We start from the raw sequence: 144179 nt of genomic DNA, 5'->3' as shown, positions 1-144179 counted from the left end.
GTGTGTGTGTGTGTGTATTCTAATTTCACATACGTTAGTCCCTTTCAAATCAGTATATAACTGGCCTTTATAATAGTGTTGTCATAATTTTTGAAGTATGTATTTTCTATATGTTTAAATTACTGTGTGATGTTGACTTGTATAATCCATGAGGCCGTGTATGCTCATAATTTTTAATTAATAATCATTTCTGGTACCATAGACTCACCTTTCAAACACTTGAGCAACAGATGATGCTAGGCTTTGCAGCATTCACTAATTGATTTTCTAGGTCAAAAGAGGTTAGAGCCAAATCTTTAGTACATATACTAATTCATTTTCAACAATAAGCTTGAAGCAGTATGCATAGTAAAAGAGCTACACATGCAGCACAGAAGTGATTGAAGACTTTGAAGAAAAATACAAAGAAAACATGGTTGAAACAAAGAAAAATAAGAGGAAACTACGGTCTTTTAATGTACTGGGCTCTCTTTTTATTCTTGACACTGGTACATGTTGTTTATTTTGTCTGAAATATTCTTCTCACATAGCATTATCTACTTTGCTTCTAGTGATTCTTAAATTCTCATCTCAGATGCCATTTATGCTGAAAAGCTTTCTTTATTCCCAATATTAAGTTTTTCTTATTCTATGTTCTTTAATTTTTTTGTCTCCCATAAAAGATTATTGCATATTTATATTTTCTCCTATATGGCCACTCTCTAGACAAAAAGTATATGAAGAAATCAGACACTACCTCCTTATTTTTTTCTGTCATGTACCCACTTTATGCTCCAGAAATTGTGTAATAGATGAATGGATGGATGATGGATGGATAGATGGGTGGAGGAATGGATGGGATGCATGGATAGATGATTAGATGGATGCATAGATGTATGTATGCTTAGGTAGATAAATGAATTGGTGCCTGTATACCTTCTTTATCCTATTTTATCCTCTCAGAAGTCATTATCTTATGAAAACATCAGGCTTTCTCCAGAAAATGTCTCACATATATATTTGATCAATATTTCTTTCTGTTATATAAAGGTTTGTCCTCTATTCCCATTGTAAATAGACATACTTAGGAAAATAAGACTTTGGAAATGTCGACATATCCCATAAAAATAATCCAAGTAGGCAAATCCCAGTTGTTCTTATTGAAACTTGTTTATATGCAATAGATGCCAAAAACCTATATTTCTTTCAGAAAACAAAAGATAACATGTGAAAAGTACTTGACACCTAGCATTTGTTGGCTTTCTTTTGTTAATTAAAAAAGTGGGTTTCAATTTACATACGGCAATGGAGTCACAATATTAACAATGAGAAAAGGAATAACAATGTGAGATAAACTTTGTGAAATGTTTTACATACTTTTTAACCCTAACTAGCTTCTGTTTGAGAGATATTGATTTATTCTAATTGCAGGTCTAATATATTTAATTTTATTCACTCTTTTAGAAAACAGAAGTGATAAATCTTCATAGATATATCCCATTGTATAATCATGTATAATTCTGTGAGATATAATTCCAAGGCTTCTAAGCGCATGTTTTAAAAACCTAAATTCAAGTATAAGACTAATGAAGTATAAGACTTGAATTTTAAGACTCCTTTTAACTTTTTTCTCAATTTTTTCTTATAAGGTCTATTTTTGTCTTAAAATTTCTTTTTTTTTTTTTTTTTTTTTTTTTCAGTGTACAGATATGTTTATTGACAAATAAAGTACATGTACCCCTATACAAGTATCACTGCGACATTTCAGGAACCTTGGAGCTGGGAACGCCCCTTCCTCCCTGCCCGCCTCTTCTCTAGGCTCCTCCTGATTCAGCTTGGGCTCTCTAGAAAAGCGCTTCTGGCATTTTCTTGCTGGAAACTCTGTAGGTGTGCTGGTTGGGCTCTCAGCGTTTATCATGTCCACACCCTTCTGTCCCTGGGGACTGTGGACAAGGGGCGATGAGCCTGCTCAGTCATTCATGTCCAGCCCAAACTCTGGATACAACTCTTTGGTGGTGACACCTCGGATCACAACTAGTTTGCCCATCAGCATCTGCCCCACATCCTTGATGTCATTGTACTCGTGAAGCTGGGTAATGTGGTCCTCCAGTTCATCCACACTGTAGCCTTCAGATATGAACTGGGAGATCTCCTCATCCAGCATGTCCCTCTTCTCCTTCAGTTTCTGAATGTCAAGGTGCAGAGACTCCTCGCTGGTCCCATCAGCCTGGCCAGACTTGGGCGATGGCCTAGGGGATCGGAAGGCCCCGCGGCAACTTCGGGTAAGTCCTGGTTCAGTCCTCCTGAGCCCTGGGATCCGAGGCCCCCGGATCAGGGGGTTCAGTGGCGCAAGAGGGTCCAGCGCGGGAGTCGGAGAGCGGCCTCTCAGGTGCGCGGGGCAAGGAACACTGACTGTCTTAAAATTTCTAATGATGTGCACTACAAGTTTCTAACAGTGAGTCCAAAGTTATTCTAAATTTGTGAAAAAAACATGTCTATGAAAGAATATATTTATTTAAAATATATCTCAAGAGAGGGAGAAGCAAGAATTCTGCGGAAAAGGAATTTAATGAAGTCTCTGAAGAGATTATGATAATTCTTGCAAAGTCTAAGAAATATGTTAGTACATGTGAATTAAGATAAATGCTAATACAAATAAGCATATTTTCAATTCGAGGACCATGCAGCTTCAGAAATTTTAAAAGATGACATCAAATTTTTTTAGTCTACTTGTGAAGAACTTTGTGTGTGCATGTGTGTGATTTCTGTAAAAAGTAAGAACAAGAGTGAATGTGGATCCTAGTGATAGAAGAGAGAAACTGTAACTTCTCTAATGATCACTTCGTTGCTTTTGTCTAGTTTTAAAATATTTGTGTCATTTATCTCAACTTTTTTTTTTTTTTTTTTTTTTTGAGACGGAGTCTCGCTCTGCCGCCCAGGCTGGAGTGCAGTGGCCGGATCTCAGCTCACTGCAAGCTCCGCCTCCAGGGTTCACGCCATTCTCCTGCCTCAGCCTCCCGAGTAGTTGGGACTACAGGCGCCCGCCACCGCGCCCAGCTAGTTTTTTGTATTTTTTAGTAGAGATGGGGTTTCACCGTGTTAGCCAGGATGGTCTCGATCTCCTGACCTTGTGATCCGCCCGTCTCGGCCTCCCAAAGTGCTGGGATTACAGGCTTGAGCCACCGCGCCCGGCCTATCTCAACTTTTTATGTGTCACAATATTTCTTCTTGAGAAGACTAAGAAATAATTGATGTAAGATGATATGTTTCTCAATTAATATGTCATCATAAAAAATGAAATCTTAATAGAAAAAAAGTGTGTAGCTTAGATCTCTAGAAAAATAAGATGTACTGCTAAATTCTTCAGAAAATGAATATCCTTAGTTTTGCTGGTTATTTTTTAGATAATAGAAATGAAGCCAATACTCTCCACTTTGGTCTGTTTTTCCTTTTCTACTCTCCCATCAATGTGTATCTACTGGAGTTGTAATTTTACCTGAACAGACTGGCCAGTTAGTAAAAGAGCCTACATGTTAGTCTGACACTAGAATTGGCCATCCTGGATCTTTTGAATGTAAAATGTGAAAATGCATGGTAGCACAGTATAAATAAACAAGAAAAAACTGTCTTAAATTATTATAGATAGCCATCACATGAGTAATATGCATGCACGCACATACTCACGCCCCATGAACATTGGCATTCATAAGCATTCACGCATCTTTCTTTAAATTACTTGAGAGAAAGAGAGATGATATGGAGATAAAAGGAGAGAGGAATGAATGAATATCTAATAGATGACTCTTTAAAAGGAGCTTGCTACTTGGTACTTGGACATTTCTTTCACTTATTACTTACCTATTATTTACATTTATAACCAGATTTTTCCATCTATCTATGTCTTTATCTATAGTGAATGAAGATTTTCAGGAATTAAAGAAATGACTGGAAATCCCAAATTGTCTGAGGAAAATAAAGAAATATAGTTAACTCATTAATATAAAGTGTGTGGTTTTAGGGTGCTGCTCTATATGCCACTGGATTTGCAACATAATATACATTATATTAATCTTATTGCCTTTCCAAGTTTAGAAATACATGTGGCCCTAAAGATTTTGGATAAAATTGTTGACCTCTATTTCAAAATCAGTCGCCATATTGACTGTACCAAAGTACACTTCAAACCAGCAGGGGAGTTTTTACATAGATACTGTGAGACCTTTTAATATTGCCAAGAAGATCCATGCGAAATGGCTTTCCACTGTTGTGTTACAGTAATCTTCCTTAATACTGAGGAGCTGACACTTACTTACATATCTGTAGGCATTTAGTATTTCTTCTACTTAAAAAGCAAATGCCTTTCCGTAAAGTTTGCTCATTTTCCTTTGTTTTCCTTTTCTACTTAATATACAGTGTAGGAATTTTGTTTGTATTCGGAATATCACTCTTGTTATTCCATGTGCTTATTTTTTTACCTTTGTCTATATTTTTATTTGATGTCAAGATTTATCAAACATTTTTGATCTCTGTGCCTTTCACACTTAGATCTTTAATCTACCTGAAATGGATTTATTATTCATTTACTATTTACTAAATATATATTTACTAAGCACTTCTCCATTAATTTATTTTATATTAGTAGTAGTATGAATCTAATTCATTATTCAAAAACTCAGATTTATTTTGTAATTAACCAAGTATCTCTTCAACCATGTCTTGTCTGTATTTTATCATATTCTAGAATTCTAAAATTGTGACTACCTCTCTGTTTTTTCTGTATTTTATTTTTTTATTTTTGTTTTATTTTGTTTTTGAGATAGAGTCTCTGTTGCCTAGGCTGGAATGCAGAGGCACGATCTCTGCCCCCTGCAACCTCTGCCTTCTGGGTTCAAGCAATTCTCCTGCCTCAGCCTCTCAAGTAGCTGGGACTACAGGTGCCCACCACCATGCCTGGCTAATTTTTGTATTTTTAGTAGAGATAAAACAGGGTTTCACCATGTTGGCCAGGCTGGTCTCCAACTCCTGACCTCAAGTGATCCACCTGCCTCGGCCTCCCAAAGTGCTGAGATTGTAGGCATGAGCCACCATGCCTGGTCAGTTTTCTCTATATTTTAATTTCTGGATATCAAATGTACTAATGTCTCATGTGCAACAGTTCTCATTTCATGTGTCTCTTTGTTATAATATTTAACATTTAATATTCTATTTTTATGGACATATTTCTTCATAAATATTTGAAGTAAATTAATATTATAATTGATGTTTTTGCCTTTCCTAATATTCTATTTTTCTGCAAGTTTTAGAATTTTGACTAGGGATTGTTCATATTCTTTGATGATGTGTTGTTTTGTTTTCCCCTTTCCTTTTGTGGTCTTCATTTCGTGTTGGTTGTTTTGCATTTGCTTCCATCCAGCCCCTGGCACTCCCATCAACCTAAAGGTCTTAGATTGTATTCTAGGCTTCTATGGTGATAACAAGGATCTTATGGATCCATCCAACAGATGAACTGGTAAAGCTCCTGATGATGAGGTAAGGTATTTTGTTAGGCCTGCAGCCTCATATACACAGTAGATTTGGTAGTGGTCGACAGAGGGATTTTTTGGGGGGTTTTCAACGTATTTTCAAAATCAAATAATCTCAATTTAGACATACATGCATGCAATGAACCTTGTTGCTGACTTATTTTGAAACCACATTTAGTACTGCGGTATCATATTTGTTGCTACCAACATGTGCAGCACCAGAAAGCATAATGCTTCAACCCCACCCTTCAACTTTTCTCTTTTATCTTGTTTTTGGACCTAAAATTGTTTTTACTTTTTTCTTTTATACGTATTATAGAATAACATTTTAATCAGTCGGTATTTTGCAATACTAAACTGGCCTATGGAATTTTCCACAGTGATTTTCAGCTCCTGGCCCATATACATTTTTAAATACAGGGCCTGACAAGGGTAATGTAAAGTTGATTATTTGTTAAAAGTATACAGACGGGGGCGGTGGGTCACACCTGTAATCCCAGCACTTTGGGAGGCCGAGGTGGGCAGATTGTTTGAGGTCAGGAGTTTGAGACCAGCCTGGCCAACACGGCAATACCTACCTCTACAAAAAATACAAAAATTAGCCGGGCATAGTGGTGCACATCTGTAATCCCAGCTACTCAGGAGGCTGAGGCATAAGAATCACTTAAGACCAGGAGTTGGAGATTGCACTGAGGTTGTCCCACTGCACTCCAGCCTGGGCAACAGAGCTAGGCTCTGTCTAAAAAAAAAAAAGAAGTGTATAGATGATGTTTACAATTGTCCATTCAAAGATGAGTTTCTAAAGACCAAAAAAAAAAAAAAAAAAAAAAAAAAAAATGCTGTTGTTCCAGAAATGAACTAACACCTCTTTCCATATGAACTATGCCACGGCAGTTGTTTTACTTCAAATCAAATCAAATTATATAGGCTTAATAGAGCATAACACATAAGGTTACCTGTGGAATTGTTTATTTATAAGTCACATCACTAGCATCTTACTGCATGCATTTTAATATTAAACTTATGTTTGAGTTTATATTATGTGATTTCTTTAGTAGCAGAGACATATAAGAATAGAAAATGTGCTTTAACTTCCAGGTAGGTTAAATAGCTATAAATATACTGATAGGAACAGAGGTGTTAATACAGATATGGAAAAGCAGAATTGGAAATATGTAACAATCTGAAATTATTTATTACATATAATCAAGTGAAATAGAAACTATATTAAGCTTAATGTCACTCTGCATATATGAAGTTGTATTTACCATCATAGATAATAATTAACATTGTTTTAAACCATGCAAATTTCTCAGCCATAAATTATTAACAAAATATGTGCAAGAATCCAAGTGTTAAGATACTAAAAGGCAGAAATAAGGATGACTCAATTTGATTGTTTCTGTTTATTTTGTATTTAATATATACGATGGAGTGCATGATTGATAAAATGATTGGCAAAGAGTTATCTAAGGGATGAATGACATCTCATTTTTCTGTTCCTACCACACCTGGTCATTTTGCCTTAGACCTGGTAATATTTGTCTTTGTTCCATTTATTTTAATATATTTTTTATATTAAATAATGAACCTGGCCTTTTCATCGCTAAAATTTGTTTTAGCCGGAAAGACATGGGACCCCTCACTTTACCAGAACTTTACCATCTCTATTTTCATAGAGATAATGACCTATTTGCTCAGCACAATGTAATTTCTGACCTAATCAAACACTGTGACTAGGCATAAAATAAACCAATCAGCAAACAAGATGGAGTTAAATTTTCTATTGAAAAGAATTAGGATATATACTTTTAAATCTTAATTTTAATAATTTGTCATTATCAAAATTTGACTTTTGCAAATTTTTAAAAATAAACACTATTACTTTTAACATTTTGATAAAACTGACTGATTATTTAACTGAATTGGTAATCCACTTTTAGCCAAATTGTTGAAAGGTTGTTAAATTTTGATACAGTCATCCTGTGTTCTATCATAATTGTAGCTTTGTCAGTGTGAGAACATTGGATTTACAAAATACGTTAGTAATTTTATCCTATTACCCATAATGCAAACTCAGTGTGAGTCAATGACAATGGCAGACAGCAGGTCAAGGTGAACTGCAAAGTACAAAAGATTTACAGTTGTCCCTTGAATAATGTGGGTGTGAACTGCATGTGTCCACTTATACATGATTTTTCTTCTGCCTCTGCCATGCTTGAGACACTAAGACCAACTCCTCCACCTCTTCCTCCTCTTCGGCCTATTCAATATGACAATAATGAGGGTAAAGACCTTTATGATAATCTACTTTTGTTTAATGAATAGTAAATATATTTTCTCTTCTTCATGATTTTTTTAGTGACTTCTTTTTTCTCTAGCTTACTTTATTGTCAGAATGCAGTATATAATACATATAGCATACAAAATATGTGTTAACTGACTGTTTATGTTGTAAGGCTTGCAGTCAACAGTAGGCTATTAATAGTTAGATTTTTGGAGAATTACAAGTTGTATGTGGATTTTTGACTGTATGAGGATTGGCACCCCAGCACCCATTTTTTCCAAGGTATTTTGAGTTTGCTGAGAGTTATTGGTTATCAGAATCAGAATGGTAAAGTAAGAAAAACTTTTTGTCCAGTTTTTAAAATTTTATTTAATCTCTCAATCTCCCTGTTGTTAACATACTCTGACTAAAAGGAAACATAAAAACAAAAAGAAAACTCTACTACATTGATTCATTCTATATGAAAAGTATCACAATCCTGCCATACCAAGTAATGGAAATATATTCTGAGATATATGTTATTAGAGGATTTTGTCATGTGCAAACACAAACCTAAATGGTATAGGCTACTGCACACCTAGGCTATTTCATATAACCTATTGCTTCTAGGCTACAAACCTATACTGCATGTTACTGTACTGAATACTGTAGACAATTGTATCACAATGGTAATATTTGTGTATCTACACATAGAAAAGGTACAATAAAAGTACACCATGAAATATTATAAATGGCACACCTCGTATAGGGCAGCCCCATTATAATCTCATAGTCTCAATGTTGTATGTGTAGTTCCTTTTTGACAAAAACATCCTTATGAGGGGTGTGACTGTATTTTATTTCTTTGTTTATATCCATCTTTTGATAATAATGAAGAAGGAAAGTATACCTATCAGTGTTCAGCTTGCTTCCATTTGTCACCTCTCTTGATATTTTAATAATTATGTAATTTTAAATTTATTGAATAGACTTTTCTAGAATGTATTAACTAAGACAGAATGATCCATACTCACTTATTAAAAAATCTCAAAGGTTACTAATGGTAATCCAGTAACTATGTCCTGAAAGTGTTTTCTGAAATTCTCTCCTATATCTGTGGTATTCTGCTTCGATGACTCTTATGTTCTATTTACACCTCACAGTTCAGATAATATCCTTCCATCCTGCTTTGTACTAGAAGAGGATAAATGATATGGATTCTTTTCTTGCCTTCTACCTTCCTATTGGGTTTTGTTGGTAGGGTGTGTGGGCAGAAGACTTGTGGGAGGGAGGAGACTAAGTCAGAGTCACAGAGACTCTGTCAGGTGGCCCCTCTCCAGTTTGCCCCTTAAGTCACAGGGTGTGTGCCTTAATGGTGCCCCCACACACCCTATTAGGGGGTACTACTGCACTATGCCTTCTGTTTTTCTGCATATTGCCCACACCTTTGTGAATTACTATTTTATTAAATTATCTCCAAATTATCAAATATTGTATGCCTCTTGTTGCCTTCAGAATTGTGACTGACCATCCCTTCTTGAGACTCCATTTTCTATTTTCTGCTTTACTAGAATCCATTCCTACTTTGCTTTTGAGAAGTATTTATGGCAGCAGCTCTTTTTCCATATCCTATGCCTAGTGTTTTCTAGGTGTACCTTTTTAGATTTCTTTCCGTTACTCTCCATTTGTTTACTGCTTTATTGTATAGATCCCTATCTATATGCAAATATACTACTTGCATCTACCTTTAGCTTGTATGCCATGCTTGAACTTCCGGCCCAAGGTGCTTATTAAATGATAACCCGTAAGTGTTACCAAACTGATCATATCATCTTCTTTCTCATATTTATTTCCAAAATGATACTTCATCTGGCCAGTTGCTCGATCTTAAAACTGAGCTATCATTGGCTACTACCTTTGACTAATCCCCTACCTCCAGTCACTAAATTATGTCATTCTTAAGTCTTAAGGTCTCTTTAATCCAATCCCTTCATTGCACTTCCATTATCATTAACTTAGTTCCTGCACAGAATTACTTCAGTAGCTTTCTTACTTTTACGATTTCCCAGGTCTCAGGGCTTCACTCAGGCTGTTACCTCAACTCTTGAGTGGAAACAGTGATCTTCACTTGACAAACTCCTATATATGTGTTTAGTCTCAATGAAGCCACCACCATCCTCCTAAGACAGCTGCTCTTTGCCTTTCCGTTCTTGGTAACATGTTTAAACGTGCTTCTCCAGCATACTATTCATGTGTCTACTAAAAGATTTTTCACAGATGTTGACAAATGGCTGTTCATTTGCCTTTGAGACCATAGATATTGTCATATGTATATTTAATTACTAATATAGCACCTGCAACAATGTAAGCATACATCCTATTTCATATAAAATAAATAAGGAAAAGAGTGTGAGCCCTGCCCTTAAAAAACTTATTTTAGTAAATGTGCAGATACACTGTAATTGCTGCAGTTTTAAAAGCTACACTGAAGTTAACAGATTCCTACTGCAGGTGCAATGATGCCCCAGGATGCAGTGTTCCATACCATTTGGACTTGTTTTTAAACATGAAATTCAAAATAGAATGAGAGAACTTAAAATCATTTTGAGGTTATATAAGTGAAAAATTTGATGATTAATAAAATTTTTACTGTAAAAATTTTTCTTTTTTTAATGAATACCCTACTTTAAAGAGTTTTATAATGAGAGAAGTTTCAGGAACGAGAGTTTTAGATTGAAATAAAATTGTTCTTAATTTGATTTCTCTTAAGTTCTCATTCATGGGGAATGTCTGTATCCTTTGGAAAGACAGTCGAAGTAAACTAGGGCTAGGATCAATTCTGCTTTCAGCCTGCAATAAAACTGTCATAGACATTTACCAAATAAAATAAAATAATGATCAGCAGTGAGTAGCAGGATCAGCAGCTCAGTCAGACTACTAATATTGAAGAGTCTTGCCCGCCTGAAGAAATAGGCAACTTATTGATAATAATAAAAAGTTGCACTTGTTATTGTGTGTTGACTTTCTGTTTTCTTCTGAAGCTATAAATTGCAGAATTCAGACTTTTAAGAATTTGTGCATGAAACAAGGAACATAAGCTTAAATACTTCTCCTTGGAGATAAATCAATAATTGCAGTTCTCTCTTTTAAGCTGATATTTTATACTCTCACAAAAAGGAGAGGCTATATCAATACTTTAACTTTGGTGTGGTACTCATCCTTATTTAGGTACTTGTTTGTAAGTGTCCTCTGATGATAGTACAAATATCTGTGATGTTTTCCAAATAGAGCTCCTTAGTAAAAAATAACAGGCCATTAACAGTAACTTAATGAGGGTATTTCTGCTTCCTAAGCTTAGAATTTAATGATCATTTAATTATACATGCATCATCTATCTAAAATAAGAAATACCACTAAATTTATGATGGGAAATACATCTTTCCCAATAGCCGTTAATCTAATTGCAGTTACAATTAAGAATTTGGATTTAAGTCTCCACATTTTTAATCTAATGTAATCATTAAATACAAATAATATAATGCCATACAATTTTAGAAATTTGATTTTAATTACTACATGGATATCATAAAGTAAGCACATGTTTAATGTAACCCAGGGAAATATTTAGATGGTTTATCTCACTAATGATGTGTGTGTGTGTGTAATACCCAGTTTTAGATAAATGATGAAATTATATCTTACATAATTTACTGGTCATTAGTTATTTTTTCATAATTTACTAAGCTGAATAATTTAGATCTTTTTAAGGTGAAATAACCCAGGTAGGCACAGCCTGAAGGCATAGTGACTCGTATGACAAAGTCAAGGCGGAATCTTGAGAGTCACACCATCTTTGCGTTTCTAATGAGAATACTCAGTTCTTCTCTTTCAACCAAACTATCTTTTCAGTTTCTGTAAATTAGTTCTGGAATTTATAGGTACTCAGGTAGACCAAGCCTCATTTTATGTGTCTCAACAGCAAATCCTTCCACATTTTAATTTTATTCAAAGGAAGAATTTTATTTCAAATAATTCAATCTGTTTACCATTTAAAATTCCTTGACAGAAATAAGCTTGCAAACTAGTGTTAGGTCTTACTCTTTATTCCCAAATATCTATTTTAGTTATCTAATATCCTAGACCTCTTCTGTAATTTTGGATAGCTCTACTTTCATTATCTTTCATCCTGAAGAATGAGACTGACTCCACATCCCAGTGCCTCAGAGTATGATGTATTATACTGACACGTCTACTGGATGCTTATCTGGATTTTAAGATGTTCTTTGTCCTACCACATTTTCGGATGCCCTTAATTTGGATTTTAAATCATATCTGGAGTTAAGATTTAACATGTTCAAAACTAATCCATTGCACTTTTGCCACCTTCAGAGCAAGACTATTTCAGAAATGATACCTGCATCCTAAAGCACAGACACAACCAAATGCATAAGTCAGTGAATCCTGGTCTAATGCAGAGGTGGCAAGTAAAGGCTGGGTGCCACTGGCTCACGATATAGAGAAAGCTGCAAGACTTGGACTTCAGTTCCCTAATAGTGACAGGTGAGCGACTGCCACTTCCTCAACCATGAATTCTGAAGTTGTAGAACAGGACTGGGTCCCATGTTTTTTCCATAATATCACGAGTTTAAATTCTAATCCCTGGGCCAGGCATAATGGCTCACGCCTATAGTCCCAGCACTTTGGGAGGCTGAGGGAGGGTGGATCACCTGAAGTCAGGAGTTCGAGACCAGCCTGGTCAACATGGTGAAACCCTATCTCCACTAAAAATACAAAAATTAGCCAGGTGTGGCTACTCGGGTGGCTGAGGCAGGAGAATCGCTTGAACCCGGGAGACGGTGGTTGCAGTGAGCCGAGATCGCGCCATTGCACTCCAGCCTGGGAGATGAGCAAAAGTCCATTAAAAAAAAAAAAAAAAAAAAAATTTGAATCCCCATTTATACCAGGCACAGAGATGATTCTCAATCAGTGTTTGCCAAATTAGTTGAGCAGAGCAGAAGGTGAGAGTCTACAATGTCATATAATTTTAGCCTTCGGTAACCAAGTCTTGGATCCTATAAGCCGGGTGCGTCCTAATCATGCATACTGTAAGCTTTACAGCCTAAGAATGAGTTTCACTCTTTGGAAATCTGATGTCCAACCTGCAATTATCCTTGATTATTTCATCAGTGTGTATTGAGGACAGATTAAACCAAGCACCTACTACTGCTTTTCTCACTAAAACGTTTTCCCAACAAATGTTATTCCTGGCTTTCAGTGTGTGCCTTGTGGTCATTTGTCCTTGTTTGCTCCACAACCTCCTCCCACTATGGACATCTTGCCTGTGAGGGTCTGTACTTACCAGGGGGATTATACATTGTCTTCTTTTGAATGAACTTGCAGTTGCATATTTATGAGTACATTTTACTTCATATTGAGTAATTTCACTAAATTAACTTACTAATTATAATTGTTGTCTGTAATCTTTTTGGATTTTCAAAATACACAAAATGTCATATGTAAATATTGACAGGTTAATTTTTTCTCTTTCAATCATTATATCCATTCTTTGTTTTGGTTTTAACTTATTTAAGTATCCAGGACTTCCAGTAGGATGGGAATAGAAATGGTGATAGTTTATTTCTCTGTTTCATTTCCAGTCTTAATATGTAAACATTCCACCATTAAATATCTGTTGTAAGTTTTTCTGTGGATACTGATTATCATGTAAGAGAAGCCCCATTATATTCCTAGTTTGTTAAGGTTTGCAAATGTGTAAGGTTTGTTTTGCTTAATCAGGAATGTGTGTTGAATTTTATGATATAATTAATTGGCTTTTGAAAATGATTGTGTGATTTTTCTCTTCATTTTCTTTTAATAAGCTAAATTATATTGGTACTATAATGCTAAATAAGTACTGTAACTCTTGAGTAAACTCAAACTGGATTTGATGTATTATTTTTATACAAAGTAGTATTCAATTTGGTACTTATTTATTGGACTTTTTATATATAAATTAGTGTAAGAGAATAGGCTTTTGTTTATTCAAATACTTTTTGAAGTATCAAGATATTTTATGCCTATTAAAATCTGTTGGGAAGTATTCCAAATTTTTCTATTTCTTGGTAGAGTTTATATAGATTAATATAACACTAGTGGGGTCGGGGCTGGGCGCAGTGGCTCACGCCTGTAATCCCGGCATTTTGGGAGGCTGAGGCAGGAGGATCACGAGGTCAGGAGATTGAGATCATGGTGAAACCTCATCTCCACTAAAAATACAAAAAATCAGCCGGGCATGGTGGTGGGCGCCTGTAGTCCCAGCTACTTGGGAGGCTGAGGCAGAATTGCTTAAACCCAGGAGGCGGAGCTTGCAGTGAGCCGAGATCTCGCCACTGCACTCCAGCCTGGGTGACAGAGTGAGACTCCGTCTCAAAAAAAAAAAAAAAAAAAAAAATCACTAGTGGGGTCTGAACTATTTTGGGAGAAATTGTTTTAGAAAATGATTTTTTAGCAAATACAAGAATATCTCACTTTTATTTATTTCTTCTTAGGCCATTTTTGTAAGTTCTGTTATGAAAACAATTTGTTCATATCACTTAACAGGTGAAATTCCTATTAAATGCTGTTTCTAATATCCTTATACCATCTTTTAATAACATTAATTTCTATAATAATATCACTTTTTCTATTTCTGATATCGAAAGTTTTTATTTCTTTCCCTTCCTCTATTGAAAGTGTTTATTTCCTAATCTTCCTCTCACTTTAATTAGGCCTTAATAACTTTATTAATATTTCAAAGTAAACTTTGGCTTTGCTATTTTCTGTTATTGCATATTTATCTGTGTTGTTAATTTTTGTTCTTACGTTTTAAAATTATTTTCTCTCTTCTATATTTATTTGAGTTTGATTGCTATGATATAGTCTAGCTTATAAAGATAGAAAATTCTATTAGTAATTTTTATTTTTCATCTAATCTAACAAATCTATTCAAATCTATACAGTTTACTTGAAGTAAATTCCAATATGTTAAATGTTTTAGTTTTATGCATCTCAAAATCCTTTCTAATTTCTGTTGTTATTTGACCCACAGATTATATTTATGGAGTAATATAATTAATTTTTTTCAATTGCTAGTTTAATTGTAACTTAATTGAAAACATGTACTGATTTTATAAATTATTGGAAATTAGATGAAATTTGCTTTATTAGGCAGCATATGATCAGTTTTGGGAAAGTACTATAGATACTTTAAAAATAATATGTATGCTTTCTTTGTTGGTACAATTTTCCATTAGAAAACTGATTTTCTACTGATTTGTTTTTCTGGTCATTGCAAGTAGTATATTGAAGTCTTCTATTATTGCTGTGGATTTGCCAAATTCTCTTTTAATTTTTGCCAACTGTTGCCTTATACATTGTAAATTTGGTTCTCTGTGATTCGGACTCTGAGACAAGGTTTAAGTGAAGGAGGTTGATTGAATTATGTCCTTGGGACCAAAACCTGTGAAAAGGAGATAAACAAAGTAAGGTTAGGCAGAAGAAGAATTTAAGCTGCAGTGTACATTGAACAACAGCTTTAGCCAACCTCAGGGAAACTCAGGAGTAATAATAATCACTTAGAGTAGTCCTGAGTAAAGCCAAAATTGTTCATGTTCATTGATCAGTCATTGGATGTGGATAATCTGAGAAGGGTCATCTGCAAAAGAAGTAGATGTATGGGCTTGTCGTTGAAGATTCATTTGCAGAAATTGGGGTCAAAAGTCCACGCTTGCAGGATGATCATAGTGGCATACCCCAGTGTCATCTTATATGTTTTGATTCCGTATTGATTGGGTGCATACAAATTTAGACATGTTATATCTTTATAGCAGATTGACGTCTCAAAAATATAAAACGTCACTTTTTGCCAAAAGTAATGCATCATCTCTTACAGCCTACTATACCTAATATTAGTATAGCTATACCAACATTCTTTATCAAATATGGTTTATCTTTTTTTTTTTTTTTTTTTTTTTTTTGAGACAGGGTCTTGTTCTATTGCCCAGGCTGGAGTGCAGAGGCCTGATCTCGGCTCACTGCAACCTCTGTCTCCCAGGTTCAAGCGATTCTCCTGCCTCAGCCTCCCAAGTAGCTGGGATTATAGGTGCGCACCACCAGGCCTGGATAATTCTTGTATTTTTAGTAGAGAGGGGGTTTCATCATGTTGGTCAGGCTGGTCTTGAACTCCTGACCTCATGATCCGCCCACCTCGGCCTCCCAAAGTGCTGGAATTACAGGCATGAGCCACTGTGCCCGGCCGGTGGTTTATCTTTTTCCATCATTTTACTTCTAAATGTTTTGTTTCCTTGTATTTAATGTCATCTTTTGGAATAAACATTTTAAATTTCCAGTGTGAAATATTACTTTTTTATTGTAATTTCTAATTCACTTTGTTGTAATGTGATGGGTGATACATTTGGTTTCATATCTACTTCTCACTATTTGCTGTCCATATGACATATCTATTTTATGTTCCTTTTGTTTCTCCTTCTTGGCTTCCTTTTAGATTGATCAAACACTTCATTTTAATTTGTCATTTTACTTTAATATTAGATGTAAAAGTCTTTAAAATAATTTTATATATTTTTATTTGATAAATCATATAAAGATACATTCTTTACTTAGTACACTATAATACAAATATTAATTTTATTTTTTCTAACGGTAAATCTTAAGGCACTATATATAGCTATTACCTCCCCCAGGTTTTAGCACCACTTTGCATATATTTTACATGTTTTAAATCTACATACAATTTGACTTCCAAAATGCATTGCAATTATTTTTTGTAAGTAAATATTTACATACATTTAGTGCCATATTCAATTTTCATTGTTCCTCTTTCTTTCTGCATTACCATGATTCTACCTGGAATCCTGTTTTTTGGAGAGGGCAGGGGTAAAGCACTCAATTTAATCTGTCTTAATTTGAGGTTATAAGCAATTTATTCCATGATGGTTTATCTGGAAATAGATTTATTTTGTCTTCTGATGTGAAGAACACTTAGTGTATTTAATTCTAGGTGAGCAGAACTTCAAGTACAGCATTCCATTGTTTGTGTTTTCAATTTTTTCTTTGAAAATTCAGATGTCCTTATAGGGTTTTTATAGTTTTGGGTTATACATTTGTCTTTAATCTCCCTAGGCAATACCATGGAGGACATAGGCACAGGCAAAGATTTCATGCAACAAAAGCAAAAATTGACAAATGAGATCTTATTAAACTAAAGACCTTCTGTGCAGCAAAAGAAACTATCATCAGAGCAAACAGGCAACCTACAGAGTGGAAGAAACTTTTTGTAGTCTATCCATGTGACAAAGGTCTAATATCCAGAATCTATGAGGAACTTAAATTTACAAGAAAAAACAAACAACCCCATTAAAGAGTGGGCAAAGGACATGAATAGACACTTCTCAAATGAAGACATTCATATGGCCAACAAATAGGAAAATAAGCTCAATATCACGGATCATTAGAGAAATGCAAATCAAAACCACAATAAGATACCATCTCACGTCAGTCAGAGTAGCAATTATTAAAAAGTCAAGAAACTACAGATGCTGGAGAAGTTTTGGAGAAATAAGAATGCGTTTGCACTGTTAGTGGGAATGTAAATTAATTCAACCATTGTGGAAGAAGGTATGGTGATTCCTCAAAGATCTAGAACCAGAAATACCATTTGACCCAGCAATCCCATTACTGGGTATATACCCAAAGGAATATAAATCATTCTATTACAAAGATACATGCAAGCATATGTTCATTGCACCACTATTTACAATAGTAATAACATGGAATGAAGCCAAATGCCCATCAATAATAGACTGGATAAAAAAATGTGGTATATATTCACCATGGAATACTATGCAGCCATAAAAAGGAATGAGATCTTGCTCTTTGCAGTAACATGAATGGAACTGGAAGCCCTTATCCTCAGCAAATTAATGCAGGAACAGGAAACCAGAAACAACATGTTCTCACTTATAAGTGTGAGCTGAACAATGAGAATGCTTGAACAGAGGGAGGGGAATAACACACACTAGGGTCTGTCAGGGATTGGGGTGGAGTGAAGGATAGCATGAGGAAAAATGGCTAATGTATGCTGAGCTTAATACCTAATTGATGTTTGATAGGTGCAGCAAATCACCATGGCACATGTTTAACTATATAACAAACCTGCACGTCCTGCACATGTACTCCAGAACTTGAAATAAAAATAAAGCAAAAAAATTTCAGATGGACGTCATTCTTACTTTTAATCTTTTGAAATTAATGTCATTTTTTTGGCTTATTATTTTTATTTATTTATTTTATATTTTAGGGAAAACTATGGGAGTTCAGTCAGGGTGGTGGGAAAAATTATAGAAGAAAAATTATAAAGATAGTTATAGGAAATAGACACAAACCTACTTTGAAGGTCAGGGGGTTTGCATAGCTTCAGTAAAAGATTTGGCTGAAGGCAGCCTAATCCTCTTACTTTGAGTTAATAGCTTAAGGTAGATACAAAGGAATGTAAGGGAGTTTATCTAAATAGCTTGTTTACTCATGTGCTCCTAAGACCAAACTTTGATCCTTCACTGGCAGGATGGCTGTCTCTGGGGGAGGACAACCAGTTTAATTACCCACAGGTGTGTTGACTCAAAGCCTTTGTCATTTAATCTGTACTAAACAAATGTGAACTTCGCCGGCTTACTGAGGCCTATGCTGCAAAGTCAGGCAGTGGAGCCCCTTAGCCGTGCTGACAGGCAAAATAGCCGTCAGTGTGCGTCTCTCATCCATTGCTGGGTCAGGGTCTGCGGGACAGATCCTGCAGAAAACAAAATATTTATTGCTTTATTCATAATTAACTGACTGAGACTTTTCATTTTAAGTAAGTTAAGCCTGGAAAAATAACCAGTTAGTATGCTCAAGCAAGATATTGTCAACACTGAATATTCACTGGGTTCTTCTGAAGGTCAAAAAACTTTTATTACATTATTGGCCCAAACTTTTTTTTTTATTTTACTTAAGTTTCAGTGCTACATGTGGAGGTTTGTAATACAGATAAATTGTGAGTTATGGGAGTTTGGTATAAAGATAATTTCATTACTCAGCGAATAAGCATGGTACCCAATAGGTAGTTTTTGAATCTCCACCTTCCTCTCACCCTCCACTCTCAAGTACACTCTGGAATCTATTGTTCCCTTCCATGTGTGCTTAATATTTAGCTTCCTTTTATAAGTGAGAATATGCAATATTTGCTTTTCTATTCTTGCATTCATTTGCTTAGGTTTATGGCCTCCAGCTCCATCCATGTTGCTGCAAAAGACATGATCTCATTCTTTTTTTATGGCTGCATTTTATTCCATTAAATACATGTACCACGATTTCTTTATCCAGTCTATCATTGAATGACATTTAGGTTGATTCCATGTCTCTGCTATTGTGAACAGTGGTGTGATGAACATAGTTGCATATGATTCTTCATGGTAAAGCAATTTATATTCCTTTGGGTATATACCCAATAATGGAATTGTTAGGTCTAATGGAAGTTCTATTTTAAGTTCTTTGAGAGGTTGCGAAACTGCTTTTCCAAGTGTTCCTAACAAATTTACATTCTCACCATCAATATGTAAGCATTCACTTTTTCCTGCAATATTGCCAGCATCTATTATTTTTTCACTTTTTAATAATAGCCATTCTGACTGGTGTGAGATGGTATCCCATTGTTATTTTGATTTGCATTTCTCTAATGAATACTTATGTTGAACTTTTTTTTCATATATTTGTTGACTGCATGTATGTCTTCTGTTGGAAAGTGTCTGTTCATATCCTTTATAATGTTTTTGCTTGTAAATTTGTTTAAGTTACATACAGATTTTGGATATTAGACCTTTGTCAGATGCACAGTTTGCAAATATTTTCTTCCATTCTGTGGGCTGTCTGTTTATTCTGTTGATAGTTTCTTTTGCTATGTAGAAACCCTTTAATTTAATTAGGTCCATTTGTCAATTTTTGTTTTTGTTGCAATTGCTTTTGGCATCTTCATCAAGAAATCTTTGCCAAGACCTGTGTCCAGTATGGCATTTCCTAGGTTTTCTTCGGGTATTTTTATAATTTTTGGTTTTATACTTAAGAATTTAATCTATCTTGCATTGCTTTTTGTATGTGATATTAAGAAGTTTCAATATTATTTACATCAGTTTCAACCATCTGTATATGGCTAGCCTGTTTTTCTAGCACCATTTATTGAATTGAGTCCTTTCTCATTGCTTGTTTTTGTAGAGTTTGTCAAAGATCAGACGATTGTTAGTGTGCAGCTTTATTTCTGGGCTCTGTATTCTGTTCCATTGATCATGTGTCTGTTTTTGTCCTGGTATCATGCTTTTTTGTTAAGTGTAGCCTCGTAGTTTGTTTGGTGTTGAGTTATGTAATGACTGCACTATTCTTTTTGCTTAGGATTGCCTTGAATATTTAGCCCCTCTTTTAATTCCATAAAAATTTTAGCATAAGTTTTTTTCCAATTCTGTTAAGAATGTCATTGGTAGTTTGATATAAATGTCATTGAATCTGTACATTTCTTTGGGTAGTATCATCATTTTAACAATATTAATTCTTCCTATCCATGAGCATGGAATGTTTTTCCATTCATTTGTCATCTCAGATTTCTTTCAGCAGTGCTTTGTCATTCTTTTTGTAGACACCTTTCACCTCCCTGTTTAGCGGTGTTCCTAGGAATTTATTTTTTGTGTGTCTATTGTGAATGTGATGGCATTCTTGATATGGAACTGAGCTTGGGCATTGTTGGTATATAAATACACTACTGATTTTTGTGAATTGAGTTTCTAATCCTGAAACCCTGCTGAAGTTTTTCATCAGATCAAGGAGCTTTGGTGCAGAGACTGTGGAGTTTTTTAAGTATAAAATCTTATCATCTGCAAACAGAGATAGTTTGACTTTGTCTCTTCCTATTTGGATGCCTTTCATTTCTTTCTCTTGTCTGATTTCTCTGGCTAGGACTTTCAGCACTATATTGAATAAGAGTGTTGCGAGTGGGCATCCTTGTCTTGTTCCAGTCTCAAGGAGAATGGTTCAAGCCTTTGCCCATTCAGGATGATGTTGGATGTAGGTTTCTCATAGAGGGCTTTTATTATTTTGAGGTATGTTCCTTCAATGCCTGCTTTGTTGTGAGTTTTTTAGCATGAAGGGATGTTGAATTTTACTGAAAGCCTTTTTTGCATCTATTGAGATGATCATGTGATTTTTGTTTTTCCTTCTGTTTAGGTGCTAAATCACATTTATTGATTTGCATGTGTTTAACCAAATTTTCAAAGCCTACTTGATTGTGGTGAATTAGAAGTTTGATGAGCTGCTGAATTTAGTTTGCTGGTGTTTTGTTGAGGATTTTTGTATATATGTTCATCAAGGATACTGTCCTGAGGATTTGTGTGTGTGTGTGTGTTTGCCGGGTTTTGATATCAGAATAATGCTGGCTTCATAGAATGAGCTAGGGAGGAGTCCCTTATCTGGTACTGGGCTATTTCTGGTTGGTAGGCTTTTTATTAATAATTCAATTTGGCACTCATTATTGGTCTGTTCAATGTTTTAATTTCTTCCCATTTCAATATTGATAAGTGGATGTGTCCACTAATTTATCAATTTCTTCTAAGTTTTCCAGTTTGTGTGCATAAGAGGTGTTCATAATAGTTTCTGAGGGTTTTTTTGTATTTCTGTGGGCTTAGTGATAATGTTCCCTTTGACATTTCTGATTGTGTTTATTTGGATCTTCTCTCTTTTTTTCTGTATCAGTCTAGTTAGTGGTCTATCAATCTTATCAATCGTATTATTCTTTCAAATAACCATCTTCTGTTTCATTGATCTTTTTATGATTTTTTTGCAACTGGATTTCATTTCACTTAGCTAAGATTTTGGTTATTTCTTGTCGTCTGCAAGCGTTGGGGTTGGTTTGCTCTTGTTTTTTCTAGTTTTTCAATGTGTGATGTTAGGTTGTTAATTTGAGATCTTTTTAACTTTTTGATGTGGATATTTAGCACTATAAAGTTCCCTCTTTACAGTGCTTTAGCTGTGTCCCAGAGATTCTGGTATGTTGTATCTTTGTTTCTATTAGATCCAAGGAATCTCTTGATTTCTGCCTTAATTTTATTGTTAACTCAGAAGTCATTCAGGAGCAGGCTGTTTAATTTCCTTGTAATTATACAGCTTTGTGCAATCTTCTTAGTATTTATTTCTATTTTTATTGTACTGTGGTCTGAGAACATAGTATAATTTTGTGGTGTTTTCTGAATTTGCAGAGAAGTGTCATGGTCAATTGTGTGGTCAATTTTAGAGTACGTGCCATGTGCAAATGAGAAGATGTACATTCCATTGTCTTTGAGTGGAGTTCTGTAAATTTCTATTAGGTTCTCTGGTCAAGTGTGAGTTCAGTTCCCAAATACCTGTGTTAGGTTTTGCCTCAATGATCTTTCTAATACTGCCAGTAGAGTGTTGAAGTCCCCCACTATGATTGTGCAGTTATCTAAGTCTCTTTATAGGGCTCTGAGAACTTACGAATCTGAGTGCCCTCGTGATGGGTGCATACATGCTTAGGATAATTAAATCTTCTTGTTGAATTGAACCTTTTATCATTTTGTAATGTCCTTCTTTGTCTTTTGTGATCTCTGTTGGTTTGAATTCTTTTTTGTCTTTAATTAGAATGGCAATTCCTGCTTTTTGTTTGTTTGTTTTCTGTTTCCTTGGTAGATTTTCTCCTTGCCTTTACTTTGAGCCTATGGGTATCATTACATGTGAGATGGATCCCTGGAAAATAGCATACAGTTTGTTCTTGCATCTTTATTTAACTAGGCCACTCTGTGCCTTTTAATTAGGGCATTTAGCCCATTTACATTCAAGGTTAATAATGATATGTGCAGATTTGATCCTGTCATTGTGTTGGTAGCTGAATATTATGCAGGCTTAATTGTGTGATTGCTTTATAGTGTCAATGGTCTGTGTACTTAAGTATGTTTTGGTGGTGGCCGGTAATGGTCTGTTTCCATATTTAGCACTCCCTAACTGACCTCTCCTAAGGCAAGTCTGGTAGTAATAAATTCTCTTAGCATTTACTTGTCTGAATAGGATCTTAACTCTCTTTCACTAATGAAGTCCTTTTTTTTTTTTTTTTTTTTTGGCTGGATATGAAATTATTAGTTTCTTTTATTTAAGAATACTGAATACATGTCCCCAGTTTTTTCTGGCTTGTAGGGTTTCTGCTGAAAGATCCACTGTTAGCCTAATGGGGTTCCCTTTGAATTGACCTGCCCCTTCTCCAGCTGACTTTATTATTTTTGCTTTCATGTTGACCTTGGAGAATCCATTGACTATGTGTCTTAATGATGGTTGGCTTGTATAATATCTCACAGGGGCTCTGTGCATTTCCTGAAATTGAATGTTGGCCTCTCTAGTGAAGTTGGTGAAATTTTCATGGACAATCTCCTCAAAAGTTTTCCTCAAAAATTTCCAAATGGTTTGCTTTCTCCCCCTCTTTCAGCAATACCAATGAGCCAGAGCTTTGGTCTCTTTACATAATCTCACATTTCTCAGAGGTTTTGTTTATTCTTTTTTACTATTTTTTCTTTATTTTTGTCTGAGTTAATTCAGAGAACCAGTCTCTGAGCTCTGAGATTCCTTCCTCAGCTTTCTGTATTCTGTTGTTAATACTTGCGATTGTATTATGAAATTCTTGTAGTGTGTTTGTTTGTCAGCTTTATCAGTTCAATTTGCTTCTTGCTTAAAATGGCCATTGTGTCTTTCAGCTCCTCTAATGTTTACATTGGTTGGATTGGCTTTTGACTTTCTCCCTCAATAATCTTCATTCCTGCCCATATTCTCAATTCTAGGTGTCTCATTTCAGTCATTACTGCCTGGTTTAAGAAACATTGCTGAGGAACTAGTGTGGTTGTTTGGAGGTAAGAAGATCTGGCTTTTTGAGTTCCCAGAGTTCTTGTGCTAGTTCTATCTTATCTGTGTGGGCTGATGTTCCCTCTGTCTTTGAAGCTGCGGTCCTTTGGATGGAGATTTTTGCTTTTATCTTTTTTCAATCTTTGGTTGTTTAGTTGTAGTATAATGTGGACTCTGTTAACTTGTATGTTCTGAAAAATTTCAGAGGGCCAAGGCTCAACTCTAAGTTGCATGTTCTAGCTCTGGGGGACTGGCACGAGGTCCCCAGCTTTGTCCCCGGGACCCTTGAATTTAAGAACCTGTTGCACTGGAGGGGTCAAGATGTTCCTGGTCCACTGGTCCCAATACTCCAGTGGGGGTGCCAGTGAAAGCACTTCATAGAGAAGGAGGTGGCAACAGGGTCCATGCTAGCTTGTGTGTGCCAGCAGCTATGGCAGCATGCACGTGTTGACTGGGATTGGAAGGAGCAGGGTGGTAGCGTCCATGTATGTGCTCATGCCAATGGCGGTGCATCTAGTCAAATTAAATTCAAAACATTAATATCAAGACATCTCCAATAGCATATAATACAGAACAGTGATAAACTGCCTATTTTCTTTCTCAGGATCTGCTAGGATTTTCTCTTGCTCCTCTCTTTCCTCACTCTGTAAGGAAATTATGATATGGTCAGGACTACAAGACTGGCTCAGAGAGAAGTCTTGGTCCAAACGTTGGCAGTAATGCTGCAGTAACAAATATTTATCATCTCTGGGTTAGGTCACAGCCTTGGCATGTACCCTCAGATCCATCGGTGTCTGATGTCCTCTGTGGACTAGCCTACCACGTACCAGACCCTGCCAGTTTCTACCAATCTTATTATTTTTTAGATGTTCATTTGTTCTTGGGTTTTAGACAGTTTCATACGGAAAGCCTAAAACAAACCAAAGTGTTTGAGCATATTTCATTTACCTTAGTTTTTGAATTTCAGATTGGTGAAACAAACTTGTTTTAAATAATTAATATTGAGAAAGGCATCCATATGTAAAGCAACAAAATGAAAGAGATCTATCTCAATACATAATTGAAAATAAATTATAATTTAATTGTAGACCTATGTGTTAAAAACAAAATTTATAAATGTTTTAGAAGATAAATCTTAGTTGAATAATACATCTTAGAAGAAAATCTTAACAACTTGATTTAGAGAATTACTAGAGAATTACTCCTCCATCAATGATTCCTCTAACAACAGACAAATGCCACTGAGTACAAATAAAACATTGAAAATTCAACAATATTAAAATTGAGCACTTTTGTTCATCATTAGACATTCATGAATGAGTATAAAATTAAACTATGCAATCAAAATATATAATTACACTTTACTTACACCCATGTTCACACATAAAATGGAATATATTTATAATATTAAAAAATTATTTTGTAAATAAAATATTTTTAGAAGATCTCTCAAAAAATTATAGTAAAAAATCTTAACAAACAATTTACAGAAGAGAAATATCTGAATTGCCTTTCAATTTATAGGCCTTGGGGTCATGGATAATTGTGAATGCATATTAAAACTATAACTTCAAACCATCTCCACCTACCTGATTAGGAAGGGTCAAAATGTTTATCAATATCAAGGGATGGCAATGATATGGATTAACAAAACTCGTCATTTACTTCTAACAGAATTGTAAAATGGTACAAGAAAACTGTAAACATAATCTATGCGTTCATATGTGTGCATGTATGTTATATTGAATTTGAGTTCCTTTACGTGCTAACACACATCTTTAAACATTTATGGTAACATTCTTTTTCTTTTTTCTTTTTTTTTTTTTTTTTTGATACAGAGTCTTGCTCTGTCTCCCAGGTTGGAGTGCAGTGGCACAATCTCAGATCACTGCCACCTCTGCCTCCCAGGTTCAAGCAATTCTCCTGCTTTAGCCTTCCAAGTCTTCCAGGCTGGACTGCAGTGGCACGATTTCAGATCACTGCAACCTCTGCCTCCCAGGTTCAAGGAATCCTCCTGCCTCAGCCTTCCAAGTAGCGGGAATTACAGGCATATGCGACCACGCCTGGCTATCTTTTGTACTTTTCATAGAGACGGGTTTTTGCCATGTTGGCCAGGCTGATCTTGAACTCCTGACCTCAGGTGATCTGCCAGCCTCCACCTCCCAAAGTGCTGGGATTACAGGCATGAACCACCACAGCTGGTCTATGGTAACATTATTTATATCAGTCCTAAACTGGAAACAACGCAAATACACATGAATAATTGAATGGCTGCATGTTGGTATATTCTTCTTATATACCAATATTTGCAGTAGAAATATATAATAAAGTGCTATGAGCAGCGAACACTTATAAATTTGTCTGCATTCTGTATGACAAACGTTTTTAGATTTCTAAATGTAGCTGAACCTTAAACAACGCTGGGGTTAGCGGTATTGACCCCTTGTGCCACTAAAAAGCTATGTATCTTTTGATTCCCCAAAATCTTAACTTCTAGTAGTCTATTGTTGACCTGATAGCATATTATTATATTCATATTATTATATATTAATCTATTAATGTATAATTAATGAATTATGAACTTTTAAATTAAAATTTATAATGTAAAAATAATATTTATATATTAATATATAAGGGAAATATATATTAATATCAAATAACATTCTTTATGTAATATTTATCATATGCTATTGTTTTACACTAAAGGTAACTAGAGAAAAGAAAATGTCATTAAAAAAAGAAAAAATGTGTTCATTAAGTGAAAGTGAATCATCATAAAAGTCTTCATCTTAGTCGTCTTTACACTGAATAGGCTGAGGAGATGGAAATAGAAAAGGGATTGATTGGTCTTGCTGTCTCAGGAATGGCAGAAATCAAAAAAGGTGGCGAAAGTAGATGGGAGGCAGGAGAGGCAGGAATGCTCTCGTTACTGAAACAAACCCATGTATAAGTGGTACAATGTAGTTTTCATTTCAAACCCATGTTGTTCAACGGTCAACTGTGTGTGTGTGTATATGTGTGTGTGTGTATGTGTGTGTGGTCTGTGTGTAAAGTATTATGTAATATTCATATGCACACATATATTCTACATGTTGCACAAATTAATAAAATTTCTTATACACACATAAATGTGAGTAACATAGTCCTACATGTATAGATATTTAATATTAAGTATTTTAATTAAGATGAAGACTAAAGGATATCTAGCAATAATGAAGATTCTGTCATCACTATTTATATTTATATATTCATTTATAAGTGTGCTCATTTTCTGCCTGTATTTACAAAGAGAAATATTTTCTGTATAGTGCTAATCAACATTTACATTTCAACTTATTCAATTTTAATATGCCATGAATTCTAGTTACCACTTAGAATTTTATCTGTATATTTAAAACTTCCTTTTCATGTAAGTTTTTAAAGATCATGGTATAACCTTTCAGTAGAATTTTAGACTCTATTTGATTTTTTTGAATTTTGTTCATTTCATCAGCCTGCATGTAGCAATAATGAATACCAATACCAGAAGATTGTCAGTACATTTGACCAACACACTTTTATAAATATTTTTTAATTTATCTATCAAAAGTCACAGATACGTCTCAAAATGAATTTTTAATTGAACAATGTAAATTCTGTTTGCTACTGTAACTGCTTCCTAATGAAAAAAAAATCATAATACCTAAGTATTCTTTTCTATGAAATTTGAAAACTAATTATGTTTTAAATATATATACTCAGTTATTGCTTATTAATTACTGCCCCTCTCCGTCCACTTGTCCACTCCACAGTAGATTTCTCATTGTGTTAAAGTACCTGATAATTACTCCTAGAAAAAAGAATACCAAAAACAAGGAAGTACTTTGTAAACTGGAGTAAATTAACCTCTTTGGACATTTCTTTATACTAAAAAATGTACTTATATTTTCTTATAAAGTATCAAATGTAAGCAAACAGAACATCACAGCCTTTTCTCTGTTATACAGAATGAATCTTCTCACCCTCCAGCTCCTAGAACACTATACACATTATGCCAGCCTAGTTTTATGAATGTAATTTTCATCATTCTGTAAAAGGAGCAGATATTACCTATACTTTTAAATAAGCCTTATTTAACTTGAGGTTTCAGGCAACAATTTGTTTTAAAGATTCGGCCCAGCAGACACCTGAATTCCTGCAGAATCATAAATCAGAGTGTGTGTTACTGCTCCACATGAAGGGAAAGAGGATGACAAATAAGAGCAGTGTTAATTGACCACAATGAGGCAAAATGATAAGATAATTGTAATCCTAAATAGAAAGACAGAATTTTTTAAACAAGGTTTATAAATATCATTTTAAAACCACAGGGCAAAATCAATTCTGCTGTGTGATACTTTTAGTATACTAACATAATTCTCCTCTCCTCAAATTCACCCAATGTTGTTCTTCAAAACCTACTTCTATTAAAATAAGCCTCATAGCTCTCTGATGTATTATGTCTGATTCCCAGTAAACATTACTAATAATTTTTGGGAACCCTTTGAAACATATCTTTTGTTGTTGTAGTACATATTTTAAAGAGCAAAATACAGCTGTGAATACTATATGCATGCCATGTTAATCAAATACAATCATTTCTCCAGCTACTATGTAATAAATAATAATTGACTAATAAAAACATGGCAGTAGTGTTGATGAAATAATAACCCATCTGAAAAATTGTCCTGCTCTAAAACTTCCCTTTAGGTTTAAAACATGTAGACAAACTGCCAAACCAGTTCCAATAATTTTATGTCATTGTAAATAATAAACTATAATTACATTCACACATCTCTTTGAACATAGCCTATACTTACAAGCTTCCAAAATAAAATATTGTATTATAAATAGTTTTAAAGGGGAAGTATATGGCAGACTATATTGACAAATGAGGGTTGGTTTTGTTTTGTTTTGTTTTTTACCCAACCGCTAGAATTATTTAAATCAAAGATTGAGCATGATAATAGAGTAAAGAAATAAATACTCAAACCAGAGCGTCAGGCTTTCATAAAGTATCGTAAATGTCATGTATAAAAGGTATACCTTTTACAATTATAGAAGAACACCTGAAATGTAAGTATTGTAAGTAATTTTCATTATTCTGTTTTTACTGGACTAAGTAAATCTACAATTACAATTTTAAAGAATAAGCCATGTGACTCCTGATAATCTTTACCCCATAATTGCAATCTTTTCCCTTTCTGATGTGATCAACCAGCCAAGTCATTTGCCATTGCTCATGACACAGACACACACACGCACACATTTTTCTTGTTACAAAAAGTAGATATTCTTTCCATCATAACAGGTTCTATTCACTCTTGTCTTTTAGGCTTTTAGGTTTATCCTTGAACTGGTCTATAGATTATCTGACATGCAGCAAAATACCAAGCCTACCCATTCATGAACAATTCATGAACAAAGTCTGATCTTGTTTCTCCATCATCTGTTCACAATGGAATCCCTCAGCTCCAATGCAACTATAAATCTAAGCGGGGCATCAATAGTTGTCTGGGCTACCTACTCCTGCACCTTATTTTTATTTTCTGACTCTCCTCATAAGCAATCAAGGAAACAGCACTTCCATTTTACAATGGATTAATGCTGGCTTCATTTAAACTTTAAATACAGTAAGTCTGATACTTCCAGTTCCTAATGGGCAGCTCTAGCCACATGGTCACTCAGTATTTTGTGCTTAGGTGGTTTGTCTCTACCAAGGCCCAACAGCACACTTACTATTTATGGACTAAGTACAATACCCTATTTCACTACCTGGTGCCCATATGGTCCCTCTAAGAGTGGAGTTGTGGTGATGGAGCAGTGAAAAAGCTTTAATGTCAATTCAGACTTTTATACCAAACCTTGAGAGTTGTAGCCCCCTGCCCCCTCCCACCCCCACTTCTCTATTATTCAGTTACCTTCACCAATGCAAAATGGTGAATCTGGGAAAGCACTGAGGAAGTCATTACCATTTATATTTTCTGTGGGGATTTGACCTCTTCTTCAGTCAATGGATGTGGGGTCTAAAGACTGCCTCAGTAATGGAAACTGGGAAAGGAACATAATTTTTTTCTTTGAGGCAATAGATCTCAGACTCTTGATCATTTATCCTTGACTTTTTCTTTTATTACTTTTATTTTAGTTTCAGAGGGTAAATTTGCAATTTTGTTACATGGGTAAATTTTGATAAGATATATTGAGCATTATCCCCAATCTTGGCTACCGATTTTACCCCCAGGCATGCCTTCTATTAATTCTTTGAACCTCTGCTGCAACTTTAACCTTGCTGTGCATTGTAAAATTTTGTGCACCATGTTTCTGATTGTTAAACATCAATATCTGGCCTCTAGTATGTCAGGATCCTGTAATCCCCATTGCTATCAGATTCCCTGATTATTTAAATAATCACTTGCAGTTAGTGTCAGCCAACAATAACCTTCACAATTATGACCATGTGCTCTTCACCAACATATTACTTTGTTTAGCAAATTTTGTTTAAGGTAAACCCTGTGGTACATAGTTGACTGCTAGCTTTCTATGTACCTATGACTTCAATGACTGCTGGCATAATGTAACATGTCTCCCTTAACAAGCCTAATCATTTCTGCCTTTTATTCATCTTATAGCATCTGCTATGGAAATTCTCAATTTCTACTTCATTTAATGAAGCATATCCCCGTTTTCAAGCTTGTAAGAGCCAAACTAAAATCATTCAGCATTATCTACTGGGGTGCTTGTCAAAGTGATCATTTCTATATCACAGGAGTATATTCTTATGGTGATAAACTCTCTCTTATCTAACATTATGTCCTGCTCTCCCTGTCGATTCCGGCCAGCACATATTGGCTAGGTTTTATACTCTTTCAGGTTATGTTTCCTTCCTTTGCGTAGGTAGCTCAGCATCTAAGAGCATGGCTGGTGTATGCTGTAACATAACTCTGGTTATAGATTGAGTAGCCAGGAAGAGAGATGGGGGTAGATACTGGGGAAGTGTATTTGTCTTGAAAGACAGATGCCTGTGTGTCATTAGGCCCTAGACTTTAACAAGGAAGGGCCATTTCTATAAGCCCAGAGTCTTCAGGAGTACCTGGAAGTTTATTATTTTCTATTGTACAACACAGATGAAACCACGTCAAATATCAGCATCCTGTTCCTTTCCAGTCATGCCCATTGCTACTTAAAGCAGACCAACTAGATTTGGAAATTTAATCTTATCTGGTGTTCTGCTAGCCTTAACACTACCTCATACAGATCCATAGCAAGATTTTGTTGCAGATGAGAAAAGTTATGCTAAGAAAAACTACATAGAATTCCAGCAGTCTCTCCTTGTGTCATTCCCTTCTCCCCAGCCTATGCTCAATATCAACATTAGGATACAGAAGATAATATAGAAAATTCAGACCTCCTTCTTATCTCAAAGAGGACAAAAAATACAAACAACACCCCAACCAAAAACAAATAATTCCCCAGAAATTTTGGAAAAAATATTATGGAGTCACAAACAACAAATCAAAGTAGAATGAAAATATTGTACAACCATCAATAAAGAAAATTGAAGAAAATATAACTCAGTAAATGAAATAGTACATTTAATGATTACTTTGGGCTATAAAATCTTAAAATGAATTAAACAAAACAAATTAATAACATAAGATTAAAAACAGGATTAAATGAATTAAATGATAATTACTTAGGAAAATAAACTGAGAGCCAAAAACATCATCATTAAAGACACAAGTAATAAAGTGGAAATAGTAAAGAAATAAGTAGCCATTACTAAAAACCTAACTGTGGGCATAAAGGAAAACTGCAAAAATTATGGTCTCACAAGACAAAGAAACTAAAGTAATTAGAGATTCAAAATTCATTAAAGTTAATATCCTACTAACTTGTTGTAGGATAAAATGAAGTATGGATTTATAAGATTTTAGGAAAATTCCTTAATTCCAGAAAATGATAACTCACTACTGTAAAATATAATATGTTGTAGCATGTAACAAGGTTTTAAAGTTACCAGCAGGGTAAATAGTCAGAGTCCTTTATAATATGCTAATTGACAATTTCATAAAAGTCCCCAAATGTAGATAAAGTGGGTCACGGGTTTAACTTGGTTGTTGCTGACTGAGAAATCAGCGGAGAAGAGCAGGAGACAACTTTAGATATTGATGGCAAAAAGGTAGAAGGAGAAAAGATGTATTCAGGGCTGTACTGCCTCTGGAGACTGAGGAAGAATCCATTCCTTGCCTCTTTGTAGCTTTTGGCGGCTCCAGGCGCGCCTTGGAGTTTCTTGGCTTGTGGTCACGTGGCTCCAATATCTGCTTCATCTTCACATTGCTTCTCTTCTGTGTGTTTGTGTTTCTTTACTTTTTATGTCTCTTACAAGGATATTTATATTGGATTTAGGGTCCATCATATAATCCAGAATCCAGAATTATCTCAGAGTCCTAAAGTTAATGATATCTTTGAAGACCTATTAAAAAATAATAACGTAGCATTCATAAGTCAGAGGGATTAGGATGTGAATATATCTTTTTAGGGGAAACCATTCAGTTCAGTACACTGGGGAAAATATTATTTAAATAAATCTCTACTGCTATTGTACACAAAATGTCAAAAATACGAATTGGGGCTTGCCCTTGGGAAAAAAAGTCCATGAAAGATGTATAAGTTGCCACTTGCTATTTCTTTTTAATATATGTATACTCTGCTGAAGTTTCTGCACACTATTAACTGCATTTTAATACCTTCAGTTGGTTGTATTCTTTTTCATTTTAGTATTTTGTCCGCAACTTATAGTAGCTGTAGGTGGGAGGGTTTATTTGACAGGTGTTATTCCTTCATTACATAAAGCCAAAAATCCCTAAATCCATTTAATTTGACTCTTTTGCTGTCCAAATGTTAGTCTGTCCAAAAAGACTACCAGCGGCCCCTGGGAGTTTGCAACAAAAGCAGAACCTCAGTCCCCATTCCAGGCTGACTGAAATGAAATCTGCATTTTCACCAGATCACCAATTAAACTTTAATTGCTATTATTAACTAAAATATGCTGTCTCTTTGGCACTTACACACGCATACGCTATACAAGAGTCATTATGATTTTCCATATCTCTTAAGACACAATAGGAAAATCTCTATGTGTGTTTGTGCCAGCAAGAGTGAGAAAAATTTAGAATATTGGAAACAAAATTTGGGTCACTACAGATTATATAGTATTTGTTGTCAGAGAGTGATTTGAACTAATTACATGTGTCCATCAACTTTATTCCCTGTGTTTACTTTTCAAATGTTTTCCCAATTACATAGCATTTTGGATGTTTTAAGACTTTTGTTACAAACATATTAAAGAAGCAAAATTAACTATTTTTTGCTATTTTTACTATTATTACTATTACTTTTACTATTATTTTATTACTAGTAGTATTAGTATTATACCATCATTACTTCTAGAATGTTTAATCTAGAAATAATTGTAGAGTGACTTTATTGACTTTATTATATGGTTCATAAAGTAATACTGAACTGTAAAAATGCAATTGTGATTTTACTTCTATTTATCTTTAAAACTACATACTTGTATATATATAGTTATATGTATATATTTCACTTGATACAATGTAAAAATTGCATAACATCATGGTATATCAAGTCCTTCTCCAATTTATACTTCTTTATTGTAATATTTTCACTCAAAAATCAATAACCATCTTGCTTATACTTGGTTTTGAAACAAAACATTAGTGTGTGCCTTTTCCTTCTATCTTATTACAGATTACAGATAAGATGAAAATTATTACTGCATGGCTCATGTCAAAACTCTATGACTCTGATTTATTCATAGCTAAATTATGTGTACGGCTAGTCCCACTATCACCAAGTATGTGCTAAAACCTTAGGGTCTTCAGAAATTAAGATGAACGTAATGCCCTAAAGGAAATCAGTTGCTGATTATTTAATTTGGGTAGCTCCTTTGCAGATTTATTACGGGCAGTGAAAAAACTAAAACTAGAATGAATAATGGTACATTTAGGAATGAGTATTTCTGCTTAAGTAGAAATACTTTGGGGAGGACAAAGAATATATAAATATATATCTCCTTTGTATCTTCACAAAACACATTTAATTATTTGATTTGAATTTTCATGTATCTATCTATATATCTGTAACTATACCTATAATTTCTATCTATCTATCTATCTATCTATCTATGTGGTTAGCTAGCTAGCTATCTCTCATTACTTTGGGGAGGGGTCATTACTCATGTTAAAAAATGTGTTTTGAAGAAAGCCTTTAATCCTTATTTTTCTAGAAGGGTGATTATCTTTGAAATAGAGAGGTAAATGTCAATGTAATTTATAAGATGTGTGAGAAAGTAATTACAACAGAGGTTAATTGACATTTATGGAATTGTACTGACATATGTAAACTTTCAGAAAAGCCAGGGTATATTTTACCAAACACAGCCAGCTCCCTTTCTATCTTTATTTACACTGCAGACAGAAGTCTATTCACATACTCACACAAATAGACACAGACATCATTTCATTTCTCAAAGTGTGAATATTGCTTTTGTTTTTATTTGTTTGGTAGTTTTACTGATTTTCATAATGAAATATATTTTATATAAATAATAGAAATGATTCTTTCAAAGAGTGTTGAATAGTTCCTTTCTTGTAGCTTCTTTCATTCTACGGTTGCTGCTTCAGAATTCTTCTATTATCTTTAAGCTTCTCCAACAAACCCTTTTATATTTAAAAATTTGATGAGGCACTGGTGCCTGGACATGGCTTATTTGCACACGAGATCTTATTTTTGCTTACTTTTTCTAGATTTCTTTCCTTTCAGTATTTATGGATTAAATAGTATGAATTTTGGTATTTACTTTAAAATAACAGCTGAGAGCAAGAGAGAGGAGGAAGCATAGGATATTCTGATGAAAGAAGATCAACCATATGTTGAAACTTGAAACTAGGTTAGAGAAATATAGAAGTTTCTTGCACTTTATACTTGTATTTAGATTTGTATTTTAATAGAAAATTTAAAAATATCTATTTGGTCATCTGAATTCTCTTCTACATCTCCTACTCTCTTCTTCTTCCTGGATATATTCCTTTCTTCAGTCAACCCCATCTTATTCATAAATAATTTGTATATATTTTACTTACAAAATATTTTCCAAATGTAATCACTTATTTCTATCTTAACTGGAAAAATTCATCAAGCCTTCTCTTCTTAAATAGTCACATTAGCATTAAAATATGTTTTATTATTACCAATCTTAAAAAAATTGAGCATCCCAGTACTCAGTACTTCTTCAAGATGCTCTTTTCTTCTCTGTCTATATTGGAAGTTGCTGATTTGGAACATATTTATGTGTGTATATATATATGCACACACATATATTTTATATTGTATACTATATATTTTATATTTTATGCATTATATTATATTATAAAATATTTTATATGTGTGTGTGTATGTATATATAGCTTAAGACTTGGTATTCAAATGGCTTATTTTCTTGTTTTTGCCACATGGCTGACATCCAAATTTGGAGTCTTATGTCATGAGTTGATTTCTTATTTTGCACTTATAAACACATACATGCAAATTCTCTGCTACCAACTTCACTCCTGTCTGTGTTAGTAAATCGTACCATATTATTTCTCCTGTGTCAGTCAAGAAAGCTAAAAATTCACCATTGATTTGTTCCTTTCTGTCACTCCGCCCCATCCAATGCATAAGTAAATTGTATATATTTTACTTATGAAGTACATCCCAATTTCTATTAACTGCCAACGTTCTAGTCTAAGATATTTTTATAAAATACCTAGATTATTTTTAATGCCTCTGAATTGGATGCTAGTCTTGGATCATACCTACACTTCCAATTTATTTTCTTCACAGTTGACCTAAATTAGTTTTTGTTTGTTTGCTTGCTTGCTTAAATGTAAAATACAAAAGTTAAGTTATACCAATAATTACAATTCTTCAATGGCTTCTCATTGCACTTAGGATAAAATGCAGATTCCTTACTGATATATTCAAGGTTTTGGATGCTCTGCTTCACAATTATCTCTGTGACGTTTGGCTGTCACTCATCTCTGTTAACAAACAAATTTGAGTCAATTAATTTTGGTTTGTTTTTATATCCTCAAATATGTCAACCTCTTCCTATTTCAGAACATTTTGCATTTACTGTTCCCATTCCTAGAAAATATTTCATTCTACTATTTGAATGATTATATTTATATTAACCTTCTCATCTTAGTTTAAATGGTAACTTTTCAGAATTGTTTTGTCTATCTTATCTAAAATAATTCCCCTCATAAACCTTTTTAAAAACATTGTTTCCTTAACTACACGCCAGTTTAAAATAGTTCACTCAACTGATCACTTGGTTTCCCAAGCCTCCCTTTCTAAATTGTAACCTTTATGAGGCAGACATATTTTTATTTAGTGCCTAGAACATTACCTAATGGCTTGTATCCCAAAACTTTGGGAGACCAAGACAGAATTATCACTTCATCCCAGGGGTTCAAGACCAGCATGGGCCAAATAGTAAGCCCGTGTCTCTAAAAAATAAAATAGTTGAGCATGGTGGTGCACGCCTGTAGTCCCAGCTACCCAGGAGGCTAAGGTGGGAGAATCATTTGAGCTGGTGAAGTAAGAGCTGCAGTGAGCTATGATCACACCACTGCACTCCAGTCTGAGTGACAAAGTGAAACCTAGCCTCGAAAAAATAAAATAATAATTTACGTATAATTAATCTTTAATGTATTTGTTGAGCAAATGCCACAAATCTTAGATTTCTGTTTCCAAGAAATAAAATTATTAGAGAACATTTCAGTATTTATCTGGATGGTATTCAATATGCAGTATAAGCTCATCTAAGGAATGAGCTTTTATTTTTAAATATATATTCAAATAGAAGTATTCATATATTTTAAATATATCTAAATATTTAAATTAAATAAATATATTTGAATATTTAAATTGAATAACTATATTTAAATATAAAAAGATATATAAATATCTGTTTACATATAAATATATAAATATAAATATATATATTTATATTTTTAAATATATTTTTCTATTTTTAAAAATAGAAAATGTATTTTAAAATGTATTTGAAAATTTTATATTAAGATAAAATGATCACTTTAATGAGCTGCATTAATAGGTTCTTCAGGATTAAAGAGGAATTTTTAAAAATCAAATTTCTGGCATTTACATCCGAAAGTGGCTTAAGTTTTTTTTTTTTTTTTTTTTTTTTGATATGATGGCTTGTGTTATCCAGAAAAGTAGAATGGATGTGAACACCACTATTACCTATAGAACTTTATAGTTCACAAATTGATTTTTACACACATTAACTATTATATTTTATAATATAAAACATTATATTTATAATATGTAATATATTACATATTATATGTAATATATTATGTAATATGTAATATATATGTATTATGTAATATATATTATGTAATATGTAATATATGTATATATGTATTATAATATATGTAATATATTACATATTATAAATATAATATTATAATATTTATAATATATAACATAATGTTATATAATATATTATAATATAAAATATTAATTTTATAATATAAAATTAATATTATATATTAATATTAATTAATATATATTATATTAATATTAATTAATATACATTATATTACTATATATATATTAATATAATATAAAATATTTTATATTATAAAATTAATATTTTATATTATATTTTATAATATATAAATATTATATTTTATAATATATAATATATATAAATAATATATTTTATAATATATAAATATTATATTTTATAATATAAAATAATATAAAAACAAAATTTTTTTTCTTACGGATCAAGAATTTGACTTTCAAAGAGTTTTAATGACTTGTCCATGTTCACAGAATTGGTACATAATGGAGACATGTCACGAGTAAATGTGACTGCCTTAAAAATGGACGAAAGATTACTAGTGGTCCTTTTAATAAAGTGTTGGGTTTTTTCAAGCATTTTTTTTTTTTTTTACTCAACCTAGTTCTATACAATCTACAATGCTCATTCTCCTTGACTACAACTCTATAAGCTTAGGAAACCAAAGATAATGGACACTTTTGTTGTCCATAGAAATGCAAATGCCAAGTAGAAATAGAATTGTTTTCTACCCACTTGAAAAGTTGATTTCAAAAGTTTGTTTTACACTCCTATAGATTTTAAATATTTTGCATCTGTTGGCAAATGCTTTTGGCATTCCTGATTGTCTATATATGTGTTTGCTCTTCAGACTCTCCTTTCAACAGACTAACATTTTCTTAGTTTCCTCACTAATTTATGTGTTAAATAGAAGATTTGATAGGTAATAATAATTAAAAAGTCATACATTTACCTTTTTAAAAATTACTCCCTAGGAACCAGCACACAAATTCCAAGTGTCTGACTAGTGATTTTTTTTTGTGCTCTTCCCATTCATACCATAGTTACTTGTCAGTGTGGGTTGCTTTTATTAGGGATTCTGCCTAAATATAGGGAACTTCATTTGGAAAGGATTCAATAAGGTGGGAGAGAGAACAGAGAACAATCCTTTTGATGCCTGCCAAACATGTTTTGCTTAAATTCTCCTTGGTGTATGAATAATTCCTGATATTCCTTACACTCAGCTAATCATACTCTGTCAGAATCTATTGGGAACTGTTTTAGGTAGACAGATAGGCATGAGCGGGACAGGAGAGGGCTCTCTCCCTACCCACTGGAAATGTCTGGTGATGGTTTGGCAGTTATTGTATTGCCTCTCTAAAAATGATAATTCGGCAGCCAGGAAGAGATAATCTCCTGATGATCCACATCTCTTAACATTAAAAGTGTTAACTGAATGCAGGCCCCAGGGAGAAACAGTTTTCCGAGCACGCGCATTAAGAGACAAAAATGGCAAAGTATGATCTTCTGGGTACACTCCACTGGAAAAAAGGGAAGAAAGCCTCAGATGAGCATGCATGTAACTCCCTAAACACACTGAGTATGCTCAGTCCCCCAGGGTAAGGAGGACACTGCACATGAGAAAACCCACCTTAAGGGAAGAATCATAGGAAAGTGGAGAGCCTATACAGTCCCAGGATCAAGGTTAAACGTGCTTTCGTTCTCTCTCTTTGACCTTCAGGCACCCACTTGGATCTTTTCCAAGCACACATTCCTTTCTTTTCTGTTCTAAAGCCTTTTTAATAAACTTCCATTCCTGCTCTGAAACTTGCCTCAGTCTCTTTCTCTGCTTTATGCCTCTCAGTCAAATTCTTCTGAGGAGGCAAGGACTGAAGTTGCTACGGACTCTTACGGATACGGTGCTGGTACTTCAGGGTGATCCGGATCTCTTCCACCATTAACAGCAACCAAGTACTTTTATAGTGTTAACGTCACAGATTTAAAATGTATTGCCAGCATTGACAATTATCTGACTAGTGTCTAGAATTGATCATGAAATACAGCATGCCCTATCAAGCAACTTTTAAGAATGTAGCCCTTGGGACCCCAAACAAGAAGTAAAATTCTACTACACTTTAAGATTTAGTCACACATCTGGAGAGAGGGGCTATCTACAGCTTGGTGCAAAAGTAATTGCAAAAAAAGTAATTTCCACCAAACCTAAATAGTTATGACTGGGACTAATCCCATTTTGATGACACAGGACTTCCACATTTCGTTAAAAAGCTCATTCATTTATGATTTGGAGTATTACCCATTCAAGTTAATTAACTTGAGTGGGAGATGTATTGAGTGGAGTATGTATTACCCACTCAGTATATATTGAGTGGAGTATGTCTTCAAGTTAATTAAAGACCTTCCAGATTCTTTAGATCTTAGTCCCATCAATGATGCTTGCTGCTTGGAAATCCAATGCGTCACTGTTCCTGTGGACAAAACTTACCATCACAAGAAGAATGTAATAGCGAACACCAGTTTTCTGAATTACCCAAACTGCAGGATAACAGAAGTAGCTTTTTGTTGTTGTTTTTTCTTGAAACATGATCTTGCTCTGTTGCCCAGGCTGGAGTGCAGTGGCATGATCTCCACTCACTGCAACCTCCACCCACCATGCTCAAGCGACCCTCCCACCTCAGCCCCCAAGTAGCTGGGACTATAGGCGCATGCCACCATGCGTGGCTAATTTTTGTATTTTTTGTAGAGGCAGGGTTTCACCATGTTGCCCAGGCTGATCTTGAACTCCTGGGCTCAAGCAATGCGACCACCTCAGCCTCCCAAAGTACTGGGATTACATGCAAGAGCCATGGCGCCCGGACACAAGGAGTCTTTTTTTTCACTGTGATTTTTACTAGACTTAAACTGTGCTAATTTCCATTACTAAGGGGATAGAATAAGCTTCTCTTCTGGGTTGCATTTTGTCACTTGAATATCCAAGTGGGCCACTAGAATCTGTGATTTTAAAATACCTCATGCAGGAGCTAATAAAATTGCTTTTTTATAAGGGACTGAGAGAAAGACTACTGAGGGATTGCCATTACAAGATTCAAATAATACAAGCCCACCATTCTATTGTTGCCCTCTCCATTCTCCCTACCTCAGCCTTATCCTTCATTTGACAAACCTTATGCTCTCTATGAACCCTTTTCCTAATCAGATCAACCCACGCAGATGTGCATGAATGATTTGATGCTCAAGAAGGCCTCATGTTCTTCATAAGTATTCGTGGTCACTTCCTAAGGAGCTTTGCTGTATAACAAATTACCACACACTGGTGATTTAAAATAACCCAAATTTACTTAGTTTCTTCCATTTCTAGAAGCCAGAAGCAAAAACAAACCAAAATATTGACAGGACCAGGCTCCCTTTGGAGGCTCTACCATAAAATCTGTTTCATTGCCTTTTCTAGCTTCTAGAGTTGCATTATTTGCATTCCTTTGTTCATGGTTCTTTTCTTCATCTTCAAAGTCAGCAACATATTTTCCATTATTTTCTCTCCCTTTGTGTCATATTCATATTTTTCTTCCTTAATTATATCTGCAAATTTACTTTTGCCGTATAAGGTAACAGTCAAAGGACCTAGGGATTAGTACCTGGATGTCTTTGGAGTTCATTTTACTTGCTTACCTTTCACTACTGTCTTTGTTGCTTCCAAATCATCAAACAACAAATTACCAAACTCTTGTCAGTGCTTTCATGCGAACACATCCAGAGGGGATTAAACTTAAAGTTAAGGAAGTGAAAATTAACAGCAAAAACTAATAAAATTGAAGTATCACATACTACCAGCAATGTATTAATTAAAAATTATGTTAAACAAATATAATATTTTGTATTTGTCAATAAAGAGAATGTCAAAATGCAAAAAATATTTTAATTGCTACAAAATAAGATGTCAATCAATATTTCAAAAAACAAGCATAAATGTACAATATTTTCAGAATGCCAAGGGGAAAAATATGTGAATCAGAAGTAGCAGATAATGAACAAAAGTTTGACACATTACACACAAAGCAAAATTGACCATGGTCCCAGAAATAACTGCTGAGAAAAATAGAAGTTCATATGCAAAGTTACATAAGAGCTGAGAAATGAATTCAGTAAAAGCAACAGATGAAGATATGTTAGCACAATGCTTATTAAAAAAAATCTTTATCTGGAGACTTATTCAGAAATAGAAGTATATAAAAGAGATTACATAAACTTAAATAAACTTTAAGCTTTCACAAAACATTGAATTGAATCTTCCAGTTTTTCTATTAAACAGGAAAATATTTTCTCTAGAATTCTTGGCAGAACCACTGAACATCATGTTAAAAGCACTTGCTAATATTTATGGAAGGTTAACAAAAGACTGTTGAATATAACCCAGCAAATAAATCTTCAGACTTTCACATTATATATTGAAATATGTTATTTCATAGCAATTTGTATTTATACATTAACCAGTTTTGAGACTTGCTATAACAAAATACCAGTAACTGGGTAGCTTAAGCATCAGAAATTTACTGTCTCAAAGTTCCAGAGGCTGGAGGTCTAAAATCGAGGCGTCTGCAGGATTGGTTCCTTCTAAGGACAATGAGAGTAAATTTTTGCTGTGTCTCCCTTAGCTTCCAGGAGCCTCAGGCATTCCTTGTTATGGTGAATAATATTCTTCCTGTGTCTTCACATCTTATTCGCTCTATTCCTGTCTGCCTCTGTATCAAAATTTCTTTTTTTTTTTTACATTTTTGTGAGGTTTTCTAATGACTCATCTTAACTTAATCATCTTCAAGGGCCTTATTTCCAAATAAGGTCAAATTCACAAGTATAGGGTAAAGGACTCCAAAATCTTTGTTGGACACCATTCATTTATTCAGTTGTTTGAACATCAGCCAGTTTTCACTAACAGAGAAGTCATCAAAGCCAAGATTTTGATAAAAATTATGAAGTAAAATATTAAAATTGAGAAAAAATGTTTTCAGTTCTTTCTCCCAAGAATTGGGATAGGACCAAGATTAATCTATTCTAAGCAGTGAGATAAAACTGTCTAGCTTATTAAAAATATAAATTTTAAAATAATTGTATCATGATGGAATGATGTTTTTTAAGCTAGATTGAATTAAGATGGATTTCAAGTGTTAATGATAAAGCCACAAACTAAACTATAAGGGTTTATCTATGCACAGAGACTCATATATACATGGTTTGATTAAGACACATATTCCTTTCATTATTTCACAAATTTAACTTGAGAAAAGGGGAAAATTTCTAATCCAGTTTTTAAGACTTTTTAACCAAAACTTTTCTCTAACATTTTCATGGATGTTAAACATTTTTGTTTAAATATTATTTTAAAAATTATTGTGACAATGATGGAGATTTCTTTTGTATTTTACGGTTTCCTCTGCTGTACAATTCTCCCCAATCTCTCTTCATATTATGCCTCCCAAATCAGCTACCTTCCCTACCCACAATTGAGAATCCAATTGTCTGACCCCAGTGTAGCTCTCAGGTCACTCTTATGGACTCCATAGTTTGTGCTTTCTTACATTCTCTGAGAACCTCAGTATCTTGTTTCTTAGAGATTATAAGTTTATACTGTTCAAGCCACTGACTTTTTGAAAATCAAAATTTGCAATTATTTCCGGAGGTCCTGTAAATATGGCAAAAACTTTACATTTTCTTTCTCAGGCTCTTGGCTGTATACAACAGTTTGCCATTTGGTCATGAATTGATTCTTTTAATATTTAACTGATGTTTACTTGGTGCATATTGTTAGCTATGTATTGTTCCAGTCGGTTCTATTTCTTGCTCCCAGACAGATAATTAAAACATAACTGATACGCATTCAAATCCCAGGATTTGAATCACCAGGATTTTGCAACGCCAGACCTGCTCAAGTTTAATAGCTAGGGTGCAGTCTGCTTTTGGAGGTGATCACCTGCATTTACAAGTGAGCTTGTATAATCCACTGCTATACTCTAAATCAAAGCAGGAAGGCATATTCTGCATTAAAGCAGAGCAATGGATTTTAAGACCTCACTTTTAAGTGGTGGCAATTTTAGACAGGAAGACATAAATTCAAGGACTGTAAGTTACTGAATAGGCCACACTTGTGCAACAACACAGCAACCATACAAATAGATATCAATGATACATATACTGTGTTAGATCTGGGGAAATGTCCTACAACTAGCAAGTCAGAGCATTGGATTGGGTGCTATTAACCGTTTCATGTTGTTTAGATATTCCTGAACAGGTCATGATTTCATCATCTTTTTCATAATGGCCTTTATAGGACTCAATAAAAATAAATGCCTAGAAATTCTACCCCAAGATAGTATGAACAATAAAAGATATTCAATACTCTGTAATTTTAAAGATCATGAATCCTTTGGTGTACAACATTTTTGAGTAACTAATGTAAGATCATCTCAGGGCTAAATAAAGGAGACAGTGTCCAAACTAAGTTACTTCTGGTGAAAGAGTCCTCACAAAGGTAGGCAGTGTGTCTGCATAACTGAAATAAATAAAATCCTTTAGGTTTTCTGGTGAATTATCTGTAATTTAGTTTTTTAAATGTATTCTATGTGTGTGCTTACCATGAAAAGTGCTCATCACTTTGTTAGCACTTGCTATTATTGCATATAAAATGAGTGGCTATAATATTATATAATAATTGATATTGGCTACTGTATTAGTTGGGGTTCTCAGAGAAACAGAATCATTAGGATGTGTGTGTGTGTGTGCATGCACATGCACATACATGTGTGTGTATGTACGTCATTTTTTTTAGGGGATTGGCTCACAAGATTGTGGAGGTTGGCAAGTCTCAAATCTACATTGCAGTCCTCCAGGCTGGAGCCCCAGAGAAGTGACGATATTGCAGCTGAGGTCCTAAGGCAGTCTGGAGGCAAAATTTCTTCTTGGTATACTCAATCTTTTTTTCTTAAGACCTTCAGCTGATTATATGAGGCCCACATACATTATTATGGAGGGTAATTTGCTTTACCAAAAGTCTACTGAGTTAAATGTTCATCAAATTTAAACTATCTTTATAGCAACATTTTGATTGATAGTTGACAGAAGATCGGGGCACCACCATAATAATCCAGTCAAGTCGACACATAGAAGTAACCATCACAGCTGCTTATTATGTTAACTATTTGTTTCTATAGGGTACCAGTTCTATTTTATTTATGCTTTTTATTCAGAATAATATCATTACACCTAGAAAATAAAAATCATATAAAAACTGATGTATAAGTGTGTGTTAAATCCTAATTATTTGGTGTTTCCAGTTTTCAGAATTTTCTTAGTGGCAAAAATTTATCTGTAGACCCCAGATCAATACTTACAGGCTTTCTCAGTCATTCATAGACGTGTATAGAGTGGCAGAAAATTTGAGTCACCCTGACATATACATTTCCTGTTGAAGTCTAGTAAGGCAATCTTCTGTTTTCTTGTTTCAATCTTCATCCTGTAAACAAGTGTTTTTTTCAAAGTCTATCTATACCACATTTTTTACTTTTTTGTACTCTTAATAATGTTTCTTTTTAAAATGACCCTCAAGTGTAGTGCTGAAGTGCTGCCTAATATTTTCATGATCAACAAGGCTATGATGTGCCGCACAAAAAAAATACGTGTGTTAGAAACACTTGATCAGGCATGAATTATGTTGTTGACTGTGAGTCCATTGCTCATGAGTCAACTATATGTGTATATGTATATGCATATACATATATTCACACACACATACACACCCACATATACATGTACCTTCAATAATATGTCTTTAAACAGAAACACGTATAAAATAAGGCTATGTGTTAATCAGCTGATGGAAATGTTGTGACCAGAGTCTTGTAGGAATCTAAGCCTGTATTTTCCCTGGGAGTAATGCTTTAATATTCACCAATTTAGTGTTCATGGTGACTTTATAAAACCTAACTACTATAAATAATGAGAATAGCCCATAGGAATTCATCGTCTAATAGCATTAATGTTTTTTATGTGTGCTTAACGTATATTATTGTGAGTTTCAGAAACAATTTACTCCATGTACACTTTGGAAAAAAAAAATAACTGGGTAGCACAGATCCAAGGTTTATAGGTGAAGTGTTTCCACAGAGGATTTCAAAAGGATTTATGACAGAATTAGCTTATCTCAATGTCATGAGTATGTAAGAAATTAATGGAAGATTTTTAATATATACAAATTTTTGACTTAGAATTTTAGTTAGATGTTGAGGGAGCATCATGTCACCTTCCACCACTCCCAGGCAAATTGAATAATGTTAGAGAGAAACCAATAGGAAATTTGACATGTCTTTGGGAATTTGGAAGATGTCGAGATGGTACCTGGAATAAAAGTCTGAGAGTTATAGGCTGTGACTAGAGTGATCTGTGATAGCACAACAGGGTGAGTGAGGCCTGTTTGGAAGAGACCAGACACTTTCACTAAACTGTACAGTGAACCAACCATGAGTTATTACAAACCATCGTGCCCTAGAGAGTTTCATACTGAGGGGAATTAAGGAGAACTTAAGGTCACTGTTAATTAATGTACCATGGGCACTAAGGAACCTTAGGTGGAGGCCATCATCAAAGACATCTTCAAAAAACATACACAAAGTTCCTCATTATAGAAAAAAATATTCATTTGCGCATACATGACACAGGGCACTGATTTTCAGGATGCAACTATAAGACCTTTATGCTCCCTCCCTCTTTCTTCAGGAAGAATCTAGTATGTTTCAACTATCTATTAATAGTGTGTAACAAATAACCTCCAGATTGACTGGCTTAAATCAGCAACTACTGTACTATTTTTATGATTCTATGAGTGTTAGGGGCTCAGCTGAAAGGCACTTTACTGGTATCACCTATGGTCAATCAAGGGGTTGCCGTCAGATGACAACTCAAGTAGAAAGCTAAGATGCCTTCTTCCTTCTCATGCCTGCTGCCTCAGGGCTTCACCATTTGGTCTCTTTATCCACGTGTTGTTTCTGTCCAGTAGTGTGAACTTCTTACATGACAGCTCAAAGCACCAAGAACACAAAATAGGAAGGCACTGGGCCTTCTTAAGGCTGAGGCCTGGAACTGACAGTGTCACTTCTGCCATAATATATTGGTTAATTCAAGTTCCAAGACTAATCCCACATTTATGGAAAGGAAAACGATTTCTGCTTCTTGATGTGGGAAGCAGAATGTGTGTATAGGGAGTAGAGGGAAAGTTGGGGGCATTTTTGAAGACACACTATAATGCAAAGTTTCTTTAGTGAATGGAAAAGAAAAATAGCTTAGTAAGAAGACAAACTAGTAAAAAATTCAAACATCTAAACAACATCCAACACACAAAAACACAGTCACACAATTACATGCATTCACCCATCACCAAAGCACATTCGCTAGTGTGAGGTATGCCAGAGATGGGAGATGTTTTATGTAAGTGAGAAAGTCGAGCATTGACATTAAGTAAACTGAAGAATTATAATACACATAAAATATAGATTGCTAATAATCCAGAAACCTAATGCAAATTTTAAGGTATCTATATTTATATTAGTCATAGGTAAGGAATACAATTTTTAAAAAGTTTGAAGTCAGCATTCTGGATATATAAAAGTATTATAAATTCACCGTTTCTCATGTCAGGTAATTCAATAAACCAATTCATTTTAAGTACTTAAAGTTGTCGTTGCCTCAATCTCAGAATCCTTCATAGAGAAAACCAAATATATTTCTCATTAATTTGCTAAATATATCATTCCCTTTGATGGCATATATCTCCATATTAACCTAAGCCTACACATAGCATAGTCTCACTGCTTATTTTTTCTTTTTAAGACTTTATTTGCTACTATTTGTAATTTTTCCTGATGCTTAATTTCCTTCTATAGTCAGTAAATGTTTTGTTATCTCCTTGAGATCCCTCACATTTTTCTCATTTTCAACATGACAAATACATAGGTATGTTTCATCCGTAAGTACATTCTTCTCTATTGGACTAACCTAGGTTAGCCCTGCATGCTTAATTAGAGAATACATTTTAGGGTTTTAAATCTCAAGTTTTCGAACCCTGAATGAAATAGATTTGAGCACATACTCAGTATTTCATATTTGTTCAGTGATTGATATTTTGAACCACAACTCAAAATTATTGTAAAGAATATGCAATAAGGGAATACTTTGGCAACTTTTGAAAGTATTATTTGAGTGGCTGTACTCTGAGCTTTTCACAATTTCAATGCCTGTAGAGAATTTACTTGGAAAAAAAGAAATGATGAAAGCTTCGATACATTAGTGGGCTGAATGTTTAAGCTATATATTTTTTAGCAAAACAAATTACCCAGAGGAATTCTAAATCCTCCAAAGCACACTGGCAGTATTTCGCAGTCTAGAATTATGCTTGCATTATTAATATATTCACATAATTTATATGTTTTTATTAATATTTCTATATGTGTCTTATATCCTCAGGAAATGCACAAATAAGATGAAGTAAATTAAAATTATGGCATTATTGATGTCAAAATAAATGTTCTTTTGACAAAATATGGTTATATATGTAAATTTTGTGGAGATACAGCAAATACTTGAAAATCAAGTAAAATTCTTACAAATTTTTCTTCCTGTGGTAGAATAGTGTATGCCAATTGTAGAAATCTCTTAAAATGAGAGACTTTAAAGTGAGGGACTTTAATTCAGAATATAAACACATATTTGGTAGGCAAATATTAAATCAGTAAGATTGTTATTAATCCAGCCATTCATTCATCCATCCATCAATCTATATATTCATTCATTGATCTCTTCCTGGAAATATAAATATATAGGTTAGCCTCACTCTCTAAGGGTAACAGTTTGGTACATAGTTGAGGCAATAATTTATGCACACTCTTCTCTAAAAAAAAAACATAAACTATCCAGTTCTTGTGGTTTTATTATTTTTGTATTGCCTATCTTCATTCATCTTACGTACATTCACATTTTAATTTTGTAAAAACATGAATAAAAAGAGAGAGAACACTTATGCCTATGAATAGTTGGCACTGAACAAGAGTATGTTGAACTTAAAGTTGTATATGGGTATACTATTTATACTGTAATAAAGATATAATAATAGGAAATAAGAAGGAATATCCTTTGTGAGGAAATAGAGAACCACAAGACGTAGGCTTAGAATTACCATTATCAAATTGAACACCCAATTTCCATAAATCAGACTAATTTGATCATCAGATATATCTTATTCTGTAAGGCATTATTCAAATTTCAAAATGATACCAGAAAATTAGACAACAAATCTTAAAAATAAATTATTTTTGCACAAGGACAAAGTGTTTTGGGTTACCCTAAAACCTCTGCTTATGAAAGATACCAGGACATAATTTATTACTGTATTTGTTGCATTCATGACTATTTTTAAAGAACAGTCTTAAAAGTGAGATCTCCAAACTGGGTATGTTCATCTGCAAGCGTTTCAATCAGTCTGTGTTCTGACAAACAAATGCAGACCTGTAAAACCCATTTTCACATGCAAAGGACCCAAAAGCTAGAACATGGGAATCCCATGTGAGTCTACAGATTAATAAATTGAAATGCAGGATATTAAATGATCATCTTAGAGATATTCAGTTAAATTTCACAACATTTTGTAACATGACAGTAGTGTATTAAAATGATAATGGTAAGATATTGCCAATAATATTTCATAATACAGAAATGTGTCATCTGACAAATAAGACAAATTACTTAAAGTGAATAAATTGGATTTTCTAAACACTCCCTGCATAAGAAACTAGCCTTTGGTAACCACCATTTTAATTTTGACTTCCATGAGATCAACGTTTTAGCTTCCACATATGAGTGAAGACATGTGTTATTAATATTTATCTTTCTGTGCCTGGCTTATTTAACCTAACATGATGACCTCCAGTTCCATCCATTTCACTGAAAATTATAGAATTTTATTCTTTTTATGGCTAAATGATATTCCATTATGTATATTTATAACACTTTTTTTTATCCATTCATCTGTTGTTAGGCACTTAGGTTGATTCCATATTTTGGCTATTTGAATAGTGCTGCAGTAAATATGGTAGCACAGATATCTATTAGATATATCACTTTCTCTTATTTTGGATATACATCCACCAATGGAGATTGCTGGGTCATATGGCAGTCTGTTCTATTTTCAATTTTTTGAGAAACCTCTATACTGTTTTACAGTACTGATTTACAATAGTAATGTAATACTACATAGGCTGTACTAGTTCACATTACTACCAGCAGTGTATGAGCATCCCATTTTCAATGCATCTCAGCAGCATGGGTCATTTTTTGTCTATTTTATTTTTACTGGCAGCAGATGATATCTTGAAGTTCTTTGATTTGCATTTATCTGATGATAAATGATATTGAACACTTTTTCATATATCTCTTGGCAATTTGTATGTCTTTTTCTTTTTGAGAAATGTCTATTCAAGTCCTTTTCCCATTTTTTAAGAGGAGGATATTTATTTGCTTTTGAGTTATTTGAGTTCCTTATATATTACGATTATTAATTTCTTTTCAGGTGGATAGTTTGCATATATTTTCTCCCATTTTGTAGGTTAACTCTTCATTTTGTTGACTGTTTTCCTTTGCTGTGCACAAGTTTTTAGTTTGCTGTGTAATATCATTTGTCAATTTTTGCTTTGGTTGCTTGTGCTTTTGAGGTCTTACTCAAAAAACTTTTACTTGGACCAATGTCTTGAAGCATTTTCTCAATGTTTTCCCCTGGTCGTTTTATAGTTACAAGCCTTACATTTAAGTTTTTAATTCATTTTGAGTGGTATTTTTATATGGTGAGAGATAAGGATCTAGTTTCATTCTTCTGCATGTGGATATCCAGTTTTCCCAGCACCATTTATTTATTGGAAAGACTGTTATTTCCCCAATGTATGTTCTTGATCTGTTTGTCAAAATGGGTTAACTGCCAATGTGTGGATTTATTTTTGTGTTTTATATTCTGTTCTATTGGTCTATGTGTCTGTTTTATACCAGTACCATGCTATTTTTGTTACTATAGCTTTGTAGTATATTTTGAAGTCAGGTAGTGTGACACATTTAGTTTTGATTGTTGAATGCATATATGAATTCATCTGAAAGTACCTATTCCTGTGTCAAGGAGACCAATATGTAGAAAACTTATATTTATATATTTATTTCATCAAAACAACAAAAATTTCATTGCCTATTTCAGCTACCTCTCTAATAATTGCAAGGAATATATTCGTGAGCCAAAAAGACAAATTTGTCTTAGCATTGTGCTGGTATAAAACAGACACATAGACCAAAATCAAGATGCCAGCAGATTTAGTGTCTGGTAAGAGCCTGTTACTCATGGATGATACCCTCTGTGTATTCTCACATGGTAGAAGGGGAAAACAAACACCGTTGAATCTCTTTTATGGGAACACTGATCTCATTCATCCCTTATAGCCTAATGGTTTTGTAAAGGCCTCCATCCCTCAAAACTATCACATTGGGAATTAGATTTCAACACATGAATTAAAGGGAAACAATCAGGTCATAGAAGGTGCCATCATAGCCCTTCTCAGGTACATTTTCTAAGATGAAACCATGAAACCAGGATAAATAAAAACAGAAGTGAAAGGGTCTTCAAAGAAGATTCTTAGGGTATAACACTTTAAGGATTCCAAGAATAAGTACACAAAATCAAATGACCAATGGAAATAATGGTAAAGTTTATTGTATGTATAGTGTTTTATCATTTTCCAAGGACTCTCTCTTATTTCACATAATCTTCTTATTTCATGTAATCTCCACAAATACACTGTGAATTAGCTTGGGGTGGGGCTTTCAAGAGGTAATTAGGTTATGAGGGTAGAGCCCTGACAAATGCAATTAGTTCACTCTGAAAGAGACCCCTTGTCCCTCCTACTATGTCAGTACGCAACAAAAAGATTTTGGTCTATAAGCCAGGAGGCTGGTTCTTATCAGATTTCACGTCTCCTGGGGCCTTGATTTGGACTTTCTAGCCTCCAGAACTGTCAGAAATAAATTTCCATTGTTTACAAACCACTCAATTTATGGTATTTTAATGTAGAAGCCAGAAGGACTAGGGAGAAATCTGAGGTTTGAGAAAATTAAACTACTTGTCTAAAGCAAGGCCCAGAAGTCTGACCTTCGAAACCAACCAAGACGTGTTCCTTTATATCTCACATTGCCTCATCACCTAGAACCTTCCTTCTTTCATTTCCAAGGATGAATGGGGCAGGATAGGGATGAAAGAAGTGTCTTAGGTTTTGACGTCTTTCCTGTGACCTTTTCTGAGTTTTTTTTTTTTTTTCCCCCTCGAAGGGTGATTTAGTATAATAGACATTCAAGAATAATGAAATTATGGTTCACCTTTGGAGAGGGCCTTTTGGGAGAGGATAGCATAACTATCAACACATTCTTTATCTGCATCTCATTGCCTTTGTATTAATGCTGAAACACAGGAAAAGAATGAAGGCAGGGGACCAAATCTCCATCTCCCTTTTCTCAACACCTTCAGTTTTCATGAATAATATGCCTTTCTACTGTGACTTAGTGGATCCTTTCATCTTTCCCTGCTATTCATTTTTAAAGTAGATAAGATACTTTCTATTTTTTTCATATTTAAAAAGTTCCAAGAAGGGTTTTGTGGATGTGGTCCTCAATGAACTTTTAGTCAAAAATTGTCTGCTAAAAACTGTGCAGAATATCAGACCACTATGTACATTTGTACTCCATATAATAACATTCTGCTTCTTCTTGGGCTCTAGCATCTGATCACAGCAATTCTCAGCATTGCTCTACAGGTCAGACAAAACACAACGACGTGATTCATGTCAGGGACATCTGAGATGAGATGATAAATGTTGAGCAGATATGTTGGGAAACATTGTTCTCCTGAAGGAGCCCCTAAATCTTATCATCTGTGTCACTTGAATCTCTGTGTTTGAAATGTATTCTGAAGGCCTCTGCTAAACCAAAATAGGTGGTCCATGAGTTTCACATCTAATTAATAGTCCTTACTCTAGTATCTTCCCTGCCCAACCTATTCTTCCAGATTCTGTTCTTCTCTATCCTGAGAGTTCTGTTCTTAGGTGTCTCCCTGGACCAACGTCATTGAGGAAGTAAATGAATGCGGATGTTTCACAAACGTAAGTGATGCCTAATTTCTCTTTTGAAAGTGAGTCAATAAAGGAAGGTGCTCTGCCAAACACAGGAGGAAGATGAGTTCCATGTGAGCTCAGCATGGAACACTGTATTAGGGTTCTCTAGAGGTACAGAACTAATAGGGGATATATATACTTACATACATGGGAGTTTACTATTAACTCACACGATCACAAGGTCCCATAATAGACCATCTGCAAGCTGAGGAGCAAGGAAAGCAAGTCCAAGTCCCAAAACTGAAGAATTTGGAGTCTGATGTTTGAGAGCAGGAAGCATCCAGCACAGGAGAAAGATGTAGGCTGGGAGGCTAGGCCGGTCTAGCCTTTAGGTGTTTTTCTCCCTAGTTTATATCCTGGTCATGCTGATAGCTGATTAGATGGTGCCCACCCAGATTAAGGGTGGGTCTGCCTTTCGCAGTCCACTGATTCAAATGTTAATTTCATTTGCAATACCCTCATGTACACACCCAAGACCAATACTTTGCATCCTTCAATCCAATCAAGTTGACACTCAGTATTAACAATCACAGACACTGATACTTCTTAGACAAAAGAGATGGTTCTCCCGTATCTGAAGTGAAGTGCAGTTCATCACTGGAACTGGAACCTGGGAAGGTGTGCTCCAGCCCAGAATTCTAGCCTTATAACCCAGAGCTCTGTAATATTCAGAATAGGTTTTTGAAGATGAAGAAAGAACACAAAGAGGAACATGGTCAGCATTTCCCCTGACCATGTAGGCTATCAGAGCCCTTTACTCCTCATATCCCATGCCTCTCAATCTCTCCATCCTGCCCATGCCTTTCTACTTTGTGAACCTATCCTATAAGCATACTGTCTATCTGTATTAATGTAAATGTATTTTTATTTTACTCCTCATGCAGATATAGCTGATTACCCCATTATTCTTTGAGATCTTGGCTTGGACTCTACCACATTCATGATCTTTGAAAGCCTGGATTTTTCTCAGGATTTTTTGAAAAGTCCTATGGATTTATATCCAGAATCACCACTCTGCCCTCTACTGTAGTTTCTCCATGTTATCTGTTTATCTTGCATACAGTTAGATCAAGGTATTTCAGTCTTGAGACTTGTGACAGTTGGGGCCTGGAAATTAGTGATTGGGAATAGGAAGTGGTGTCCTGTGCATTGCAGAATGTTTAGCAGCGTCCCTGGCCTCTATTTATTACATGGCAGTAGCATTTTCCAAAAAAAGAAGAAAGAAAGAGAGAAAGAAAGAAAGAGAGAGAGAAAGAAAGAAAGCAAGAAAGAAAGTAAGTTATCTGAAGATATTGCCAAATGTGCCCAAGAAGAGGGAGATGGATTCTTAGTTGAGAAATAGTGACTGTCTATTAAATGTTGGCAGCTCCCTAATCAATTTTCCTCTAATAGTCTGCTTTAACAAAAAAATAATTATTCAGACTTGCACCTTTTATTATTGAGATTACACAGCAGGCCACTTAGCAAGCAATTTAAAGAACCTCCTTTTTTTAAAATTATTTTTCTCCCCAAATCCCTTTTGTGCTACTCTGCCCTGAGGCTGTCAGATGTTTCTCTCCTCCCATGAAGTGCCCCACCCTGCTGATAGCTCTCCTAGGATGTCAGGCTCACCACACATTTAATCTTCCTTTATCGTGCACAGCAATTCAGCTCTCCCTTGTCTGCACTGCAAACTCTCACTCAAGCCCATTCCAATTTAGTAAGAGATGATTTCTTTTTAACTTCTTAAAAAACGGTTGGGATTACATATAGCAAAACTTGTTTTTTTGAATCACATCCATGACAATTCCCTTTCTGAAGGGTTTCTTTATTCACTTTTCAAAATTTTCACTCAATTCCCTATTGATCACTCATCAGTGTAAAAAAAATCATTTTTGTTGATGAGGTATATGAATGTGTATGTGTGTGCATGTATATATATGTGTGTGTATATTTTTTCCCCATGCTAGCCAGGCATGTCACCAAATTGTACGCCCAGCTTCATCTTTAAGATTATGAAATGCTAAATTTAAGCACTACAGTTCATTGTTTTCTTTTATTTTCCCCCATTTCACTGCTGAACCTAATGGGTTATTCTTGGTCCAGGACATATAATCCTTTCCTTGTCAATTTTCCCTGCATCACCAGCTTCTCTATCTCACCCTCCACTAATCCTCTATCTCTGAGACTGTCAGTGATGCATGCCTCAATTATTGCCCTGATAGGGTCTAAACAGTCACAAGAATCTATATGTAAAAAAAAAAATCAAAATTTTGAGCAAACCTGTACTCCAGAATTATAATTTTCTTGTGTGAAGAAGGGACCTTATAAATTGCCCTTTGACTAAATTTTCCCAAACCTCAATGACATTTAAAAAACAAACAAATAAAAGAAAGGAAAAAGAACAGCTGCTGTGGAAATCTTCCAGATTTCTGATTAAAGAATAAAGAGACTCCAGAGACAGGAAAGTCAAATACAATATGGAAGCCTACTTGATCATGTGGTGACTGGAAAAACAGACAAAAAAGTCAACCAAAAACTTATAGGCATTACAGTGTAAATTGAAAAAGATTTAATACATGCATATAAGAGATGAGATAACATTTTGTATAAATTTTAAATGTATAGATTACATATATACTGGTTACATATAAGAGACCATCTTTCTGTTTTTATAATACAGACACTAGTATTTAGAGATAAAGGACTTCTATATGTAAGTTATAAAATTATATATATTCATGATATGATAGAGAAAATGATAGCAAACTAGGATGCACAAGGGAGAAAGATTAAAAATTGGAAAATTTGGGTAATGAGTATATATGGGTATTCTTTACCATGTTTACAAATAAGTTTGTCTTTTTACATTTTTATTGTTTAGAAACAGAGTCTTCCACTGTTGCCCAGTTCTCATGCAGTGGCAACATCATAGCTCATTGTCACCTGGAACTCCTGGGCTCAAGTGATCCTCCTGCTTCAGCCTCTTAAGTGGTTATGACTATAGGCAGGCAACACCACACCTGGCTAATTTTTAAAATTTGTTTGTAGAGATGGGATCTTGTGATGTTGCTCAGGCTGGTAGTTCTCAAGCTTTATGTCACTCTACAAATAAGAAAAACAAATTCAACAATAAAAAGATACAAATAACTTTATTCAAATATAGGTAAAATATTTCATTAGCCATGTTTCTAAAGAAGGTACATAAATGGCCAATAAGCACAGGGGTAGATGTTCAATATTACTAATAATTAGATAAGTGCCAACCAAAACAAAACCACAATTTATTATCACCACACACACATTAGGATAGCTGCTTAAAAACAAACAAACAAAAATAGAAAATAACAATGATTGGCAAGGATGTGGAAAACTTAGAAAATTGGGACTTTTGTGCATAGCTGGGAATGTAATGTACACATTTCCTCTGTGGAAAATAGTATGGCAGTTTCATAAAAAATTAGAAGTAGAATTATCATATGATCCAACAATTTCACATCTGAATATATACCCAAAAGAACTGAAAGCATGGTCTCAAATACATAGCTGTATACTCATGTTTATAGCAGCATTATTAACATGAAACAAAATGTGGTAGCAACCCTTGTGTCCCTCAGCAGTTAACAGGCTAAGCAAAATGTGACATATGCATTTAATGGAATATTATTCAGCCTTAAGAAAATGTTGACAGATTCTACCACATGGATAAACCTTGCAGACATTATGCTAAGTGGTATAACCTGAATACTTTACGATTCCACTTATGTGAAGTACTGAGTGTGGTAAAATTCATAGAGATAGAAAGTAGAATGGTGGTTGTCAGGGGCTATAACAACCACTGTGTAGTTTTACAAGATGAAAAGAGCTCTGGAGATGAGTGGTGGTGATGGTTGCATGATAATGTAAACATACTTCATAGTGCTGAACTGTCCAGTTACAAATGGTGAAAGCAGCATATTTTACGTTATTAAATATGTACATTTATCACAATTAAATACATCATAAATAATCAACTTTTTCTTTTCAAGAGGCACAGACCATATTTTAACTTTATTATTTTAAGTTTTCAAATATTCAAATATTCACAAAATCAGAGGGAAAAAATATGATGAATACCCATATACTCTTGCCAATTTTAACAAGTATTATCATTTTTTATTTTTAAAAACATTACTATAATGAAGCAGTTCAGTTGAACAGTGTACTCTCCCTATTTTGGGGACAGGACTAAGCCCTCTTTACTAAAGTTCTACAGCTGTAAAGCTCTCATCCTGTGGCCTCCACCATCTGTGATAGGTTGAATTGTGTGTCTCCCGCAAAAAGATATGCAGAAATCCTAACCCTCATTGCCTCAGAAAGTGACCTTATGTTGTAATGAGTGTTTGAGATGAAATTACTTGCAATGTAGTCATCCTGATATAAGGTGGGCTCCTAATCTAGTATGGCCACTGTCCTTACAGAAGGATAGATGGAGACACAGACACAAGGAGTCCATGTGAAGATGACAGCAAATATGGCAGTGAGGCTGCCACAAGCCTGGGACTCCAAGGAGTCAGAAGACGCAGGAAAGAATTCTTTCCTTGAGGTTTCCAAGAGAATACCATCTGAGTGACGTTCTGTTGTCTTAACTCACCCAATTTCTGGTAATTTGTTACAGCATCCCTAGGAAGCTAATACACTATCTGAGAAACATGCTATTCACATCTAATGTCCAAAATCTTGGTGCCTGGCCCTTAGTGAGCTTTTGAGGTTTAGGGTATCAGTTTGCTCTGTAGTTGGTTCTGTGGTGTGATTCAAATGAACCTCAACACAAAACACAAGGATGTCATCTGACGACAGGAATTTTCTTTCCAGTCACCTAGTAACAGTAGGACTTTAAAATGCAAATGTGGTTAAAACTTCAGATCTCTATATTATTAGGTTGTTGCAAAATAATTGTGGTTTTTGCTATTAATTTCAATGGCAAAAATCACAAGTATATTTGCACCAAGCTAATAAAATGTGTTACAATGTTGATAATAAAATTGACCTATTCCAGACACATACCTACAATAAGAATGTGGAATTTCAGATCAACATTGTCATGAAGCACGTATTTTATCTCCTTCCTCTTTTAAAATACGCATTTAATAACTAATAAGAATATGATGAGGGTGGTTAGTTATGCCTTGCTCTGTAGTCAGCTCTGAGGACTTATTCAAGTGAATCCTTTCCCCACAACATACAAGGAAGTCATCTGACAAGAGTAATTTCAGTGCACAATAAAACATTCCTTCTATAACTTAGTAACTGTAGCATGAAAAAAAAAAAAGTAGTAACCAACTGTAAATGTAGTTAATGCAATGAGAAAAATTAAAACAGACACATTTATTAGGGGTAACTAGAGTCTCACATACAGAAATTGCCCACTAAATACAGATAAAAGATACACTTTGATGATTAATTCATTTCCTACATATTTATTTTCAGTCTTCATCCTTCATTAATAATAAATAAATAAATAAATAATAGTATTTCTAAATTGTTCTACATTCCAACCAGCTGTGTTAAGGTCCATAATGTTCAGGGTATTGGTATAATGCTTTTAATCCAAATTCTGCAAACAAAAATGTCTTGACATTTATATTGTAATATGAGAAAAGAATGTAGTAGCTATGCTGGTCTGTCCCCAGAGGCACATGCAATCTTTTCTAATCTAGGATATGATTTATTTCCTTGAAGCAGCTGTATTTTTTAATCTCCACCCATTATTCTTTGTGTTATTTCTACATCTCATTTTTGGGTGGGTTTGATTTTGTACAAAACTATATTGTAGTCAAAGCATTATACATAGCTAAGCTTATGCATACCTGTAAATTATATTTAAATAGTTTATGCAAAACAGAGGATATTTCATGTTGAGCAGATACAAAAGGTATAATAGTTATACAGATGTGGGTGGAAAACAGAAAGCTTATGATAAATAATATTCCATTATTATATAAATTTACTACAGAAAATGTGTTTACTATAAACTTCTATACTATATAAGCCTAAGAACATAATAATGACAACTATTATTGCTATGATAAGTGTCAAAACTTCTCTTTTGGAGTATGAAAAGATATTCTGAGAATTTAAAAAACTAATATTTTTTGCTAGTATTTTTGTAATAAGGAATAAGTTTCTGAATGTGTTTTTAAAGGATATAAACAAGTATTCTGTCTCAACATTGCCATGCACAATTACAAAAATGAAAACCATTCATGTAGGAAAAATGTAATTAAAAATAACTAAATATCTTACTTTGGTAATTAAAAGGAGTAAACATTGGAAACAGAAAAGCATCTGACCTCTTCCCCTAAAAAGGTGACATTGTACACTGAACCATTACAGTTATAAGGATGAGACTGTTGCTAAGCAACAAGTCTCCTATAATCTTGTGGGGCTTTTGTATCTGAGGAAAATTGAGGCAAAGGAAAGTTTAGAAAGCTAATGAGGAAAAAATGACTTCAGTACAAATCGATCAATAGTGCACCTGACCAGAAAATCAACTATTAATAGGACTAGAGGAAGAAAAGCTACTTAGTGTTACTTGGGAGCAAATTTATTATCAACAGGTGTGTTTAATTGTCTACACACTAATTCCCTGTTATCATTTTGTCTTTTTGTATGTGCAGCAATATTTTCTTATGTGGAAGTTCAATAATATGCAGCGGCATTTCTACTCAGTGGGTTTAACAATAACCCCAAACAATGTTTTGATCACTTCATATGCGACACCATTTAAGAATTCAATAAGCTATAATTGGCCTACTGTCATGCTACGGTTTTATAAATGGCAATAAAGCATGGTTTGAATTGACCTCTACTGCCTACAAAAATGTCACGTCATTGACATTACAGTAAATCAAAGGTGGAGACTGTTTCTCATATAAGGAGTTCAGAGTCTGGCATCAGGATAGGGAGGGCAATCAAAAACAGAAAGTTATAGGCAAATTCTGTGATGAACTTTAGTTATCTGTGATGAAAAAAAGCGGTACAGCCAAATCTGAGTATTCAAGTGTTTGAGCAGCTGCAGGCAGACACTCTAGACAAGTACAAGCATTTGTACTTGCTAAGGTTTTTGTGTGTCCGAAGTTGGTGAGCCAAGACGGACCACATATCATTCCCTAGGACGCTTTTTACCTAGAGTAGAAGCTAGCACGGTGGTGGTCTTAAGCAAATAGGAGTTCTGCAGGGAATGTATAAGCATGAATCAATGATTTTTCAAAAACGTGATAAATCAGCCTTTTTTCCTGAGGCAGCTGAAGTGGAAGCTTAGATTAGGCTTCTTGGCTATTAATAAAAAAAAGCATAGCCTCTGTAGGCTGCAGAATTGGAAATATATGGACTACATATATATAGCCTAGAACCTGGGTGATAATATAGTTTAGGGGTTAAACATAGGAGACAATTGATTGAGATGCTAGAGGAATACAGAACCAAAATGAGATCGCAAAGGAAAAACTGAGGAAGTTTTTCTCTTCAGTCTAACTTCATGAATGCTTGACTCAAACTCTGAGGAGTAGAAGCTCTGTCTCAAAATGAGAGCTGATAGAGACTATCACATAAAATGTAGGTAACCTACTTCACCCAAAACTACAAAACTACAGTGCTAGTGTACATATAATACTAGAGCTGTTTTTATTTATTTTTTTCATCTAAATATAAAGTTCAATCCTTACAACGTAAGATAGAGGCATCCTTACTGATACACAGAGACCTATTTCACTAAATAGTCTTTTACTGATGGGTTTCATTTATCGTTTTCTTTTACTCTACAAATAACTTGTTAGAAATAAAATAATCTACATATATTAAAAATAGTAAAATAGCATTCTTGTTTATTGTTCAATTAAAACACAGAGCTATTTATTCATTCCTTTCTGTTTGTAAGTATCTGTAAGGCTTATTTGAGCATTCATCTTACAAGAGGCTAACGAGTTTCAAAATACTGCTACATTGGTAATCCATTGCCTCTAGCCTGAAGCTGAATGTGCAGGGAATCCCCATTGAAGAGACCCACAATTAGTTCGTACAGCACCCTTTATGGAGACACAATTAAATCTACCCTCACTAAAGAAAAATCTCTGCCACCCACCGAACAGCATTCTTCCACAACTATCTCATTCCAAAGATGTTTGATTACAATTGCATAACAAATTTCAAATGTTTTACATATTACAAAATGAGCACAAATTTTCTCACAACTTGGAAAAAAACCAGGCCTGATTTCCACTGATGGCTCTGCCAGTAGCTACTTTGATTTTCTGCAAGTCACTTTTGAGGGCTTTGTTGTCTCCTTCTTAAAGTGCAGAGCTTGGGTTAAATGATTATTGTAAAGTCCTGTCAAATTCAAATGTTCTATTACCTTTTTAAATCTAGACCAATAAAATGTAACCTTCTCTTAGGTTTAGTTTATGCCCTTCCTAGTGCTATGGAAAAGCAATGTATCTCTACAAAGGAAAAATGAAACATGATATTTCCATATCTGGAGAAAAAACAACCTCACAATTTTACAAACGCAAGTTGATTCGCGTAAAGTATTTAGATTTAAGGAACATATTTTATCATGAATATTCACTCCTAAAATATATTTTATAATTTCTGCAATTGAAGATGTAGCAGAGGTCAATAGAACTTTTCATATTAGATTTATCTGTAATATGCAAAGTCTTATTTTTTAAAAACGTAACCAAAAGTAGTTTAACTTACCTAATCAAAAATTTTTATAAGTAAATTTATTGTTCTGTTATTCATATTTTATTTTTAGTATCTGACAATTATCATTTTGAGATGGTCAGTGCAAACTAATTTCAAAATTAACAAATTGCTCATATATATACATGTGAGTTCATTCTTTAGAAAGCAATTTTATCTTGAAAAATATACTGCTAAATAATTATTAGCCAAAATTTTTCATAATCTGAGATCACATATGGTATCAAAATATTTAGGCAGACTACTCTTATGATAATAATTATCAATAATTATTCCATAGCTCTGCAAAGTGAATACAAGTTCCTAAACTAAATACAGGATTACATTTTTCTAAATTGAATTATTATCTTTTGCTTTCCTGAAACTGTATCCTAGAGAGAATAGAGAATTATTTATCTTTAGTAATAAAACCATTCAAATATCCCAGGCTGGTGTGTAGTTTCTTTTTTATTAAGTTATAGAAGCAACATGTAGTTTTATAAATATAGAAGTCCATAGTGACTAGAAACTTAATTATTCTACATTATCCAAGTTATTCTGATAAATATCCCTTGTGTCCTTGAGTCCTGGCTCACATTTGCCTCCAATTACATGTAATAGTTTATCATTACTTGTTATTACATAGAAATTTCACTCTTGTAACCAATGTAAATTATTGCACAGCATGCACATAGTTATAAATAACTATTTATTAAACCTGTATTAGACTAGCTTTATATTTTTATATCAATCAAATTATTCTCATAGCAAATCTATATTGTAGGTATTTCTGATATCATCATACAGATGAAGATATTGAAGCATGAGGAAGTTAAATAACATCCCTAAGGTCATGCCACAACTTACAGGAATTCGTCAGCAGCCAATGTGAAAGTTGATTTTTTGCTGGGTAACAAGGTATTCAGCCTCCCTAGCTAAATCAAATTAAAACAACTAATACGATAACTAATAAAAAATACACTTTTTCTTTTCCAATTCAAATATCATCTGCTTAAATCCTACTACATAGGAAATTTAGTCTCTGTGTATTTGGGCTTCCTGGGTGCTTCCTTCTGTGCAGTTGTGTGTGTGATTTTTGTATATGTATGTGTGTACATATAGGTGTTTGTATATATACACATGGATGTATGGATTTATAGATAAATTGGGAACTAGTGTTTTGCTCTGTAGTTGACGTTTGTCACTAGAAAACAGACTTTGTTCATGTTCACATAGGCACATTTGGAAGGCAGAGACCTCAAAGCTTTGTCTTACTTGTGCTTGTGCCTGGTTGTCTTCTACAAAGAAACCCAAGGCCCATAATTCTTAGTGTTTATTACTTACTCCTCCCCAGCTTTCAATAATGTAGTGGAGAAAATACCTTTTTAGTATGCTGTGTGTTAATTAATTTAGAAACATTATTTTTTAATAGAATATGTCTATTTTTGTTTGACCCAGTTCTGTTACATCTCTGTCTTCAACTCCATGTCAGGGTCACCATCCTGATTAGGAGAGTACATTATTGTAGGTATTTCCTTTTCATTCTCACCAGTGAAGTCAGGTTTTGTATACAATTTTAAAAAGCAAAATTTTAAATACTAATTTAATACTTCTCATCTAAGAAGCTTTCCCAGAATTAATATAGTCAGTGAACTTATAGCAGTCTAGATTTGTTTCAGAAAAACACAGAAACATATTAAGCCATTGTCACCAACCCCAACAGTGGTTGATAAGACTTTGTATGAAAGATGGAATTGTGTATTAGAGTCACATAGGAGTCAAGAAATCTAGTTTGTGATTCAACTTTACATCTCTGAGTGCCCTTTAAAAAAATGGTCCTTAGTTTTTAAATTTCAAACTTCAGATAAAACAGATGATAATGGTATATATTGAGTGCTTACAGTATTCCAAATATTGCATTAGATTTTTAAAAATCATATTATGATTGATGAAAAAAATTGAGGCTTAGAAATACTAAAAGGTTTAATTAATGCAAGGCCCCACATATGATAAACAAAAGGATTGAGAATCAAACCTAGATTTTCTGGAATCCACCATTCAAAGTCTAAACCCATGTGTTATTTACTTTTCAGAACCAATGCAGAGATACAATGAGATCTTGAATGCTCTAATGCATGGTAGACTTTATAGAACTTTATAGAGCAAAGCATTATTTTCTGAGTGGTATGTCCTCAAGCATATTATAACTATGTTAATTATATGACTTCTTATTTTTCTTAGGTTGCTTTTGTCAGTTCTTCTAACTTAATAGATATACAGTAATATATTCACATCTACTTGGATATAATGATATGATTAAGTTTTATGCTTAATGAGATTGCCATTTGAAAGAAGGCAAGCAAAAATGTGTAATGGTAAAACTGTTATCTTTTATACAATTGAATTAGTATTTAAATTTGTTGTTTGCTAAATCAAATTAAGACAACTAACACCATTGAGCAGGCTACTACACACCTTCTTTCTAGTACACATATTTTTGTAATTATGAGGAAAAATATTTATATAGAGAGGCACAACTTAGATTTGTTAGCAAAAGCATCAACATTACAATACTACTTTATGGTCTGAAATGTTATACTTTCCTCTAATATAAAATTATTACATCTAAATCATCTACTAATTTTGGAAAGTTTCTAGAAATATGATTTATTTTAAAATTATTTGTGTCAAACTATCTTTCCTCTCCCTTTAAATCATCTTATTTGCAGATTACTCTATGTGGTCTGTATCGTGATGATTCTCCCTCTAGCAGGAACGTATCAGCATGCAGTGTAACCAATAAAAAAATTTTTTTTTTTAGGTGAGTGTGGGTAAGAGGTTATTGTTAGTCAAGAGTGCCCAAAGATTGCTTTTTAGTCTTTATACACCAAGAGTATCCCCCTGGTGCATTTTCTGGTTCTTTCCCATTTACAATCAACCTTACATTTCCGAGCAGACTTGTCTCAGGTGCTTCTATTGATGAGTTTCAACTTTCTGCTTGTGGACGTATCCAATATTCCCTAATTTTCTTTATTTTTCCTCTTCTTCTCCCCATGTACTCCTCAAATAAATCTCAGATTCTATCCATTATCCAGAATTAAGTTACATTTTCTGTTTTTTGTAATCACATAATCATTCATAGCAAAGTTTCCTGGTTACTGGAGAAAATGGAGAACTTTCACATGCTAATTCTTTATTGTATAATGGTGGATGTTTGTTTTCTTAAATGAAGACAGACAATACAAATAATTTAGTTTCATTAATCAGAGTCACTTAATTACATGATAAAGCATTATCTCTGCTCTTAGCCTTATTTAGTATTTTCTATCCATATGTGGAACCTATTTGTAGATACACTGAATACAAAATTTTGTTCTGCTGATGTAAAGCAAAATTCCATTGCATATATATTATTATTTTTAAGGCAAGTTTACAGAATGCAAATTTTAAGCACTAAAGCAAAATAATGATTAAATTTTTTCAGTCATTTGCATTGTTATAGTAATTACAAGTGTCATACTTTTTCTCAAAGGTCTTATTTTTCCACAGGAAACAGGTTGAAAGCCAAAGATTTACTTTTTTAGCAGAATTTTGGACTTGACTTAGATTAGTGAGAAAGAAAACAAACAGAACTGCTTTGATGATATATTGCTGTAATGCATCATCAGAGTACTGCTCATGTGATAAACTGCAATATTAGTATAATACATCATCAAGAGTGCTGTCACTCTGAAATGTATTAGTGTAATACATCAGCAGCCATCACCACGCACTGCCACTTCCAACAATGTTTAAGGAATGCTATTGTGCTACCATCTGCTAGGGCAGAATGAACAGCCTTCCTAAATGTAAGCATAATAGATTAATTTTATTGTGAACTTGTCTTGAGAAACCCACTTGTGTCTTATCAACTTTCATTAACTTATCTTCTCCTTCTGTTCTTTATTGTATCATATTTGCAAATTACTCTGTGAGATAAAGCATTTAAGAAACTGCCTTAGCATCTCACTTTCAATCTCCAAGTTTTCAGACAGTAGTTATCACTCTAATATTAAATAATTAAGCATGTAGAGAACAATTAAAGGCACCATACTGGCTGATTTCTAACAAAGCTTTATGCTACTGGACTCTTTCTAACCAAGCCTTTTCAAAAGAGCTTCTGGTATTCGATGGTAAATTCTTCAAAAATAAAACCAAAAACTTCCTAAGGTCCCGGGCATGTATTTTATATAAATCATTCCTTCTCCATATATGTCACCAAACTTTTCCCCATTATAATTTTCCACTCTCCAATCAAAAAAATTCCTTTCTAATTACTTCTATTCATTATCTTTTGAGGAATTCAATATCTAATTTGTATTTTTTCGTGATTTCCCTTCAATGATAGGTGTTGTGCTAGTCCATTCTCGCACTGCTATAAAGAATATCTGAGACTGAGTAATTTATAAAGAAAAGAGGTTGAATTGACTCGCAGTTCCACAGGCTGTATAGGAGGCACGGCTGGGAGATCTCAGGAAACTTACAGTGATGGTGGAAGTGAAGCAGAAGCAAGCATGTCTTCGTGGTGGGAGCAGGAGGAAGGGAGAGTGAAGGGGGAGGTGCTATACACTCTCAAACAACCAAATCTCCTGAGAAGTTCAACATGAGACAGCACGACTGGAATAGTGCTAACCCATTAGAAACCACCCTCAGGATCCAATCACTTCCCACCAGGCCACACCGCCAACACTGGTAGTTAAAATTCAACATGAGATTTGGATGGGGACGCAGAACCAAACTGTATCAGGTGTCTTTTATCTTCTTATGACAGTCGAATAGTCTGAGTGATTTGCATTTTTTATGTAACTCCTTTCTAAGCTGATTTTAAGGATTGTGCTTCATATTTGTTCATGAAAATATGTGCATTTTGATGCTGTGGTACTCAGGTATATTAGTCCATTTTTGTACTGCTCTAAAGGAGTATCTGAGACTGGGTCATTTATAAAGAAAAGAGGTTTAATTGGCTCATGGTTCTGAAGGCTGTACAGGAAGTATGATGCTGGCATGTCTTTGGCTTCTGGTGATGCCTCAGGGAATTTTTACTCATGGCAGAAGGTGAAGCAGGAGCAGGCAAGTCACATGGCTAATGAGAAAGCAAAAGAAATGGAGGTGCTACACTCTTTTAAACAACAAGATCTTGCAAAAACTCACTCTCAGTGCAAGGACAGCACCGAGCTATTCATGAGGAATCTGCTCCCATGATCCAAACACCTCCTACCATGCCCTACTTCCAACATTAGGGATTACATTTCCACATGAGATCTGGAGGGGGTGAAACATCTAAACTATGCCACTAAGCCTGAAAGCCAACTCTTACGAAGGCTTTTCTAAAAACACTCACTTATTTTTCTACCTGTTTGTCTTTTCATCTCAGCGAATTAATGACATCTCAGAAATATTTAAATGAACTATTAGATATTAAAAATTATTATAAATTTTAGGTGTCGGCATCACAATTATGTTGGGGAATTTTTCTTATTATTCAGATGTGTTATGAATTTTTAGGGATGAATTGTCAGGACCTATACAATTTACTTTAAAATGTCTTAGCACTATTATTAATAAATATTTGGATACATATATAGAGAGATTTTAATTAAACATAGCAAAATGCTAGCAATTAGTAAAAATAAATATTGAGTAAATAGGTGTTAATTGTATTATTTCTTTTTACTTTTTTATATTTAAAACTTTTCCAAAAATGTTGCACAAAAATAAAGTTAAGAAACATAAGACGAAGGAATATGAAAACCGTGTTTGAATCCTACTGCAAAAAACAAATCTATAACTATTTCACAAACATTAGTAACATTTGAAAATGTATTGAGTCTTAACTGAAATTAAGGAGGCACTAATTTATTAGACATGATAATTGTACAGTATTGGGGATGTCCTTAATTTAAAAGATACATACTAATGTGTTTAGGGGATGAAATGATGTGATTTTGTAGTTTAATTTTAAATACTGATGAGAAAAATAATTCAGTATATTAGTAATTAATAATCACTTATATTCTTAATTAGTTACTTTTCTCAATAATTAATATTAACATTTGTGAAAGGTATATAGTGGTTCATTGTTTTCTGAATTTTAAAAAATTCTCACATTCCTACTAAAGAAAGAGAGTACCCTTTCTCCACCTAAATGTCAAAGATTAAGAACAGATATTTCCAATTATTGTTTAATTGTCTCAAGATATTTGGCTGGTTCCTTCATATTCATTTAGTTATGTATAAAAAATGAAATTTTTGAAAATATGTCATTAGTTATATCTCCAGATTAGAAAATTGAAGTTTAAGGGGTTAAGTAATGAGTTAAAGGTTACACAGCTGCTATGCAGGAGAACTAGCAAGTGGGTCAACTACACCTTTGTTTCATGCTATCTATCTGGAATTCTATCAGTATTTTAGCATCCCTTATCTGGGACATTTCGTTGGTCTTAGGGCAGTGGAAAAAGAAACATGACACACCCCAAGGTACTCTGAAAACTTCCTCAGAAAAGACATGGTTCCCATTATTCACGCACACAATTTATTGGAAAAGTTATAGAGACAAGAGTGTCACTAAACAGGAGAAGATAATATAATGCTTGTACAGAAAATAATATGTAAGGTAGGGAATCAGGACTATTTGGTGAATTAGTACTGCTGCATATCACAAGCTTATTATATGAAAATTATTGAGCATAATCATAACAAACATTATTGCTAACTTATATGAAATACATATGGTATTAGAGGATAACAAGAAACATTAAACAAGTCACATCTACAGTGCTGTGCACTCTACCAAAGTAGGAATTATTGTTTTATAATTTATTACATCAATTTTTGTACATTGGTTTCCTGCCAAAATTTGGCATTTAGGAGAAAAGGAATTACAGGTTTTACAAATTTAAAAAATCATTTTCTTTAAGTAAAATCCCTTGAATCCACCCTACTCTGTATAAAATGTCATTTAAATTTGCATGTACTGTAACTGTCTTTTGCTGAGATAAGGAATACATACTATTTTAAATAAATGTTAGGATGGAATATATTTATTACTTTTGTATAAATCTTACGGATTACAGAATAAAAGATAGAATTCCAGAAAACCAATTGGAGGTTCATATTTTTTAAGTGTTTTTCATATATTTATCAAGAAAATGAATATTTTATGTATATAATAATAAATTTAATAGATTAAAATAAAGTGTATTATAAATTGAAACACTTTTTGTATAATTTTGACTACTGATGAAATAAATTATGTTTGCAATTTAATTAAGTTAAAAATTTTTGGAAGAATTATTGTTTTAAAATCATTCATATTCACATATGTGTTAGAAACAGAAAAAAATAATATTAGAAATAAAAACGTATGCACACATTTATTCATTGAGCCCATGCCATAGGTCATACTGTGGTTAGATTTTGGAAATAAAATAATAAGTAAGACACAGGCTTGTTCTCTATTAGATGGTACTGTATGAGGAAGAATACAAGATTGTGGTTAGTTTCAATAGTGTGTGATAAACGATATGTTATAGAGTACTCTGAAAAGGTGGATAAGCAGAAGCTGATACAATCTTGGGTCATTTACAGAAAATGCTGAATTAGATTATATCTAATAAGAAATATAAAAAGTGAGCAAAAATCATTTCTGTGAAAATTAGGGAAAGATTGATTAATGCTGTTTAAGTCACAGTAAATAGATTTTGCAAAGGTATCAAGTTAAAATAGGTACTTTCTGAAAACTTCAAATCATTCCCTATGGCTAGATGTTTAATTCAGTAACTAGACTAGGGAAAAAGGGGGGAAACTGGGTCAGAGAACCAAGGGCTAGCAATGTCAAAATTGGGAAAACAAGGAGCTATTAAAAGATTTTAAACTAGCGTGATGGATTATCATATTTGAATAAATATTAGAATGCTTCCTTTCTGTATTCAGTTTACTTAGAGAAATCTCAGATGTGATAAAATAGTCAGAACTACTAGAACTAGGTGTAAAATGGCATTTCTGACTGCAGTGAGTATTGCAAAAAAAAGCTTGTATGTAGTCATTAAAATGATTTTTTACATTTTCATAATCCTTGATAACTGAATAGAAAAATTAGCTGTTTTTTAAAAAATAATTGTTTCATATTTCATAAGAATGCATCTGTTTAAGACACTTCAGAACATTGTATGATATTTTGCTCAGGGCTATCATTTACAATGTTACTCTGAGAAACTTTCCAAAGACTTGTATGCATTCTAATTATTTGCTTCTTTATACATTTTTATATTTTCACATTATTCTCATCATTGTGTGTTAACTTTTGCTTTCTTTAAAGTTAGATGACAAGAAACATTTCATATTGTTTCAAGAAAACAAATTTCAAAATTGAAATGGAATCATAATAATGCTACATTAAATTCATTTAACACCACAGGGAAATAATATGCTTTTCAATAACCTATTTTCCTGATAAACACCATAAAGACCATTTACATATAAAAGGTTTATAGTATTTTTCCAAATATGTAAAATTGTATGTAAAATGTACTATCTCTTTAATAGCATGTAATCTATAATATATTAAAAATAAAATATTAATAATGGGGCCAGTCGTGGTGGCTCACACCTGTAATCCCAGAACTTTGGGAGGCCGAGGTGGGTGGACCACTTGAGGTCAGGAGTTCAAGACCAGCCTTGCCAACATGATGAAACCCAGTCTCCATTAAAAATACAAAAATTAGCGTGGTGTGGTGGTGCATGCCTGTAATCCGAGTTACTCAGGAGGCTGAGGCAGGAGAATTGATTGAAACTGAGAGGGAAAGGTTTCAGTAAGCTGAGGTCATGCCATTGCACTCCAGCCTGGGCAACAGTGAGAAGCCATTTCAAAAAAAAAAGATTGTTATTTAAAAATAATCATTTTATTACTGATTTCTTTATTGATAGCTAGGAGTCATTATGGATATTAAATATTAATTCTATCATGATATCAAGTATTTCATTATGTATCATTGAGATTTATAAGATATTTCTTCCTTTTGTTTATGCTGAGAGTGTTTTCTTCTTTCCTACTCTTAGTTTTTTCTTCTTTCTTTCTTACCTTATTTTTAATGTTTGGAATGAGGATTCATTTATCTCAGGCCCTAGTATTGTTGTCAGGTTATTAGTATATCCTTTTTTTTGGACATCATTGCATGCCCTTCTGTGGGATCCTGTTATCAATTTAACTGTGTCACTCAAAATAAATAAATAAATAAATAAATATGTTGAAGTCCTAAGCCCAGTACCTTAAAATGTGACTTTCTTTGGAAATCAGGTCTTCAGATAGTGTCTTACACTATGTGGGCAGTTATAATAAAATACCAAAAACTGAGTAGCTAATAAACAGCAATGATTTGTTTTTCACAGATATGCAGGCTGGGAAGCCCAAGATCAAGGTACCAGTGGCGTCTAGTGGAAACCAGTTTCCTCACAGATACTAACTTCTAGCTGTGTCCCCACTTGCTGGAGGGGGCTAGCTAGAGGTCTCGTCTATAAAGGTACTAACCCCAATAATGAGCGCTCTACCTCATGATCTAATCACCCTCCCAGGGCCCCACCTCCTAATACCATCCCATTCAGGATTAGAATTTAATACATGAATGTGAGGAGGACACAAACATTTAGATTTTAGCACAGAGGTAATGAAGTTAAAATGATGTGATTAAGGTGGGATCTAATATTATATGACTGGTGTCCTCATGAAAGAGGTAAATTTGAACACAAAGCAAACATGCACACAGGGAAGATGATGTGAAGATGGTCAGGTAATGATGGAGCGGACATTGCACTGATGCAGCTGCAAGCCAAGTAATGCCAATCATTGATAGCAACCACCAGAGCTTGGAAGAGGCCAGGAAGAATTCCATCTGGAGTCTCACAGAGAGCATGGTCATGCTGATACCTTGATTGTGGACTTTTAGACTCCAGAATTGTAAGACAGTACATTTCTGCTGTTTTAGGCCACAACATTTGTGGGATTTTGTTATGGAGGTTCTAGAAAACTAAGATTTTCTTTTGTAAGTTTCTGTGAAGTTGTATACTGAAGATTCTTTGTAAAACACTGGTAAATGGGTTTCAAGTAAATTTAAAGAGTTTTCTTATAATTTGTTTTTTATAATACAATTTATGTAGCTATATTTATTAAATTTACATAATGCTAGTTTCAGAAAGGATAAAATTCAGACAAATAGAGTTTGATGAGTTCATATAGAGGTCATTTTTGTGATCAAATGCCAAGGAGGGTTAATTATGAAAAGAGAAAAATTTGTGCAAATATCAGTTATGCTTTTTGAAATAACCTGTTTAATGTAAAAAAAAAAAAAAGTGATCAATATGGAATGTGACAGTTTTCACAGCAATTACTTAAAACATGCTGTTTGACCAGTACTTTAATAAGAGAGAATTATATTAAATACAAATATTTAATATAACATTTTAGAGGTTGAAAAAATTTTGTAGTGATAGCTTAATGAACTAGAATTCTAAGGTTTGATTTAACATAGATTATCACATACAAGATTAAATAATATTGAACATATTCACTTTATTCCTGGAAGAAAATCAAAGGAAAAGTAATTATACAGAGTATCAGTAACTTAAAAAGAGAATTCAAAATAATAATTTAGAATGAACAAAATCATTGAGAAACATCATCTAGTTTTCCTCTGTTACTCTTACACATATACCCCACATTTGTAAATATTCAAGTTAATCTATTCTTTTATATGTGCAATTATACATAAAACATATTTAATTGAATGCAATTTTATTAGATAACATTTTCCATTTCTGCTGTAATGACTGCTAGGTAATTCATATTGCATTATTAAAATAAATTAGATTAAAATAACATAATAGAAGTGCAAATATTTTTCAATTAAATATGTTCTAAAATTCATCAACAATTGAAAATGATTTTATGTTTCAACATGGTATCATAACTTTAATAGTATAAATATTTTGCCACTATAAAGATCAGTGCTATTAATTTTTTTTAAGTTCCTGCTGTGGCAGAAGGTCATAAGCTTGACTTAGTGGTCATTTTAAAGGTCTTCCCTTCTTCAGTTGCTGTGATCTCTGAATTTCAGAAGCATATAATGTCACAAAGCATGAATGATTTGCTAATGCTCAGTTCAAAAGGATGGCATTTGAGGAAAACTGACATGGAGAGAAAAGAAACACATTAGGTGTTCATGAAGTTTTGCCCCTAATGGGATAGTCTGAATTCCATTTCTTAAGTATATAAAATATTAATATTTATATGATGAAAAACCCTATAAAATGAAATTGTCATTGCATTTGAAAAACAATATATTTTCGACAGTTGGTAGATCTATGACAAATTTGTATGGAAAATTAAGCAAAATCTCTTCCATAAGAAAATATGGGCCAGGCACAGTGGCTCACACCTGTAATCCCAGCACTTTGGGGGAGGTAAAAGAATCCTTTGAGTCCAGGAGTTGAGACCATCCTAAGCAATACAGTGAGATCTCATCTCTAAAAACATTAAAAAATTTGTTAAGCATTGTGGCATGCACTTGTAATGTCAGTTTCCTAGGAGGCTGATGTGGGAGGATGACTTGAGCCTGGAAGGCAGAGGCTGTAGTGGGTCAGGATAGTGTCACTGCATTCCAGCCTGGGTGACAGAGCAAGACCCTGAAAAAAAAAAAAAAAAAGAAGGAAGGAAGGAAGATAAACCCTGAAACATGTCAACCTATATCAAAGTTTTGTTCCCCATTAAGAGCGATATTATAATGAAAGTGGGTATCATTCTGATGATAGTTTCTCAAAGAAACAAATGTCATAGGATTTCCCTTTGTAAAGGACATCTCTTAATTTGGATTACCCATCGTCTATTCTGCTTTAAGATAACAGACTGTGATATTTCAATAGGAAACATCTCTCCCTGAATCACAGCACATTTGGTGTGGGTATATTTAACTTCTTTCACACATTCAACATCGAAAATATTATCGTACTAATCACAGCATTGTATCTCCCTGGTCACAGTGGTTGCTCAAAGATGACACATGATCTAATCTAAGATGATATGCCTCAAAAATAGGAGTTTATGAAATTATTGTAATGAGTCTTTCTTCTAGATTATTCATGATAAAGGTGGTGAAATCTTGATTGTGCTGTGACTCCCATGTATGGCTTGAGATAATGACAACAAAAATAAAACAATTGCCAGAGATGAAACTAGATCCTGTGAATGAACATCCTTACTGCCTTTGGATCCATCTGGAAAATTTCACCTATTCTATTGTCATAGATGCCCAATATCAAATTTACTAATACGCACTTGTATCCTAATGTCTTTATGAGTTGCCAGGTTTGAAAGTAGGCGGCTGGCTGAAGGGATGAGAGACCTGGGAAATTGACCTTAGATTCCTCCATGCAGGAAGCACTAGGAATGTGCTACAGCCTTTTTCTATTTGTTTTCCCTATTTTGAGTATTCTCTGCTTTGGAAGAATCCGGGACCTGTTTTTGAGGTTTCCTATAACTCCAGCCAGTTCACTTTCAGGCATGGCCAAAAACCATTCCTGAAAGTATTAGGAACACCAGTACACATAATTAAAGGCAAATAGGATCTCCATAATAGATGACAGAGGTCGGTAGGGTCTAATGACACCCATAAAATAGTAAGGGGAGCTTTTCAAACTGGGTCTTCAAGTCATCAGGTAGCATTAATTGGAGTTTTCTTTTCGTTCACTTTCAAGGGCAGGGTTTCCTGGCCTTTATCTCAGAGATGCTAATGATACATATCCTTTACTATATGAGTATGTTTACCGCATTTTCAACCAAGTCATCTTGGAGAGAATCATGAAATAATGTAACCAGATTTTTTTTACAAGAAAACTCCAGTAAAAGTAGAAATCTAATTTCTACTTTTTTTTTTAACTAGAAATCTAATCTAAGCACAATTTATGTTTGTTAATAATGTTTCACTAATTTAGAAATGTATTTCATTCTTTTTTTCCTGTATTGTCTTTAGCACGTATTAGTTAATTGGGCTCTGAGAAATCTACAGTAAAAGACAAAATTGTATAAATGTATTCAAAGGTTAGACAACCTAAGTATTTGACCAGGAAACTTTTTTTTTCTATAAACACTATCTTTAAGAAGGGTATTCCTTTACCTAAAAATTGGGAATTAACTCACCTGAAGATCCAACCAATACCATTGTAACTGTCTTTTCACATGTACGTTTCCTGACCTGTTTTGCCCGGCTGAAATGTACCAGACCATTAACTTGTTTTTACCAATTTCACAACATGTATTTCTCCAGCCCTCACTTTTAGGATTACAGAAAAAAGTCACCTTAAATTTCCATGTGTCATATGAAGTCAGATACTATTTTTATGCTATATTTGAGCCCTAAAACAAAACAAAATAAAACAAATTAATTTCATGCACCCCAGGAGATAGGTACAAAAATTTATCAGACTATAAGAAGAAAAACATTAGAATTTATATTTTCATGTATTTTTATCTTTATTTTGCTTAAACTGTCTAATGTTCTTAACAGATTAGCACAGTAGTAGATGGACATAAAATACATATACTTATGGTGAGGTTGTGTACACAGATTTTTTACTAATAGGATAGATGGCGTAAAGTTTGGATAATATTTCCATAAAAAGCAAAATCATTTTCCTTTAATCTGAATAATATTTCCCTTTTCATTTCATTACACAGTCATTCAATGAATATTTAAAACCCACTATGTACCAATGATACAATAAACTGAGGTATTGCAAAGTCACTATGTATGATCAAGCAAAACAAAACAAAATTAAAACATCACAAATCTCTAGATTCGGCAGCATTCTGAGAGGTTCCGCAGATCTGTCTCTTGCTTTAACAGTATTTTCACAGAACATACCTGGGGACTCCCTCTGTTCCAGCCTTTGACCAACCTCCAATCTCCTCTCCACTTGCAAACTCCAAGACTATCTTCTCAGCCATCTCCTGCTTCTGTGACCAGCCAACACCATTTTGTGGCCTTCTCGATGACCAACCGTGAGCTCCCAGATTCGTCAGAATTATTCAACCCAGGGAGTATAAATTAGTTCAGCCACTATGGAAAGCATATTGGAGATTTCTCAAATAACTTAAAAGAGAACTACCATTTGACCCAGAAATCCCATTACTGGATATGTACCTAAAGGAAAAAGACACATGTCCTTGTATGTACATCTCTGTGCTATTCACAATACCAAAGACATAGAATCAACCCAGGGCCCCATCAATGATAGATCAGATGTAGTAAATGTGATATGTATATATCATGAGATACTACATGGCCATAAAAAAGAATCAAGTCATGTCCTTTGCAGAAACATGGATGTAGCTGGAGGCCATTATCCTAAGCAAATTAATGAAGGAATGGAAAACCAAATATAGCATGTTTTCACTTATAAGTGGGAGCTAAACACTGAGCACACATGCACATAATCATGGGAACAACAGACACTGCACACTACTAGGGAGCATAGAGAGGGCAGAGGGTGTGAGTTGAAAAACCACCTATTGGATACTATAGGCTCAGTACTTGGGGGCAACATACTCATGAAATGAACGTGCACAAGTAACCTCTGTCTAAAATATAAGTTGAAATAAAAAAAAATTCCACCAAGGTGGAAGCAGCCATCAACCACCTGATCAATTTGCATCTGCAGCCCTCCAACACCTACCTTTCTCTGAACTTCTTTTCAACCATAACAATGTGGCTCTGGAAGGCATGGGCCACTTTATCTGTGAATTGGCCAAGGAGAGGTGTGAGGGTTCAGAATAACTCTTGAAGGTGCAAAACCAGCTTGGGGGCCAGGCTCTCTTTCAGGATGTTCAGAAGCAATGTCAAAATGAGTGGGGTAAAACCCTGTATGTCTTGGAAGGTGTCATAGCCCTGGAGAAGAACATGAACCAGGACCTTTTGGATCTTCATGCACTGGGTTTGGCCACACAGATTTTCATCTCTGTGACTTCCTGGAGAGCCACTTCCTAGCTGAGAAAGTGAAACTCCTCAAGAAGATGGGTGGCCAACCTCCACAGGCCGGTCGGGCCCCAGGCCTGACTGGGAGAATATCTCATGCAAAGGCTCAGCTTTAGCATGACTAGGAGCCTACTGTACCTAGGACTTCTCAAGGTCCTCCTTAGAGTATCAGGGCTTCTGCCTAAAACTCTGCCTCCAGCAACTAGGCAGCTTTTAAAGCACCTTGGAGCCCTTTCCCAAGCTTTGAAGCAAATGGAAATAAAGCATTTTGCAGAAACAAACAAACAAACAAAGAAAACGCTATAGCTTTATGGAGCTTATAGGTCTGGGATTTTACTTGGCAAACTCCTAAAATGAGTTGAGACTGGAAATATCTGCCTACTTGCCTTTCTTCCCCACTAAAATATTAGCTTCTACAGGGCAGGGATTATAAATGTCTTATGATTATTTCATGCTCAGTGCTTAGTGTAGTATTTGCCATTTGATAAATATTTAATAAATGTTTTTTGACATATATTGAATAAAACCTTTTGCCTCATTGCCACTGAAAATCTGGAGAACTTTCTAGTCAGTTATCTTTAAATGTTTAGATGATTTTTGGGAGGGTGTTTCCCCCTGTGACTTATTAGGCTTGGTGATATTCCTTTATGAACATTCCCTCAGCTATTAATAATTTCTCCAATTTCATCTGATCCTACTAGATGTTTTTTTCTTGCTGAAGACTATTTCTTCATTTTACCACTTATGGGAATGCACACTTTTACATCAACAATAATTGCTATCTGGACCCCATTTCATTCTCATCTCGTTAACCTGTTTAGAGACTTTAAAATGTGACTATGTTTACATTTTATTGCATAAACAATAGGCTTCATTTTGGTTATCCTCTCTGCAAAATTACTTTGGATGATTGGAATTCTATGACATTGTTCTCCCTTAATTACTTATGGTGAATTTAGTATCTATAATTGCATAGTTACTTAATTTAACAGACAAATGTTAGTGAACTGTTCTGGAGTCCTTAAGAATAATTTGTTCCTAATTATAAAGAAGGGATCTTCAGCAAAAAATGGAAAGACAGAAAACTGCCTTTTATTTAGCCCTTTACTATATTTCAGATTGTATGTATTTTTTTCTCAATTTAACCTAGTCTAAAAATGACACTTGTAATTCCCACGTCTTCAATGAAGAAGATTTTCTCAGATCTCTTATTTCTGTAATGACTCTGAAGACCCCATTTATAACTCTATCCCGCAGCCTCATTCCAATCAAATTTGCAGTGAAGAGACTGAATTTCACACAAGTGGCCATGACTTTTAGCCAATTTATTTTACTTTAACACATCCTTTCTGTATTCATCTTGAATTGCACCACACAACAGACTTCCACTCATCTCCTTAATTGAAAAGTTGGGTCTGAATGATTGCTTACTTTCTGTGCCCTGTGAGAACAAAGTGCTCACTGGTGATTGCAGGACTGTGGTTTCATTAAATTTATGCCTTATGAATTTAACAACATTTGGCTATTTCTGTAATCTCACTAGCAATGTCAAGGACTGATCGGCCTGGCTGCCTAATGTCAGGAGCCTGAATCAAAATTTGGGCATTCTGAATTGCCATTGACATCAATTCTGCCTTCTTTCCTTAGGAGGTTATACATCAGTAGTCACAGCCCTTACTCTGTGTAAATAGAAAAAGGTATCATGCACTGCTGTTACTGAATGCATCTGACTAGGTTCATAAGTAATACAGGACTTGCTGCAATGATTTCATTTTTACAAAATATATATTTAGCTTCTTTCTCTCCTGATTTATTCATTCAAGTATATCACATGCAAATAACTAATTTATGTGTTTTTAGCAGAGGGAAGGAAAAATTAACCAAAATATACACAATTGTGTAAGCTATGTTAGAACAGACATTGTAAATATAAAAATCAGATATTCTTACATTGCTACACAAATATATACAAATATTTAAACTAAGCTGTGAAGGAGAAATAATTACATACTATTCTCATAGTTATTTTTATTAGAAAATGAGTTATTTGACGATGTATATGTAATGTAGAAATTACGTATTAATTGCAAATTAAAATTTAGTGCAAAATGAGATATCTGGATTAAGAGGTATGACTGGTACCATTGAACCATATGGCAATTATGCTTTGGAAAATTAAGTAATTCAACTAATAAACCTATTTCTAAATTAAATGTTATTTATTGGGGAAAATATAAAACACCAAAAAAAATCACTAGTATTAAGATTTTTATTACCATAGCATTTGCTACACATGAAAATGAAATTATTTCAAACTTTTGTTTGTCTTACACAGCACAGCCTCCATGGAGACTCATTTAATTCCCAAAGGAAAAGCAATTATTAATCCTTTCTTCAATCCAATGCATTATAAACCTGAGTAACTGAATACTGATTACATGTTGTCTTTCTTTGTTCAAGCATCTCCTTTCCTACACAGGAACAAGAGCTTTCTAAGGGCACGAACTGGGTTCCATCCAGCAAGAAAATCCCAAGATGTGGCATTGTAAGCAGGGAAAAACACCATGGTTTCTACAGTGAGATGAAGGAAGACACATCAACATACATTACAACTGCAGAGCATTTTTGGTAACATGGAATTGAAGAAGCTTTGTAACTCTCTGATAATATGTGAACTTCCATACTAACATCTGTAGCTAATAGCTTCAAGGTCTTATAATTTTCTCATATTTATTTAATTCCTTTTTCTACCTCCCATGTCCTTTTGTCACAGTTCCATCAGTCAGAACACAAGGGAGAACACAACTTTCTTAACTTGATTCTTTATTCCAGATGCTGGAATGCAGTTTGAGCCAATAAAACATTATGAGAGACATCCCTGTTCGAAACCATCCTATATGACACACTTAAATATACATTTTCCTCCATCAACTACCGTTTTGCTCATTTTGCACTGTTCGAAAATCTCAGTACTTTTCTAGAGTCAAAAGTGAAAAAGATTTTGCAAAAACAAAAAGCATCTACATAAAGTCATGGATAAAAGATTTTGTTCTCCATGTTCCCAATTGCTTACAACGAGGTGTCTTGTTCCAACAATAGATCATGGCGTGTATTACAGTGGGGAGTTTTTGACTTTTCCTTCATAAAAATGCTTTCTGCAATGTCGGCATACAAGCCAGGTTTTTTCCTAACCTGCAATGAAGTTATTTCATGGATTTTATAATAAACTATGTCAGATTCATTTTCACACACTGAGAGCTTAATGCCATTCAGGTCAACTGGTGCAGCAATGTTTTCTCTCTTTTTTTAACCTTCCATTTTTTGAGGGAGACATTTCAAAAGAGAATAAAAACAGACAAGTCTTGCACGTAATATGTTAGCTGTTCAAAAAGCATTAATGGAGTGGTTTTGATGGTGCATTGTATTGTAGCTGAAATATTTTTCACTTCAGATAATCCAGATTTAATTATAAGGCATTATTATTTGGCTGACCAACTTGTTTTTTTTTTTTTTTTTTTTTTTGTTTTTTTTTTTTTGAGACGGAGTCTCGCTCTGTCGCCCAGCCTGGAGTGCAGTGGCCGGATCTCGGCTCACTGCAAGCTCCGCCTCCCGGGTTTACGCCATTCTCCTGCCTCAGCCTCCCGAGTAGCTGGGACTACAGACGCTCGCCACCTCGCCCGGCTATTTTTTTGTATTTTTTTACTAGAGACGGGGTTTCACCCGGTTAGCCAGGATGGTCTCGATCTCCTGACCCCGTGATCCGCCCGTCTCGGCCTCCCAAAGTGCTGGGATTACAGGCTTGAGCCACCGCGCCCGGCCTGGCTGACCAACTTGTATCATTTTTTTTCATGTTGTCTTCATACTTCCTAGACACTTGTTATATAAAATAACTTATAGGTTTTTACATTAAGTGCAATGAGAGGCTATTGCAAAATTTAGAGTAGGGGAGTGGCATGATCTCTTTTAAAAACATCACTTCTAGCTGCTACTTAGAAATGGATTTGGGGAAACGTAAGTAAACATAGAAAATAAAACCTGCATGGAGGTTACTCAGATAGATCAGGTGAACTAGGGTTGAAGGAGCAGGAGGAGAGAGAAGTAGATCAACTAGAGAGATATTTTGAATATAGAAGCAAGCCATTTTAGATAGGCAAATATTCTTTGAGGATGGAATGTTCTTTCATCTCTTTTTCTAGCTAAATAACACTTTTTTTCCCCCAAGTCTACATCTCCAGGAAGCCTTCCCTGTTCTGCCCTTGCTGTGTAATAGTCTTCTGAATGACTCCTTAGTACTGTCTTCATCTCACAAGAGCAAATCTCTAAGCATTACTTTCTTTGTCATTCTCATCAAACTTTGAAGTGTTTGGAATCAAGGCCAACATCTTTCCCTTCTAGAACTCTTACACCAAACAAAAATTTTGACCTACACTGTGTTTATTATTGAAGAATGTATTTGATTGTATAAGAACAATTTAATTTTGATGGCTTAAATACGTATGTTTACATAGCAAGAGATATAGAGATAAGTGTGCACATAAGTTGATTTAGTTGTCCAAAAATGTTAGGGTTGGCATATCAGTGATTATTGTTCCTTTCCTTCATTATTGCAAGACATTCTCTCAGCACCAAGTATTCATGTGTGTGTGTGTGTGTGTGTGTGTGTGTATTCATACACAGCAATATGAAATGGGAAAAAAACTATATCTTTTCCTTATATCTGGAAAAGGAAAACACCTTCAGGAAGCTCTCAGTGGAGTGACATTTATGTTTAATTGGCCAGAACTGTACAGTCATGAGCTACTTAATGACTGAGGAAACATTCAGAAAGATATATTATTAGGTGATTTCAACATTGTGGGAACATCATAGAGTGTACTTTCACAAACTTAGAAGGTATAGCCTACTACTATACACCTAGGCTATATGGTATAGCCTATTGCTCCTAGGCTATCAACCTGTATAGCATGTCATGGTATTGAATACTATAGGCAGAGTGGTAAATATTTGTGTGTCTAAATATAGAAAAGGTACAGTAAAAAATATGGTGTAAAAGATTACAAAGAGGATACTTGCATAGAACACTTATCATTAGTGAAGCTTGCAGGACTAAAAGTTGCTTTGGGTGAGTCAATGAGTGGTGAGTGACTATGAAGGCTTAGGAAATTACTGTATACCACTGTAGACTTTATAAACATTGTACACTTAGACTACGCCAAATTTAAAAAATAATTTTTCTTTCTTCAATAATAAATTAACAATGTAAATTTTTTACTTTATAAATTTTATCTTTTTAACTTTTGACTCTTGTAGTACCTCTCAGTGTAAAACACAAACATATTGGACAGTTATACAATTTTTTTCTTCATATTATTATTCTATAAGCTTTGTTGTGATTTTTTTAATTTTTAAGTTTTAAAACTTTTTTTGTTAAAAAATTTTTTAAACTTTTTTTGTTAAAAACAAAGACATAAACACACACATTAGCCTAGGCCTACACAGGCTTAGGCTTAATATCACTATCCTCCATCTCTACATCTTGTCACTGGAAAGTCTTAAAGAACAGCAATAACATGGAGCTTCATCTCCTATGATAACAATATCTTATTCTGGAATACCTCTTGAAGGATCTGCCTGAGGTTGTTTTACAGATAACTTTTTTAATAAATAGAAGGATTACACTGTAAAGTAATAATAAAAAGTACAGTATAGTAAATATTTAAAGCAATAACATAGTCATTTCTTATCATTGTCAAGTATTATAAACTGTACATAATTGTGTGTACTATACTGTATTCAGCTGTGTGCAGTGGGTTTTTTTACACCAGTCTCACCACAAACATGTGAATAATGTGTTATATTAGGAAGTTTTAAAGTTATGACAGCTATGACTTCACTAAGCGATAGAAATTTTTCATCTCCATCTTAATCTTATGGGACCAACATCTTATATGCTATCCTTTGTTGAGTGAAATGTCATTGTATAGTAATGACTGTAAGCTTTTCTATCTTCTAAATGGAGAGGGTAAGAGAATAAAGCATTCAAAATTTTTAATAGCTAAGTGAGCCTATCACAATTGCTTCATCAGATACTCAAAATCATATTTTAGTAAATTATATATATGCAAACCAGTGCTCAAAGAAATCTGAGATGACACAAACAAAAAATACCACGCTTATAGATAAGAAGAATCAATATTGTGAAAATGGCTATATTGCCCAAAGCAATTTATAGATTCAGTGATATTCCCATTAAACTATCATTGATTTTATTCACAGAATTAAAAAAAAAACTATTTTAACGTTCATATGGAACCAAAAATGAGCCTGAATAGCCAAGGCAATCCTATGCAAAAAGAATAAAGCTGGAGGCATCACACTACCCAACTTCAAACTATACTATCAGGCTACAGTAACCAACACAGCATGGTACTGGTACAAAAACAGACATATAGACCAATGGAAGAGAAGAGAGAACCAGGAATAGGACCACACACCTACAACCATCTAATCTTCGACAAACCCAACAAAAATGAGCTATGGGGAAAGGATTCCCTATTTAATAAATTGTGCTGGGAGAACTGCCTAGACACATGCAGAAAACTGAAACTGGACCCCTTTCTTATACCATATACAAAAATCAACTCAAGATGGATTAAATACTTAAAAGAAAAACCCCAAACTATAAAAACCCTACAAAAAAAAAAAAAAAAAAAAAAAAAAAACCTAGGTAATACCATTCAGGACATAGCCACAGGCAAAGATTCATGACAAAGATGCCGAAAGCAACTGCAACAAAAGCAAAAATTTACAAATTAGATCTAATTAAACTGAAGAGCTTTGCACAGCAAAGGAAAGCATCAACAAAATAAACAGATAGTTTACAGAATGGGAGAAAACTGTTCTGGTCTACCCATCTGACAAAGGTCTAATATCCAGCATCTATAAGGAACCTAAATTTATGAGAGAAAACAACTCTATTTAAAAGTAGGCAAAGGACATGAACGGACAATTCTCAAAAGACATATATGTGGCCATGAAACATGAGAAAAAGCTCAATATCACTAATCTTTAGAGAAATGCAAATCAAAACCACAATGAGCTGCCATTTCACACCAGTCAGAACAGCTACTTTTAAAAAGTCAAAAAACAACAGATGCTAGTAAGATTGTGGAGAAAAAGGCACACTTTTACACTGTTGATGAGAATGAAAATTAGCTCAACCATAGTGAAAGACAGTGTGGCAATTTTTTAAAGAACTAGAGGCAGAAATATCACTTGACCCAGCAATCCCATTACTGGGTATATACCCAAAGAATACAAATTATTCTATTATAAAGACACATGTATGCATAAGGTCACTGCAGCACTATTCACAATATGACATGGCATCAACCTAAATGCCCATCAATGATACACTGAATAAAGAAAATGTGGTACATATACATCATGGAATACCCTGCAACCATATAAAAGAAACAAAATATTGTCTTTTGTAGGAACACGGATGTAGCTGGAAGCCATTATCCATAGCAAACTAACCCAGAAACAGAAAACAAAATACAGCATGTTCTGGTTTATAAGTGGGAGCTAAATGTTGAGAACACATGGACACATGGTGGGAGCAATACACACTGGGGCCTGTCAGAGGGCAGGGGGTGGGAAGAGGGAGAGGATCAAGAAGAACAGATTATGGGTGCTGGGATTAATACCTTGGTGATGAGATAATCTGTGTAGCGTTTACCTGTGTAATAAACCTGCACATCCTCCACATGTACCCCTGTACTTAAAATAAATGTTGCAGATTGAAACAAAAATAATAATTTTGCTAAATCTATTTTTCAGATTTTGATGAAACATGTTTATGATAGCGAATAAAAAAATCATTCATTGCCTTAAAAATATCACAAAGATATTATTCTATATTATCGATGGTAGCAATGGCCCATCTGGAGCAACCCCTGTGAAGACCTTGGCTGTGGCAGTGGGGGCGTGGCTGGGACTGTGTACTCCATAAAGCAGATGGGAGCTGGGAATGGGCAGGAGCCCCGCTCCTTTCTGAGTTGGTGGGGCAGGAGCCCTGCATTCCCAGATGCATCTGCAGCTGCCCAGCCGTGGCTCTGGACCCTGGCATCCCTGCACTCTCAGAGGCCTAGGAAGCTGCCCCTGCCCCTGCTAGCTCAGAAGTACCTGCTTCTGCTTTCTGGCCTTTCCCCACTCTTGGCACCCACTCCGATTTCAGAGCAAAGTTGAAGCCAAGCCTGGGCGCTGTCACAGCTAGGTTGGGTGTGCCCATTCTCAGGGTGACGCTGACACGCCGGCCCCCAGCAACCTCAGCCTGCTCTGAAACTTTGGGCACAGACGAGCTCAGGGAGGGAGTGCAGGGTGGGCGGGCTGAGGGCAATTTGACACAGGTCTGCCTGTGCCCATCAGCATGAACAGCCTGGGGCCATGGATGACATGTTTTTGGAAGCAGGAGGCAGATGGGCTCCTGGGCAGAAAAGGGCGGGTCCTCAGTGAAATCCCACCTTCAAGTCAGAGAAGGCCTAAAGCCTGGGGGCCGGGCTGCCAGTTCCCTGTGGAGTCCGCAGTTCAGAGTGAGAGCTTATGGTGCTTTTTCCAGGCCGATCTATGGCTGCCCATGGACCAGTCAGGATGGCACTTTCTCTCTTCTGAGCTCTTATAAATCCCAGACTAAGCCAGAGTCAAACAGACGTTGGGACTACCAGCTGAGGGCAGGAGCTACCCACTTTGGGTGCTTTCTACCTTTCAGGACAACTCGCCTGCAGAAAGGAGCTACCCACGACAGGTCTCCACTCCACTGATAGCTGGACACACATTGGGACAACCTGCCTGCAGAAAGGAGCTTCCCACCACGAGTCTCCTCTCCACTGAGGGGTGGACACTCACTGGGGCAACCTGCCTGGAGAAAGGAGCGACTCATCATGGGTCTCTTCTCCACTAAGAACTGGACACTTGTTGGGATGAACTGCCTGCAGAAAGGAGTTACCAACTTCATGTCTCCTGAGAGCTATTCTGTCACTCAATGAAGCGCCTCTCTGCTTTACTCACCATCCAGTTGTCCTCATACCTTATTCGCCCGCGACGTGGGACAAGAACCTGGGACCTGCCAAATGGTGGGACTGACAGAGCTGCAACACAAACAGGGCTGAAACACGCCTCTCATTCACCAAGTCCTAGGCAAGGAGAAGGAAAGAAGAGGTACAGCCCTTCGGGGATCCCAGACTTAGGGGCTCCCGGAGCCACGGCTGTGACACTCTTTTTGGGGCTCTGTGGTTCCTGGTGTCTCCAAGCCTCCAGGTACCACTGTGGTCCCCAGTGTGCAGTAGAAGCTGCTTCTGGCATGCCTGTTCCAGCCATAGCCAATTATGGAGCCGGAGGCTGTATGGGTACCTAGAGCTACCCACACTGCCACAGGCTGGCAGTGTGCAGTGGCCGGACCCAGTGCTTGCTCACACATCCCTGGCTGCTCTGCCTCTAGCCCGCCCTTGACAAACATGGAATCCAGTTTGGTGACGGGCTGAAGCAAAATTCCGACAAAGGCACCACCAGCTGCAAAGTTTTCTGGATGGAAAAGTGACACCCTGTGACATTATCTTCTAGAAGCTTTTCAGACATAGGATTTGTATTTAGGCCTATGTGCTATATTAGCTGAATTTGTATTTATCATGTAGAGTATGGATCATATATATGTGTGTGTGTACATATATATAATTTGTGAAAAAAGTTTATATATTGTTGATATTAGATTGATACTGACTTTTATGAAAAATGGGAAATATTTCTTCTCAATATTCTGGAATAGTTTTCTAGAATTGATATGAATTTCTCTTTAAAATGTCATAGATGTCATCAGTTACCTACCTGGACCTGTTTTTTCAACCATGATCTAATTTATTTTATAAGTATATATATTTATAAAATACTTATAATTATAAATATAATACTAATAAATATTATATATACTTATATATTATATATACTTATATTAAATATAATTCTTATATAAGTAAATAAGTGTAAATAACTTATAAATTTAATAACTATATATGCTTATTATATATACTTATTTCATATTATACTTATATATACTTAATTAGCTATTCTGTTTCCTCTTGAATAGGTTTTGCATTTGTCATTTTTAAAAAAATTGTCCGTTTTATATAATTGTGAAATTTATTGACGTGAATTTGTTGATAATATTCCATTTTTATCCATTTGATATCAGCGGGAGCTGCACTAAAGTTACCTCTTTCATTGCTCGTATTAGAATTGTGTTTCCTCTGTCTTAATTTCCCTAGTCTGGCAATATAGAATTATCAATTTATTTTCTTTCTTGAAAGATAAGACTTATTGTTTCTATGATTAACATGATATTTTTCTTTTTTATTTTATAGATTTTTATATGAACCTTTATTATCTGCTTTCTGTTGCTTATATAAAGTTTCACTGACTCTTTTTTAAAACAAACAACTCAAATGTTAAACTGGAAGGTCACAAATTTGAGGTCCTTCTCTTTTATAATAGAAACATTCAATGCTATAAATCTCCTTCAAAGCAATGCTTTACCTGCATTTCACAAATTTAGAGAGGTTGTGTTTTTATTTTTCTTCAGTTATATATACTAATAACAATTTTGATTATCTTTTGGGGTCTAAAAGAATAATATTTAGTTTCTAAGTATTTGCAGATTTTTCCAATTCATTCATTTATAACTATTTCCTTGTTCTAAATTCATTTATAACTATTTCCTTGTTCGAAAGAACATATTTTATATAATTTAATTTCATACAAATTTATTCACATTTGCCTTATGGCCCAGAAAAATTTTCATTAAATTTTCTATTATACACTTGAAAACTATCTGTATTCTGTCATTAGGTAGTGTTTTATAAATGTCAATGAGAAAAAAAACTCATTAAATATCAAAAGTTTAGTGTTATTATGTCCTTATTATGAATTAACACTTCCATTAATATTAGATCACTCTCTTTATACCTGGAAATAGTTTTTACTATAAAATCTCTTTTTCTGATATTAATATAATCACTTAAAACTTAATTAATATAAGCATAGTACTTTTTTTCATCCTTTTATTTTTAGCCTATTTATGTTTTTATATTTCCAGTTGTTTTGTTGTTGGGAGAATATAATTTGGTTTTCTTTGGTAACCAATTGGATAAGCTCTGCCTTTTTATTGGTATATTTGAATTATGTTCTTTTAGTGTGAATACTGAATATGTTCTCATATAATATTGCTGTTCATTTTCTAATTGTTCCATTTGTTTGTTCCTCTCTTCTTTTTTCTCCTGACTTCTTTCAGATTTTTTTTATGGTTTACTTGTATATTTTCTGTTGTCTTAATAGTTATTCATCTTTGTTGTGTTATTTTTGTGGTTTCTTTAGGACTTATATCAAAGGATAAATTCAAATGATATCACATCAAATTGTGTATGGTACAAGAATATTATGATGGTATACTTCCATTTCTCCCATGTGAGTCTTTGTACTATAGCTGTCCTGCAATTTTCTTCTATATATAGAAGTAATGCATTGTTTCTAGTTTTGCATTAAAAGAATGACTTGTCTTTTAAAGAGATTTAAATAATGAGAAAAATATCTTCAGTGTTTGCCCACATAGCTCTTATATTGAGAAATTGTCATTTCTTGGTATAAACCAAGATTTCTAACTATGATTTTTCTTTTGGCCAAACTATTTCCTTGAATACTTGTTATACTCTTGGTCTGCTGGTGATGAAATTTTTCCTATTGCATATATCTGAAAGTCATTGTTTTACTTTCGTTTTTTGAAAGATCTATTTATTGGGTATAGAATTCTAGGTTGGCAGATATAGTAAATTCAATAGTGACTCCCAAAATATATTTCCACCCACAACTTCAGAATGTGAATTTATTTAGAATAAGAATCTTTGCAGAGGTAGTTAAGGTAAGAAATGAAGGAGAGATCATCCTGGATTAAGATGGAAATTAAATCCAATGGCCAGTGTTTTGTAAGCAACAGCGAAATAGAAGAAACAGAGAAGAAAGTAATGTAAAGGCAGAAGGCCATGTGAAGGCAAAGATTGACTTATGACAATCCAAGGCAAGGCATGTCAAGTGTAACCAGAAGCTACCTAAATTGGAGAGACATAAAATAATTTTATTTCAGAGCCTCAGAAGGAGCCAGTACTGACAAATCTTTGAGTTTGGACTTCTGAACCCCAGAGCACTGAGAGAAAAATTTGTGTTATTTTCGGTTGCCATGTTTGTAGTAGTTTCTTACAGCAGCTTTAGAAAACTAAAATGGCAAGTTCTTTTCATTTTATTTTCCTGGTGGGGGTATGTTTTTCCAGTATTTTAAGTGTATTTCTGTATTATCTTCTGACTTACATTGTTTTAGACCAGAAATATACTGTCATCCTTAATGTTGGTGCCCTATTTGTAAAATACTTTTTTTCTTGGGCTGATGTAATATTTGGATTTTTATCACCAGTTTTAAGCAATCTGATTATGATATATCTTGCTGTAATTTTCTTTATATTCCTTGTGATTGAGTTTGCCAATTTTCTTGGTTCTATAGGTTCAGAATTCTCATCAAATTCAGAAAAATTTTGGCCATTATTTCTTTAATGTATTTTTTCTATCCCTCCTCCCAGGTCTTCTTCCTGGAATCCAGGGAATCCAATTACCTGTATATTTTGCCACTTAAATTTGTCCCACAGTTTACTTACATTCTGGTTATTGTTTTAATTTGTTTGATTTTTGGTTTTTTACCTGTTTTATTTTGCATATTTTCTATTTTGTATCTTGATGGTTACCAATTATTTTCCCTACAGTGTCTAACGTGTGTTTAATTGCATTTAGAGTATTTTTCATCTCAGACATTACATTTTCATTTCTAAAAATTGTTTTGTCTGTTTTATTAAGTACCTATATCTCCATTTAACATGCTCATTTTTTTCTGTATTTTCTGAATATTTACTGCTTAGTCACAATAATTCTTATTGTGCTGTCTACAAATTTTTTCAATTGTGAGGTTTCTGGATTAGTTTTGATGCATTTATTTTTCTCTTCCTCATGAAACATAGTTTTCCACTTCTTTAAATGCCTATTTTGATCAGATATTAAACACTGTGATATTTATTTTGTTCATTGATGGGTGATTTTTATTATAATAAATAATTTTGTGGTTTTCTCTAAAACATTGTTATGTTACTTTGAGACAGTATGATTCTTCGAAGTTTTGTTTTGTTATGCATGACCAAAGAAGTGTCTAGTGTAGACCTAATTTCTGCCCACTCCTAAGGCACTACCTTTGTAAATACTCTACTTAATGGCCCTGACAGAAAGATAAGCCGTTCTCAGTCAGGTGTAATTTCTAAGATGACTCCCTATTCTCCTTTTTGTTGTTTCTTTGCCTAGTCTTGATTAGTTTCTTCAAACATATGTACATGCCATATTCAACTGAAAACTTATTGGTGAGGGTAGTGAAGATAAAGGGGGCCAGAAGGGAACGCTGTGCAAATCTCCAGAGCTCTGCCTTTACGCAGCTCTCTCCTTTTTTCTACTCTATTCTGTGAACTCTAGCTGCGTTAGCCTCTGGAACTCACAGTTTTGTCTCATCAACTTAGAGAGACAGCTTTCTCTTTCAATGGCCTGGAACTCTATCCAGGCAGTAAGCTTGAACACTTAAATTCTCACTTTGTTTGTGTCCCATTTTTGTGGATCACTGTCCTTCATTGCCTAAATTCTAATGCCTTAAAAGCATTTTATTTATTTTTTAATATATGTTGTCTGGTCACTTAGTTATTTCACTTGCAAAGATAAGCCAGTCCGTGTTACTTTACCTTGTTCAGAAGTAGAAGTAGCACTTGTTTTTATTTGAAGTCAAATTTCATTGAATTGTAAATAATTATGATACCTTCTCTTAGTAATATGTCCATGTATTGTCTATCTCAATAATAATATATTAGCACACATGCATTAAATTTGCTCTAGAAATTCTTCATTTTTCATTCTATTATCTATACAAAATTTGACAATTTAAAAATGGCTTTTCTATTCTCTAGCAGACACTACCATTTTCTTTCCCTAACAGGTATTATCTCCTACTCCTTGCAAAATGAATATCAATCTAGGTGTGGTCTAATGAAAAGTGTTATGTGAAGCTGCTTCCTGTAGGTTTTCTCAAAACTTCTTCCTTTTCTTCTTCTTACTATCTAGAAAGCAAAATATTTAGGTGGAATTTATTCAGACATGCTAGTTTTCTTCTGTTCAAGGTAGTAGCCACTTACCACTTGTGGCCATTGAGTACTTGAAGTGTGGAAAGTCCAAATTGAAATATATTCCATATATCAAGGCTTAAGGGGGAAAATAATAAAATAATCTCATTATTTTATAAATAATTACATGTTGAAATTATAATTTTTTATATAAAGTGTTAAACTATTAATTTAATTTTGTATTTCAAATATTTCTTTTTAAATGTGGCTTCTAGAAAATTTAAAATTATGTATGTTTATGTTATATTTCTATTAGATAATCCTGTCTTAAATAATGAGTTAGAACTTCTTTTTTCTTTTTTTTTGTAAAGGTTCAGATAGCAAATATGCTTACTCTCGCTAGACCTACAGTCTGCCACAACTGTCCTAAGTAGCCATACACAACACACAAATGAATGCTGTGTCAGTGCTCCAGAGCAAATTTATATACAAAATTTGGTGGACCCTGGATTTGGTCTATAAGCCTTGGTTTGCTGACACTTTTTATAAAACAACCCTGAGAATTGAAGCCAAGCATTATACACGAGCAAGAAACAGAAAGAAAGAAACTTTAGCTTCTGATCACATTGAAGGCTACCACAGCAGCCTCTGATTGACATTGTCTTAGGTGTAACAAAAAAAGTTTCTATCTCATTTAAGCCTCTGTTATTTATTTTTTAATATATGTAGCTAAATCTTATTCCAACTATGTTCATATGCCATAATCCATTATATATTTTGCTACCTTACAATTTGTAATCCCTCTCTTTATCCTCAGGGCAAATTTGGCTACTTCCATGGACAATATCATTTTTATATATCAATTTAACATCTAATTTGCCTATTGAATTAAAGGGTCCTTCTAGAGAAACTACTGTGGCTTATCTTTATATATCATCAACTAATATATGGTAGATTTTCATTGTATTCAGCTAGCATTTCATAAGTGTTAGTTGAGTATACAATGATCAATATCATGTGCAAGAAAGCATCTATCACTGAAGTTTCTCCATATAAGAAATCAACCACAGGAAGCAAAGAAAATTGAAGTTTCAAATAGTAAAAAAAAAAAAAAAAAAAAAAAAAAAAAAAAAGAACATCTAAGAAGAGTATTATTCAATCCCTTCTTAAATAATTTTCTTCATAGTTACAAACCTGAAGAAAAGTTACTGCTATTAAAATGATATTTTGAAGTAATTCATGAATTGTTGCTTTGTTTCATATTCTGGTAAATGTTTACTGACCATATTTTTAATCTCAAATTATAATCCAAATTATAACTTTTAACTGATACAAATTATATAGCTTTTTGTTTAATTTAGATTATATGCCCCCAAACATTGAGACAATTATATGCCCTCCTCCCCCGCCCCAGGATGATGTGGCAATTCTGGCCAGCTTAATGGTAGTTGACTGGAGCCAGGTTCATCATTTTCTAAATGGTATAGCAGGAAATCTATAAGGTGATACTATCGTGTAGCCAAGACAACTTTGTTTTATTAAGCCCCAGAGTATCACTACAACATTCCACATCATATCCTGTGGGAATAATGTCTACATGAAGAGGGAGATAAATGACTGAATAGCCACAAACTCCACTTACTGCACCACTCTTTGCTAAGTCCATTTTTCAATTCTCATCACACCTTGCATCCTAGATATTTTCATCCCATTTAACAGATAAAGAATCAGGTATATTGGAAAGATGAAGTAACACCTCTAATGTTGTTGAAGTACATAGATTTAAATTCAAATCTGGCTGAAATGAAAACTGATACCTTGAGATCACGGTCTGAGACAGGATATGATAGATATGCTTTTCTGTGAATTATAATCTCTCAAAGAAAAAGGAATTACTTCCAGCCACAGATGAGAAAATAATGAATTGTCCAGTTGTCACTGCTTGTATGAAAGTGGCGTCAGTGAACTTCTATAAGAAAAAAACACCCAGTGGATTTTCTACGTTGCTAGAAGTCAGAACAAATAGAAATATGACATCTATAATGCTTAGCCCAGTTTTTTTCTTGCCATGGAATTTTTGATGATAGTTTCAAATATTTCAAGTGTACATTTGATTTAAATTTGTTTCATAACTCCAGAAACATATCTGAGATTACCCCATTATTAAAACCTCAATTTCATTCAAATGACTCCATGCCTTTTGTTTCCTGATTGATTACCAAACCCTCTATATTTTTTAGACACACCCACTTTCACATATTTAAAGAAATCCAGCTCTTTTTCAAATGACCAAAATAAGTGAGTTGATAACTCAAAATACATACCATTAAGTACTGAGGAAAATGTACAGCCATAATCACTAACAGTTGAGATGCCAGAAATGCCCTATCACGTAACTGCTCTTTTAATTCACACACATAAGCACATACACGTGTGTGCACACACGCATACACCCAGAGATCAGTTCAGGATGGATTCTAAAAACAGCCATAGTCATTTTTTTAGTAATACACTTCCCTATGACACTTAGGTCCTGATGCTAAATCCAGCGCACTCCCAGGACTTTGCCATTTCTTATAACACGCTGAGCTTTCTCTTGGAAAATCCCACTGTTGCTCAATGGACATCAATCAGCTTTACACACAGTGCCCACCTGTCTATGGCCATAGCAAAAGTTTTCATTATTTTTATACATATGTTTTAACCTTAACTGATTAAGAATTAAATGCCTCCAAATATTAAATGACTTGGCAATTCTGGTCAGCTCAACTGTGGTTAAATGGACCCAGGTTCATCATTTGAAAGGATATAGCAGGAGTAGTTCCGAGCTCTTCTATGTAAATTAGTGAATTCATATATATAAACACACACACATATATATTCACATATATATACACACACACATATGTATATATATGTATGTATACACATATATGTATATGTGTGTGTGTATATATATGTGAATATATATGTGTGTGTATTTATATATATGTACATATGAAGGGAAAACATTTTCTGGTTGTAGAAATTTGCTTTAACAGAATTTCTGATTTTAAATAGTTTAATTGTGAGAAGGGTGATTCTAACTCAGCACACCAACAAAATAAAATCCTCATCCCTCTGCTCAAAGTATTCAGTTAAGAGCATGTATGTAAACATGAATGCACACCACCCACATGACAATATCAAATTTTTATTTAAACTAATAATTTTTTTACTTTTTTGCATAGTAGTAATACTTTCTGGAATGAAAAAAAGTACAGGAAGACAAAATTGTTTAAATGTTGTATTTCCTGCAAGTCATTATGAAACACATATTGAGGCAATCATAGGTTGGGAGCCAGAACTTGATGAAGTTAACGCTCAGGAAGGAGGTCTGAATATCAGCTGAAATGAAGGAGCTATAAGTATGTCCGAATTGTACCAAACTTTAGTGAAACTTGAGTGGGGTGCAGTATATCTGAGAGGGTTAATACAATACTTAACAGACTGAGAAAGTTGTTGAATCCCCTGGAAGAGAACTACATCAAAGGCAATATAACCGGATTTATATAAGGCTTTTAAAGGTTCGCCAAGTGGGAATTCCCATCAGAAGAGTTTGGCAGTTTTATTCTCTTTTTCAGTGGATTTTATATTTTGCCTGAGAATGAAAACCATACTTTTAGTTTTGTATATTAGGGAAAGCAGAGCAACCTCCAAAATCATGCAGCCAGTACAAAGCTCCATGAAGAGGCATCTTATGCCAACAATGACCGTGGCATTTCAAAGCTGGAAGCTGCTTATGATATAATTATTGACCATTCATATGATTTGTTTATCATGTTGGTAACTAATTTCTCAGTGCTAATACAAGCAGAGGTTATTAAAAAGACATTTGATTACTTTGAAGCACAGGCACTTGTCTACTGTAAACAAAATAGAAAAATGGGAAGGGAAACTAAAAAGTTAAAAGACAAATTAGATAACAACAATAAATATTGTTACCCTAGTGGGAGTGCATGGAAGAACTTTCAAGTATTTAGCCTTCTCTAAGTACTACTTGACCTTGCTACTTCAAACCATAATTTTGGTACTTAATGAGTGGCCCTGTGAAACAAAATATTTAACTAGATAGTAAAAATGATTGGGACTTTGATAGATTTTTCTGGTACCTGAGAGCTTTATCTATCATATATCAAACACTGTGCAGGGTAAAGCTAGGCTTTGAATACATACAACTCATTCACAGTATCTAATTACAGATGCATATAAATTAATTTCTAAAATTATTCTCTATTACTAGAAGTAAATAGAATTTATTTATTTATAAAACTTATGTGTTCAGTTATGGGGAAAATGTGTGTTAAGATGAGTGATATTTTTATATAATTTTTCCAAGAAAACAGATGGAAGATAAGAAGAAATTGAATCATAATAACTGAGATCTCTCAAACATTAAGGACAAATACCAAATTACAGGTCCAAAAAACTCAGAGAATGCCACACAGGATGAATATGAAAAAATATGCCTAGGAATATCATATTAAAAATGTAGAAAACCTAACACAAAGATAAAACATTAAAATAAGGCAGAAGAAGAAATACATTGTATATGGAGTAACAGATGTAAGAATTGAATCAAACTTATTTTTAGAAGCCAAGCAAGTAAGAAGGGAGTGGAATGTAATATTTAAAGTGTTAAAAATTGTAATATAGTGGACATTTTAATCCAAATATTCATAATCTACAATTGTGAGGCAAAAAAAATTATAACATGAACATATTCACTAACAGTTGGGGCACTTATTATATTAGTTCCTGTTATGGACCAAATTAGGTTCCCCCAAAATTCATAAGTTAAAGCCCTATCTCCCAATGTGATTATATTTGCAATGGAGCTTTTAAGAAGCTAATTAAGGTTAAATGAGGTCATAAGGGTAAGGTCCTAATCTGTTAGTACTGGCACCCCTATCAGAAAAGGAAGAGATACCAGATCTCTCTCGCTCTCTCTCTCTCTCTCTCCACACATACAGCCCTTGTGAGCATATACTGAGAGGGTGGCCATCTGCAATCTGGAAAGACAGACCTCACTATGGACTTCTATCCTCCAGAACTGTGAGGAAATAACTTTCTGTTGTTTAAACCATACGGTCTGTGGTATTATGCGGCAGCCTAGGCAGACCAAAATTGGCACCTAAAAATTAGCCATTTCTATTTTATAATAATGTCTATGATATGGTTAGGCTTTGTGTCCCTACCCAAATCACATCTTTTTATTTATTTATTTGTTTATTTGTTATTAATATATTAATATTTATAATATAATTATATACAATATATTTATATTATATTTATATCTCAGGTCTTAGTTTGAGTCCTTGATCCATCTTGAGCTGATTTTTGTATAAGGTGAGAGATGAGGATCCAGTTTCATTCTCTTACATGTGGTTAGCCAATTATCCCAGCACCACTTGTTGAAAAGGGTGTCCGTTCCCCACTTTATGTTTTGTTTACTTTGTTGAACATCAGTTGACTGTAAGTATTTGGGTTTATTTCTGGGGTCTCTATTCTATTCCATTTGTCTATGTGCCTATTTTTATGCCAGTACCATGCTGTTTTGGTGACTATGACCTTATAGCATAGTTTTAAATCAGGTAATGTGATGCCTCTAGATTTGTTCTTTTTGAATTTTAGAATTGTTTTTTCTAATTCTGTGAAGAATGATGGTGGTATTTTGATAAGAATTGCATTGAATTTGTAGATTGCTTTTGGCACTGTAGTCATTTTCACAATATTTATTCTACCTATCAGTGAGCATGGGATGTGTTTCCATTTGTTTGTGTCGTCTATGATTTCTTTCAGCAGTGTTTTGTAGTTTTCCTTGTAGAGGTCTTTCACTTCCTTGGTTACGTATATTCTTAAGTATTGTTTTTCCTTTTGCAGCTATTGTAAAAGGGGTTGAGTTCTTGATTTGATTCTCAGCTTGGTCGCTGTTGGTATATGGAAGAGCTACCGATTTGTGTACATTAATTTTGTATCCAGAAACTTTCCTGAATTATTTTATGAGTTCTAGGAGGTTTCTGGAGGTGTCTTTAGGGTTTTCTAGGTAAACAATCATATCATCAACAGTCACTTTACCAATTTGGATGCACTTTATTTCTTCATCTGGTCTGATAGCTCTGGCTAGGACTTCAAGTACTATATAGAAGAGGAGCGTTGAGCATGGTTATCCTTATCTTGCTCAAGTTCTCAGAGGGAATGCTTTCAACTTTCCCCCATTCAGCATTATGTTGGCTGTGAGTTTGCCATAGATGGCTTTTATTACATTGAGGTATGTCCTTTGTATATCGATATTGCCGAGTTTTAATCATAAAGGGATGCTGGATTTTACTAATTTTTTTTTCTGCATCTATTGAGGTGGTCATGTAATTTTTGTTTAAGATTCTGTTTATGTGGTGTATCACATTTATTGACATGTGTATGTTAAACCATCACTGAATCCCTGGTATGAAACCAACTTGATCATCGTGGATTATGTTTTTGATATGTTCTTGGATTTGGTTAGCTAGTATTTCATTAAGGATTTTAGCATCTATATTCATCAGGGATATTGGTCTGTAGTTTTCTTTTTTGATTGTCCTTTCCTGGTTTTTGTATTAGGGTGACATTGGCTTCATAGAATGATTTAGGGAGGGTTCCCTCTTTCTCTAACTTGTAGAATAGTGTCAATAGGATTGCTACCAATTCTTTGAATATCTTGTAGAATTCTACTGTGAATCCATCTGGTCCTAGAGGTTTTCTTTGTTAATATTTTTTATTAGCATTTCAATCTCGTTGATCATTATTGGTCTGTTCAGAGTATCTAATTCTTCCCAATTTAAGCTAGGAAGTTTGTATGTTTCCAGGAATTTGTCCATCTCCTCTAGGTGTTCTAATTTACATGAATAAAAGTGTTCATAGTAGCCTTGAATGATCTTTTGTATTTCTGTGGTGTCAGTTGTAATATTTCCCGTTTCATTTCTAACTGATCTTATTTGGATTTTCTCTCTTCTTCCTTGGTTAATCTTCCTAGTGGTCCATCAATTTTATTTGTCTTTTCAAAGAATCAGCTTTTTGTTTCATTTATCCTTTGTATTTTTTTTTTGTTGTTCATTTGTTTTTTCAGTTTCATTTAGTTCTGCTTTGATTTTGGCTATGTCCTTTCTTCTGCTGGGTTTGGGTTTGGTTGGTTCTTGTTTCTCTAGTTCCTTGAGATGTGATCTTAGATTGTTTGTGCTCCTTCAGACTTTTGGATGTAGGTGTTTAGGGTTATAAAGTTTCCTCTTAGCACCTGCCTTTGCTGTATCCCAGAGATTTTGATAGGTAGTGTAACTGTTGTCATCGAGTTTGAAGAATTTTTTAATTTTCCTCTTGAGTTCATTTTTGACCCAATGATTGTTCATGAGCAGGTTCTTTGATTTCCATGTATTTTCATGGTTTTGAAGGTTTGTTTTGTTTGTTTGTTTGTTTGTTTTGAGTTAATTTCCAGTTTTATTCTACTGTGGTCTAAGAGAGTGCTTGATATAATTTCAATTTTCTTGAATTTATTGAGTCTCATTTTGTGGCCTATCATATGGTCTCTCTGGGAGAAAGTTCCATGTGCTGTTGAATAGAGAGTATATTCTGCAGTTGTTGGGTAGAATGTTCTGTAAAATCTGTTAAGTCCATTTGTTCCAGGGTATGGTTTCAACCTATTTTTTATTTGTTGACTTTCTATATTGACGACCTGTCTATTGCTATCAGTGGAGTATTGAAGTCCCCCACTATTACGTGTTGCTGTGTATCTAATTTCTTAGTTCTACTAGCAATTGTTTTATACGTTTGGGAGCTCCAGTGTTAGGTGCATATATATGTAGGATTATGATATCTTCTTTTTGGACAAGGCCTTTTATCATCATATAATGACTCTCTTTGTCTTTTTTAACTGCTGTTGCTTTAGAGTTTGTTTTGTCTGATATAAGAATAGCTACTCCTGCTTGTTTCAGTGTCCATTTGCATGGGGTATCTTTTTCCATCCCTTTACCTTAAGTCAATGTGAATTATTATGTGTTAGGTGTATTTCTTAAAGGCAGCAGATAGTTGGTTGGTAAATTCTTATCCATTCTGCAATTCTGTATCTTTTAAATGGAGCATTTAGGCCATTTACATTCAACATTAGTATTGAGGTGTGAAATAACATTCCATTCATCATGCTATTTGTTGCTTGTATTCCTTTACTTTCTGTCTTTTTAATTGTATTTTTGTTTTATATGTCCTGTGAGATTTATGCTTTAAAGAGGTTCTGTTTTGATATGTTTCCAGTATTTGTTTCAAGATTTAGAGCTCCTTGGAACAGTTCTTGTAGTACTGACTTGGCAGTGGTGAATTCTCTCATTTTTTGTTTGTCCGAAAAAGACTGTATCTTTCCTTCACTTAGGCAGCTATGCAGCTTATTTTCACCGCATCCAAAATTCTTGGCTGATAATTGTTTTGTTTTGGGAGGCTGAAGATAGGGCCCCAATTCCTTCTAGCTTGTGAGGTGTCTGCTGAGGAATCTGCTGTAAATCTGATAGGTTTTCCTTTATGGGTTACCTAGTGTTTTGGCCTCACAGCCTATAAGTTTCTTTCCTTCATCTTAACTTTAGATAACCTGATGACAATGTGCCTAGGCCATTATCTTTTTGTGATGAATTTCCTCGGTGTTCTTTGAGTTTCTTGTATTTGGATGTCTGCTTCTGTAGCAAGGCTGGGAAATTTGTCCTCAATTATTTCCCCAAATATACTTTCCAAACTATTAGATTTCTCTTCTTTCTCAGGAATGCTGATTATTTGTAGGTTTGGTTGTTTAGCATCATCCCAGACTTCTAGGCGGATGTGTTTATATTTTCTTATTCTTTTTTTCTTTGTCTTTGTTGCATTGGGTTAATTAGAAACCTTGTCTTTGAGTTCTGAAGTTCTTTATTCTGCTTATTCAATTCTATTGCTGAGACTTTCCAGAGCATTTTGCATTTCTATAAGTGCATCCATTGTTTCCTGAAGTTTGATCGTTTTTTATTTATGCTATCTATTTAGTTGAATATTTCTCCCTTCACGTTCTGTACCTTTTTTTTTTTTTTTTTAATTTCCTTACATTAGGCTTCACTTTTCTCTGCTTCCTCCCTGATTAGCTTAATAACTAACCTTCTGAATTCTTTTTCAGGTAGACCCAGGACTTCTTTGTTTGGATCCATTGCTGGTAAGCTAGTGTGATTTTTTTGGAGGGTGTTAATGAAACTTGTTTTGTCATATTAGCAGAGTTGGATTTCTGGTTCCTTCTCATTTGGGTAGGCTTTGTCAGAGGGAAGGTCTAGGGCTCAAGGCTGTAGTTCAGTTCCTTTTGTCCCATGGGGCATTTCCTTGATGTGGTACTCTCCCCCTTTTTCTAGGGATGTGGCTTCCTAAGAGCCGAGTTTTAGTGATTGTTATCTCTTCTCTGGATCTAGCCACCCAGCAAAACTGTCAGGCTCCAGGCTGGTACTGGGGGTTGTCTGCACAGAGTCTTGTGAGGTGAACCGTCTGTGTGTCTCTCAGCCATGGGTACTTGTGCCTGCTCCAGTGGAGGTGGCAGGGGGGTGAAATGGACTTTTTGAGAGTCCTTAGTTTTGGTTGTTTTATGTACTATTTTTGTGCTGGTTGGCCTCCTGCTGGGAGGTGGTGCTTCAAGAAGCATCAGCTGTGATACTGTGGGGTGGAGGGGAAACAGGTGGTGGGTGAGGCCCTAGAACTCTCAAGAGTATATGCCCTTTTTCTCCAGTTACCAGGGTGGATAGGGAAGGACCATTAGGTGGGGGCAGGCCTAGGCATGTCTGAGTTCAGACTCTACATGGACAAGTCTTGTCCAGGCAGTAGGTGAGCAGGGCTGAGAACTTGCCCCAGGCTACCTGCTTCCCAGCTGCAAAAGTAATTAGGGCTTTCCTTCTTTCTCCACCTGTGGCGTCTGCACACCAGATTCACGTCCTCCCCTGAGTTCTAGCCAGGAGACTTCTCAATTGGTTCAAATTGTTACAAAGTTCAGCTGGGGGTTTCCATCTCCTTGTGGCTTTTTCCCATTAACTCTGGGAGCCCTCCTCTAGGAGCCCTGTGAGGCAAGGCAGAAATGTCTTGCTAGGGAACCCAGTGAGGCCACAGGGATGTTCCCGCTGCTTCCTCTACCCCTGAATTTCGCTTGGCTCTCTAGATTGACTCAGCTCCAGGTAAGGTCACAATCTTCTCCCATAATCTAGACCTTCAGGTTCCCCAGTGGGTAAGTGTGTTCAGTGGTAGATGAGCTCCCTTTCCCACTTCCACAGTTTGGGCACTCACAGTATTTGGGGTATCTCCCACTTCTATCCTGCAGGCTTTCCTACTATATTCATGCAGTTGTTCTGGAGCAGAAGTTCATAATGAGAGCCTCCACACACCTGCAGCAAACTTTTGCCTGGACATTCAGGCATTTCCATATATCCTCTGAAATCTAGGCACCACAGGTTCCCAAACCTCAATTTTTGATGTATGTGCACCCATAGGCCCAACATCTCATGTAAGCTGCCAAGACTTGGGGCTTCACCCTTTGAAGCAATGGTCTGAGCTATATCTTGGGCTCTTTCAGTCATGGATGGAGCTGAAGGAGCTGGGACTCAGGCACCATGTCCCAAGACTGCATAGAGCAGAGTGGCCCTGGGCCCAGCCCACAAAACTATTTTTCCTTCCTAGGCTTCCAGGTCTGTGATGGGAGGGGATGCCATGAAGGTCTCTGACATGCCCTGGAGACATTTTTCCTATTGTCTCATTGATTAACATTCAGCTCCTTGTTGCTTATGCAAATTTCTGCTGCAGGCTTGAATTTCTCCCCAGAAAATGAGTTTTTTTTTCTTTTGTCGCATCTACAGGCTGCAAATTTTCCAAAGTTTTACGCTCTGCTTCCTCTTGAATGCTTTGCTGCTTAGAAATTTTTTCTGCCAGATATCCTAAGTCATCTCTCTCAAGTTCAAAGTTTCACAGACCTCTAGAGCAGAGGCAAAACGCCACCAGTCTCTTTGTTAAAGCATAGGAAGACTCACCTCTATTTTATACTAATGAGCTAAACTAACCCTCCTAAACTTCACATCAACCAACTCCTAAAAAGGGTTATTACGTCCATACCAAGGCTGATGCCTTAACTATTGTTAAAAATCTCATAGTACGATGTAAAGTGAGAGTATAATATAATCTTATTGCTAGGCCATCTTTGGTTTTATACAGAAACACATGCCAACTTTTCTGTTTGCAAGGGTAATACCAAAGCAAACACCACAAGGAGAGTTATATGCATGATTTGTTTTTTCAAAACCATGGAGGTAAGAAATCAACATTCAAACAAAAGACAAATGATGAATATTTCTTCAGAAAATATAAAGTCCTTCCTATTATTTTATCAAACATTTTCAATATTCTGACCATTTTTATGTACACAGTTGAGTTCTGTTTTAGCTGAAATTAACTTTGTTGTTTTCATTGTTCTAAATTAACACCTTCTCCCTTGAGTCTTTATCGTTCTAAAAATTTTACAGAGATGTGGAAAAATATTTTATTTTCCTTTTTTATTGTGCTAATGATACGTGAAAAGGTATATACAGATGGTATGTAAGAACAGGAAAATATGTGTAATAATATTAGTCATAAAGAATTTGCAAACTGAGGCCACAATGATTTTTCACCATATACCTACCAGAATGACTAAAATAAAAGTAATAAAACACCAAATTCTGATTAGCAGGAACAAAAACTGGATCTTTCATACATTGCTGGTGGGAATGTAAAATTGTACAGCCATGCTAAAAAAAAGTATAGTATATTCTTAAGAAAGTAAATATAGGTTTATCACCCAACAATTGTGTTATTGGGCATTTATACCAGATAAGTAAAATATAGGTTCACACAATAACCTGTATATGAATGTCTGCAGCAACTTTATTTGTAACAGTCAAAAGTTGAAATCAATTCAAATCTATTTCAATGGGTGAATTGTTAAGCTGTGAATTGATAAGCAGTATATCCATACTGTGGAATACTACACAGCAAAAAAAATAAACAATTTATTGATGCATGTAAAAATGTGGATAGCATTTTAGGAAATTATGCTGGGTTTAAGAAATGCCATTTATATAGCATTCTTGTAATGAAAAAATATATAGGATAAGGAACAGAATTGTATTGCCAGATATCAGGTGGTTTGTGGCTGGGAAGGGTTAATGGTAGTGCTACAAAATGGGAGAAGGAGGGATCCCTATGGTCGAACTATTCTATGTCTTGATTGTGATAATGGTCACACAAATCTGTACACGTGATAAAATTGCATAGAACTAAACACACACACATCTGCAAAATGAGTGAAACCTGAGTGAGGATAAGATGGGTATAATTTGTCTAGTGTATTTCCTGGTAGTGACATTGTACTATATTTACAAAAAATGTTACTATTGGAGGGAAAATTAGTGATGGATATATGGGATCTCTTTCTATTATATTTTACAATCTATCTCAAAATAGCCCAACAAAGGCAGATGGTGCATTTGGATTGTCATATCTGAACAGGAGCTCTCAGGACTAGTCTGTGTTGTAGTTACATGGAATAAAAACTAGATAGAAACAAAGAGGCTCTGTTGCAATTGAGTTTTTAAAAAGAAGACATCCAAATATGTTTAACTAATTCTTCTGCATGTTTAAGAAGGCAATGTGCTTTCTTCTTCAAAATAATTTAAATCATTACGCAGTATTTATTTATTAGTTTGACTCATTTGCTATTGATATTATAGGAAGTACAGTACTAAAATTTAGATCATATATCTAAGTAGTTTGAACATTTTTATTAATATGTATTATGAATATATATCATCAAGAATAATCAACTTTATGTTAAAATTATATGATTATATAAACTATATCTATGTGTGTGTATATATATAAAACAAGTACATATTAAAGTATGTCTATAATAACAATTTTAAATAAGAGAATTCTGTGAGACATAATACTCCTTATCTTGAACAACATTTCAGCTAGGTTTAATATACATAAATATAATTTTATGTACATGTACACTGGCATATAAACTACAGAAGGACAGAGACTTTTCCTGTGATTATAGTACCATTCCCTACATTCAAGGATCCCAGTTTCTCAATCGCTCTCTGGTGGACTCACTCACTTGAAATGGAAGCACCTTTTTTCTCCACCTCCATGAGTAGAAATGATATCTCAACATAATAAAAACTCCTTACCAAAGATGTTTTTGCTAACAACCTCTCTTACTTCTATATCAATTGTAAACCTTTTGAAAAATAGTTTTTAGATGCATGATTGAATAATCCTAATGTAACAAATTTTGTTTGCAAGTTAGAACCATCCTAAATTGTCTGAAACTCATTTTATAATGAAGGATCTTTACTCTTCAGCTTGGGAGTTTCATCCAAAACATTAAGCCCACACCACTCCCAATAATATAGTCTATTAAAATACACATATTGGTCATAAGTTGTCCTTATTTGGGAAGATAGTAAATTAATATATTTCCCTGTTTAGTGTATTTACTATAATAATATTTTCTTTTTCATGTGACTATTTCTGTAAGCTATTAATTTTCATAAAAACTTTTAAAACCAATTTTTTATTTGACTTTCAATTCTAGATAGAGTATTTCACTGATTATAAAGTTTTCTTTCTGATCTACTCAATTTTATTTGATGTACAATTCTGCCACTGATATAATAATTAGAAATAATGTTCCTATTCTGAGATGGGTTAAATATTATATCTATTTTTCTCTTAAATTTAAAAAAGTTACAACAGGCAACTATTTAACTTTTCTTCAAATAGTTTTTTAAAATAAAAACTTACAAAACATTCCTAACATCCTTTAAGGATTCGTAGTGTTATGTTTTCCATAAGACATGTTTTCTGTATAGTCGGTTTTTCTAGTAGATTGTCTCTGGATCTTTATGACAATTCTATAATGTTCTGTTATTATAGGCTAATAATAGTATATGCTATCTTAAAACCATCTGTACAATTATAAAGGAATACTTTATCAACACTACATAATTCTAAATTAAAATGCTTCCAGCATTCATTCTTTTATCTTTGGGAACACTGAAAATGGACTGAATGCACTGAAAATGCCATTATAAATAAGACAATTGAACAACTTGCTTAAATAGGGTGAAGAAAATGATACGCTTTATCTTAATGTCCTTTGAAAATTAAAACTGAATTTTCTAACATGTACAAAATTTTATTTTAAAATAAAATGGTAAAAGGAATATATATGTATATGTGCAGATAAATGTATTCAAATTAGTGTATACATAAAAACATCTTAAACTCATTTATAATTTTAAAATTTAATGAAATACACTTTACTTTTTAAATACTATTTTTATTGAAGTCTAAAACACACAAAAATGCTATGGACTGAATGTTTGTGCCCCTCCACAAAATTCATGTAAGTTTAATTCTCAATGTAATGCTGTTTGGATGTGAGGTCTTTGGAAGGTATTTAATTCTTCAGAATAGAGCCCTCATGAATGGGATTTATGACCTTATAGCAAGAGACAGGGGAGAGATTGTTTCCTTTCTCTCTCTGCCATGTGTGGACACAAGAATATGAATTTTCACAAACCAAAAAGACAGCCCTCATCAGACACCAGATCTGTTGACGGTTGCATCTCGAATTTCCCAGGTTAGAACTGTAGGAGGTAATTCTCTGTTGTTCAAGTCACATAGCATATGGTACTTTGCTCTAGCAGCCCCGACTGACCAAGATAGAAAAACTTCCCCTTCTGGTCATGATAGAGTAGTAGTAAAAATATTTACTCTCCTGTGTGAAAGAAATTTTTAGAGAAAAAGTTTAAGACACTGGGCATCAGGCAGCCAAAACAGAGGTCAGGAAACAAAAGAGGATAGCACTAACATTGCCCAAGCTCACTGTGGTGAGAGAGTGTTTCCAGGCTATGTGAAAAGACTGGAGGAGCAGGGTGAGATGGAAAGGGAGGCTTCAGACCTAAACTCATGGCCTCCTTCAGTTGAGCAGATGAAGCTAAGAGTCTGTGAAGACCAGGCACTTAGAGTTAAGACAGAATATCAGAGAGAAGGTAAAGATTCCTGAATATGGAGTGCCCTCCTTTGGTATTAATCAGTGACTGATCAGTGCATTCTTGCGAGGAAATGACCCAAAGCCAAGAAATGAATGATCAGGAACGACTAAAGAGCACAGTGCGTAGTTCTCACTCAGAGAAGAGGATAGTGCCTATTACCACCAAAATAATGGAAAAACACATCATTCTTGTGACATTAGATGGGATTCTCAAGACGGTCGTTCCTTAGTAGTGAGGAATCATTATTCCTAGACTGTTAGTCTTACCTAACAAACCATGAAAGCATGGCCCAAAAAGATCAACCTGTTTCCAAGCAACTTATCTGTATCACAGACTGAAGTCTAACAATATTTTCAAATAAATAAGGATCACCATTATTCAACAAGATAGAGTCCACAATGTCTGGCATCCACATAAAGATGACCTAGTATGCCAAAAAGCGGGAATATATGCTCCATAATGAAGAGGCTATTGATCAATTGATACAAATCCAGAACTGACTCAGATATTAGATTTGTAAAACAGGATATTATAACAATTGTTAGAACTGTATTCCATATGTTTTTCAAAAAATTAATGCTATTGAAGTACAAAAAAGACCAAAATTAAATGTCCAGAAGTAAAACTATGATATCTGAAATAACTACGTAGGTTGAATTAATGGCAGATTAGACATTGCAGAAGAAAATAAAACTTCAATTGAAGAAGGATATGCAAAGTATATGAAATGAAACACAGAAAGAAATAAAAAATTCAACAAATATAGTGAGCTGCAGAGCAACTTCATGTGATCTAATATATGAGTAACTGGAGTCTTTCATGGAGAGGAGGAAGGCTTGTGCTATGGCAGTGATGAAGATCATGAAAGAGAGGAAAGAAGCTGTTGTGGAGAAAAAAACTGAACTTGACACTAGACAGTTGTGGAAGAAGACTTTGATGCTTAATTATAATCTAATCATTAGAAATATTATAACCTCAAGTATATTCCAGATTTAAGTTGAATCAGAGAAAGGGAAAAATATAGCATCTAATAATTTAAACAACTAAAAGGATTGTGGAATTAGAAGTTCATATGGACATTGTCTGGATCTTCAGAGTTCAATTATTTTAGTCTCTCAGTAATTCAGAATGATTTATTTGCAACTCAAACTGTTTAGATGTATGATAAGATGAGCCAGATAGAATACAACATAAGTTGGAAAACAGTTATTCCCAAGGATATCAAGATTGTATTCTCCCATTATTGACTTAACTTCTGATTGCTGCTCTAATTTTCCCATCTGGCTATATGCACCTGAATATTACTAATCACTGCCAGAAAGATTTAAATTTATCAAATGTGATTTTTATCAGATCTTATACCCAAATTATCTGTTATAGTTACATAGTCTTTCTTTAAATATTTATAATTTCATCAGAAAAATAAGAGATAATCACAGGCAACAGCCCAAATCTATAAAAACTCCCATTTTCTTTTAGTCGAAAAAAGATTAAAGGTAAATTCACTTGTACAATATTACAGATTTGTCTAAAAAATATATTTTCTATACATAGTGAACTTCATGACTATACATTCTAAGAGAAATAATTCCTACAATTTGCTGAGTTATCAGGCTCCTTGATAAATGTTTACTATGTAGTTATCATAACAAATAAAAACACTGGCAGAAAACATTTTTCTGAATTAATACAGAGAAGTTAGAAAACGGCTGAGTATATTTTCAATGTATACATAACTTCAAGTATTGTTTACTTTATAAAATAGTGCTGCCATAATGTGCATCTGTATCAGAAACTCCATTTTAAAAACATAAATATAATTGTTTTATGTTTGTATTAATAACCTTGTAATTATAAATTTATTTATCTTAGAATTTTGATGAATTATTATAAATTCAAAGTATATTTCTTGAGTTTTTATGAGTGCTCTTGAAAAAACCTAGAAGTGCTAACTATAATTCCTTAACTAATCAATCTTTACTACTTTCATTTCTCAAGAATTTTCTCTTTGTCTCCACCCTGGCTCGCACACATACACATACATATTTACAAAAAAATAAAATTTTAAATGTATATCATGGAAATATCTTCTAGGTTAGAAATTTTAAATGCATCATCATTTTTAATAATTATGCACTACTTCTTATGTTACCATATCATGATTTATTTAGCCATCTCCCAATGGTTGGAGATTTAAATATCCTTGTATTTCAGTATTATAAATAGCTCTGAGATGAACATTACATACCACAGATATTTTTCACCAATTCTGCTATTCATCTGCTGTGTATGTCACTATTATCTACATTTGGGTCCAATTTCTTTTTTATTGATAGTCTGATAGCCTTTCAGAAATCTAGTTTGATGTTCACTCCCATCAACAGGGAGCGCATAATTAGACATGTGGTTTGGAAGGGTGATCCTCAACAACTTGGAAGTTGGTCTAAAGTGGGGAAAATGTAGAAAAGTGTTAATTTCAAAATAATCCTAAAAAGAGGAGATGATAATACATATTAAAACAGTGACCACATTATGGACAGGAGTGAAGAATGAGGCATTTTCTGACATGGAAAAGAGTCTCTCTAGATTAAGATCTCCTTGAAGATGGGGACTATAGCTCGCTCTTCTCCATTCCAAGCAGTTATTGTAGTTACTGGCATATAATATGGGATAAACAAAGATGCAAAAGAAAATATAATGGAATGAATGAAAAGAGTATTTATAGATATGAATGCCTATGTTGTGTGGATACTGAATGAGAGTAAGAAAATAAAGATGACTGTCTTTTTTCTTTGTTTGTCTCTGTTGTGGAAATAAATGCCATGCTCATCTTTTATTTCCACTTTGATTGGCATTAAAAAATTATAGAATTTATGCATGGCAACCCCTCCTAAGAATTCTCCTCTGTTCTTCAAGTCATTACTCCAGGGAACATTAATTTATTCTCTTCTAAATTATCATAAACATTTACTGTTAATTTGTATTCTATGTTATCACTTATTTTATTTCCTCTACTTGATGGTGATGTACTTGACAAGTAAAATGTTTTGTTCAAATGTAAGTCTTCTACACTGCCTAATGTAATACTTTGCATAATATAAATATATTTAAATGTATAAATGAAAATAATTTGTGTGTAGCTGTATTCTGTATAGCAGAGTTATTACTGATTTTTGTTATTTTTGAAGAAATGCATATTGTTTACTTTCATTTTCATCCTATTATATTTTGTGCATCAGGGAATTGTTTCCCAAACACCCACCTGCTGTTTGATTTATGGCATACTGAGTCACCTTAAGACTTTCCACAGTCTGTGCTCACACACCCCTGTAATCAACTAACCAATCAATCTTATTTAGAAGGTAGACGAGTAATAATAGAGTGTGTGAGAGCAAAAACAGGGAATAAAAATGTATAAAAGGAAACACATTCTGTGTGCTTCCAACATGTTTCTTGTTACTAAACTTTCATTTCTCAATTTAGCCCCAGGTATCTTACTGAAGATTTTGTGCATTTCACTCCAGTAGTAAAGCAGAATAATACTTTCCCTAACGGAATAGGAAGTCTGTATGCTAACTTTGCAGGCTAGCACAGAACATCTCATGCAAATAATTTACATCTTCTTAAAATCATGTAAAATTTATCTTGTTACTTAGACCTTTGGGAATTATTTTAGATTCAAGTGAAATACAGTATTAAAATAATTTTCATCTTATCAATTAAGTGTTTTATAAAAAGAGCCAAAAATCTTGATCTTTGGATGGAACTACAAACTCTGTAATCACAAGCTCTGTTATTTTACTAAAGCATAAGGCCATGGACAAGTTATTTAGCCTCCTTTCGAGTCAGTTTTCACAACTCTATTAATAGATAAATTGTAATGAAGAGTGCAATTATAAGATTTAGAAGGAATAAAATAGGTGATGTTCTGACACTGTCACATAGTAAGTAATAAATACATATAAGCTTTTGCATTTATTAGTATTACTAAGTTAAGGATTCTTGAAACAGTCTCCAATCCGCTTCAGCTTATGTAGATACCTATCTTCTCTGTACTCTCCCACTACTTGTCATATTGGGAAATCTGTTCATCTTAGAGCAACTGCACCCCAAATGTGGCCTTTATTACATAAATTGCAATAATTAACTATAGCTCTTATCTGATAATGTCTTAATAGCATATAGGAAATAAATAATTAAGAAGTCATTGTAGATTCTTCTCAGGGAGAGAACTATTTTGTTTAGAAAAATGTCCGCTGGATATGGGTGAATATAGAACCAACATCCTCTAGGTGTGGTTTGAATGCGTTGGAATGAGCAGTGAGTCTGGAAGAAGGGAGTAGCAGCAAAAGAGAAAAGCCCACAGGAATCTTCTGTGGAAATAGATGACCAAGGAATTTTTTAAGAATGGAGAGCATATTATATGTTTTCTTTTTTGTGGTTAAACTATACCTTGTATTTTCTCTCAAATCTAAAATTATACTAAAAAAATACTGCTTAGTATTTTAAATCTTGGAAGTGGAGATGTAATTTTATATTTGTGTAAACATGAAGCATCGAGAAGGCTGTAGGCATTATTGGAAGTGCAATCATTAACACAATGGGAACAAGAAATTGCAAAGAGGGGATTTTAAAAATTTAAAAAAAAAAAAAAATGTGGCTGGGTCTGGTGGCTCATTCCTGTAATCCCAGAGTTCTGGGAAGCCTAGGCAGCCACATTATTTAAGCCCAGGAGATGAAGACCAGTTGAACCCCCGTCTCTACAAAAAACACAAAAATTACCCTGGCCTGGTAGCGTGTACCTGTGGTCCCAATTACTTGAGAAGCTAAGGTGGGAGGATCGCTTGAGTCCAGGAGGTCAAGGCTGCAGTGAGCTGTGATCACACCACTGCACTCCAACCTGGGCAGCAGAAGGAGACCCTGTCTCAAAAATAAAAAATGAAATAAATAAATAATGTAAGCCATTCGTAGACTTTCTGTATCATGTATTAGATTTTTCATAGGATATAGATAGGAATTCAAGTCAATTTTATTTAAGTTGAATGTCAGGGTGACACCAGACCATATGTCTTCTTTAACAGCATATTAATTTAGAGAATACTATATTATACATAAGTATTTTTTTCTATTGATTTATTGATTTAATATTTGTTATTATTTTAATACTTACTGATTTAATATTTGTAATTGACCTAATATTTTGGTATTTATTTAATATTTATTATTTTGTTATTGATTTAATTATTAGTAGTATTCTAGTTGACAGAGATTATTGTAATAAATATATTGCATATCTATGTGAGAAGGCTGAGAACATTGCATTGCTGCTCATTTTCCATTCTGGGATATGTATTTTATATCTTCTTGGTGATAATCAGACTTTTACAATTTGAAAGATTTTTTTCCCACAGAGGCAATATACTCTGTAGAATAGTGAGCTGGATGATACAGCAGATACTTTATTTTAGGGGCTACTCTTTCCCCAGTTCAATTGTATGGCTGTACTATGAAGAGCCATATTTGAAAAACCAGCATGTTCCCTCGCTACAGTTGTTCCATAGGAGTAGGTACTATCAAGAGCTGAGCTGAACTGAGAGAGCTGAGCTGCCAGGTGTTGGGGTAGGCAATTGAAACAATGAGCCACAATAAAAGTAACCATCAAGGCTTAATCACTTACTGTGAGAGTGTAACTAAGGGGCTAAACCTAGAGGAAGCAACAGTTCCTTGACTGTTGCATTTTTCCCATAGAATAGCACTGGGTAGAGGTCAAATGGATGAGCACAGATGAGGGAGGCCTCACTGCAGAGGAAGCTGCAAGTAAAAGATTTTTGTCATTTGATGGACCCAGGAAATGGTGGTAGAGAGAGGGAGAATGGTTGAGAGTGGAAAAATATTTAGTATTGAGTCTAAGTGGAGCAAAGCATCCCAAGAATCCTCCAAAAAGAAAACCTCCCAATGGAGGCTCCTTTGGTAGGGGTACATACAGATGTGTTAAAGAGCATGGCCAGCAAAAGGGACCAGAGTCCCTGCCTATAACTCTTTTCAGACATTGCAATGCCTTAGCTGTGCATCATGTTCAGTGTAGATCATATTTTTCCTGTGAAACATAACCAGGTAAAACCTTTGTGGTTGCCATAGGCCAGGAGCTAGAATCCTCAGACATAATCTAGACTGGGTCTGTTACCTATGCTTACTCAGACCCCAAACCTCTGTCCATAGTCAATGGGTCCATAGTAGGATACTTGCTCTCATGAGAAGATAAATTCTATCTAGTCTGAAGTGGTAAACAGAATCATTAGATGTGGAGCTTTTGAAAAAAAAAAAAGCCTATTTCCCCCATACACAGACTAAATAAGCAAAAATAGGTGGTTACCAATAATAAAGAAAATAAAGCAAATGCAGTAAAGTAGCAAGGAGTGAAAAAATAAAAGAACTCCAATGTCATATGAGAGCTTGAGTCTCATTAATTCTTGAGGTCCAGATGGACTTCTGTGCTTCAATCTCCATAGATATTTCTTGTTATTATACTTTGTTTGCAAAGTATAATAATCCCCTACTTTGTTTGAATTAGCTAAACTGCTTCTGTTATTTGAAACCAAGAGTGGCAGAAAACACAAATGGCCAGATAGAAAACCAAAACAGAAATATGCTGTTTGAAATTTTTGAAACATACACAGTCACTTCTGGTTAATTTTCTCTAATGGAGGCTTATTGCTTGACAAAGCAATTTATTATACATATCAATTGAATCTATAGATTTTTTAAAACTTGTGTTTGTCTTCTGAAATGTTTGTCCTATATAGCTTCATTCAGTCCTCTGAATGGAGGTAAAATCAAATAATAAGGTTTCTGTATCGAGACTGATTAATAATCTTAAAAAAATTAGGTTTAATAAGCTTTTGTCAATTTACTTGAGATCCTTCATATGGTAGCATATCAAGTCAGTAAATAAATATTTTAATTTTGGTTCTCTCTTTCTCCCTCCAACTCCAACCTTCGACATATTTTAGAAATATTGTATGATAATTAACTGAGCGTAATCTTTGCAGAACAACAATAGGCCAAGTAATATGAATTGGAAGTCTGTTAGCAAGAAGAGTCTGCCCGTAAAGATGACTGTAGAATTGCATGCAGATAGTGGGAAGTCTCTTTAACTGAATGGGTGAATAATAACTTCATGAGTGGAGAAAGAGTGGATGAAAATATATTTTGTATAGGTTTGTATAGATAATATTTAAAAATAACAGAACCCTAGTTTGATTAATGAGCTGGTAGATCTGTAAAGGGCAGAATGCTACAAATGCTCTTGATTTTATAATTCTGGAGTGCCAGACACTTTGGAAATTTTCCATGTATGAGAAGTAAAGTGTGATTTGACAATCTGATGTAGGACTATTTTTTAGCTGAGTCCTATAAAATTAATTATTTTGTAAAAAACTTGAGAACCTGCAACCTACCAACACAACATAGGAAAAATATTGCCTCTTAAGTCTATGTAATATAAATTTTCAAAAATAATACCCAATGGTGGTGATAAGCAATAGCAGCAATATATTGATTGGATCTAACTCTTTTCTCCATTGTGTGTGAACTCTAGGTAGATGCCCTCCTTGAGATCTGTGTGGCTCCTTGAGAAGTCAGAGGATGGTAGAAGTCATCAAAGGTAGATTTCCTTTTGTTGTTTTTTTTTCTTACCTTTTAATCTTGAAATATAAATAAACACACAAGAATTTTCAAATATAGGACACAGAGTACTCTGTGCCTTTCGTCCAAATTTCCTCAGTGGTGATAATTTATGTAACTGTTGAATAATATTAATTCCAGAAAACTGGTTTCAGTACAGAACTGTTAACTAGATTATAGATCTTGCTAAGTTTTTTTTTCCATTTTTATTTATTTGTTTATTACCATTTTAACGTATATTCTTGTGTCTGTATTTGTGCATATGAGTACACAGTTCTATGCAATTCATCTATCACTCTGTCATCTAACAAGTACACATTTGTTGTAGTTGTTATTTTTACAACAAAAAATAAAAGTACTGAACTCTTCCATCATCACAAGTGACCTCCCTCATGTTATGACTTTCTATGCACAAGCCGATGCCTACCTGCCTCTTGACAACCACATGTCTGTTATCAACCACTATCCTATAGTTTCAACAATGCCGTATCATGCTTTATAAATAAAACAATACAGAACTTAAACTTCAGAAATTGACCTCTTTCACAAATAATAATTTTATAGAAATCCATCTAGGTAGTTGCATGTGTCAATATTTGCTTCCTTTCTTGTTGAGTAAAATGTATGACATAGATGTAACATAGATATACATCTGTATTAGATACATCTATGTTACATCTATGTATATCTATGTTACATCTAACATCTAACATCGATGTACATCTGTTACATGTAACATATATATACATAGATATAACATCAATGTAACATTTACCCAATGAAACACATTTGGATACTTCCAAATTTTGACTATTACCAAAAAAAAAAAAAAAAAAAAAAAAAGCTGCTATGGCTATGGACATTGAGGTACAGGTTTTAATAGGAATGTTGTTTTCACTTAGTTGCCTGTAAGTGTGATTGCTAAATTGTATGTTTGGACATGTATAATTTTATAAGAAACTGCAAAATTACTTCTCAGAGTAGCTGTACTATTTTATATTCCCACCAGCAACGTATGAAAGGTCTAGTTTCTTCACATTCTCAGAAGCATTTGGTTTTGTCACTATTTTTTTTTTTTTTAATTTTAGCCGTTCTAATGTCTGTAGTGGTATCTCATTGTAGCATTAATTTGTATATTCTTAGTAGTGAATGATATTGAACAAATTTTTATATGTTTATTTCCTAACATATCTCCTCTTTGGTGAAATGTTGGCATGTATTTTGCTGATTTTCTAATTTAATTTTTGTTGCCTCTTGACTCTTTGAGAGTTCTTTGTAGATTCTATATATGAGTTTTATCAGATATGTGATTTACAAATGTTTGCCTTTGTCCATAGTCATATTTTTGTTTTCTCTTTAACGCCTCTAACAATGGTATTTCCTTTAATAAAGCAGAGTTTTTTTGAATAATTAATAGTACAAAAGAAAACAGATATGGCCATATTTGCATGCTGAGTTTGTGGAGATATTTAGATAAGTAACATAATCATTACCAAATATATTATAGTGATGAAAAATACATTCCAATTTTCAAATAATTGATTTAGACATCACTATTTAGAATACAACCTACACATAAGTAGGAGGCTTGCATTTAAGTGAACTAAATTGGAAGAAAAAATGTGATTTCTTTTTTTTTCCCTAAACACAAATATTTTGACTTTCGTTCACTCTTTGAATCAATTAAAACGAAAAGAAGTTAATGCCCAAACACCTTTCCATATATATTTTTTTCTGAGCCAATATTTTGACATTTGTGTGTAGTATTCAACTAGAACTATCTCAAAACTTCTATTAAAATTAAAATCCAACAATATTGTTGATTGCCTTGTAAGAAATACTTAATTTTTTTTCCATTTTAATTTAGTTTTAATGACAGTGCATTGTTTCTAATAATGAAAAACGCATATTCACCTAAGCTAATTTAGAAATATAAGATATTACCTGAAGTGGTTTGGGTGTGTCACCCAAATCTCATCTTGAAATGTAGCTCCCATAATTCCTGTGTATTGTGGGAGGGAACTGGTGGGAGATAATTGAATCATGAGAATGATCTCCCCCATATTGTTCTCATGGTAGTGAATAAGTCTCATGAGATCTGATGGTTTTATAAGGGGTTTCCACTTCTGCTTGGCTCTCATTCTCTCTTGTCTGCTGCCATTTAAGACATGCCTTTCGCTTTTTACCACGATTGTAAGGTCCCCTCAGCCACATGGAACTCTGAGTCCACTGAACCTCTCTTTCTTTATAAATTACCCAGTCTTGGATATGTCTTTATTAAGAGTGAGAAAATGGACTAATATAGTAAATTGGTACTGGGAGAGGGGCACTGCTGTAAAGACACCTGAAAATGTGGAAATGACTTTGGAACTAGGTAACAGGCAGAGGTTGGAACAGTTTGGAGGGTTCAGAAGAAGACAGGAAAATGTGGGAAAGTTTGGAACTTCCTAGATACTTGTTGAATGGCTTTAACCAAAATGCTGATAATTATATGGACAAGGAAATCCAGGCTGAGGTGGTCTCAGACGGAGATGAGGAACTTGCTGGGAACTGAAGCAAAAGCGACTTTTGTTATGTTTTAGCAAAGAGACTGGCAGCATTTTGCCTCTGCCCTAGAGATTTGCGGAACTTTGAACTCGAGGTAGATGATTCAGGGTATCTGGCAGAATAAATCTATCAGTAGCAAAACATTGAAGAGGTGACTTGGGTGCACTTAAAAGCATTCAGTTTTAAAAGGTTAACAGATCATAAAAGTTTGTAAAGTTTACAGCCTGACAATTCAATAGAAAAGAAAAACTCACTTTCTGAGGAGAAATTCAAGCCAGCTGCAGAAATTTGCATAAGTAACCAATATCCAGATGTTAATGACCAAGAATGAGGAAAATGTCTCCAGGGCATGTCAGAGAACTTTGCGGCAGCTCCTCCCACCACAGGCACAGAGGCCTAGGAGCAAAAAAACGGTTTTGTATGTCGCCGCTCTGCTGTGTGCAGCCTAGGAGCTTGGTGCCCTGCATCCCAGCCACTCTAGTCATGACTTTGGCTTCAGAGGGTTCAAGCCCCTAGCCTTGGTAGCTTTCCCATGGTGTTGAGACTGCAGGTGTACAGATGTCAAGACTTGAGATTTGGGAACTTTCACCTAGATTTCATTGGTTGTATAGAAATGCCTGGATGTCCAGGCAGATTGCTGCAGGTATGGGGCCCACACAGAGAACCTCTGCTAGGGCAGTGAGGAAGAGAAACGTGGGGTTGAATCCCCCACACAGAGTTCCTACTTGAGCACTGCCTAGTGGAGCTGTGAGAAGAGGGCCACCATCCTCCAGACCCCAAACTGATCCACCAACAGCTTACACTGTGTGCCTGGAAACACCACATACACTAAATGCCAGACCATGAAAGCAATCAGGAGGGAGGCTACCCTGCAAAGCCACAGGGGAAGAGCTACCCAAGGCTGTGGGAGCCCACCTCTTGCATCAGTGTGACCTGGATATGAGACATGGAATCAAAGGAGATTATTTTAGATCTTTAATATTTGACTGCCCTGCTGGATTTAGACTTTCATGGGGCCTGGAGCCCCTTTGTTTTGGCCAGTTTATTCCATTTTGAATGGCATATTTATCCAGTGCCTGTACCCCCCTAGTATCTAGGAAGTAACTAAGTTGCTTTTGATTTTACAGGCTCATAGCTTGAAGGGACTTGTCTCAAATGAGACTTTGGACTGTGGACTTTTGAGTTAATACTGAAATGAATTAAGACTTCAGGGGCCTGTTGGGAAGGTATGATTGGTTTTGATATGTGAGAACATGAAATTTGGAAGGGGCCAAGGGTGCAATGATGTGATTTGGTCATGCCCCCACCGAAATCTCATCATGAATTGTAGTGTCCATAATTCCCACATGTTGTGGGAGGGATCCAATGGGAGATAATTAAATCATGGGGGCAGTTTCCCTTTACTATTCTCGTGGTAGTGAATAGGTCTCACAAGATCTGGTGATTATATAAGGGGTTTTCCCTTTCACTTGGCTCTCATTCTTTCTTGTCTGCCACCATGTAAGATGTGCCTTTTGCCTTTTGCCATGATGTAAAGCCTTCCCAGCCACGTGGAACTGTCAGTCCATTAAACCTCTTCTTCTGTATAAATTACCCAGTCTCAGACATGTCTTTATCAGCAGCATGAAAACAGACTAATACATTACCCCTAAAATTATCAACCATTGACCTTTCATTGTTCTCAGAAGAAAATATTACAGATTACATTTTATGTTTACATTTGATTCTTCTGTAAGCTCACTTTAATTATCATTAAAAATATTCTGATTTTTTTTACCATTGTGTAATGTTACAGTACCTTAGATAAAAGGATAATGATACTTATATGATACATGATAATTTTTGATGCTAAATTTAACAAATTTTGGTTATAGAAAATAAAGTAATGATGCTGAATTGGTAGAAATCCTTGTTTATTAAATCCGTCTAATTACTGTCATCATTTCCCAAACAGCTTTAAAAATGTTCTCACCACATTTAACATATATATATATTGACTGAGGAATGTGTTAGAATAAAGAGTGAGCATGTAGTAATGACAACTGTTTTCATTGTGATGAGATGGAAACTATGAATAATTTACTATTATTTAATTAGCTTAAACTAATTAAATTTAAGTTTACTATTTTACTGGTGTTCTGTTCTCTGTTTAGTTATATTTTGAATACTCAAGGTTAAAATCTTTTCTCTGACTTAAGGCATGTCAAATTTGAGGGAAGACAATTTGCATATGAGTTAATTAATCATTTCATATTTCTTCTTAATAAAATGTTAAATTTTGATTGTCAGATAAAGGTGTTAAAATAGTTTTGAGAAGACACAAAATAGATGAACTAATGGAAAAAATGAGCTAAAGCTGGGTTGTATTGGATTAGAATTTGGATTGGCAGATCTTGGCATAAGTATTACAAATATATGTAAGGTGATACAAATGAGGTAGTTAGAGAAGTCATAGCAAGGATGTTCCTTTCTCTACAAATATTAATTTTGCTGTGACACTAAATAACAGTGCAATTCTAATTGTTTTCTCTTTATGTATCAAAATGAAGACTGGGTACATGACAGGGTGAGGGAGTGGTCTAGATGGCTGACTAGAAGCAGCAGTGTGCATGGCTTATATGGAAAGGAATGGAAGAAGTGACGAAATACAACACCTTCAACTGAAACATCCAGCTACTCGCATTGAGACTAATCAAAGAAACAAATTGAGCCATGGAAAATGAAGAAAAGCAACACACAATAACAGCCAACCTGGGAGTAACACAGAGTCAGGGGAATCTCCACTGACCTACACCCCATATCCTGCATCTCTCTGGGGTGTGGGTTAAGCAAATGACCCTTGGCCATAACCACTACCAGGATCCCTTCCTCTGCTTCCAAGTTGGGGAAGGAACATAAACACTGAGATCTCCACAGAGCTGCAGTGGGTAGTCCAGTAGTGCCAAGTCATGACTTACACATACACTCACTACCCAGGGAAGTGGTGAGTGAATGTGTGGTCCTGGGAAACCACGCTGATCCTACGGATCTTTGCAACCCTTGGGTCAGGAGATCTTGTGAACCCACTCCACCAGGGCCTTCACCTTTAGCCTGACAGACAGAGTTATGTAGAGTCTTGGCAGAGGCACCATTTGGGTATGCATGGAGACCCTGTAGTGTTAGATACTCAGACTTTCATGCAAAAGTAGCTGCTGCTCTGGTGCAAACGTGGAGGTTAGACCCCCATACAGACCCTTAGGAAGGAGGCTGATTCCAGGGGGCTGAGCAGTGACAGACTACAAACCCCACTTTCATGGCAACTCACCAGATAAGACCTACTGGTTTTGAATTCCAGCCAGCTTCTGGTAGTGACATTGCACAATTTAAGAAGGAGCTCTCCATGGGAGGGACAGGACACCATCTTTGCTGTTTGGAAACCTTAGCTATTCCCACCTTCAGGATTTAAGAGAGTCTGAGCCCACCTAGGGCAGAAGGAATCCCCCCAGCACAACACAGCTATTCTATCAAAATATGGTCAGATTGCTGCTTTAATTGGGTGCCTGATCCCATTCCTCTTTGCTTGGTGGGACCTCCCAATTGGGGCCTCCAGTCACCCCTGTTGGTGTTCTCCGGCTGACAAAGTTTTCTAACCTCCCTGGGACAGAGCTCCCAGAGGGAGAGGAAGGACACCACTGTTGCTGTTTGGGCAACTCAGCCATTCCAGCCTTTGGGCTTTGGAGTGTCTGGGGTGACTGGGGGCTGAAGCGAACCCCCAGCACAACACAGCTGCTATGCCAATATGTGACCAGACTGCTTTTTTAAGTGGGTCTCTGATCCCATTCCTCACTGGAAGGGACTTTCCAACTGGGGTCTCCAGCCACTTCCTATATGTACCTTTGGATTGGCAACAAGCCTGTACTTCCCAGGGACAAGGCTCCCAGAAGGAGGGAAAGGCTGCCATCTTTGTTGTTTTGCAAACTTCATTGGTGATACCCCCAGGTAATGGAAAACCCAAGATGACAAGTGACTAGGGTGGGCCACAAGTATACCACAGCATCCCTATGGAAAAGTGACCAGACTTTTATGTGGGTACCCGTTCCCATATCTCCTCACCAAGTTGTTCCTCTAGGCCTGGGCCTCCAGCCAAGCCACACCCTGCCAAAGTTATAGAGCCAGTGGCAACTCGGCAACTCCCTGGAGAGAGCCTCCAGGGTTAAATAAAAGCCTCACTGTTACTGCCTCTGCAGTGGAACTGCCCTTGACACCTTCGGAGTAACAAAGAAACAAAATGCCTAAATGCCTTATCCACACCTCCAACAAGCTGCAGTCAACCCAAGGAAGGGAGGCCAGTCTGTCTCCCAGGAGTCCCACATTCTCCTCACTGCTCATCACTAGACGGAGAACTCTTGTCTTTGGCTCACAGCACAGACCCTCTATCCTGGGTTGATTGCATTGAGTAATTGCTGACCTGCATCTCTCTGGGGTGCAAGTCAAGCAAATGATCCTCAGCCATAACCACCACTAAGATCCTTTCCTCTGCTGCCTCCAAGTTGGGGAAGAAACATAAACACTGAGATTGCTCCAAAGCTGCAGTGGGAATCCCAGGAGTGCCAAGTAACAAAGTACAGCCAGCACTCAAGTGGGGGAGGAACCTACGCTTTCAGAGCACTGAGAGGGAACATTGCTGCTGTGGGGAAACATAGGTTTATTAGTCTGTTCTCATGCAGCTATGAAGAAATGCCCTAAACTGGGTAATTTACAAAGAAAAAAGGGTTAATCGACTCACAGTTCCTTATGGCTTGGGAGGCCTCTGGAAGCTTACAATTATGATGGAAGGTACCTCTTCACAGGGCATCAGGAGAGATAATGAGAGCTGAGCAAAGTGGAGGAGCCCCTCATAAAGCCACCAGGTCTCGTGAGAACTCACTCAGTATCACAAGGAAAGCATGGGGGAAACTACCCCCATGATTCAATGATCTCCACCTGGTACCACACTTGCCACATGGAGATCATTATAATGAGATTTGGGTAGGGACACAGAGCCAAAGCATATCACTAGGGGAGTCACAAAACCAAGCAAGAGTCTATCAACTGACCAAAGATCCTAAAGGCCATCTGCTAGATCACACCCCAAAGCTTCAACACCAAAAATACCTCATTAACATAACCCCTTCTGAAACTAGAGACAAGATGTCAGCTTCAAATAAAGACCCTGCACAAAGCCTCAGCCTTTTGAAAACATTCAGAAAAGTTGTTTATTGACTATACTCAATCTACAATGCAGTTAAGGAACACCCACACTCAGAGATGATAAAAATCAATGCAAGAACTTTGGTAACTCAAACAGCCAGAGCATCATATGCCCTCCAGATGACTGCACCAGCTCTCCAACAACAGTTCTTAACCAGGTTTAACTGTCTGGAATGACAGAAATGAAATTTAGAATATGGATAGGAACAAAGATCATTGAAATTCAGGATGGTGGCAAAACCCAATCCAAGGAAAATAAGAATCATAATAAAGCAATAGAGGAGCTGAAGGACAAAATAGCCCATACCAAAAAGGACCTAATGTGTCAGACAGAAGTGAATAACACAATACAATAATTTCACAATGCAATCAAAAGTATTAATAGCAAAATAAACCAAGTTGAGGAAAGAATCTCAGAACTTGAACACTAGTTCTATGGAATAAGTCACACAAAAATGAAGAAACAAGAATGAAAAGTAATAAATACCTGAGAAGTATGGGATTATGTAAAGAGACCAAATCTATGAATCACCAGCATCCCTGAAAAGGAGGGGGAGAAAGCAAACAACTTGGAGAATATATTTCAGAATATTATCCAAGAAAACTACCCCAACATTGGTACAGAGGCCAATGGTCAAATTCAGGAAATACAGAGAACTCCTGCAAGATTCTACGCAAGCAGATTATCGCAAGACTCATAATTGTCATATTTTCTCAGGCTGAAAAGTAGAGAAAGAATATTTAGTACAGGCAGCTAGAGAGAAAGGGCAGGTCACCTACAAAGTGAACCCCCTCAAGCTAACAGTGGACCTCTCAGCCAAATCCCTATATGCCAGAAGAGATTGGGGGCCTATATTCAACATTCTTAAAGAAAAAAAAAAAAAAACGAGAATTTTACATCCAGTCATACTAAACTTTCTAAGTGAAGGAGAAATAAGGTCCTTTTCAGATAAGCAAATGATGAGGGAATTAATTACCACCAGACCTACTTTTCAAGAGATCTTAAAAGAAGCACTAAATATAGAAAGGGAAGAAAGACCACTACCAGCTAATACAAAAACACACTTAAACAGAGACATACCAGTGTTACTGTAAAGCAACCACACTAACAAGCCAACATAGTAGCCAGCTAACAGAACAATGACAGGAACAAATCCACATATATCAATACTAACTAGGCTAAATGCCCCATTTAAAAGGTACAGAGTGGCAAGCTGGATAAAATGCAAGACCCAATGGTGTGCTATTTACAAAAGACCCTTCTCATGGGTAATCACACTCGTAGGCTCAAAACAAAGTGATGAAGGAAAATCTACCAAGCAGATGAAAAACAGGAAAAAAAAAGCAGGGGTTGCAATCCTAATCTCAGACAAAACATATTTCAAACCAACAAAGATAAAAAAATGCAAAGAAGGACATTACCTAATGGTAAAGAGTTCAATTCAACAAGAAGACCTAATTATCCTAAATATGTATGTACCCAATACAGGAGTGCTCATATTCATAAAGCATGCTCTTAGAGACTTACAAAGAGACATAGACTACCAAATAATAATAGTGGGAGACTTCAACACTCCACTAAGTATCCAAAATGCATGGTACTGGTACAAAAACAGGCATATAGAAAAATGGAACAGAACAGAGGTCCCAGAAATAAAGCTGCACATCTACAACCATCTGATCTTCAACAAAGCTGACAAAAAGAAGCCATGAGGAAAACACTCCCTATTCATTACATGTTCTGGGGTAACTGGCTAGCCATTTGTGAAAGATTAAAGCTAGACCCCTTCCTTATACCATGTGCAAAAATCAACTCAAAATGAATTAAAAACTTAAATGTAAAGCCCAAACCTATGAAAACCCTACAATACAACCTAGACAATAGCATCCTGCACATAGAAACAGACAAAGATTTCATGACAAAGGTACCTAAATTAATCTCAACAAAAGCAAATATTGACAAATGGGATCTAATTAAACTAAAGAGATTCTTCACAGTAGAAGGAACTACCAACAGAATAAACAACCTATGGATTGGGAAAAAAATTTTTTTTGCAAACTATGTATATGACAAAGGTTTAATATGCAGCATCTATAAGGAACTTAAACAAATTTACAAGAGAAAACCAACCAACCCCATTAAAAGTGGGCAAAGGACATGAACAGATACTTTGCAAAAGAAGACATACATGTGGCCAAAAAGCATATGAAAAATATCTCAACATCACTGATAATTAGAAAAATGAAAATCAAAACCACAATGAGATAACACCTCACACTGGAAAGAATGGCTGTTATTAAAAGTAAAAAAATAACAGATTCTGGCAAATCTGTAGAGAAATGGGAAAACTTAAACACTGTTGGTGCAAGTGTAAATAACTTCAACCATTGTGGAATGCAGTATGGTGATTCCTCAAAGAGATAAAAGCAAAATACCATTCAACCCAGTAATGAGATTACTGGTATATTTCCAGATAAATAGAAATCATTCTATCATAAAGACACATGCACATATATGTTTACTGCAGTACTGTTCACAATAACAAGGACATGGAATCAACCTAAATGTCTGTCAGTGATAGACTGAATAAAGAAAATATGGTACATATATATCATGGAATACCATGCAGCAATTAAAAAGCCACAATGTTGTCTCTTGCAGGAACATGGATGGAATTGAAGGCTATCATCCTTAGCAAACTAATTCAGGAACAGAAAATCAAATGCCTCATGTTCTCACTTATAAGTAGGAGTGAAATGATAAGTTATGAACAGAAAGAAGTAACCAACAGACACTGGTGTCTACTTGAGGGTAGAGGGTGGGAGGAGGGAGGAGGAACAGAAAGGATAACTATTGGGTACTGAGCTTAATATCTGGGTGATGAACTAATATGTACAACAAACTCCCATGGCACATATTTACCTATGTGACAAATCTTCACATGTGCCCCCAAACCTAGGATGAAAGTTAAAAAAAAAAAAAGATTTTTTTTTTAATGAAGACAAATACTGAAAGTTTAAATTTAATGAGTACTTTTAATTTCTAATTGGTAGTTGAGTTCACTGGAAACAAATGCTATGCAGAAAATAAAACCTAAATAACATAAGTGAGAGAAGGTTACTGCCTTTAATGTTCAAGCATACTTTTAAATGAATTGTCAATCAGCCTAGGCCAGGTTATGTTGCATTCAAAGCAATCTTGGCTGGGCATGATGACTCATGCCTGTAATACCAGCACCTTGGGAGGCTGAGGCAGGTGGATGACTTGAGGTCAGGAGTTCAAGACCAGCCTGGTCAACATGGTAAAATCCCATCTCTACTAAAAATACAAAAATTAGCTGAGTGTGGTGGCGGGTGCCTGTAATCCCAGCTTCTCAGGAGGCTGAGGCAGGAGAATCGCTTGAAACTGGGAGGTGGAGGTTACAGTGACCCAACGTCCTGCCACTGCATTCCAGCCTAGGTGACAGAGCAAGACTTTGTCTCAAATAAATAAATATAAAAAAATAAAAATAAAAAATATAAAAAAATGAAACGTAATCTCAAAAATTTCAGTAGTTTACAATATCAAATAATTACGTTACACTGCAAGTCAGCAGAAGAAGTCTCTCTAAAACAAAGGGCCCCTGCAGCAGGGAGATAAAGAGCAATAGTGGGATTACCAGTGGCTCTGAGTTTCTGCTCAACAGCATCACCTATCTGGTCCACTCCCATTTCATGGTCAAAGCAAATTACATGATCAAGCCCAATATAAGATGTGTAGGTAAAAAATAATCTTGTGGGGGGTAAAGGGAGCAATTAAATACCTGAAAACATAATGCCAGTCAACTACATATTACTTACAAAATCTTCATCACCCAACTAGAAAAATACATAAAATATGTAAATATGTGTTTCACATAAGAGATCATTCAAATGGCCAAAATAATGTGAAAGGTGGTTCAAAATATAATAAGATATATTTTTTCAATTATCAGTTTATGGAAGTTTAAAGTGTTTAACCATAGTCAAATGTTGAGATATTATGGAAAGTATTTATGATCTATTCATTGGAATGTTATCATAAATAAATAACATTTATTCAGGGGAGTTATTTTGGAAATTATTCTTGAAATATAAAATATAATTTGATCTAGTAATAGGACCTTAAAGAGTCAATATTAATAAAATAATTACAAAAATGTAAAGAGATAAACACAAAACTTTATTTTATTATTGTTTACAGTAGACAAAAATTAGAAATATAAAAAATGTCCATCAGTGAGAGTCAGATTAACCAGTTTACACATAAAGTGCAATCTTTACTATGTAGACATTTAAATTGAGAACGAATTTCTCTCTCCCTCTTTCCATAATCTGCCTACCTATCTCCATATTATACTTTTGTACATTAAAACTTTTAAACAGCACAGATGTCATGTGTTTATATGTGTGCCATTACATTTATTTTTTACTTACATTAATTTATCCAGAGGTATATTGCAAGGAATGTTGCCAACATATCTAACTTGAATGTTTTTAAGATCCTGGTAATTTGAATAATTTGTTATAGAGTATTTATTTTACAATAAACAAGTCCCATCTTTACTCTCTGAATAAAATAATATGTGTGTTCTCTTTTTTAAAAAATTAGCCTCTTATTGAACACAGCATCAGCTCCAGTCACTACTTTCTTCAATGAGCTGAGTTAGACGTACACTCAAGAATCCATGCCTGAGCTACCTATAATTGCCAGTGATATTAGCACCACTTTTGTAGGTCTCTTCTAGCCTCTGAAATTGGAGATAATTGTCAATGATTAGGTGGAGCACCTAAACCTGTGTTATGTTTATTAATATTTCATGATTAATTCATGGTATGTTTCAAAGAATCAGACCATGTTTGTTTGAGGTAGCTTTGATAATGCTGTTTTCCCATCTGATATGAAGCACTGGTCCTTCTTGGTGGCAAATGATGCAAAAGGCCCATGGTCCAGATGGACTGCAAGGAAGAGTCCAAAAACTTCTGTCCAAGAGAGGTGTCTTCTACAATTCTAGCAAAGATAAAGACATCACTGGTGCCTACTTTGGGAAGACTATTACAAATGCTCTTGTCATAATATTAGCTTACTGTAATTGTTAGCATCAAACTTCCAAAGATGCTAGACCTATTGTCGGTCTCAATATTCTCAGAATTATCAAAAAGTCATTGACTGTTGCTATTGTTTACGGTTTAAAGAAGACGGTGGTGGTAAAATAAATAGGTTAAACTAATTTACACTCACAGCAACAATATATAAGCATTCCTATTTCTCCACAACATTACCAGCAACTGTTACGACTTTTTAATAATAGCCATTCTCTCTGGTATTTGATGGTATCTCATTGTGGTTTTGATTTGCATTTCTCTGATGATCAGTGGTGTTGAGCTATTTTTCATATGCTTGTTGGCCACATGTATGCCTTTTGTCTGAAAAGTGTCTGTTCATGTTATTTGCCCACTTTTTATGGGGTTGTTTGTTTCTTTTCTTGTAAATTTGTTTAAGTTCCTTAGAGGTACCAAATATTAGACCTTTGGTGATGCATAGTTTGGAAAAATTTTCTCCCATTCTATAGGTTGTCTGTTTATCTGTTGATAGTTTCTTTTGCTGTACAGATGGTGTTTAGTTTAATTAGATTCCATTTTTCAATTGTTGCTTTTGTTGCAATTGCTCAAACCTAAAGACAGAAATTCCATTCAGGTCAGTGATCCTGTTACTGGGTATATACCCAAAGGAAGATAAATCATTATATTATAAAGATACATGAATGTGTATGTTCACTGCAGCACTATTCACAATAGCAAATACATGGAATCGACCTAAATGTTCATCAGTAATAGACTGGATAAAGAAAATATGGTAAATATATACCATGGAATACCATACAGCCATAAAATACCAAGACCATATCCTTTGAAAGGACATGGATGTAGCCGAAGGCCATTATCCTTAGGAAACTAACACAGGAACAGAAAACCAAATACTGCATGTTCTCCCCTGTAAGTTGTAGCTAAATGATGAGAACACATGGACACATAGAGGTGACCAACACACACTGGGGCCTTTCAGAAGGTAGAGGCCAGGAGGAGAGAGAGGATGAGGAAAAATAACAAATGGGTACTAGGCTTGATACCTGGGTGATGAAATAATCTGTACAACAAACCCTCATGACACACATTTACCTATGTTACACATCTGCTCTTGTAATTCCTGAACTTAAAATAAAATTAAAAATTAAATGATGATATCATAAAAAATAGGTTAACCTTTAACTTAAAAGGTGGTTCTTTTAATGTGTGAGTCCTCACTATTGACTATTAATATTTTTGGTCAAATCTAAAGACTAATACTTAGTAAGAGAAGACTTTCACAAACAAAAGTTCCAATATTTTGTTTCTTATTTCAAGTCCAAGTATAAGAAAGACATCAATGAGAACAAGAGAATTAACTCTCATATCTATTCTACTTGTAAATATGCTGAATGTACTTTCTTTTCAAAACACAGGACAGTATTGATACTGATTTTCCTTAAGATGAGGCAGACTACTATACCTCCATCATCTGGTCCAGTTCAAATAAGGAAATGCTCACCTGTATCGTAGCCTTCTGAATCTTTGGAGAAAGCCCTTCCCTGTGCAAAGCTAGACAAGTCACAGATGAGTGTCCCCATCCTGATGGATGATTATACATATAACCTGAATATTCAGAACATTTTACAGGACTTCTTCAATGTAAAAAAAATTGACAGGATCATCTGCCCCTGTGAGGCTGTTGTCTGTGGTGCAGCTGTTCAGGCAGGAATATCATATGGGTACAAATCTGACAATGCTTGACACTTGCTGCTCTTGTATATCAGCAATTTCTCCATTGGTCTTGAACTCAAAATGGTGCAAATTGAACACAATATCAGCATGCCCAAAAAACAGACACAAGCCTTCACTGCTTACTCAGATAATCAGTTTAATATGCTCACTCTAGTTTGTAAAGGTAGATGTTCCATAGCAACCTGCTTGGAAAGTTGTAACACAGGCATACTGCTGTATCCATGGTGAGTCTCAATCAAAGTGACAAAGCCCGTTTGCTCAAAGATGACAATGGGTGTTCAATTGAGGAGACTAAGAAACACAAAGTTGAAGAAGAGAGACAAGGTGTTCTAAGAGTTTTCTTAAATCCTACAACTTGAACAGGAAAGCCATAGTTGAAGGTAAGGCATAGCAATGCAGTGTCAAAGATGAGGACAAACATTCTTGGCATATGTAATGAAATCATCAATAAGTTTGTCGAGAATAACATTGCAGAGAAAGATAAATTTGGATATCATCAAAAAGAGATGGAGAAATTCTGCAACCTCAGCATTGTTAAGCTGTAGCAGAGTGTAGAAACATACCAGAAATAATAAAACAATAATGACAACACAATAGAAAACAGCAAAAGAAAACTAACATATACAACAATGCACATTTAACAATCATAGTTCAAATTGTAAGTCATGATTGCTAAATAATAAAAAAAAAATCACTACTTTCCAAATGTACAGGGAATTGGTTAACATGGCTATTTGCTGTTACCTGTTTATAAGTTCCACAGTGGAAAATAAAGAACATATAGAGGAAGAAGACACACACACACACACACACGAAAAAAAAAAAAAAAAAAAACAGAAAAGGGGTAAAAAGATCATTTTAATAATTACCATAATTTCTATTTTTAATATTAGTAGTTTCCCCTTTTTAAACCCAACTTAGCTAATTGGTACCAAAAGAGGAAATTGAGTATTTATTATCTTTTTAATGTGGCATTTAGCTTACTAGATTTTCTTATTTCCCAGTACTAGTTTTTTTTGATAAATAAATTAAATACAAGATACCATAAATTTAAAAACACAGAATATACCTACATGCATTTATCTAATTTCTGGGTATATTAATTCTGGACATATTAGATAACCAGGAACTGGGAAAATATGAAAATCAAATACTTGGCACTGGATACACACAATCTATCAGAAAATGAAAGTTTAATTTGTTGTATTTTGAGATGTAAAATTTCTCTGCTTTGCTGCCTTTGTCAGAAGGATTAATAAATAATGGTTTGATGGTATGAAGGTTTTAACAGTAAAGAAATTATGAGCTCTCTGTAGCTGAACTACAGCCAGACTATTTCTCATCCATTTTGGGTACTCATGTTGATTTCATCTGCTGTAAGTACAAAAATAGAAGATCTATATGCACTGTTTGATTTATATATAACTCAAATATATGCATATGAGCATATTTTAATTGGACAGAAACTCTACTAATAAAAGAGAATGTGTATCAACACTACATATACTAGATATCAATTTAACACAAAGCATCAAAAATAGATAAAAAGTTACTTTTTACCATATATCAAAAAGTTTTGCTCCACTTATTAACCTAGATACAATTTTTCTTGAAAAACTCAAATTGCATTTAAGTAGATAATCATAAGTTAGAAAGATTAAAGGGAGAGGAAGGCCAATTAGTTAAAAAAAGAGATATTAGTGAAAAATGAATATAAGGTATAGTAAAATATAAAAAACACAGACATCTGTAATGTTAAGATTTAAGATTAAAGGAGGTTACCCTTGGCCATTTAATAATGATCTATTCCATGAAACAAGAAGTCAAGACAGAAATATCAATATTAATAGCTAAAATTTATTGAGTAGTTAAAACTTGCAGGTAGTATGCTCTCCATTCTATAGTTTTTATGTCATTTCTCTCATACACACACTCATGAGAGAGCACTGTTGGTGTTTTTCTATGTTGCATATATAAATCATAATCCTCACAACTTAAGTGACTCTCCACTATTTTCTTGCCAAGCTTGAACTCTGGGAATTTTTCATGAGGCTGAGGATTTTACATCCTTGCTGATGCACACAGTCATTACTACCTGGGTCTGGTCATCTGCCTTTTGCACTGTCAAGAACCAGAAAAACAGTTCCTGTTGCTCCAATTAGTTCCCCATAGATAATCCTTTTTTTTTTTTTTTTTTTAACTTTGTGAGGAATATCCACATTTCTTTCTCTCCTACAGCTTTTCTCTGTCCTACGAAATAGTTTGTTTTCTTTTCTTTCTTCATGGTAGGTGGTCATGGCCTGTGTGCAGTGGGAAGATATTAGCAGCCAACAATTTAGGGAGCAAAGAGAGGTCTGGTGTTCATTTAAAAACAAAAATGAAGAACTCTTCCAAAAGGAAAAAAAATAAATAAATTAAAAAATGCAAACAAAAAAGGAAACCTCTCAAACAATGCAAAGTTCACATAGTTATCACATACAATCCGTGTTAGTTTGACACTAGCCCCAGAGTTCTTAATCACAGCAGACTAGAACTGGTATACATGAGTGTTACACCACTGACTCAGATAATAGACTGTCTAGATTCAGTTACCAGCTTCCAAACATGTTGCTCTATGACTCTGCAAAAGTTACTGTGTCTCAACTTTATTGTAAAAGGTTGCTAATTACTTATAGTTATTTATTTGTTTGTTTGTTTTATAGAGTCCAGGTCTCCATTCTGTCACCCAAGCTTGAGTGCAGTGGTGCAACCATAGCTCACTGCAACCTCAAACTCCTGGGCTCGAGTGATCCTCCCACCTGAACCTTCCAAATAGCTGGGACTGCAGGCACATGCCACCATGCCTGATTTGTTTTGTTTTGTTTTGTTTTGTTTTGTTTTTGAGACGGAGTTTCCCTCTTGTTGCCCAGGCTGGAGTGCAGTGGCACGATCTTGGCTCACTGCAACCTCTGCCTCCCTAGTTCAAGTGATTCTTCTGCTTCAGCCTCCCAAGTAGCTGGCATTACAGGTGCCTGCCATCATGCCCAGCTAATTTTTTGTAGTTTTAGTAGAGACAGGGTTTCACTAAGTTGGCCAGGATGGTCTCGAACTCCTGACCTCAGGTGATTCACCTGCCTCGGCCTCCCAAAGTGCTGGGATTACAGGCGTGAGCCACTGCACCCAGGCGGTTGTTTTTAAATAATTTTTTCTTAGCGTTCTCACTATGTTGCTCAGTCTGCTCTCAAACTCCTGACCTCAAGTGATCCTTCTGCCTCAGCCTCCTGAGTCAGTGGGATTAAAGGTGTGAGCCACCACACCCAGCAGTAATTACTTTATTAACAGTACTTGTCTTCTTGGTTTATTGTAATGATTAAATGAGATGATACATGTTAAAACCATGCAGCAGGACCTGGTACAAAGTCAGTGCTCTAAAAATGTTAATCTGTTGTTCTGGGGACAACATACATTTGCCTTGATTCTGTGCCTTCCTTCTTATTTGTTCATGCTGGTTTTGACCACTCACCTATCCTGACTTAAACCTCTGTATTTGTCAGACTTTGCTTTGGATAGGCAACACCGGAGAGTAGAGGCAGTACAGGTTTTGGAGAGCATTTGAAATCTGTGATTTTGGATGAGATGCTTACTCATTCATCATTACATTCTTCATTGGTCAAACTGAAAATTAGAATACTTAATCATGTTTCTGTTGAGAATAATTGAGCCAAAAGAGTTAAGAACTTAGTTTTCGATACTATTACTAATACTGTTGCTAGTTATATTAGCAATACAATAGCCACAGCAGCCACAATTTGATGAGCACTATATATGTTCCGTATCTTTTTGAGTAATTTTATAAAAACATTTTATTTTACCCTACAATTATTGATTTGGGAGGTTATTAATATTGACATTTTAAAATAAAATTGCTGAGCCTCAAAGAGTTGTTCTGATGTTTAAATGACCTGTGCTAAGGACTACCTACCAGGATACAAAATCGACATACAAAATATCAGTAGGTTTTCTAAACATTAACAATGTATTATCTGAAAAAGAAATTAAGTAGACAATCTCCTTTTACAACAGCATCAAAAACAACAAAATATTTAGAAATAAATTTTACCAACATTTGAAAAATCAGTACATTGAAAATGATAAGATATAGGTGAAAGAAATTGGAAAAAAGATACTAACCAATGAAATGCTATCCCAATGAAATGGTATCTTCTTGAATTGGAAGAATTAACACAGTTAAAACATTCATACCATCCAAAATGATCTACAGATTAAGAGCAACTCTATCAAAATTCCAACATTTTTCACTGAAATAGAGAAAAATGATTCTAAAATTATTGCGGCACCACCTAAGATACTGAATAGCCAAAGAAATCTTAATAAAAAAATTTAAAAATTAGAAAGCTGGAGTCATCACACTCCCTGATTTCAAACTATATTGCAAAGCTATAGTAATCAAAAAAGTATACTATTATCATAAAAACAGACATATAGACTAATGGAACAGAATAGAGTGACAACACAAATCTGGTAAATTCATCTGTGACAATTCATCTATGTATTCCCCAAAATACACAATGGGGAAAAAATAGTCTCTTAAATAAATGCTGAAGGGAAAACTGGATATCCACAAGCAAAATAATGAAACTGGACCCTTACTTCCCATAATATTGACAATTATTTTTTGGACATGACTCCAAAAGCATAGGCAACAAAAGCCAAAATAGACAAGTAGGACTACATCAAACAAAATCTTCTCCACAGTAAAGGAAGTAATCAATAAAATGAAAATGCAACTTACAGAATGGTGGAAAATGTTTGCAAATCATGGATGTGATAGTAAAGGGTTAAAATCTAAAATATATAAGTAACACATACAACTCAAGGAATAACCCGGTTTAAAAATGAGCAAAGTACCTGAATAGACATTTCTTAAAAGAAACAATACAAATGGCCAACAGGTATATGAAAAGATGTTTAACATAACTAATCAGGAAAACGCCAGTCAAAACTACAATGAGCTATCACCTTATAGCCGTTAGCGTGATGATTGTCAAAAAATACGAGAGATAAGTGTTGAACTAGCTTATGGAGAAAAGGGAACCCTTGCACACTGCTAATATAGATGTACATTGGTATATCCAATATGAAAAACAATATCAAGTTTCCTCAAACAAAATATATTTTCAAAATCTACTTAGTTCTACTCAGATTTGTGCGATTCAGATTTTTGCATATTATATTCCATTTTATAATTTGATTAGATGTTTAACTTTCCTGTTTATAAACACAGCTATGTCTCTCCCCATACTAATGTTAACTTAATTTCATTTCATTTCAACCTGTTTTACCAATCACATGAAGGGTGGTGATGATTTAACAAAGGTCCACAAGAATTGTCGATATTATCACAGATGATGAATACTATTCAAATGAGGGTGAATGAGCTTGCTCTTTTAGAAAAATGCAGTCTTTTATTATTTAAAATATTATTTTTAAGTCAATTTTCATTATTTATTTGAGTGAGGATTCTGGGCAATGACAGCTGTTGCTTATATAGACCTTATAATAAAGGAATTCTCACACATCTCCCTTAACTGAGAGGGCTGGAATTTTTAACCCATGCACCCTGTAAAACTAAAGCTTGTATGAAAAATGTGATTTAATTCAGGTAATGCTAATGCCTAGTTCAGGAGTATCTGTAGTTTATTTGAGCTGCAATCTCAAAAAGGCCCTAGGTGACCATGAGCGTGAACACATTCAAGATAAATTACCAATTTTTCAAACTGCTATATCCAGAAGGCCCAGATAAACAGGAAGTAATAAGTGCTTTCTTCACAAAGAAATTACTTAATTCATTAAGTCAGTAAGTACTAGAAAGACTGGGGAACCAGAAGCTTGGGGTCTATTAAACACTATGTTTCTGAATAAATCGCTTATCAGCTCTATGTTTCAAAGAACTATGGTTGGTTTTATTTGACCCTCCCATTTGTCATGGGTGCTTGGTGAGAATGAATGAGATAGGATGAAAGACTGGTTTTGAATTTCTTGAAATAAATGTCCCATATATATTTTAGGAACTATTTCGAGAGATGGATTTCAGAAACCAGGATCTTAAATTGTTGGCTGTGTGACATGCTGCAGCATAATGTCTTGGATTCTTCCCTTTGCCTTTGGGCAACGCTGCCCAATATTTTTTCAGGCTGTGACATAGTTATGAACTTCTGGGGGCACATTGTAAAAACAAATAGAACTTCTCAGTTACAGCTGCTTTGTCATTAAGGGAAATGGTATTTTTAGACCCTCTACTATGTAAGAGGGAACATGTAAAAGTTGTTACATACATAATTACATTTAATATTTTCAACAATTCTATGATATTATTTTGGAACAAATCAGAGAATATTTTTATTATCAACCTGAATTTCACCTTACCAATTATATTTATAAAAATGTATTGTTTTATAATTGGCTATTAAGGCTAAGTATGCTTTGTTGGCTATCACAGTAATTACTAAGTGTTTTCTCTCTTCACCCCTCAGTGATTGATTTGTGTTCCCTGTCAAAGAGGCCAGTCTTCCCAGATTGAAAAAGGTTCTTCAGCCAATATTTGTTTATGGTAAAGAATTGGCTAGAACTTCCAAACAAGGTCTCAAGGTCCATTTGTAAGAAACATACTAAATTTTGTTTTTCATATTTCCCAAACTTCCGGTTATCATGAAGCTATTCTGTGCTTCGAATTAAATTATATATGTAAATTTGCATGACAACATTTAAAATATGATCCAAGTATAACACCATAAACAGTTTTATTGTCACAAATAACAGAGGGAAAGTGAGTTAGGGAGGAAACAAAACAACAAAATATGAGTGAAAGAGCAAAATTGTACATATTAATACATATGTAGATAAAAGACTATTAATCTGACCTCAGTTACAGTCAAGGTCATCAGTCAGCCTAGCTCTGTTATGTACAGAATCAAGGTCATAGACTTGGACAACTTTACGTGCTACTAAACTTACTGTCACAGACAAATCCAAAATGACCAGCTGATGAATTAATATTCATGAAAGCTGAGGAAGTCACTGTTTTTATAGTTTGTTTTAACATCATTAGAGTTTACATTCCCATTCTAAACTTGCAAATAATAAGCTAGTAATATGGGACATCAAGAAAGCTTTAAGTTGTATATGAAAAATCTATATTTTAATGGATGATTAGGTTTTGGTCAGATGGTTGCTCACTGCTCTTTGCTTGATAAAACTAGCTGCCTTCTATAAGAAGCCTTAATAGGTATGTTCTCTGTTTTAGTGATTACCAATTTATTTATAAAAAATAATGTTTATTGAACAGCCACAGCATGAACATGACATTTACTAAATAATTATTGTGTTCGGTGTGCTAGCCTAGCAAGGTAGAAATCAGGTGGAGTTGAATAATTATTACCCAATCTAGGACTTAGTGGATCAGGGGTATTCCTTGTGCTTAGTTACTACTAAGCATAATCCTTATGACACTTTCCTGAAGCAGGTGTTACTATTTCACCTTACAGATGAGGGAACTATAGTACCAAGATTTATGTGTGTTGCCTAAGAACAACATATATTTAATGTGTAAAATTTGATTAGTTTGGACGTGTGCAAACACCTGTGATACCATCACCATAATCAAGGTAATACACACTGAACAGCTCCCAAAGTTTTATATCTATTTCAAAAGTTTTGCTTAGAATGTTTTCTGTGTGGTAAGAACATTTATCATGAGACCTACTTGCCTAACACATTTTGATGTGTACAATACAGTATTGTTAACTATACATTGTATTGTACATTGTATCTCTAGAACTTATTCATCTAGCATGAATGAAACTTATTATCAATTGAAGAACAGCTTCTCATGCTTCGAGTTCTCCAGAACTCAAAACCAGTATCATATTCTCTGCCTCAACAACATTGACTACTACAGATGCTTCACATAAGAGGAATCAAGCAGTATCTGTCATTCTGTGACTGGTTTATTTTATTCAGCCCTGTCTTACATTATAACAAAGTCAACTCAAAAGTGATTAACTACTCAAATGTAAGACCTGAAACTGTAAAATTCCTGGTGAAAACATAAAGGAAAATCATCCTGCATTGGCTATGGCAATGATTTCTTGCCTATGGCACCAAAAGCACAGGCAACAAAAGAAAAAATAAACAAGAAGAACTACGTCAAACTAAAACACTTCTCTACAGCAAGAGAAACAATCAACAGAATGAAAAGACAACCTACTGAATGACAGAAAATATTTGCAAGTCACTTATATGATAATGATTTAGTTTCAAAAATATATATGGAACTCCTATGACTTAATTGAAAAAGCAAACAAACAAGGAAACAAGTAACGTGGGCAAAGGACTTGAACAGGCATTTTACCAAAGAAAACTTACAAAACGTACAAATGGTATACGAAAAGGCACTCAACATAACTAATCATCAGGGAAATGCAAATCAAAACCACAATGAGACATCACCTCAAACCTGTTAGAATCCCTATTATAGAAAAAAAAACAAAAAATTAACAAATCAACAAAATAAAAGAAAAAATAACATACGCTGGCAAGGATGTGGAGAAATTGGAACAGGTGTACACTGTTGCTGGGAAAGGAAAACGGTTCACCTGCTATAGAAAACATTACAGAAGTTTCTCAAAAAATTAAAATTAGAACAATCTTATTATCTAGCAATCCCACTTCTTAGTATATTTGCAAAAGAATTAAAATCAGGGCCCTAAAGTGATATCTGCATTCTCATATTTATTGCAGCATTATTCAACAGCAAAAATTGGGATATAACTCAAGTGTCTGTCTACAGATGATTACATCAAGAAAAAAGTGATGTATACATGTGATGAAGTATTATACGGCCTTCAAAAAGAAGGAACCCCTGACATTTTCAACAACATGCATAAACTTGCCATTTGTTTAACTTGAATAGTTAAAACTTGGTTTTTCTTCATACTTTCTTAAGCTAAACTTTCAATTTTGAGATCATTGTAGATTCACATATACCTGCAAGACATAACGCAATAAATCCCATGCTACAAAGAGAATAAAATATCTAGGAATACAACTTACAAGGGACATAAAGGACCTCTTCAAGGAGAACTACAAACAACTGCTCAAAGAAAGGACAGCGGACACAATCAAATGGGAAAACATTCCATGCTCATGATTAGGAAGAATCAATATTGTGAAAATTGCCATACTGCCACAAGTCATTTATAGATTCAATGCTATTTCCATCAAGCTACCATTGTCTTTCTCAGCAGAATTAGAAAAAAAAAATACTTTAAATTTCATATGGAACTAAAAATGACTCTGTATAGCCAAGACAATTCTAAGCAAAAAGAACAAAGCTGGAGGCATCAAGCTACCTGACTTCAAACTATACTACGTTAACCAAAACAGCATGGTATTGATACCAAAACAGATATATAGAACAATGAAACAGAACAGAGACCTCACAAATAACACCACACATCTACAACAATCTGGTCTTCAACAAACCTGACCAAAAAAAGCAATGGGGAAAGGATTCCCTGTTTAATAAATCATGCTGGGAAAACTGGCTAGCCATATGCATAAAACAGAAACTGGACCCCTTCCTTACACCTTATGTGAAAATTAACTGAAGATGGATTAAAGACTTAAATGTAAAATCCAAAACCATAAAAACCCTAGAAGAATACCTAGACAATACCATTCAGGACACAGGCATGGGCAAACACTTCGTGACTGAAAGAGAAAAAGCAATTGCAACAAAAGCCAAAACTGACAAACAGGATCTAATTAAACTAAAGAGCTTCTGCACAGCAAAAGAAACTATCATCAGAGTGAACAGGCAACCTACATAATGGAAGAAAACTTTTCAAGCTACCCATCTCACAAAGGTCTAATATCCAGTATCTATAAGGAACTTAAACAAATTGCAAGGAAAAAAACAACAAACAACTCCATCAAAAAATGGGCAAATGATATGAACAGACACTTCCCAAAAGAAGACATTTATGTGGTCAAAAATCATATGAAAAAAGCTCATCATCACTGGTCATAAGAGACATACAAATCAAAATCATAATGAGATATCATCTCATGTCAGTTAGAATGGTGATCATTAAAAAGGAAACAACAGATGCTGGAGAGGACGTGGAGAAATAGGAATGCTTCTACACTGTTGCTGGGAGTGTAAATTAGTTCAACCATTGTGGAAGACTGTGTGGCGATTCTTCAAGGATCTAGAACCAGAAATACCATTTGACCCAGCAGTCCCATTACTGGGTATATACCCAAAGGATTATAAATCATCCTACTATAAAGATACATGCACACAGACATTTATTGCAGCACTATTTACAATAGCAAAGACTTGGAACCAACCCAAATGACCATCAATGATAGACTTGATAAAGAAAATGTGGCACATATACACCATGGAATACTATACAGCCATAAAAAAACAATGAGTTAATGTCCTTTACAGGGACATGGATGAAACTCGAAGCCATCATTCTCAGCAAACTAACACAGAAACAGAAAACTAAACACCACATATTCTCACTCATAAGTGGGAGTTGAACAATGAGAACACATGGACACAAGGAGGGGAACATCACAAACTGAGGCCTGTCAGGGGTGGGGAGCTAGGGAAGGGAGAGCATTAAGACAAACACCTAATGCATGTGGGGCTTCAAACCTAGATGATGGTTTGATAGGTGCACCAAACCACCATGGCACATATATACCTATGTAACAAACCTGCACATTCTGCACATGTATCCCAGAACTTACAGTAAAATAAAATAATAATAATAATAAATAACATAAAAAAGAAAGTTTATGTTTTCAATTATATGGTGTAAGATGTCATTGGTCAAGGTAGATGTGAGCACCAGGACAAGGAAAAAAAACAATAGCATATCATCTGACAAATGCTCTTAACCTATCAATATCTCGCATAAGCTGTGATATTTCTGCCACTTATGTAATAGTCTACACTATAGCCAATAGTGCCTGTTTATCTCATGCTATATTCAACATATCTATTTATCAGGGCTGTGAAATTTGTACAAATGCTGGCAGTAAAACTGCAGAAGAGAATCAAATGATGGTTATTACAGTGATATTAAGATGAATGCATTATGTTATGTTGTTGTATTAATAAAAATCAGTAGTATATTAGTACACCAATACTGTTCAAGCTGAGAGTCAAATCAAGAATCCCATTCTATTTACAGTAGCCACACACACACAAACATAGGTTTTTAGTTTAATTAGATCCCATTTGTCAATTTTAGCTTTTGTTGCAATCGCTTTTTGTGTTTTAGTCATGAAGTCTTTGCCCATGACTGTGTCCTGAATGGTATTGTCTAGGTATTCTTCTCTAGGGTTTTTATGATTTTGGATTTTACACTTATACACTGCTGGGGGGAATGTAAATTAGTACAACCTCTATGGAAAAAAGTATAGAGATTTTTTAAAGCGCTAAATTTGATCCAGCAATCCCACTATTGATCATCCATCCAAAGGAAAAGAAGTCATTATATGAAACAGAAGCTTGCACATGTATGTTTATAGTAGCACAATTTGGAATTACAAAGATGTGGAACCAACCTAAATGTCCATTGACTAATGAGTGGATAAAGAAAATATGGTGTATACATACCATGGATTACTTCTCAGCCATTAAAAGGAATGAAATAAAGTCTTTTGCAGAAACTAGGATGGAACTGGAGGCCATTATTCTAAGTGAAGTAACACAGGAGTAGAAAACCAAAAACCATACATTCACACTTATAAGTGGAAGCAAAGTTATGAGCAAGTGAAGGCATACAGAGTAATATAATGGACTTTAGAGACTCAGAAGGAAAAGGATGGCAGGGGGGCTAGGCATGAAAAAACTGCACATTAAGTACAATGTATACTACTTGGATGACAGGTGCACTAAAAGCTCAGAATTCACCACTGTATAGTTTATCGATAACAAAAAAAAAACAAACTTGTACCCAAAAGCTGTTGAAAAATATTTAACCATGGGTCATATAGATCATAGAATACTATGTAACATAAAAAGAATGAAATTATGTCCTTTGCAGCTACATGAATGCAGCTGGAGGCCATTATCCTAAGTGAACTAACAGAGAAACGGAAAACCAAATACTGCATGTTCTTAGTTATTAGTGGAAACTAAACTTTGGGTGCACGTAGACATAAAAATGGAAACAATCCTAGAGACTACTAGAGGGGAAAGATGGAGAGGAGTAAGAGCTGAACAACTGCCTATTTGGTACCATGCTCCTTACCTAGGCAACAGGTTCAACCATCTCCTAAACTTCAGCATCACGCAATATATGTTTCTAACTAAACTGCAAATATACCCTCTGATTCTAAAATAAAAGTTTAAAAAGAAAAAAATTACTTTATAAAAGACTAGTTTTAACTCAAGTACTGCTGAGAGAGCAGATCACACTATGTGAATTCACTATACCTTTTAAGTGTTTAATATTCCATTTAAACTCTGTCAAATAAAGTATAAAATACAGTTTGCGATGTATTATTCATTGATAATATCATGTCAACATAATAAAAACTGGTTTATTTCTTCCAGTAAACAGATTCTTCAATGAAAATTTTTGTCACTACCAGACATGAAGAAACAGATGCAATGCTTAAAGTGACGTTTAAATAAGTTAAAAGTTCGTGATGAAAGGAAAGAAAGAACTAGGGCAATGTTTAGTCGGGCATGGGAGACTGACTTAAGCCTAGTTGCTGGCAGAAGCAAAGTGAAAGGAAGAGATTGCTAATGTGATTAAAAGGGATGATTGGTGGAGGAGGGGAGGCAAGAAAGAAGGCATTGACAGCACAGCTGTTCTTTTTCTAAGATAGGATAGAATAAAAGATACAGGAAAGAATAGGTAGACATATTAGAAATAAAGGAAAATAATGTTGAGGAATGTATGGCTCAGATACTGTATATTCTCAGTGAGTTTGGAAATTAGAAAACTGCTGAGATTGAATAAAGACTGCTTTGAACATTTGAGGACAATGTTCACACTTTGGACAATGTTTGGTTGTCTCAGACCAAAACAATATTTTTCAGACACAAACCAAAAATATTATTTATCATTGACAATACAGATAATGTTAAATTTGTATATTTACAGCGATTTGTAAACCTATTATTTATTCAAACTCTTCCACATAGGGTTTTAAACAACTTACAGAAAAGCCTTTCAATAAAATATTTGTTTTCAGTTTAGAGTTATCAAGATAAGCATGGCAGAAAGATGAGCAGGGCTGTTGGTGGGGCTGATGGCAATTTTGTTGAGGAGATTATAACAGAGGTATTACTTATTCTTGCTACTTCTCATAATTTCCATGAAAATATTTTTTGTTTGTTGTTTTTATTTTGTTTTTAAACATGTATTTGGTCTCTTGCTGCTGCCCTTTTATTCACAACTCCCTTGAAAGCAATGCCAACCAAATCATCTATTTGATAATTACAGAAGTAATAACTTGTAATGTTTGGCTTAATTCTCCTTCTTCCTATTAAGTAAGCGTGACCTTCAGGAATATTTCTTCCACTGTTTTTCTCAAGGCTCTTTCTTTCTAGAATGTTCGCATCACTCACCACTAGCTGACTAGGTGGGTAAGACTATTTTGCAGGATCAGCATTAGAAAGACTACCTGGTGAGTAACCTAAAGCCATGCTTACCTATCTAAATAATATCAGTGTAGTCAATATTTTTTGTTCCACTCTTCTATGCTTTTCTTTTGTGCATAACATTTTATAGATGTTGATTGTCTGGGTAGGCAATAGAGGTTCCATTTATTTAAGGCTCCCTGAGAAACCTCAACAGAAGTTAAACATAAGACTATGGGACAATAAAGTTCACCCAAACAGTTTCTGATGTGGGCACATAGAAAGATCAAAAACCCTAAAATTGTTCATTAAACTAAAGAGGAAGAAGAACAAGAATCTGTAAATACAACAGTGAGCAACAGCAAATTCCTTCGCTGTGCTTGGAAACCATTTACTTAAGTAAAGAAATTTATATTAATTTCATGCCAATGTGTGTAAAGTAATAATTGTAAATATAAGTGCTACTAAATAAAGCTGCATAGGACGATAAGATGAGTAGGTAGAAGGCCCAAAATCATCTAATGGGGTTAAGGCAGGATTTTGTTGTTGTTGTTAATAGCATCACTCAAAGAAAGGACATTTGAAGAATAATCTGGAATTATCTTCATGAAAATAGGAGAAAAGAACGTTAAAGGTAAAGCTGAAATGTTACTTCCCTTTCCAATAATTAGAATGAGATATGTCACTTTTGTGAAGACCAAAATGATAAGAGCCCAAAGAGAAAGTTGAGGCATCTTCTGAAATGATATTGAAAACTTTTAGGCCAGGTGCAGTGGCTCACACCTGTAATCCTAGCACTTTAGGAGGCTGAGGCAGGTGGATAACCTGAGCTCAGGAGTTTGAGACCAGCCTGGGCAACATGGTGAAACCCAATCTCTATCTAAAATAGACAAAAAAATTGCCAGGTGTGGTGGCATGTGTCTGTGGTCCCAGCTACTTGGGAGGCTAAGGTGGAAGGATCACTCGAGCTTGGGAGGAAGTGGTTGCAGTGAGCCGAAGTCACACACACCATTGGATTCCAACCTGCGTGACAGAGCGAAACCTCATCAGGAAAGGAAAGGAAAAGAGTGGGAAGGGGAGAGAAGGGGAAGGAAGGGAACGGGAGGGAAGGGGAGGGAAAAAGGGGAGGGGAGGGGAGGGGAAAGGGGGAGGGGAGGGGAGGGGAAAGGGGGAGGGGAGGAGAGTGGAGGAGAGAAGTTTTACAGCAGATTAAGATTATGCCTTAGTTTCTATTGGTTAAGGATTTTGACCTTTATTTTGAGGATATTTGGAAACCATCAGAGAGTTCTGAGCAGGAGAGAAAGTGGAGCAATATGATGAAATGTGTTTTTGAAAAGGCAAATGATCACTATGATTGCTTTAAGCAGAACTGATTGAACAGGGGCAAGAGTTGATGTGGAGGAACTTGTTTATAGGTTATATAAACAATATAAATGAGAGGTGATTGGGCCCTGGAATAGGAAATGTTAAACACAACCACAGAAAAGGATTAAGATATATTGGCAGATGAGTTCAAGAAATGAAAGATGAATTTAATATGTGAAATGAGTCAGGGGGAAAACACAAATATATTCTTAGGTTTTGACTTACACAACTGAATGAATGGCGTTGCTGTTTATTTAGAAAATAAATACAGGACTGGGCGCGGTGGCTCACGCCTCTAATCCCAGCACTTTGGGAAGCTGAAGCGTGCTGATGGCCTGAGGTCACCAGTTCGAGACTAGGCTGTCCAGCATGGTAAAACCTTGTCTCTACTAAAAATATTTTTAAAAAGAAAAAAAAAATTAGCCGGGCCCACGTGGTAGTGGGCATCTGTGATCCCAGCTACTCAGGAGGCTGAGGCAGGAGAATTGCTTAAACCTGGGAGGTTGAGATTGCAGTGAGCTGAGATTAGACCATTGAACTCTAGCCTGGTGACAGAGAGAGACTCCCTCTCTCAAAAAGAAAAAAAAAAAAAAAAAAGAAAGAAAAAAAGAAATAGGGAAAGAAATCCAGATGTAGAGGGAATGATCAGGAGTTTCTTTGTACATATGTTGCATTTTAAGTGACACGGTAGCTTCCAACAATAGATTTAAAGTGGATATAAGGAAACAGACTTCAGATGGGACACAAGCTAAAAATATAAAATCCTGAGTCATTTAAACTTTACATGTTAATCAAATAGTAAAATAATGTAATTTTAGAGGGAGATTACAGATCAAGAAGAGAGCATATGGCCAAATCTTAAAAAAACTTCAACATGTAGATGTTTAATAGATGAGAATGAGTCTGTAAGAGAGAAAGAGAAATAATAACTGAGAGGTGTGAGGATACTGAGGGGGTGTAGTGTCACTAAAGTTAAGTGAATAAATCATTCTCAAAAAGAAAACACCAGTGAATTCTGCCTATGAGTCAAAAAAAAAATTGATAACTTTTGTGAGAGCAAAATTTGTCAGAAGCTAAACTGAAGTGAATTAAGCAGTGAATGAGAAGTGATGAAATAAAGAGCAAGGAGAGACCATTATTTCCAGAGGTTTCCTTGAGAGAGCATAAGAAAGAGATAGAAATTGGTGTCTAGGGCTTAGGGATGGGTGCTTGTTTATTGCTTCCTTCTGCAGAAAGGCATGTGAAACAC

The sequence above is a fragment of the Macaca thibetana genome, chromosome 15, assembly GCF_024542745.1.
Source record: "Macaca thibetana thibetana isolate TM-01 chromosome 15, ASM2454274v1, whole genome shotgun sequence".
NCBI lineage: Eukaryota > Metazoa > Chordata > Mammalia > Primates > Cercopithecidae > Macaca > Macaca thibetana.
This window is presented reverse-complemented; position numbering follows the sequence as displayed.